Source organism: Thalassophryne amazonica, chromosome 19 (genome assembly GCF_902500255.1).
Source record: "Thalassophryne amazonica chromosome 19, fThaAma1.1, whole genome shotgun sequence".
In the NCBI taxonomy this organism is placed as follows: domain Eukaryota; kingdom Metazoa; phylum Chordata; class Actinopteri; order Batrachoidiformes; family Batrachoididae; genus Thalassophryne; species Thalassophryne amazonica.
In genome coordinates, this window is record NC_047121.1 from 72,227,511 (window position 1) to 72,371,689 (window position 144,179).

General features: G+C 43.0%; 4 protein-coding genes across 6 annotated transcripts; 2 read left to right on the forward strand and 2 right to left on the reverse strand.

Annotated features, from left to right (window-relative positions):
* The first annotated feature begins 6,378 nt into the window (after positions 1-6,378).
* znf292a (zinc finger protein 292a) lies at positions 6,379-48,794 on the forward strand. The gene is made up of 8 exons (XM_034160038.1): positions 6,379-6,563; positions 17,097-17,251; positions 20,025-20,103; positions 32,329-32,464; positions 32,595-32,797; positions 32,911-33,047; positions 40,325-40,466; positions 42,237-48,794. The coding sequence occupies exons 1-8, from the start codon at positions 6,414-6,416 to the stop codon at positions 48,363-48,365; spliced, it is 7,131 nt and encodes a 2,376-aa protein (XP_034015929.1). The 5' UTR covers positions 6,379-6,413; the 3' UTR covers positions 48,366-48,794.
* A 3,235-nt stretch (positions 48,795-52,029) lies between these two features.
* Positions 52,030-71,140, forward strand: orc3 (origin recognition complex, subunit 3). Its single transcript, XM_034195045.1, has 20 exons — positions 52,030-52,182; positions 52,263-52,317; positions 52,401-52,498; positions 56,713-56,857; positions 56,968-57,072; positions 57,201-57,367; positions 57,486-57,619; positions 58,295-58,454; positions 58,686-58,799; positions 58,887-59,020; positions 60,112-60,175; positions 60,257-60,373; positions 60,462-60,541; positions 65,716-65,849; positions 66,018-66,109; positions 66,194-66,291; positions 66,372-66,513; positions 67,618-67,734; positions 68,147-68,226; positions 70,333-71,140. Exons 1-20 carry the CDS (start codon positions 52,159-52,161, stop codon positions 70,436-70,438), a joined length of 2,166 nt encoding a protein of 721 aa, XP_034050936.1. The 5' UTR covers positions 52,030-52,158; the 3' UTR covers positions 70,439-71,140.
* Positions 71,141-71,269: 129 nt separating this feature from the next.
* On the reverse strand, positions 71,270-91,289 carry akirin2 (akirin 2). Of its 3 annotated transcripts, none has more exons than XM_034195048.1 (6): positions 91,215-91,289; positions 90,696-90,889; positions 82,022-82,165; positions 81,437-81,586; positions 71,919-71,990; positions 71,270-71,797 (listed from the first exon to the last, which is right to left on the reverse strand). In XM_034195048.1, the coding sequence occupies exons 2-6, from the start codon at positions 90,865-90,867 to the stop codon at positions 71,787-71,789; spliced, it is 549 nt and encodes a 182-aa protein (XP_034050939.1). In that variant the 5' UTR covers positions 90,868-90,889; positions 91,215-91,289; the 3' UTR covers positions 71,270-71,786. The 3 variants fall into 3 exon arrangements, with proteins under 3 accessions (XP_034050939.1, XP_034050940.1, XP_034050938.1); XM_034195049.1 differs by having other exon boundaries at positions 91,253-91,275; XM_034195047.1 differs by having other exon boundaries at positions 91,155-91,269.
* A 4,914-nt stretch (positions 91,290-96,203) lies between these two features.
* On the reverse strand, positions 96,204-98,459 carry LOC117531859 (cannabinoid receptor type 1B-like). Its single transcript, XM_034195046.1, has 2 exons — positions 98,295-98,459; positions 96,204-97,718 (listed from the first exon to the last, which is right to left on the reverse strand). Exon 2 carries the CDS (start codon positions 97,650-97,652, stop codon positions 96,243-96,245), a length of 1,410 nt encoding a protein of 469 aa, XP_034050937.1. The 5' UTR covers positions 97,653-97,718; positions 98,295-98,459; the 3' UTR covers positions 96,204-96,242.
* Positions 98,460-144,179: the final 45,720 nt, after the last annotated feature.

The window sequence follows — 144,179 nt, forward strand, 5'->3', positions numbered from 1 at the left end:
TAAACTGCAGGAATGTCTTACAGACATAAAGACATGGATGACCTCTAATTTCCTACTTTTAAACTCAGATAAAACCGAAGTTATTGTACTTGGCCCCACAAATCTTAGAAACATGGTGTCTAACCAGATCCTTACTCTGGATGGCATTACCCTGACCTCTAGTAATACTGTGAGAAATCTTGGAGTCATTTTTGATCAGGATATGTCCTTCAATGCGCATATTAAACAAATATGTAGGACTGCTTTTTTGCATTTGCGCAATATCTCTAAAATCAGAAAGGTCTTGTCTCAGAGTGATGCTGAAAAACTAATTCATGCATTTATTTCCTCTAGGCTGGACTACTGTAATTCATTATTATCAGGTTGTCCTAAAAGTTCCCTGAAAAGCCTTCAGTTAATTCAAAATGCTGCAGCTAGAGTACTGACAGGGACTAGAAGGAGAGAGCATATCTCACCCATATTGGCCTCTCTTCATTGGCTTCCTGTTAATTCTAGAATAGAATTTAAAATTCTTCTTCTTACTTATAAGGTTTTGAATAATCAGGTCCCATCTTATCTTATCTTAGAGACCTCATAGTACCATATCACCCCAGACATAGACTGCTGGGGGGTTCCCATGATGCACTGAGTGTTTCTTTCTCTTTTTGCTCTGTATGCACCACTCTGCATTTAATCATTAGTGATTGATCTCTGCTCTCTTCCACAGCATGTCTTTTTCCTGGTTCTCTCCCTCAGCCCCAACCAGTCCCAGCAGAAGACTGCCCCTCCCTGAGCCAGGTTCTGCTGGAGGTTTATTCCTGTTAAAAGGGAGTTTTTCCTTCCCACTGTCGCCAAGTGCTTGCTCACAGGGGGTCGTTTTAACCGTTGGGGTTTTTCTGTAATTATTGTACGGCTATTGCCTTTCAATATAAAGCACCTTGGGGCAACTATTGTTGTGATTTGGCGCTATATAAATAAAATTGATTTGATTTGATCTCACCCTGTCCTCTGTATCCTCCTCTGTCACACCAACCACCTGCATGTCCTCCCTCAGCACATCCATGAACCTCCTCTTTGGCCTCCCTCTTCTCCTCCTACCTGGTGGCTCCATCCTCAGCATCCTTCTCCCTATATACCCTGGGTCCCTCCTCTGCACATGTCCAAACCATCTCAATCTTGCCTCTCTGACTTTGTCTCCAAACCGTCCCACCTGAGCTGTCCCTCTGATATGTTCCTTCCTAATCTTGTCCATTCTTGTCACTCCCAAAGAGAATCTCAACATCTTCAGCTCTGCCACCTCCAGCTCTGCCTCCTGTCTTTTTGTTAGTGCCACCGTCTCTGAACCGTATAACATAGCTGGTCTCACTACTGTATTGTAATCTTTCCCCTTCACTCTTGCTGATATTCTTCGGTCACAAATCACTCCTGCCATCTTTCTCCACCCACTCCACCCTGCCTGCACTCTCTTCTTCACCTCTCTACCACACTCTCCATTACTTTGAACAGTTGACCCCAAATATTTAAACTCATCTACTTTCACCACTTCTACTCCTTGTACCTGCACTATTCCACTGGGCTCCCTCTCATTCACACACATGGACTCAGTCTTGCTTCTACTGACTTTCATTCCCCTTCTCTCCAAAGCATATCTCCACTTCTCCAGACTAGACTCAACTTGCTCTCTACTCTCACTACAGATCACAATGTCATCTACAAACATCATAGTCCATGGGGACTCCTGTCTGATCTCATCTGTCAACCTGTCCATCACCACTGCAAACAAGAAAGGGCTCAGAGCTGATCCTTGGTGTAATCCCACCTCCACCTTGAATGAGTCTGTCATTCCTACTGCGCATCTCACCACTGTCACACTATTCTTGTACATGTCTTGCACTACCCTAACATACTTCTCTGCCACTCCAGACTTCCTCATACAATACCACAACTCTTCTCTTGGCACCCTATCATAAGCTTTTTCTAAGTCCACAAACACACAATGTAACTCTTTCTGGCCTTCTCTGTACTTCTCCAACAGTATTCTCAGAGCAAACATTGCATCTGTAGTGCTCTTTCTTGGCATGAAACCATATTGCTGCTCACAGATCTTCACCTGTTTTCTAAGCCTAGCTTCTACTACTCTTTCCCATAACTTCATGCTGTGGCTGATCAGCTTTATGCCTCTGTAGTTACTGCAGCTCTGCACATCACCCTTGTTCTTGAAAATAGGAACCAGCACACTTCATCTCCACTCCTCAGGCATCCTCTCACTTTCCAAGATTTTATTAAACAATCTGGTTAGAAACTCTACTGCCATCTCTCCTAGACATTTCCATGGCTCCACTGGAATGTCATCTGGACCAACTGCCTTTCCACTATTCATCCTCTTCATAGCAACCCTCACTTCTTCCTTACTAATCTCTTGTACTTCCTGATTTACTCTCACCACATCATCCAGCCTTTTCTCTCGCTCATTTTCTTTATTCATCAGCTCTTCAAAATATTCCCTCCACCTTCTCAGCACACACTCCTCACTTGTCAGCACATTACCATGTGCATCTTTTACCACCCTAACCTGCTGCACATCCTTTCCAGCTCTGTCCCTTTGTCTGGCCAATCGGTACAAGTCCTTTTCTCCTTCCTTACTATTCAACTTCTTGTACAGCTCGCAATATGCCTTTTCCTTTGCTTTTGCCACTTCTCTTTTCGCCTTACGCCACATCTCCTTGTACTCCTGTCTACTTTCTTCATTTCTCCGACTATCCCAAAACTTTTTCGCCAACCTCTTTCTCTTTATGCTTTCCTGGACCTCTTCATTCCACCACCAAGTCTCCTTGTCTTCCTTCCACTGTCCAGATGTCATACCCAGTACTGTCCTAGCTGTCTCCCTCACCACATCTGCAGTACATTTCCAGTTGTCCAAAATTGGTTCCCCTCCAACCAGTGCTTCTCTCACCTGCTCGCTAAATTTCACACAACAGTCTTCCTCCTTCAGCTTCCACCATCTGATCCTTTGTTGAGGTCTCACTCTCTTCTTCTTCTTTACCTCTAAAGTCATCCTACAAACAACCATCCTATGCTGTCTAACGACACTCTCTCCTGTCACCTTACAGTCTCTGATTTCTTTTAGCTTGGATCTCCTATAAAGAATGTAGTCCACCTGTGTGCACCTTCCTCCACTCTTATATGTTACCCCGTGCTCCTCCCTTTTCTTAAAGTAGGTGTTCACCACGGCCATTTCCATCCTTTTTGCAAAATCAACTACCATCTGTCCTTCCCCATTCCTGTCCTTGATACCATATCTACCCATTAGTTCCTCATCACCTCTGTTCCCTTCACCAACATGTCCATTGAAGTCCGCTCCTTTCACCACTCTTTCAGGCTTGGGCACACTCTCCACCACCTCATCTAACACACTCCAGAAATCTTCTTTCTCCTTCATCCAACAACTTTTTTTTTTTTTTTTTAATGTATGTTGTGTGTTATATGTATGTATGTTGCACTGAGGAGAGGGCCGTGCCCCAATTTTGTTGTGCTGGTGTACACTGTATAACTGTGCAATGACAATAAAGACTTAAAACTTAAAAATTACCTGTGGGTCATATGCACTGATGATATTCATCATCACCCCTTCAATTTCCAACTTCACACTCATCACCCTGTCAGACACTCGCTTAACCTCCAACACACTTTTAACATACTCTTCCTTTAAAATGACCCCAACACCATTTCTCTTCCTGTCCTCACCATGGTACAACAACTTGTACCCACCGCCGATGCTCCTGCTCTTACTTCCCTTCCACTTGGTCTCTTGCACACACAATATGTCTACTTTTCTCCTCTCCATCATATCAGCCAGCTCTCTGCCTTTACCAGTCGTACTACCAACATTCAAAGTCCCCATTCTCATTTCCACCCTTCTAGTTTTTTTCTTCTCCCGCTGTTTGTAGAAACGTTCTCCTCCTCTTCTTCGTCTTCTTCGCCCAGCAGTAGCCCAATTTCCACCGGCACCCTGTTGGGCAACAGTACCGGTGGCGGACGCTGTTAACCTGGGCCGCGACTGATCCGGTATGGAAATTCGATTCTTAGTCAGCATAGTTGGGTTGGCTTGTTTTACGCCGGATGCCCTTCCTGACGCAACCCTCCTCATTTATCCAGGCTTGGGACCGGCACTCAGAATGTACTGGCTGCACACCCCATGTGGCTGAACAACTAAAACAGTTACATTACTTATTACATTTAATCAGAGTAACAAGGAGTTTGTAACCTACATATCACATTTCAAAAGTAACCTTCCCAACACAGGTTTACAAGAGGTTCCACAGGTTGAAAAATGAGAATGATTTGCCGTTACTTGATGATATTTGAAAATTGTCAGCAACATCAGCTTGAAATTTGGCACACAGTTTAACGCTGGTATTTTCCATTAAAGGTTATTGGGGCTTAAAATTATAATTGACTGTTTTCCTGCTGGGTGGAGTGACATAGTTCCTGCCTGTGCCTAGTTTTGTTTCCATGTCCCTTGTGTTTCCCTTTCAGTTTCTCTCTGTGCATGTGTGTCTCTGTGCTCCTCTCTTCTTCTCCCAACTTTCCGAATTTTCACAACTCTCATCTGTTAACCCCTCGCCCTGCTGTATATCTACCCTGGTTTTTCGCTGGTGCATTGCCAGTTGGTTTTAGCTTTGATCCCCACAGCTCTGTTTGCCACTTTTGGCTCCCAGCTCACCATTCTGCTTGCTGCTTCTCGTTTCCTCGCCTGCCTGTTTCCCTGCCTACCCACTGCCTTCAGTCTTCTCAGCTGTCTGTCTGTCTCCCTGCTCCATTCAACCCCGGTCAGCACCAGCAGCTTCCGAGGTCAGCAATGCACATCTGGGCTCTCAGTACTGTTTCTTCTCAGCTAATGTCAGCATCTGTCATTGCCCACATGGGAGACAACTACTATGTTTTTTTCCACCAAAAACCCCTGGTGCTCTCAACTTTAGAGGGAAGGACACGTGCTACTCTGATTGGTTGATATTACATTCAAGATAAATATGCTCAGTGTGTCCCACTGGGACATGACATTGGATATGACATCTACCATCAATTTTTGCAACGTGGAACTGTCAGAATAAACATGCAGCTATTGATAAGAGGAATTGGTATTGTCTGAGACATATGATTCTGATGGATTGAAAAATCTGGAACTCATCCTCAATTGGAACCGGTTCTCGATTCCCATCCCTACTCCTTTATGATACAGAGAAAGAAGAAGTGAGTCTTATATAGGCCTTGAGGTCCATTGGTGTTGGTGCTTGTGTCCAGGTTCCATAGTTTGAAGATATGAAGTCCACTTATGTGTCCTTGGACATCTGTATTGTCTCAGCCCAACCACCTGTGACCAGGTACCAGCCTTGGCTGGGGAAGTAACCTATGTTGGACTGGCTTCCTGTCCATGGGGAGTCATAGACTAAACTCTATTCTTGTCTATGGTTGAGATTTTGAGGGTTTTTTTCATAAATACACAAAAATATTAGGATTAGGCCTATTCATTATTGTTACCATAACTTTATGTCTAATTATCTTCTTATTTAAAAAGTAGAGTAGATGATGAATCAATCAAATGGGAGAAGACCAATAGACAGTTTTTGCATTGTTTGGCACATGTGTGATAAGTACTCTGGAAGTTGCTCGCGTGGAACGCCTTGAGGTGAGCAGTTCTTGGAAATGCATGTTTCTTGTAATCCATGCCTCTCTGCACACTTTAGGAGTCTTGGGAATTCTATAAAATAGTAGACTTATCCTATGGCTGGAATAGCGAATGGTACAACAATGGTCGTTTTTGGGAGTAGACAAAATGGGAGTCAATAAAAGGGGCATAAACCCTTCACTGAGCTCTCCTGTTTGATATACATCCTTCAAATCTGGCACACAGCTTTACATCAGTGTTGGCCAGTGCAGTATGAATTTTCCTTGCAATCTTCCCAGAAGCTGAAAAGTTATTGGAGTTTAAAATAACCACTTTTTTCCAGTTTGTTGAAATCTAGCGCAAAGCTTCACCGTGGCCTAAACTGACTTGTAAGTCTTTTCGGCTGCTCCCTTGTTTGCACTCGGGGTCGCCACATCTGCATGTTGATTTGGCACAAGTTTTACACCGGATGACCTTCCTGATGCAACTGGGGCAGGGGTAGGGTTTGAACCGGGAAACCATCCACACTGAAACCAAGTGGACTAACTGCTTGGCCACCAACAAGAACTCCTCCTGTTTTCCACGCAGTCTTTGGTGTCAAAAGTGTGTTTTGCGTGGCGAGGTCACGGATGCTTTTCAGTGTGTGTGTGTGTGTGGGGGGGGGGGGCGTACGGGGCGCGCTCTCCCCTCCCCCCGCTCCTGCGTGCGCGTACGTGTGCGAGTCTGGCGGCGTAACATCTGTGCGTACGCGGTCGTGATTGTTGTGAAGATGGCGGAGGGGGAGACAGAGAGGGAATATGACACACGGAAAGCCATCGAGGAGCTCCGAGAGCGCTTCCAGCGCCTGAGCGCAGTGCTGAAGGAGAGCCCGCTGTCGCCGCTCGAAGCCTCCCTGCAGTTCTGCCAGGAGTTCTGCCAGGTTAGCCCGTCCCGCTGCCGCTCATCCCGGCCAGCCTGCAGCCCCTCTCTCTCTCTGGCTTCCTGGCCGAGGATGCGCGTCTACGTTTAGCTACAACAATGTAGCTAAGCCGCTAGCTGCGGTGCTAGCTACCTGCTATTTCAAGATGGAGAGAGGGCGAGAGAGAGGAAAAAAAAATACAGTCCTCGCTGGCTTTTCCTGCGTCCTCCTAGTAACGGCTCCGAGCTGATCTTACTGTCAGAGTGTGGCCGTCCTCGCCAAACGAGCGGCACCGATGTGTGCGAGCTGTGCGTGAATTTTTACAGGCCAGAGAGCTAGCAGCAGATGAATGTTGCTAGCTGGTCTGTCTGTCCTGAGCAGTGGTCATGCTGTGCAAAAAGGGGCGAAAAAAGCTAAACTAACGCATGCACCGACCTTATAACTACATAATTCAAGCGTTATAACACTGCTGGTTTATATTTTGTCGTGGTGTGATGTGTTAGTGTTTTATTGCGCGGAAAAATCAATGCTTTTTCCCCCCCACCTTTTTTTTTTTTTACCCACCAGGTGCTAGCCCGGGCCTTTTGCACTAATTAAAACAGCTAAAGCAATGCAAGCGTTCATATTCCAGTTGATAGCCTGCACCAGAAAAAAAAAATGTGTGGATTGCAGCGAACAGCTGGAAAAGATTTGAAAAAGCAAAAGTGTGACTCCCGTTAGACATCCATCCCCCGTAATGAATTAGCCCAGAATCGGTGACAGTTATTACACAGTATGTAAGAATAAAGTGGGTGTTTAAATAAATTCTGCAGAGTTGACGAGGGGAGGATAAAAGATTAAAAAGTTTTCCCTGAACTTTTGCCAACCAAAAACAATTCAAAATGATAAATAAACCATGTAACAGATTAAAAAAAAACCTGTCTGTTTTCTGGTTTGGTTAATGGGTTTTTTATTGCATTTTTCCTTCCTACATATATATATATGTAGGCATATTTAAGGGATAGTAACCCTGTATTGGAATGTTTAACATACACTGTGATGGATTGAGTGAACTGATCAGTAACAGATTGAAATCATTTGCCCGATGGCAAAAAAAATCTGCTAATCCATTCATTTATGGTGGATTTGTGGCTCTGATAGAATAAGATGACAACCACTGAATACAGGTGCACAATACCTCTGGACACAAACAGATGTCAAACAGATAATGTGTGGATAAAATAAAACTAGCATCTACTACTGTCAAGCTATGAACAAGACAAAAGGGTAAACAAACATGCAACCACAGCGCTTTGCCCACTTAAAGTTTTTACCATGCATAAAACTTGCAGACAAACTCACCGGATACCAGGTGACAAGGAGCGCATGGACACAAATGGATATCAACATTTCATAACCGTTAATCATATGTTTGCTTAATCTGTTACGGTGTGGCTCAAACTTTTAAGTACATACTGTCCTATCTTTACTGCAATACATACTAGAAGTAAATGGGTGAGTAGCAGGGACACAGTTTGGACATACTACGCCGCCATTTTACCTGTCCTTTGATCCAAATACGGAAGACGCAGATCAATCAATCAATCAATCAATTTTTTTATATAGCGCCAAATCACAACAAACAGTTGCCCCAAGGCGCTTTATATTGTAAGGCAAGGCCATAAAATAATTATGTAAAACCCCAACGGTCAAAACGACCCCCTGTGAGCAAGCACTTGGCTACAGTGGGAAGGAAAAACTCCCTTTTAACAGGAAGAAACCTCCAGCAGAACCAGGCTCAGGGAGGGGCAGTCTTCTGCTGGGACTGGTTGGGGCTGAGGGAGAGAACCAGGAAAAAGACATGCTGTGGAGGGGAGCAGAGATCGATCACTAATGATTAAATGCAGAGTGGTGCATACAGAGCAAAAAGAGAAAGAAACAGTGCAGATGCGCATAGTACCCACACATGCCTCGAAAAGTTATGTTTTGCAACAGCAGACTTTTTAAAATGGTTCCTAATGTGTATTTTCTGCAATTACGCAGCCCCATTTTCATGTGTGTCCACTAATGTCTTTGAATTTTCCCAGGAAATTCTTCTTTTTTGGTTACCAGGCTCCAGCTGCTTTATGGGATGGTGCTGTGAAGTCCATTTGCACATTATTTTTCACGGCTCAAACAATATCATGAGCCTTTGTGCAATTTTTTTTTTTTTTCTCCCCAAGGCAAAATGGTTGGTAGATTTAGAAAAAGTCACAATAACACTATTAGGCTGTATATGTACAATTGTAAAACAGTAATATTTATAAGCAAAGCATTAATAAGTACTGAAAAATTATTAATAAACTATGGTTTACCTCCACTGTGCTAGCTTGGTGTGTGAAGCTGTCAAGGTTGCCAGATGACAGGGAGTAGGGCGGTGAAATATAATGACATAACTGCAGAATGCTCCATGGGCTAGACCATCTCATTTCAGAACAGTTTGTTCCGGCCTCTACTGTGTCTGAAGAGTTTTGTGGGACATAGCATGTAGAAGGCTGTGCCCTCCAAAGATCTGGCCTTCAGAGACAGCAGAGGCTGAACAAATCATTCTAAAATAAGGTGATGTAGCCCATGGACCATTTTCTGTTTAGGCATTAACTTTTCCTGGCCCTACCCCCTGTTTCCTGCCAGCCTTGAAAGCTGCTTGCAACAAGCTAGTGTAGTCGGTGTAACTAATAATTTATTAATCATATTTCAGTACTTTTTAAATACATACTAGCATTACTTATTTACAATTGTACATGTGGAGCCTGCAAGTTGTTGTTTTTTTTAAAATTTGTCAACCATTTGGTTGCGGAAAAAAATCTTGCAATGACTTATGGGATTAGTTGGCTGCTTTCAGGGGAAACAAGGCTGAATATGTCAGCTGCATTCCAAGGAGCCTTTGAAATTATGAAGTCTAGCCTAGTTGAGTGACTGGCAAATGCAGCCTCAGAAGAACACAGTCGCTGAATTGGGACACAGCCTTGGCAGTAGCAGGTCATCCAAGTACCGGTTAAATACGGCTAAATGCCTTTTGAGTATTCAAATACCCCACAGATTATGACACACTATTTGCTTACTATATAGTAAACTAGTATGAGTATTTGGGTGTAATATGGGTCTCGGGCATATCCCATCATGTTTTGGGTGGGTTGCTGCCGGGTTGGTGTTATCAAGTCACTAAACATCGAGTCTGAGTCACATTTCCTGTCTCCAATGTTCAAGTCCAACTAAAAGTCGAAGTCACTAAAGAAGACTCCAAGTTGTGTTTGAATTATGGTATTAAAGCTATCAATATCTTAGCTCTTTGCATCTCATCTAATGAGTAGCAACTTGGGAGCTTCTAAACAACTCTCAAATTCGGGCAGTTTGTTATATTTCCACGTTCACTTACCAGCCTTCCACGAGTCTTGTTCGGGTTCGGGTAGTAGGTTGGATTTGGAGGGCTCTCTGTTGGGACTGTTTACACAGAGACTGCTACCTGCTGCTTTGGACTTGAACTAACAGTCTTTTTCAAGACTTTTTTACTTTTCTTTACTTTTTTACTTTTTATTTTTTTTTTTACTTTTTACTGTGCTCCAACGCCTAAGGAAGACCTCTAACGGTCGAAACATCGCGACGGAGCACTTTTATCAGCTAACTTTTATTAGCGTTGGCAGGCTAACTAGCTTGCTAACGCTTTCGTTTTTATTTTTATTTTTTTTTATTTTATTTTAGCACCGTTGTCGTGCGTTGCCTGTGCTGCTTCATGGCCTGTTTGGTGCCTTGATTGGGGCACTCCTTCTGCTGAATCACCTTTGGATTATTTGCACATTATTTACTTTGTTTTTGGGAATCCGCTAGCTTAGCGTAGCTACTAGCTCTTAGCCGATTTAGCATGGCGGCTTCTCCTGTCTCTCCCGCACTTTTCTGCTCTGGGTGTGAAATGTTTAGTTATTCCTCGGCCTCCTTTAGCAGTAACGGTACTTGTAATAAGTGCAGCTTATTCGTAGCTTTGGAGGCCAGGCTGGGCGAAGTGGAGGCTCGGCTCCGCACCGTGGAAAATTCTACAGCTAGCCAGGCCCCTGTAGTCGGTGCGGACCAAGGTAGCTTAGCCGCCGTTAGTTCCCCCCTGGCAGATCCCGATCAGTCGGGAAAGCAGGCTGACTGGGTGACTGTGAGGAGGAAGCATAGCCCTAAACAGAAGCCCCGTGTACACCGTCAACCCGTTCACATCTCTAACCGTTTTTCCCCACTCGACGACACACCCGCCGAGGATCAAACTCTGGTTATTGGCGACTCTGTTTTGAGAAATGTGAAGTTAGCGACACCAGCAACCATTGTCAATTGTCTTCCGGGGGCCAGAGCAGGCGACATCGAAGGACATTTGAAATTGCTGGCTAAGGCTAAGCGTAAATTTGGTAAGATTGTAATTCACGTCGGCAGTAATGACACTCGGTTACGCCAATCGGAGGTCACTAAAATTAACATTAAATCGGTGTGTAACTTTGCAAAAACAATGTCGGACTCTGTTGTTTTCTCTGGGCCCCTCCCCAATCAGACCGGGAGTGACATGTTTAGCCGCATGTTCTCCTTGAATTGCTGGCTGTCTGAGTGGTGTCCAAAAAATGAGGTGGGCTTCATTGATAATTGGCAAAGCTTCTGGGGAAAACCTGGTCTTGTTAGGAGAGACGGCATCCATCCCACTTTAGAGGGAGCAGCTCTCATTTCTAGAAATCTGGCCAATTTTCTTGGATCCTCCAAACTGTGACTGTCTAGCGTTGGGACCAGGAGGCAGAGCTGTGGTCTTATACACCTCTCTGCAGCTTCTCTCCCCCTGCCATCCCCTTATTACCCCATCCCCGTAGAGACGGTGCCTGCTCCCAGACCACCAATAACTAGCAAAAATCTATTTAAGCATAAAAATTCAAAAAGAAAAAATAATATAGCACCTTCAATTGCACCAAAGACTAAAACAGTTAAATGTGGTCTATTAAACATTAGGTCTCTTTCTTCTAAGTCCCTGTTGGTAAATGATATAATAATTGATCAACGTATTGATTTATTCTGCCTAACAGAAACTTGGTTACAGCAGGATGAATATGTTAGTTTAAATGAGTCAACACCCCCGAGTCACACTAACTGTCAGAATGCTCGTAGCACGGGCCGGGGCGGAGGATTAGCAGCAATCTTCCATTCCAGCTTATTAATTAATCAAAAACCTAGACAGAGCTTTAATTCATTTGAAAGCTTGTCTCTTAGTCATGTCCATCCAAATTGGAAGTCCCAAAAACCAGTTTTATTTGTTATTATCTATCGTCCACCTGGTCGTTACTGTGAGTTTCTCTGTGAATTTTCAGACCTTTTGTCTGACTTAGTGCTTAGCTCAGATAAGATAATTATAGTGGGCGATTTTAACATCCACACAGATGCTGAGAATGACAGCCTCAACACTGCATTTAATCTATTATTAGACTCTATCGGCTTTGCTCAAAAAGTAAATGAGTCCACCCACCACTTTAATCATATTTTAGATCTTGTTCTGACTTATGGTATGGAAATAGAAGACTTAACAGTATTCCCTGAAAACTCCCTTCTGTCTGATCATTTTTTAATAACATTTACATTTACCCTGATGGACTACCCTGCAGTGGGGAATAAGTTTCATTACACTAGAAGTCTTTCAGAAAGCGCTGTAACTAGGTTTAAGGATATGATTCCTTCTTTATGTTCTCTAATGTCATATACCAACACAGAGCAGAGTAGCTACCTAAACTCTGTAAGGGAGCTAGAGTATCTCGTCAATAGTTTTACATCCTCATTGAAGACAACTTTGGATGCTGTAGCTCCTCTGAAAAAGAGAGCTTTAAATCAGAAGTGTCTGACTCCGTGGTATAACTCACAAACTCGTAGCTTAAAGCAGATAGCCCGTAAGTTGGAGAGGAAATGGCGTCTCACTAATTTAGAAGATCTTCACTTAGCCTGGAAAAAGAGTTTGTTGCTCTATAAGAAAGCCCTCCGTGAAGCTAGGACATCTTTCTACTCATCACTAATTGAAGAAAATAAGAACAACCCCAGGTTTCTTTTCAGCACTGTAGCCAGGCTGACAAAGAGTCAGAGCTCTATTGAGCTGAGTATTCCATTAACTTTAACTAGTGATGACTTCATGACTTTCTTTGCTAACAAAATTTTGACTATTAGAGAAAAAAATACTCATAACCATCCCAAAGATGTATCGTTATCTTTGGCTGCTTTCAGTGATGCCGGTATTTGGTTAGACTCTTTCTCTCCGATTGTTCTGCCTGAGTTATTTTCATTAGTTACTTCATCCAAACCATCAACATGCTTATTAGACCCCATTCCTGCCAGGCTGCTCAAGGAAGTCCTACCATTATTTAATGCTTCAATCTTAAATATGATCAATCTATCTTTGTTAGTTGGTTATGTACCACAGGCCTTTAAGGTGGCAGTAATTAAACCATTACTTAAAAAGCCATCACTTGACCCAGCTATCTTAGCTAATTATAGGCCAATCTCCAACCTTCCTTTTCTCTCAAAGATTCTTGAGAGGGTAGTTGTACAACAGCTAACTGATCACCTGCAGAGGAATGGTCTATTTGAAGAGTTTCAGTCAGGTTTTAGAATTCATCATAGTACAGAAACAGCATTAGTGAAGGTTACAAATGATCTTCTTATGGCTTCGGACAGTGGACTTATCTCTGTGCTTGTTCTGTTGGACCTCAGTACTGCTTTTGATACTGTTGACCATAAAATTTTATTACAGAGATTAGAGCATGTCATAGGTATTAAAGGCATTGCGCTGCGGTGGTTTGAATCATATTTGTCTAATAGATTACAGTTTGTTCATGTAAATGGGGAATCTTCTTCACAGACTAAAGTTAATTATGGAGTTCCACAAGGTTCTGTGCTAGGACCAATTTTATTCACTTTATACATGCTTCCCTTGGGCAGTATTATTAGACGGTATTGCTTAAATTTTCATTGTTACGCAGATGATACCCAGCTTTATCTATCCATGAAGCCAGAGGATACACACCAATTAGCTAAACTGCAGGATTGTCTTACAGACATAAAGACATGGATGACCTCTAATTTCCTGCTTTTAAACTCAGATAAAACTGAAGTTATTGTACTTGGCCCCACAAATCTTAGAAGCATGGTGTCTAACCAGATCGTTACTCTGGATGGCATTTCCCTGATCTCTAGTAATACTGTGAGAAATCTTGGAGTTATTTTTGATCAGGATATGTCATTCAAAGCGCATATTAAACAAATATGTAGGACTGCCTTTTTGCATTTACGCAATATTTCTAAAATCAGAAAGGTCTTGTCTCAGAGTGATGCTGAAAAACTAATTCATGCATTTATTTCCTCTAGGCTGGACTATTGTAATTCATTATTATCAGGTTGTCCTAAAAGTTCCCTAAAAAGCCTTCAGTTGGTTCAGAATGCTGCAGCTAGAGTACTGACGGGGACTAGCAGGAGAGAGCATATCTCACCCGTGTTGGCCTCTCTTCATTGGCTTCCTGTTAATTCTAGAATAGAATTTAAAATTCTTCTTCTTACTTATAAGGTTTTGAATAATCAGGTCCCATCTTATCTTAGGGACCTCGTAGTACCATATTACCCCATTAGAGCGCTTCGCTCTCAGACTGCGGGCTTACTTGTGGTTCCTAGGGTTTGTAAGAGTAGAATGGGAGGCAGAGCCTTCAGCTTTCAGGCTCCTCTCCTGTGGAACCAGCTCCCAATTCAGATCAGGGAGACAGATACCCTCTCTACTTTTAAGATTAGGCTTAAAACTTTCCTTTTCGCTAAGGCTTATAGTTAGGGCTGGATCGGGTGACCCTGGACCATCCCTTGGTTATGTTGCTTTAGACGTAGACTGTGGGGGGTTCCCATGATGCACTGTTTCTTTCTTTTTTTGCCCCGTATGCATCACTCTGCATTTAATCATTAGTGATCGATCTCTGCCCCCCTTCTCGGCATGTCTTTTTCCTGGTTCTTTCCCTCAGCCCCAACCAGTCTCAGCAGAAGACTGCCCCTCCCTGAGCCTGGTTCTGCTGAAGGTTTCTTCCTGTTAAAAGGGAGTTTTTCCTTCCCACTGTGGCCAAGTGCTTGCTCATAGGGGGTCGTTTTGACCGTTGGGGTTTTTCATGGTTATTGTATGGCCTTGCCTTGCAATATGGAGCGCCTTGGGGCAACTGTTTGTTGTGATTTGGCGCTATATAAGAAAAAAGTTGATTGATTGATTGATTGATTGAATATCTCATAACAAATTATTATCGCCTATGACAAGCAAATAAACAAACAAACAAAAAAAAATTGCAGTCCTCATCTCCAACTCCTGAGTCCAAATGCAGTGCTGATGTTCAAGTCAAGTCATGGGTCATGAAAATCAGGACTCGTTGGACCTGAGTCCGAGTACTCATGGTGAACTGTGCACACTCCATTGACTTCACTTATAATGAACTTCCTTCAGTACTGTGCAAATGGTCCAGCCACACATAATGATGGTAATTAAGAAAAGCTGCTAACTATATCATAAATATGTGATATTTATAAATAAAGATCAAGTCAAGTCTTGGAGTATGTATTGATGGTGCGCATCACCACATCCACCACACCATGGAACCTGCCTTGGGTTGTGGGTCAGGCCTGTGTTCACCGCAGGAACTCAAACTACTCCCCAGATTTCCCAAATGTTTACAGGGGCCGCCCAGTAATTGGCCTGCTCACCTGTCTTGTCTCCGCTGCAGTGAGGTCCAAACATCTGATGCTAGCGTTAGCTTGCAAGCAAATTTTAATGTTAGAGTCAAATCAACATACCTTGCTACGTGTGGCTAGCATGAAACATTAGTGTGGTAGTCAGAAGGCAAAAATGAGTAATGTGTAAATTCTTGTTATTATTTGGCTTCCCACTAGCTTGCTTAACAAAATATCTATTTCATTAATTGTGTAACAGACTCCGGACTTCTCGATTGCCCCGTCCTTTCCAGTGCAACACCCCTTCAACAATAAAACATCTTTTGTCTTTTGTCCTTGCGTTGCCGGTGCATGTAGGTGTGTGGTGCAGTATTCCGTTGGTTTTGCGGTCTGAGCCACCTTTGTTGTTGTGGTCCTTCAGACGCTTGTAATCCTACATCAACCTACTTCTTTTCTCTTGGCACTGTTTCGCAACATGTTCTGCTGGTGTCCAGGTGCACTGAACTAGATTTTCTCATTTCTCCTCAACAGTTTAAATCCTCACACATCGATTATCACTTGTACCTCCTGCTTGGTCCATGTCGACTAATGCTAGCCATTCTGTTTAATTTTCTTCTGTTTGGTTTTATAAATCCACTTGGTGTTGTCGTCTTCTCTTGCGTGAATTGTTCGTAATGGTAAGATACATTCAATACACAATGAGGATCAGAGAAACAGAGTGTAGTGTTTGTGTATTTATATTTTATCCTTTGACTTACTGTGTTGTTTTTAATGTATGGGTGCTATGTACTGGATGTGTTGTTGTGTAGCAGACTCTGTCCAAGGCAAATTTCTCCTTAGGGAGACAAATAAAGACATTTTGACTTTGACTTTGATCTCAGTCATAGATACTAAACTATAATCAGATTTTTTGTAGTATGAATTTTTTTTTTTTTTTGGTAACAGAAAATTATTCTAGTTGCAAACAGTCTGTTGTCATGGGTATAGAGTATATATACTAAGGTTGTAACAATGGATCTATATACCTATTCAGTAATCCAGTATAATTGATGCAAAGAGAAAACATTGATCCGTATCATTGTGCCTTTATTTTGAAATAGTCATTGCACATTAGTGTCACTATTTCCGTCCATGTTCACTTCTTTCTGTACTAACTTTGTAGTGCCAAGCAGTTAACTTATGATATCACATTATATTGATCACAGGTCCCTAAAATTAATAGAAGCATGGCAGACTTTGTGATATCAGCAAGTATCGTATTGTTGACCAAAGAATAGGTATAATAAGGTACTGTGATGGCACTTATGATTTACACTGCTAATATACAGTATACTGTATTTTGTAAACCAAATTGTGTCATTTTTTAATTGATAGAAGGGGCATTACTAAGACTTATTAAAGTGAAAGGTTCAAGAATGATGGCACACAAATGAATGAATGGATTTGTATAGTAAAATTCAGTATTTATTATTTGTTAATGCAGCATAGTGCTGCTTTAGCACACTGGACTACAGGAATGATCATGTCTAGACTGATAACAGGTCCAAAGTCATTTTAATAGCTCAGAAGATGGTTGTTGCCTTGATTCGTAAGTGTGGCTTGAGCAAGTTGCTGAACTTCTAATGTGCTTAATGTTGGGCTATTTTGCCTCCTTCAACCCACACAAATATGGGATAAAATTTGCAGCATAATAATGCTGTTTTTTCTTTTACAGACACTGAGATACAAAGTCAAATGGGTATTTAGCTGTGATATGAAGAAACACAGACTCAGCACTTGGCTTTGGTGATACTTTTTTGGCCCTTATGCAACAGCCATCAGTGTTATTCTCGTATTTGAATATTTTTCCAGGTCCTTCTAGAACATGCCGGACGTTGGAAAACTGATGAGGACCCACTGCCTTTGCTGGAAGTGTACACTGTGGCCATCCTCAGCTTTGCTCGGGCCTCCTCCTGTCTCTCCTCCGAATGTGAAAACGTGCCACTCCTACTTGAAAAGTTAGCATTGTGAGTAGAAGCTCTGAACTGGTTTGTATTTTTTATCCATGCCATTTTTTTTTGCAGCTTTGTTTCTTCTAAATGTGACATGCGTGTTACACCTTAAAAGTGTAGGACCACTAAGCTTTTTAAGATTTAAGACACAAAAATAATTTTCTTTGGCCCCACTATAATTTTATTTATGAGGCTTTAAATAGCGGATTCATAATATGACATTGCCAATATGATCAAAATTAGCGTTATCTAAAAAAAAGTTTATAAAACGTTCCCCTGAAGGGAAAAAATTCAAATGAGCAGACGGCCTTGAACTACTTTCGGCAGTGACCCACATTCTGTAATAGCGACCATAGCGACATCAAAGATCACATTGGGGCTTCCCTCAACTTACGCAAGGGATGCTGGGAAGCACATGGGAGACAGCCAATCACAGAAGAGATGCACTGTGATGTCAGCTGGCTGCTCACTTGAACAGAATAATCCTACATGGTAGGGCTGCTCGATTATGGAAAAAAGTATCACGATTATTTAGGTAAATACTGAAATCACGATTATTCAAACGATTATTTTTTTTTAGTTACACAATGCATTTATTCAGCATTTCTCTCACTCTAAAAAAAAATTGTTATAGACAATGTTGGCAAAACCTCCAAATTGAAAATGTACTGTACCTTACCTGTATAAAACATAAAATGAATAAAATAAATATTAAAAATATCATATTATATATTTTTCTGTTTTCCTCTCCCTTCCCTGTTGTCACTGACCAGTTGGTCAGTGTCTTTGGGCATCTCCCTGACTTGTGCTACTAGGACATAGTGCGGCTGCATTGTTTTTGTTTCAATTTATGTTCATTAGTTTGTGTTTTTGTCATCATTCCCTTGACCACGTCTTCTTATCTCCTTTTGGAGAAATGTATCCGTTCATTTATTGTTAAAATATAAAATGAAACAGCTTTTTTAAAAATAATAAAATAGTTGCTGTTGAAAGAGCCTTTTATTTAGAAGCAGGTGATGTTCTGCTGAATTCTCGGGACCAGATGAAGGTCTCTTCTGCAGCTTTGAACTCTGGTGGTGTTGCTTTAGAGCAGAGATGTTTTCTTTCAACTGGACTTCGTGGTTTTCAGCTCATCAGTGGAAGTTTGGTTGTCTGCACAGCAAATGTTCCTGATTAGGACAAATAAAAAGATTTCTTTAAATATAAAGAAACACTAAACAGTTTATATATATAAAAAAGGAAAAAAAAAAAACGTGGAAAAATGATGGAAAAAAAACGCCCGAAAAAATAAGTTATTTAAAGTTAAGCTTTTGTGGTGTCTGAAAAAAGCTGTAGCTTTATTTGGTAAAAATAAAAAAGACTAGCTAGCTAAGCTAAGCTAACGTTAACCGATCATTAAACCTTCACAGCAGTTCAGTAAACATCACGTTTTATTTTTACATTATTCTCACCTCGATAAAGCTGCAGAACTAAACTCCGTTGGGCAAACTGGGAGGTTCAAGGTTCAAAAGGTTTATTGTCATATGTACAGTAAGAAACGTATTTCCCTGTGCAATGAAATTCTCTTCTTTGCTGCTCTCACCGGGTGTCTATAATAATAGTCAAAATAGGCATTAAAAAAAAAAAAACAGAGACTTCGCATATATCCAAAAAGTGGGAGATTTCAGACTGAGTGGGTTTGCTTCATCACCCCGGCTGCCTGCTTCGCTCTGCCCAGGAATGATGCCTGAAGGCCGGCTTCTCCGTGTGGGTCGGCTCGCTGTCGCGGTTCGATCGATATCCCACCAAGTCCTCAGTCCTCCCTCGGTCGGTGTCACTTCGAAAAGTAGCTGAAAAAAAGCTTCTCCCAGCAGGGTGATGGAGAATCGTTCTACTGCTGTTTTTTAAAGCGTTTTTGTGGTTCAGGCGACACAAATTCAAGAAGGTGATCGCTGAACTTTTTTCAGGTTGTGGAAATAGCCAGAGTGTGATGTAGCAATCCCTCCGAAGTGACGCGTCTGACGTCATGTGTCTTGGGACACATTGACGGATTGGCCTGATGAAAGGCCCTTAAATCGTTTCACTCGATTACACGAGTTTGGAGATCAATTGATACAAATATCGATATCGCGATCGAAATTCGGTTAATTGCACAGCCCTACTACATGGTGGAAAATGCTCTGAAACACCTTATTCCTGTATAAATCTAACATGTTTCTTATATATTTTGTGAAAATGGTGAGAAATAAACACGTCTAAACCTAAAAATGGTGTTTTTGTAACCATATAATATCTCTGAAGTGATTTACAAGACATCTTACGGATGCTAGCGTGTGCACCCCGTATATGCACATCACGTGAGGTCACAGGTAACGTCCGATAATTTCATAACCTCATGCATGCGTGCACACACACACTTCCTCCTGCAGTGTTAAAAAGAAAATACTCATCATAGAGTTTTCCCCAGGTAATTATGTTCTCTTTGTTAAAATGAGCTGTAATTTTGCAACAAGTTACAAAAATAAAATGACGTTATAATAATGACAGTTTTGTGAAATGTGAAAGGTCGTACAGCTTTAAATAAGCATCACATTATCAACATACACACAACTGTTCACTGATAATAGGTACAGTCACTTAAATATCGTACTGCTGCATTTCAGTTTCTTGAATTTGAAAAATGCAGAACTGTCTATACTCGCTGTGTCACTATCTGAAGCTATTCTTGTATGTTTTTCTGCAGTTATTTTGTGTATGCACATCCTTGACCCAGATCTTGCGTTAACAAATGGCTGTGTTGAATTCACAGGAGTTGTGCGGAGCTGCTGCTCTTACTGCCCCAGCATGTCCCCGGTGCCTTATGGGAGGAGTTTCAGTCCTCCATGAAGGTCAGTATCCTCAGGGCTGTTGGATGAGTTGTGTGTGTTTTTTTTTTTTGGTTGGTTGCCCTTGCAGTCACTGGAGAAGAGTTTGTTCAGTGCAAAAAAAAAAAGAAGAAGACATTCACAACTCATTTTGATACAGTACTGTACCTCCAAGTATTTATTGCTCTTTAGACATGAATATGCAAACAACAGCTTTCCTTTTCTGTAGACTTCAGTGCAAAATGCAACAGAAAGAGAATATCAAGACTTTCACTACTTTAAACCGGCGGTTTTATTGCTGGAGGAAAAACCACATGGTTCTTTTTCTGCTGCAGTACTTTCTCTCTCAGCCAATCAAAAACATCCCGATGCTAGGCTAAGAGCTCTGGATCTCGAGTACCGAAGTTCCCAAGAAGTACTCAGAAACCACAGATCTTTAAGCAGTAGGAATGGCTTGATTATGGCAACTCTGGAGTTGTCCCAACACTGAAGTCATAGATATTTGTGTAATTGTAGAAATCATGCCAGCTTCACCGAACACGCCAATAATTTAGTCTCATGCGATATCTTTTGCCAAATGTCCAGCTTTTCCTCTTTTTTTTATTTTTACCTTCTTAAGTACAGTGGGCTCATATGGGTGTGTCACAAACACTTGTAAACTCAGATAAATGTAGGGGTGATCGGGGCACGATGAATCACGGGGTACAGGGAATCAATAGCTATATCTGCAAAACTACATATATATTTGCAGCAGTTATGCATATTTTTATGCATAAAGACATCCCCTTATAAATTAGTGTTTTGTTTTTGGATACATTAAGGGTAAAACTAAGTGGCAAGTGAAGTCAGTTTTTTTTCCTCTCAAAAGTAAAGGTCGCCCCCCAAAAATATTAGAAGACTACCCCGTCCAACTGATGAGTATGTGTTATGTCTTCCCCAGACTATCAGGTATTTGATAACATGGCTTGTGTGTCACGTGCACCCGGGGCACAGTGAATCAGTCTAGAAAGTGATTTACTAAGCCCCAGTATCAAGTGGATGACAAATAATACTTGTTGAAGTTTGTACATTTATTTTTCCATGAATTGTTTCTATAATTTGTGTATATAAACAACTGTTTTCACATTTGAACAGAAATGATGTGTTATGTGTCGACGCGGGTTGAGGAGCGGACCTGCGTCAGACAGGACCCAGCGCTAAAAATAACCAGAAAGCGGTTCCAAACAGAAACTATTTATTATTCACCTGTGCTTAAAAGTGTAAAAACATTAAAACAACGTCCCTCTGGTGGAGTGATTCGTGGCTCGCTCTCCAGCGCCCGCAAGGATTAAAGCCGGCGCTCCTGGACTTCCTACCACCGCCAAACACCCCCCAGGTGGACACGACAAACTGATTCTCTGTGAAGCAAAGAGACGGTGAGGTAAGGCAACAGATACAACTATATCTTCCAATAAACACACGCTATCAGCAACACACTCAGGTCAGTGTCCTTTTTTTTACTTTATGCAAATGAGCAGCTTCTCACAACAAGTGGAGGATCACTTATCCTTCACGCCACAGCAGTGAGAAGCAAACTGCACAATTCTCTTCACAATTCCAGTATACTGTGTAACAAAACACCAAGTTACTATCAACAATTACTTAAACACTTAATTACCTTTCGTGTGTGCTGACAGCATGTGTCCTCACCCCTCCCTGCTTCACGGGCTCGATGTGTCAAAACCCAGGCGCGGTCCTCAGCGTCTCACAAACGAACATCACAAGGTCGAGTTCCCGGCAGTTCTGCTTGAATCACACATGACTTAAATGCAGAACGCCATCCAATTATCTGCTTCAGCTGCAAGTCGTCCAGGTTGCACGTGAGCACCACTCACAGGTGCTTTCCATGATGTTGATGAGGGTGAAGACTCTTCAGCCAGCACCTTCTTCACAGACAAATCAGCCCTCATGCCACCTGGAGAGCAAAGAAAAGAAAAGAACACCAAAACATCCAGCCACGTCCCCCCCAACACACAACATGATGACAGTTGTATTTATAATAGTTTCTCAAGGACTTATGTCACTATATAAGACACTCACACATTACATAGCTGGTTTGCTGGATTATAGTTTGTATATGCATCAGCATATATTTAATAATTTTGAAGAAATCTTTATAATCGTGTTTTTTTCATTATATTGTAAGTTGATTTACTGGGCCCTGTGAATTAGTGTCCGGGGCACAGTGAATCAAACATTTTAAAATCGATTTTAAACACCTGTAAATTACACTTGGGGAGACATAAATAACACAACCTTATAAACAATAACCTGCTGTATTAAATCCACAATAGAGTGACCTAAACCTATGCATACTGTGTTTATGCTGCCACAAAACAACATTTCTGATCCACTGTGCCCCAGTTTCCCCTATAAATTGCATGTATGACATCTGTAAACCAGTACACATTTACAAAAAGAATGAATTACCATTAAAAAAAAGACCCAAAACTACCAACTAAGGCTACACGCCCTGCCCAACACACCTCAGAGATGTCCAGTCAAAGCCCTGGGATAGAAGGATCGAAGAGGATATTTATTACATTTTTTTTTTTCTTTCAGAAGAGGAACTTTACAAATTAAAGATTGATGTCCTGCTATCAGAGAAACCTACACACATAGTCTGCGATTGATAACTATGCAGAAAGTGGACGTTAGGGACCTGCTAAAACTGATGAATGACAAAGATAATGTGTTCTTTTAACACCATTTCAATTGGATGTTGGTCCGGCCTGTCGCTGAAATAAGGAACAGTTAGACAGAAAAATGTATTTTAAAACATTTTGCCACGTCAAGACTAATGCTCTCTGCCATGCAAGAGGGTCAGAGGGTAAGCCTCCATCATGGAGAGGAAGGAAATATTAACCACATGTGGTTTTGCAGTGTCAGATGTTTACATGCTCTCTTCAGGATTTGTAATGAACAGATATAAATAAATGAGAGTGCGATGAGCAAGACATTCAATAACCTAACGAGTAACGTAATAATACCAGAAATCTTATTCGTGGAGAGATGACCAAGAAAAAAAGGTTATAACCTAGCAGAATCTGTCATAAGGTGACTTCAGTCAAGGGATGGGTATCAATAAGATTTTATCGATATCGATACTATTATCGATTACGCTTATCGAGCCGATTCCTCATCGATGCCTCCTGTGAATTTTCTGTGTACTACAATTAGGCTTTACAGGTTTTCTATGTCAGCATCTTATTGAGTATTAATGTAAATAAATATGAAATTGGTCACTGGATCCTTGATCTCTGGACATAAATAGAAATAAACAAAATCTGTAGTTTTTGTCAAAAGCATTTCCTTTCAGACATGGCATGATTGTCTCTCCATACATCTGAGCTGAGCTCAGCTGGCTGCTGAAGTCTGCAGGTCTGCAGCCATATAGTCTTAGGGGGGAGGTGTTAGGGCAGGTGATGGTCTAGTGGCTAAGGTGTTGAGCTTGAGTCCAGAAGATCATGGGTTCAAATCCCCACCTGACTGGAAAATCACTAAGGGCCCTTGGGCAAGGCCTTTAATCCCCTATTGCTCCCAGTGTGTAGTGAGCGCCTTGTATGGCAGCACCCTGACATCGGGGTAAATGTGAGGCATAATTGTAAAGCGCTTTGAGCGTCTGATTCAGATGGAAAAGCGCTATATAAATGCAGTCCATTTACATTCTTGGGCTGCTGCACGTCAGCCCAGGATGTCTCATTTTGGGAGGAAAAAAAAAGCATTTTGATCATTTGCAGTTTATTGTTTGTATTACAACGTTTGGGAAGAGGTGTCATGTGATTTAAACGGGGATTCACTTTGAAGTTATAAATTCCGAGCAGACTCGACTCAGCAGAGAGCGGCACAGCGTTTGGAGCAACGGAACAGAAGACGATTCTCGTTTCTTTCTTGCAACAAGACAGGTCCCAGTTAGTCACTTTAATCTGTACAAAAGTGACTCACAATTGACATATTTTAATGACCTTGAGAGGGGTTAAGAAGCGGAGTTTCCGCTTCTGAAGAGGAGCGAAATATTGAACCAACGAAGCAGCAGATCGAAGCACTGCCTCATTGGTTCAAGGTTCAAAGCAAAGCTGCGCTGCAGAAACGGTTGATTACAGGCCCGCCGCAGGGTCTGTAATCAGTGTAGAGAAATGATCATTTTCCCAACAAACACCCTCAAAACAACGGCTGCTCTGAAGGACCGATAAGAGAATCGTTAAGCAAAAACACTATCGATGTCGGTGGATCGAATAATTTCTTAACGATACCTGAAAAGAACCGGTTCCTGATACCCAACCCTATTTCAGTCAGTAAAAATGTGTTGGTTTTTTCCTGTCAGTTTGCATTCATGCACTAATCTGCATGCATACCGTGGGATCAAAAAATTATAGGGCGTCAACTAGCAGTCACAGTTACTAGCCGGATGCAGTGCCCTGTTGTGGATTGTAGGGAGTAGGGTTGTCACGATACCAAAAATCAATATCAGTGACATTACATTGCGCATATTAAACAAATATGTAGGACTGCTTTTTTACATTTACGCAATATCTCTAAAATTAGAAAGGTCTTGTCTCAGAGTGATGCTGAAAAACTAATTCATGCATTTATTTCCTCTAGGCTGGACTATTGTAATTCATTATTATCATTTTGTCCTAAAAGTTCCCTGAAAAGCCTTCAGTTAATTCAAAATGCTGCAGCTAGAGTACTGACAGGGACTAGAAGGAGAGAGCATATCTCACCCATATTGGCCTCTCTTCATTGGCTTCCTGTTAATTCTAGAATAGAATTTAAAATTCTTCTTCTTACTTATAAGGTTTTGAATAATCAGGTCCCATCTTATCTTAAGGACCTCATAGTACCATATCACCCCAATAGAGCGCTTCGCTCTCAGACTGCAGGCTTACTTGTAGTTCCTAGGGTTTGTAAGAGTAGAATGGGAGGCAGAGCCTTCAGCTTTCAGGCTCCTCTCCTGTGGAACCAGCTCCCAATTCAGATCAGGGAGACAGATACCCTCTCTACTTTTAAGATTAGGCTTAAAACTTTCCTTTTTGCTAAAGCTTATAGTTAGGGCTGGATCAGGTGACACTGAACCATCCCTTAGTTATGCTGCTATAGACTTAGACTGCTGGGGGGTTCCCATGATGCACTGAGTGTTTCTTTCTCTTTTTGCTCTGTATGCACCACTCTGCATTTAATCATTAGTGATTGATCTCTGCTCCCCTCCACAGCATGTCTTTTTCCTGGTTCTCTCCCTCAGCCCCAACCAGTCCCAGCAGAAGACTGCCCCTCCCTGAGCCTGGTTCTGCTGGAGGTTTCTTCCTGTTAAAAGGGAGTTTTTTCATTCCCACTGTCTCCAAGTGCTTGCTCACAGGGGGTCGTTTTGACTGTTGGGGTTTTTCTGTAATTATTGTATGGCTTTTGACTTACAATATAAAGCGCCTTGGGGCAACTGTTGTGATTTGGCGCTGTATAAATAAAATTGATTTGATTTGATTTTGATTTGATTACATGATTTTCAGTAACATATAATTGCAGTTGCGGAAGAACTGCGTACCCACGATATTCCGATGGGGGTTACCTGTTCGCAGTACTGGAGAGGGCTTTGTGATTCTTGCATATTTCTTCGTTGTGGGACCAGTAAAGGCATCTTGTATCTTTAATTAATGATGCCATTAAGCTATATGAACAAACTGAGAATTACACTATATTTTAAATTGTAGACTTAAATAGGATCACATTAAGGAAATAATGACACACAATTTATGTAAGATTATCAAACCAAAAGTGCTTTAAGTAATAAAAAATTTGATCAGGGAGCTCGGAGTAGAGTCGCTGCTCCTTCGCGTTGAAAGGAGCCAGCTGAGGTGGTTCGGGCATCTGGTAAGGATGCCTCCTGGGCGCCTCCATAGGGAGGTGTTCCAGGCACGTCCATCTGGGAGGAGACCCCTGGCAAGACCCAGGACTAGGTGGAGAGATTATATCTCCACACTGGGCTGGGAACGCCTCGGGATCCCCCAGTCAGAGGTGGTCAGTGTGGCACGGGAAAGAGAAGTCTGGAATCCCCTGCTGGAGCTGTTGCCCCAGCGACCTGAACCCGGAAAAGCGGTTGAAGATGTGTGAGTGAGTGATATTTGATCAGTTACTGACTACATAGATTTGGATGACAGGAAATTAATTGTTCCACTTGTACTTGCTCAGCCACTTACAAATTGTATTTGTGCTTATGAAACAACTCAAAATATGAGAAAATTGGCGATTATGGGAAATTCTTTTATGTCACTCGAACAAGCCATTTATGAGCTAAGCTGTGTGTTGGAGTGGTTCTTGCCTGAAGCCCATTGTTGAATTTAATGGACTGGTTTTGAGAATATGGCATCAGATCAGCGCTGAAACCACACTCGCGTAAAAAGTGCGTTTGGGGGTATTATATTATTTCACACACGTAGATATTAACTGCACATGTGCAGTTTATCACTGCAAGCGAGGAAACTGCTCCTCAAGGAAGGAAAAGGTGCTGCGAGAGACGACCAGTGCGTCCGCGCCCTCTCAAAGTTGATTTCTGCATGCGCGCAGGGGTTTCTACTCTCTCGCTCGAAACCTATGGCTCTATGGGGGTTGGGTTTTGCCACTATGGGTGAGGGAACCAGGTCGGCACTGGCTCTGCTGTAGTTGGTTGTCTCTGGAGAGTGAGGTTTGATTGACAGCCCTCCTCTCTGACATGGAAGTCAGTTGGCCACAATGGCCACTGACTCCAGTAGTGATTTTACTGAGAAACTCTTCCCATCTGCTCAAAGTGATGTTAATCAGTGAAATCACCTGCATCAGTCAGTGGCTGCAAAGAAAACCTGCACCCTCTTGGCCCTTTCTGGAATACTTTGGACACCACTGCACTAGCCAATTGAAGGAAAGTGTGTACCGTGTTTCCTTGATTAAAAGCCCAGGAGTTTATTTTTTCAAATCATGCTTAGACCCGACACCTAAACAGTGCAGTGCATAATGCAAGGCCGACGATTATTAACAAAATGCTGCCATAATATGGTGTTAAGTTTCACACATATTCACACGTGAACCAAAGACAGCCACTTTAGATCAGAGCCCTCTGCGTGGCTGCAAACCCTCCCTGCAGCCTGATGTGCATCTGCTAAACGACGAAGGCCGCAAAGGCTGTGATTGGTCACTTTTACGTTTTCACTCACCCGTGTCATATTTTAATAGCTTTTGCAGTGCGCCTGTAGGTTACATTTCGATCATGGATGAAATACACTTGGAAGAAAAGTCTGCAAATGTGACCAACTATGCAACAGAGTCTAAAAACTACAAAGATGCTCAAATGACCTGCAAATTATGGAGAGAAATTGCATGCAATGTACTGTTGGTCTGGAGGTTGATGATGGTATAAAGAAGTGGAGCTTGTTGAGGGACAAATTAATCCAGAAAAAGCCGCTGTTCCTGCGAAAAGTTGCAATAAGACTGCCACCAGTACAGCAGAGAACTTTAACAGGGTCATGTACATGTCAACGTCATTGTATGGCCATAGAGTTACGGAGTTGTAGAAGATTAAATCAGGCTTAAGGATTTTAAGGTACCACTACGCAGCGGACGTAGAGAAAAGAGTGACTCGACCAAATGTAATAATTTTAATGCACATAATGCCTGATGCTTATTTAAGGCAGGCGTTAATTTTTTTCATTCATTCATTCATTTCTTTTATTTGAGCAAGTTAAAAACATTTATATCCGTACATTGCTCAAAGGGAGTAGGATCAATCAATCAATCAATCAATCAATTTTTTATATAGCGCCAAATCACAACAAACAGTTGCCCCAAGGCGCTTTATATTGTAAGGCAAGGCCATACAATAATTATGTAAAACCCCAACGGTCAAAACGACCCCCTGTGAGCAAGCACTTGGCTACAGTGGGAAGGAAAAACTCCCTTTTAACAGGAAGAAACCTCCAGCAGAACCAGGCTCAGGGAGGGGCAGTCTTCTGCTGGGACTGGTTGGGGCTGAGGGAGAGAACCAGGAAAAAGACATGCTGTGGAGGGGAGCAGAGATCGATCACTAATGATTAAATGCAGAGTGGTGCATACAGAGCAAAAAGAGAAAGAAACAGTGCATCATGGGAACCCCCCAGCAGTCTACGTCTATAGCAGCATAACTAAGGGATGGTTCAGGGTCACCTGATCCAGCCCTAACTATAAGCTTTAGCAAAAAGGAAAGTTTTAAGCCTAATCTTAAAAGTAGAGAGGGTGTCTGTCTCCCTGATCTGAATTGGGAGCTGGTTCCACAGGAGAGGAGCCTGAAAGCTGAAGGCTCTGCCTCCCATTCTACTCTTACAAACCCTAGGAACTACAAGTAAGCCTGCAGTCTGAGAGCGAAGCGCTCTATTGGGGTGATATGGTACTACGAGGTCCCTAAGATAAGATGGGACCTGATTATTCAAAACCTTATAAGTAAGAAGAAGAATTTTAAATTCTATTCTAGAATTAACAGGAAGCCAATGAAGAGAGGCCAATATGGGTAAGATATGCTCTCTCCTTCTAGTCCCCGTTAGTACTCTAGCTGCAGCATTTTGAATTAACTGAAGGATTTTTAGGGAACTTTTAGGACAACCTGATAATAATGAATTACAATAGTCCAGCCTAGAGGAAATAAATGCATGAATTAGTTTTTCAGCATCACTCTGAGACAAGACCTTTCTGATTTTAGAGATAGTGCGTAAATGCAAAAAAGCAGTCCTACATATTTGTTTAATATGCGCTTTGAATGACATATCCTGATTGAAAATGACTCCCAAGATTTCTCACAGTATTACTAGAGGTCAGGGTAATGCCATCCAGAGTAAGGATCTGGTTAGACACCATGTTTCTAAGATTTGTGGGGCCAAGTACAATAACTTCAGTTTTATCTGAGTTTAAAAGCAGGAAATTAGAGGTCATCCATGTCTTTGTGTCTGTAAGACAATCCTGCAGTTTAGCTAATTGGTGTGTGTCCTCTGGCTTCATGGATAGATAAAGCTGGGTATCATCTGCGTAACAATGAAAATTTAAGCAATACCGTCTAATAATACTGCCTAAGGGAAGCATGTATAAAGTGAATAAAATTGGTCCTAGCACAGAACCTTGTGGAACTCCATAATTAACTTTAGTCTGTGAAGAAGATTCCCCATTTACATGAACAAATTGTAATCTATTAGACAAATATGATTCAAACCACCGCAGCGCAGTGCCTTTAATACTTAATAGGATGAAGTAAGACTTATATTTTCTACTCCCTTTCACATGTACTGTTTTCAGCTGTGCAGACAAGAATAAATAAAAATTTTGTGATCATACATACCTATATAAACACACACCTATCTATATAGATATCAACATATATTTGCATAAATACATTACCTCTATACACATATACACAAATACCTTTACATACACCAATACACACACTAGATTCGATATGGCTTGATAATATAACAGTTTTAACCCACATACATGCACCCATGGGCACCCGTGTCCGTGCATGCATGCATGTTTCCCTGTATTCAATATGACTTGACAATATAACAGTTTTGATTCACATACATGCACACATGGGCAACCCGTGTCCATGCGTGCATGCACGTTTCCCTGTATTCGATATGACTTAATAATATAACAGTTTTTATCCACATACATGCACCCATGGGCAACCCGTGTCCACACGTGCATGCACGTTTCCCTGTATTCGATATGACTTAATAATATAACAGTTTTTATCCACATACATGCACCCATGGGCAACCTGTGTCCACGCGTGCATGCACGTTTCCTATACATTCAGTATGACCTGATAATATAACAGTTTAGATCCACAAACATGCACACCCGTGTATATACAGAAAATTACGTTATTCAGTTTCATTTTTTTTTTAATATTTTAAGTTTTAAATTTCGTTTGAATTGATGTAATGTAGTACACACTTTGATGTCCTTGGTTAGGTTATTCCATAAATCCACCCCATGTCTCGTAAGGCACATTTGTTTCATTGTTGTACGGGCACACTGTTTTCTTAAATTATATTTCCTTCTTAAATTGTAACCTCCCTCTCTCACTAAACAATTTTTGGAGGTTATCTGGTAGTAGATTTTGTTTCACTTTGTAAATTATTTGTAAAGTTTTAAATTCAGCAAGATCTCTAAATTTTAGGATTTTGGATTGTAAAAACAGTGTACTCGTGTGATCTCTGAAGCCTGCATTATGGATGATTCTTATTGCCCTTTTCTGCAGCTTAAAAAGTGTGTCTACATTACTTTTGTATGTATTACCCCATACCTCAACACCATAACTAATATATGGTAGTATTAATGTGCAGTAAATAATATGTAAGGAATCCTGATCTAAAAAATGTTTGGCTTTCCCCATTATGGAAATACTTCTGGCCATTTTGGATTGTATGCTAGCAATATGGGGTTTCTAGCACACCCTATGATCGATTATTATTCCTAAAAATCTGTATTGGTTAACCCTTTCAATAGGAACCATGTCAATTTTAAGATTTAATTTTGTTTTGATTTCTCAGTTTCCAAAGAGCATTAGTTTTGTCTTTGAAATATTAAGTGACAATTTATTACCATCAAACCAATTTTTCATTTTAATAATTTCTATTTCTATTTCGATCATAAGTTGTTCCAGGTTTTCCCCTGAGCATACTATCGTTGTGTCATCAGCAAAGAGGATACATTTCAGTTTTTCAGAGATGAGTTGCAAGTCATTAATGTAAATTAGAAAAAGTTTAGGTCCTAAAACGGACCCTTGTGGAACTCCACAATGTATCTGTTTGAACGAAGATTTATGCTCTCCTATTTGTACATATTGTTGCCTGTTGTAATAATATGTTGTGGTTAATAGTATCGAACGCTTTTTTTAAGTCAGTGAAGATCGCCATTGTATGTTTCTTTTTATCAGTATTATTTGTTATTTCTTCCACTAAATCAATTAAAGCTAAAGTTGTTGATCTGTTATTTCTGAAACCATACTTGTTGTCATTTAATATCTTGAACTTTTCAATGTATTGATCTAACTGTACTGTATATAGTTTTTCTAGAATTTTTGAGAATTGAGATAACACAGATATAGGTCTGTAATTTGCGAATAGATGCTTATCTCCACTTTTATATATGGGTGTAATCTTTTTTCAGACAAAGTTTTGGTCCGGCCATTAAATGAGGCAGGCCGCTATTCAAGCTCAGGCCTTTAGTCAAGGAAATACATAAATCTAATTGGTAGATCATTTGGCACCTCCTGACTGTAACTAATCTGTTACATACATATGACGGATTTTGTCCTTTTTGTACATATAACGGATTTTGTCCGTTTTATACGTATAGCGGATTTTGTCCATTTTACGCATATAACAAATTTTGTCCGTTTTACACATGTAACGGATTTTGTCCTTTTTACATATATGCCGGATTTCAATTATAACGGACAAAATTCACTGGTCCACCTGAATCGATTATATGCGAGTTTTATTGTACACCAGTCTGCCAGTCTTCTGCGTGTCTTATTGATGAAAGGACCCTGACTGTAGATGTCTGCCAGCTGTGCAACGTACTGAAAGTGCCTTCTTCACAGTTGCACAGCTGCTTCAAGGCTATTTTATCCAATGTTCTGTGTCCACCAGCTCTGACAGTCTCACCGATCATGTGCGACTCAGTTATGTTCTCTACACGCCTGGTCTATTTTACAGTATCGTAAATGATGTATGACAACGGAGAGGCTTGAGCAGAAGTGCACTGTGAGAGAGGATTGCCAGGGGAGGCTTGAATAAAAACGTGTTTCTTCCATAAACATCTGCCTGATTGTGCTTCTCGTGCGTTTCCTGTGTACACTGCATCAGCTGCAGGGCCGCCACGGAGCTGCAGTGGATTCGGATCATGTTGGCTGCTGATATTCACAATGAAACTGGAAACTCTACAAGACATATCCACATAGAGCTCTGTAGCCAGTCTGTATTTAATACACAGTTTTCATCACAAATTTTAATATTTGGGATTTATCATTAAGTCCTTGTAAAATTTCGAGCTGTGGGACAAGATTTTGTGCTGCAATGCTGCCATGAATAAAATCTTAACTCAAGTTTGGAATACTTTAATATGTATTACAGCTGATGCAGGATTTGTGTTTTGATGTTTTGCATTTTACCTACAGGTTTTTTTTTCTTTTCCCCTGTGTATTGTTTGCAGGTGGCACACCAACTTTTGCAGGAAAGTGGGAGCATGCAGCTTTGCCTGCTTTCAATTCTAGCGCAACAGGACGGTGTCTGGTCCAATGCCACGTTAAACGGCATTCTGTCCAATAAAATCCCTCAAACCGAGCAAGGTTTTTTCACTTGCTTTAATTGTTCATTATTTTTTTTAATATGCAATCTTTCTGTTATTCTAAATTCCATCACCTTTCATTAGTAGATTCACTGATTTTATGTCTCTTTTTTCCCCTCTTTGATTCCTAGTTCATGAATATTTGGAGTTGGAAGGTCCGATGCTTGTTAATATGCGAATAAAGCACCTTATCAAAGTGAACAGTGTTGATAAAGCTGCAGTCCTTGCAAAGTTGTCCTCAGAATATCCAGGATATGAAGGAAAAGGGAATTTTAAACAAACCTACTTACTTTGCATCTGTATGTCAAAATGTCAGGAGCAGCTAAAGGAAGAGGTAGGAAGCAGCACGTAACAAGTTCAAACTATATTTTATATTCATCAGGTGACATATATCTGTTGATGAAGTTGAAGCTGTTCTTGATTTTTGCCGATTTCTCCACTTTGTAGATTGCACCGATGGACTGTAAGGACGCGCTCGAAATGATCTGCAATTTGGAATCAGAGGGAGATGAGAAAGGCGCACTTTGTGTCTGCTCTGCATTTCTCAGACGACAGCATCTCCAAGGAGATGTTTATTGTGCCTGGTAAGCATTGTTTGTTTCAGCAGAATGCTTTTTCAAAACTGTCAGACTTTATGCACTTTAGTTTTGTTCAAACTGGGGTACATTGTTGTAAGAGTAGGCACATCTGTTACAATAACATCATTAAGCGTTTTTTGCAGATGATGACGGTGTTTCTTTAAAGGTATATATACCTCTTTATTTTTTCCACAAAGTTCATGTTGCTCTGTCAGATCTTTTAGACGATAGGAAGAAGCACGTGCACGCACAGTTCGAAGTTTACATTGAATTTGATTGAAACTGGGAACTCTGAATTAATCACTTTCACTCAAAAAAATACTTTTAAATAAGTGATGATAATAATAAAATAAAATAATAATCTGTATCCATGTAATTCAAGATTGACCTTCTTTAACAAAAAAGGGGAAAGGTGAACATTTCAAAGGGATTACAAGTTTAAGGGCCAGACCTCTTAGTGGCCATTTCGGGGACAGTTACCCAAATGTGAATGAATCAAATGGATAAATACAGCTAATTTAAAAAACATGCTGTGCCAGAGGGCTAGAGGTAGAAGTGCTTACCACAGAGAAATAAATCTGAAGATTACACTGTCTCCAGTTTGGCTACAGACCCAGGAAACCTTAGTTGTTGTAATTCTCCTTTTCTCTCATGTTTGCTGTCGATCCATACTTTTCTATACGTTTTTGTAAAAGTTTCACTGATAGGGTCTGAATTTGAAGCAGACACAATGTTAAATAAAGACATACTACTGTCTATTAAGAAATTGAGATTAGCCTGGAGTTGTGGAGATATGCTCTGGAGAGAAGGTGAATGAAAGTCAGTAGGCAGAGCTGGAGGTGGTAGAGCTGAAGATGTTGCAATTCTCTTTGGGAGTGACAAGAATGGACAGAATTAGGAATGAACATATCAGCTCAGGTTGAGATGGTTTGGTGACAAAGTCAGAGGCGAGATTGAGATGGTTTTTGTTCATGTGCAGAAGAGGGACCCAGGGTATATAGGGAGAAGGATGCTGAGGATGGAGCCACCAGGCAGGAGGACAAGAGTGAGGCCAAAGAGGAGGTTCATGGATGTGCTGAGGGAGGACATGCAGCTGGTTTGTGTGACAGAGGACGATGCAGAGGACAGGGTGAGATGGAAGTGGTTGATCTGCTGTGGCGACCCCAAATGGGAGCAGCCGAAAGTAGAAGAAAAAGACTGTTTATTAAGAAATTATGGCACAACAAGAGGGATAACCAGGAAGCAAGCAGCGTGTGTTAAGGCAAAAACCCAGAAAGAGATTAGGACCCAAATGCAGAAAGCAAATCAGTATAAAAAGTAACAATTTATTGTGAAACAGTTGTAAGGAGTACAACCCCAATTCCAATGAAGTTGGGACGTTGTGTAAAATTTAAATAAGACAAAGTGGAGTCTCAAAAAGGTTGACACAGAGATGAACTGAGGCCAGGTACCCTGCAGGCTAAGCTGAATTTCTGGCGTTTGTGGAGAGGAAGGACCGGGGTATACATACAGGTGAAGATGATTGCAGCCAGGTGTGCAGAATCAGGAAACTAATATCAAGTAGGGATGGGACGACTAGTCGTAATAGTCGACTACGACTAGCTAACATCTTACTAGTTGACTATTTTTTATTAATCATCTAGTCGAAAGCCATTTACTATTAAGTTCATTTAACCCTTTAAAGAGAAGACCTGCTGGAGCTGCCACTGCTCCCTTCACTCAGTGAAGAAAGTGTGTGAACCTCGGCAGGTGAATTAGTCAGCTCAAACGGGTCTTCTATGCCTAGTAAATGAATGCAGGTATTGTCTCCATACTAATGCTGTTTTGTATGAGTGGTTTTGATTTGTTGTCCCAACACTAATATTAAGCTATGATCATTGAGAGAATGTGAAGAAACACAAAAGGCGCTGAGGAAGAACATTCAGACGTGAGGGAGAAAACAAGAGCAGCGAAAATGTGTCAAACCAAAAGCAAAGTAGGGGAAACCTTTACCTTCAGCCGCATGTTATGGGAAAATAACAGAGAATCCACTGGAGTGCTTTTGTGGAAAAAACATAAAAACCAGGCACTGAGGTGGAGGACGAGAGAGATAGAACTTAGGAGCAGAGGAAACTACACTGATGTGAGGGAGAAAGCAGGACCAATGAGGGAACACTAAAGCATGGTTTACACATAGACGGTTTTGTCGGCGGGTAGTACGTAGACCGAAGTTCGCAGTAGTTCCGGCTGTTTTCGCGGTGGAAAGGGGCGGAGCATTTCACCGGCGTTTTGACCACCGTACTAGCTGCAAATACGCGGATAAAACGCCGCTAAATCCGCCGAATAAAGCGGTGTTTTGACGCCGTAGCATCCGGCACACATCAGGCAACGGGGTTAATACCCAGTTCTATCCTTTACAATCGCAGGTTAAGATGTGCGTGAGAATGGCGGTGTTCTGCTGCCGCCGATAATGCCCTGTGTACCGCTGGATTTATCCAGGCAAATCCTGCGTTACTCCAGGAACTTTTGCATATAGGCACCGCCCCCAGAGTATAATAGGCTGAAGCCTCTGTCACTGCAGGGGGAGGGAGATCATACTCAGCCTTTTCTTCTCCTTCTTTTTCCCCTCCTCAACGTTTTGCTCCGTCTCCACCACAGGGCTACCTTCTGCTTCTGAACCAGACCTCTTGGTAAGTCCTTGCCGCTGCCAATTTTCTTTTAGGAGCCATACTGGAGCTTCTCTGCAAAAATATCTGGAGCTGGCCGCGAGTGAGAGGCCTGCATGCAGCGCGCTAGCGTTTTTATATTGACCGCCGCTTATCGGCCGTTTGGAACGCCGTTAACCGGGAGGTGGCGTTTAGAATTGCGTACTGTCTGCTGGCGCCGCAGTTTTGTCTGCATCTGTCGCCGGTTAATACGCCCTTGAGGACACTGATGTGGGCTCTATCGCCGTTTTACACGCCGTTGATTAGGGATACAACGCCGGCCGCCAATTACGGCGGTGTAAACTGCGGCACTACAGGAAGGGGCAGGATGAAACGGGGATTAAAAAGTATCAAACACCGTTGTTCGCGTTGTCTCCGTCGTCACGCGAATTCTCCGGGAGCGCTCCCGGAATTATTTGACATGTTGAATAATTTTTTCGCCGATTCCCGATAAAGCCGGAACTAAGCCATGCCCCCTAGTGCCGGCGTTAACAACAGCGTGTGATCCTTTAGACGGCCAAAAACTCTTCCGGGACGCTTCCGGGAGCTCTTACCGTCTATGTGTAAACGGGGCTTAAACCACAGTTAAACCCAGGAAAGAACCCAGTGTCATGGGACACATTAGCCAGAGAAGCCCATTCACTGCCGGAGAGGAAGTAACATAATACGGACGGAGAACTTGACCTAATGTCAAAAATTTGTAATATTACTCAACAGGTCCATTTTATGATGAAAAATGTCTTTAAGAATTCAGAAGATTTTACACGCACTGCTCTAATATTTTGGCACAAAATTCCAAGAAGACAGGAAAGTTGTAATTTCCTGTATGAGTAATCATATTATGAAACTGAAATCATATTTCCAGAGAAAGGTTTGGAACATTTCTTTTTAATATTTGTATTTCATTACAAAATACAAAAACATTTGTAATCACATGCAACATATTGGACTCATTATTGTAAGATTAGAATTCGGCATTAAGTGTTAGGACCTCCATCCATCCATTTTCTTCCGCTTCATCCGAGGTCAGGTCGTGGGGGCAGCCGCCCGGACCTCTCGATCCACACACACCTCCCCCAGCTCCTCCGGGGGAACCCCAAAGCGTTCCCAAGCCAGCTGCAAGACATAGTCCCTCCAGCTTGTCCTGGGTCTTCCCCGGGGCCTCCTCTCGATGGGACGTGCCTGGAACACCTCTCCAGCGAGGCGTCCAGGGGGCATCCGAAAAAGATGCCCGAGCCACCTCAGCTGGCTCCTTTCAATGTGGAGGAGCAGTGGCTCGATTCCAAACTCCTCCCGAGTGATCGAGCTCCTCACCCTATCTCTAAGGGAGCGCCCAGCCACCCTGCGGAGGAAACTCATCTTGGCCGCTTGTACTCGTGATCTTGTTCTTTCGGTCATGAGCCAAATCTCATGACCATAGGTGAGGGTCGGAACATAGATCGATCGGTAAATCGAGAGCTTTGCCCCCCTGCTCAGCTTTCTCTTCACCACAATGGTCCAATACAGTGACCACATCACTGCAGATGCTGCACCAATCCGTCTGTCGATCTCACGCTCCATCCGTCCCTCTCTTGTGAACAAGACCCTGACCATGGCCTCGGATTTGGAGGTGCTGATTTTCATCCCAGACGCTTCACACTCGGCTGCAAAGCACTCCAGTGCACGCTGAAGGTCCTGATTTGACGAAGCCAACAGAACCACATTGTCTGCAAACAGCAGAGATGAGATTTTGTGGTTCCCAAATCGGACCGCCTCTACACCCTGACTGCGCCTAGAAATTCTTGTCTATAAAGGTAATGAACAGAACTGGTGACAAAGGGCAGCCCTGGCGGAGACCGACGTGCACTGGAAACAGGCTTGACTTACGACCGGCAATGCGAACCAAGCTCCTGCTACGGTCATACAGGGACCGGATAGCTCTTAACAAAGGACCCAGGACCCCGTACTCCCGGAGCACCCCGCACAGGGCGCCTCGAGGGACATGGTTGAATGCCTTCTCCAGATCCATAAAACACATGTGGACTGGTTGGGCAAACTCCCATGAACCACCTGCTGTGGTTTCACCACCTGCAGAGGGGGCCATGGGGGTCAGGTGCAGAGAGGACTGGATGGCGGTTGAGGGCGGGTGGCCTGGCGGCCTGATCCATGCTCACAGCCTCTGGCTGTCGGGACGTGGAATGTCACCTAGCTGGGGGGGAAGGAGCCTGAGCTTGTGAGGGAGTTTGAGAGGTACCAACTAGAGATAGTCGGGCTCACCTCCACGCACAGCTTGGGCTCTGGTACCCAACTCCTGGAGAGGGGCTGGGCGCTCCACTTTTCTGGCGTTGCCCACGGGGAGAGGCGGCGGGCGGTGGTAGCATTGCTCATTGCTCCTCAGCTCAGTCGCCATGTGTTGGAGTTCACCCCGGTGGACGAGAGGGTCGCGTCCCTACGTGTTTGGGTTGGGGACAGATCTCTCACTGTTGTCGCGGCCTATGGGTGATTGGGAAGCACGGCCTCCCCGATCTGAACCCAAGTGGTGTTCAGTTGTTGGACTTCTGTGCTAGCCACAGTTTGTCCATCACAAACACCATGTTTGAGCACAAGGGTGTCCGTAAGTGCACTTGGCACCAGGACACCCTGAGCTGGAGGTCGATGATCAACTTTGTAGTTGTATCATCTGACCTTCGGCCACATGTCTCGGACATTCGGGTGAAGAGAGGGGCTGAGCTGTCGACCGATCACCACCTGGTGGTGAGTTGGATCCGCTAGGAGGGGAGGAAGCTGGTCAGACCTGGCAGGCCAAAATGTATCGTGAGGGTCTGCTTGGAACGACTGGTGGAACCCTCTGTCAGCGAGGTCTTCAACTCCCACCTCCGGGAGAGCTTCTCCCAGATCCCGGGGGAGGTTGTAGACATGGAGTCCGAGTGGACCATGTTCTCCACCTCCATTGTCGATGCGACTGCTCGCAGCTGTGGTCGCAGGATATCTGGTGCCTGTCGCGGCGGCCATCCCCGAACCCGGTGGTGGATGCCGGAAGTAAGGGATGCCGTCAAGCTGAAGAAGGAGTCCTACTTGTCTTTGTTGGCAGGTGGGACTCTGGAGGCAGCCGACAGGTACCGGCAGCCTGTGCAGTTGCAGAGGCAAAACCTCGGGTCTGGGAGGAGTTTGGGGAGGCCATGGAGGAGGACTATCGCTTGGCCTCGAAGAAATTCTGGCAAACTGTCCAACGCCTCCAGAGGCGGAAGCAGCTCTCCACCGACACTGTCTACAGTGTGGGTGTGGAGCTGTTGACCCTGACTGGGAATGTTGTCGGGCGGTGGAAGGAATACTTCGAGGATCTCCTCAATCCCATTGTCACGTCTTCCGAAGAGGAAGCAGAGACTAGGGACTCAGAGGCGGACTCATCCATCACCCAGGCCGAAGTCACCGAGGTGATCAGAAAGCACCTCGGTGGCAAGGCTCCTGGGGTGGATGAAATCCGTCTGGAGTACCTTAAGTCTCTGGATGTTGTGGGACTGTCTTGGTTGACACGTCTCTGCAACATCGCGTGGTGGTCGGGGACAGTGCCTCTGGATTGGCAGACCGGGGTGGTGGTCCCTCTGTTTAAGAAAGGGGACTGGAGGGTGTATTCCAACTACAGGGGGATCACACTCCTTAGCCTCCCCAGTAATGTCTATTCCAGATACTGGGGAGGAGAATTCGACCGATAGTCGAACCTCGGATTCAGGAGGAGCAGTGTGGTTTTCATCCTGGTCGCACGCAGCACACTGGACCAGCTCTACACCCTCCGTCGGGTGCTCGAGGGTTCATGGGAGTGTTAGGACTTTGTTCTCATAAAAATGTGACACATGGTTATGATTTTATTTTTACAAGAGCAGCATTCTTTTAAAATAACACATTTATTCTTGTTCTTGACAGAGGAATTTATGTTCAAAGTTTTCACCTTTATTCTCGTAACAGTAAAAATTTTACTTTCAGTTATTACATTTATTTATTTTTATGTATTTTTTGTTTTTGATTGGCCTGTAATATTAGTGTTTTTAAGGGAAGTTTTTCTGATATGTTGCAGTTTTGTGATGGTCAGAACTGGACTTTCAGTGTGTGATATTAAGTGGATTTCACACCTCATCATTTAAGCTGTGACCAATGAAAGTAGCAGAGATGTCAGCCATTGTCTCCAGGTTCCCCGTCTTAAAATTGTTTTTGACAACAGACTGAGTGAACGCTCGTCAAAGCTCCGGGATAGCTTTTGTGCACGTGGAGCTAAAATGCAGCCTCGCAAGGATGGTTTTTGCTTGTGAATCATTATTATTATTTTTATTTTTTTTTTGGATGGTGGTGGTGGTGGTTTTTGCGCTTGCAGGATTTATTTTGCAATTATGAAATGCCACATTTGCAAGTACATCAGCAGTGCATGATGCAATGTCGATGTTGGTGTGCATCCATAAACATTCAGTCAATGATGTTCTTCCTTGGATTATAGCTTTCTTAAAAAAACTGCAACACTGTCGTGAGAAATATGTACAAGCACTCGTTTAATTTTGTGGTTTTATTTGGGATATGAATATATGCACTCTTTTATTTCAGTGTCACAGTTTTGGTTCTTGTTTTTTGCAGGGAACTCACATTATTCTGGAGTAAGCTACTCATGCGAACAGAATCATCAGCTGATGTGTTTCTTGCACAGAGCAAAGAGATGGCCCTCCTCTGCAGAAATGTCTGTCATGTACTGTTTCTCATCAAAGTAATCCAAAATGAGGTAAAAGTAAATAATTCTGACTGTCAGCAAGAACACACTAAGGTAGGGCAATGAACCTAAGGGCCCCTTCACACGTAGTACGAGTATGGTTGAATTGTGCATCAAGCAGGAATCGTATGCAATACATGTAAATTTGTAGCTGCCTCTAACACTTCGTACACCTGTTGCTACAACTATTTGCGCACATCAGCATCTGAAAGACAGAGTGTTCCCTGTGACAGCCCATTCGATCCCTCTTGCGGCAGGTGTCAGCCAAATTCCAGGTGACACACATGAACATCTAACACTGCTCGCTTGGCACTTATAAAATGTGTGGCCATTGATGCTCTCAGCATGAAAATAGTCAGCAATCACTTTCGACCTGGCGGTGAAATTTGTCTAAGTGCCCCCACGACTGTGAAGTTGCCAAGTACGCATGTGGCGTGCCAGTGTCGGCTCACCCCACAACACGTGCGTGTTGTTTGCACGCTCCCCCACCCCCCAACACATGGCGTGCGTGTGGTTTGCGCCCCCCCCCCCGCAGGCGAGGCACCTCTCATCTGATCACAGAGTGCTTGGTCTGTGCGCTGAATGGACAGGGTCATGGCTGGCTGTCAGCAGCTGTTGAGACAACTCGCCCTGGATGTCACAGCTGCAGAACACGTACTGTGTTTTGACGGACATGCGCGTGTGTGTGCTTGCTGTCCTCACGTGGAAATACATAAAAACATATATCGCTTTTGCGACGGGCTGGAGAAACGGACCATCAGTTCATGTGGACACACAGCAGGTGATCTGAATATCACATCTGTGTGACAGGACACGCGTGTCGGGCCGAACACATGTGCAGGCCTTGCCCAACATGTGTGTCCTGTGAGCCATGCAGGACTATATGACAAGCCAACAGTGTGACAAATATGCCACTTTCAGTCACGCCGTACTAAACGCTGTTTGGTCAGTCATCACAGCGCTTTTTTCTCTTTTTTGTTTTTAGCAAATACGTTTATCTCCTTGTTGATTTTAGCCATTTTACACTCCTATTATAAGACTGTTATAAGCGCAGTGGTAAAGTTTCTGTCTGGTAATCAGAGCTTTGTAAATTGCAAATTTGAATCCCGTGAGTGACAGTTATTTTTTAATTAACCAGGGTTATTTAACCGCGGGGTTCCCTTTTATTTATTATTTATATCAACCCAGTGGTATTCACTAATTATACAGCTGGTTTTTATTTTATTTTTCTCTACATCAGCGGCGTAATGTGGTGCACCATGTCTCAGCTGCTCGCACCGTGTTCCTGCTCGCACAACACCGTCGCAGCGGGTTGGTTCACGCCTGTACATTGGCTCAATATTTTCGTGGTTTGCTCATACGAGCTGTTCCGCCGTGATTCGCCCTTATTTGTAGTTATTGGTACTATGTGTGAAGGGGCCCTTAAGGGTGCAATGCTTTGTTGGTACAGCTGCACCCTCACAGAGTACAAGCACTTTGAACATGAGCAAGACTTTTGTACCTTGAAAATTAAACAAAAATCAACAGTTATCACCTTAAGGACCATTTCCATACCTTACTTACTGTCTTAAACAATACCTTTGGGTACTGAAATAATAACACTGTTTTCTGTGTGAAGACACAGTAATGAACCAGAATGGATCACACGCTTTCTTTGCTCCAGCTTTACCTTTGAGTACAGAAATGATGACGCTATTTCTTTGTGTTTTAGTGTTATGTTACATCTGTTTTCATGGCATTAAAAACATTCTTGTCATTTATTTTTCTTTTTTATTTCCTTAGATTGGAGAGGTGGGTCTTCCAGTCTGTGTCGAAATGTGCATTCAAGCTCTGAAAATGACTTCCGGTGATCATAAGGACAGCAAGTTGACCATTTGCAAGACTATCTCCTGCCTCTTGCCAACTGATCTAGAGGTTAAGCGTGCGTGCCAGCTGACCGAGTTCCTCCTTCAGCCTACCATTGACTCATATTATGCTGTGGAGTCGCTATACAATGAACCAGACCAAAAGACTGAGGAGGATGGAAGTCTACCAGTGCCCAATTCTTTACGGTGCGAGTTACTGCTGGTCTTGAAGATACAGTGGCCTTTTGATCCAGAATTCTGGGACTGGAAAACACTGAAACGCAACTGCTTGGCACTGATGGGTGACGAGGCAGCTATTGTGTCATCTATTGACACCCTGAATGACACAGATGAACAGGAGGCAGGAAGTGCAGTGAGCAAGGTGCCCGAATACAAAGACCTGGAGGATTTTCTGTTAACCACTACAAATGAACTGAACGAGATCACAGACGAAAAAGAAAAAAACAGAGAGGCTAAAAAACTGCGAGAACAAGGGTTTGTGTCTGCTCGGTTCCGAAATTGGCGAGCCTACATGCAGTATTGTGTTTTGTGTGACAAGGAGTTCCTTGGCCATAGAATTGTTCGCCACGCCCAGAAACATTTCAAAGACGGCATGTATCTGTGTCCCATTTGTGCTGACAGTTTTGAAAGTAAGGAGGTATTAGAGCCACATGTAGCATCACATGTAAAGCAGTCTTGTAAAGAGAGACTAGCTGCGATGAAAGCTGCTCGGAAGGTAACCAAGCCACCGAACTCTCCTAAAAGCCCGTTGAAAAATACAAAAATTGCCGCCAAGACAAACATTAGTCCTGTTAAAATGGATTCTATGATTAACAACCAGTCAGTGAGCACAACTCCCGTTACGAAAGAGCAAACTACATCTGATCCACAAATGAGTCAGGACTGTTTTTGCCCTGTTGCAAATTGTTCAAAGGCTTTCAAGTTTTTCCGTAATCTTATGGCTCACGTTAGAAGTCATAAAGATGATGAAGAAGCCATGCGGTTTTTAGAGATTCAAAAGCAGAAAGTGGTTTGCCAGTATTGCAGGCGGCAGTTTGTGAACGTTAGACATCTCAATGATCACTTACAGATGCACTGTGGTAGCAGACCGTACATCTGCATTCAGCTGGACTGCAAGGCCAGCTTTGCTTCCAATTCTGAACTCCTCATGCACAGAAAAACGCACACAGAATTTAAGGCCCAGTGCATGTTTCCTAACTGTGGTGCAGTGTTCAACGAAGCCTATCTTTTGTATGATCATGAAGCTCAGCATTACCTTACCTACACCTGCCAAATGACGAACTGTGGTAAAATATTCTACTCGCAAACACAGTTTGTGTCTCATCAAGAAAATCACAGCACAAATGACACAGTAATCAGCTTTGCCATCACAAGTGAAAACCCTCCGATCACTCCCAAAGTGGAACACTCCTTCAGCAACACCCCGAGCACAGAAAACACGCAATCTGCTGTCGCGTGTCTTGATAGGATTAATGCAGACATGTATATGAAGGAAGCTCTGAAGGCGACTGCTTCACCATCAAGATCGCCAGAGCTTACGAAAGAACCTACTCCGGTGAGGGTGAAACACTCAATTGAAAGCATGTTAAATTCTGTGGCACATTCCACAATGTTAGAACCAGAGAAGTGCTACACTCCGCTGACAAATCCCACTCCGGCACCAGCTGACGTGAAACCGGCACCAGAGGTTCCACGTGCACAACATAATGTGGCCGGGCAAAGTGAGGTGCCTCCGCTATATTCCATGCATTGTTCAACAAACCCTGTTGCAAATCTCGAAGGAGAAGGACATAATAGTGGACAGGGTCATGAATTTCAGAAAGTGTTACCTCAGATACTTTCTCCATCACAAATCAAACAAGAAATTCCTTGTGCACTGCAAGGATACCCTCCCAGCACACCTGCTGGAATTAATGAGGACAACCTACATAGTTGCCCATCTAATGCCTGTTCAAGGGCATACAGCACAAACAAAAGTCTGTCCAGGCATGTTAAGAAGCAACACCCTGAACTATTTGAAGAGTGGAAACTGGCAAAGAAATATAGCAAAGTTTCCCGAATTGCTGCAAGAAAAACACCTGTTGGACCTTCCAGTCAATCTCAGAACTCGAAGAACAAGCTGTCAAATCCACAAACACTACTATGCAACAAAACTGACATGCAGCAAATGGATTTCCAGATTGGATGCTCACCATCACCTGCCCAGTGTTATCCTGGCTCAATGGATCCTGTGCCCATCACTCCCATGGTCAACCCCACAGTGTACCCATCGTGGGGAAGCCCAGCAAATTCTAGTGGACTAATGCAGTCTGATATGCCCCAAGCATGGTCTTCACCTCCCATGAATAACTGCTATCCAGACACCTTCAACATGAATGAGTACCCTTCCCGGGCTTATCCTCCATGGCAGACCGATCCCTACCAACCCACAGCATCTCTACCCCTGGAAAGAGATAATTCGTTGACACCTTTACATGGTCCCACCATGTCAAATACCACATCCGATTCAAGTTTGATGTCTCAGTATGTGTCCAGTTCTTTGATGCTTGACAATGGAGGACAAATGCATAATGGAGGAAATCAATATGGACTTATGCATTCCGAAAGTAGTGACGATGGTGCAGCTGTCAGAAAGGCCAGTACAAATGTGACAGGCCAGATGGGTAATGTAAACAGTATTTCAACAATTGAGAGTTTGCCTGAAGGAGGTTACCAGGCACCATATGGTCAGAATGAAAGCACATGTGTTCCTCGAAGATCAGGAGAGCAAATGCCTATGAAGTGTCTGAGTCCAGAGGCCGAGGTTGCATTAAAAGCTACAACTCAAATCATTAAAACAGAGAACCTTGCCCCTTCTGGTTATGACCAAATGGACAATTCTGTGGATTGCCAACATGCAGAACTCTCTTTCGAACATGACTGTGCTGATGTTGATTGTGAGGGCAGTCCTCCAGATGAAAAGTCTAGCGAGCTTGACTTGCAGAAAGGGAAACGCAACAGGCTGAGCAAACGCACCAAATGGCCAGCTATCCATAAGGATGGAAAGGTTATCTGCAGGAGATGCTTTAGAGAGTTCACAAGCACCAAGTCACTTGGGGGCCACCTGTCAAAACGCTCCCAGTGCAAGCCACTCGATGAAATTGACCTAACAGCTGATCTGCCAACATCGTTTTTAGATTTCCTCAATGACCCTCATGTTCCTGACACTAATGGAGGCATGTATAACTTGTCTAATGGCGATTTCTCGCAGGAACCCTGCAGCTTGGTTCCTTTTACTACACCTATGGATCTGAAACAAGAACCTCAAAATATAAATACAATGGACTCGTATTCAAACTCTTTCTCCTCCATGTCCTCTGAAAACCTGCAAGAGAAGGCGGAGCCATCAGCTCAAGTAGCTGTCACTGTACCCTATCAAGAGGATCACTTGATGGAAATCTCAAATGCATTTCAAAGGTTGGATTTGATTGAGGCTGCACAAGAGAAGATGCTTGGGAATATTGCTTTAGACAAACATATCAGGCAATGTGGCAAGACGCCAAACCCAGAAAAAAGCAAAGGCTTAAATAAAAAGCACGACAAGCCTTCTGAAAAGTTATCGAAACCATTTAGATGTGACCAGGAAGAGTGTGATTATTCCTTCATGACGAAAGAGGCATTATTCAAACACTTGAGTAAGATGCATGATTTCTCCAATGAGAAGATAGAAGAACTGAAAAGAACCCCATCTAAATTATCTCCATATTTTTGCCAAATATGCCCTAAGACATTCACCAGGACAACGGGCTTGAAAATCCACTATGAGAAAGTGCATCGACTGTCAAAGCAAGAGATACAGAAGCTAAGGCTCAGTACGCGAAACAGGCGCGCGTTCAGGCTTAATAGAGACGGTGTGTATAGTAGCAATACAGCAGCTGAGGCTAATAATCTTTCACAAGTTTCAGCCAAATTACTTGAAATAAAACAGGAACCAGTTGACATTGCAATTGAATCTCAAACTGCTAATGAGAACAATCCAGAGGTTTCTGAAATAGTTTCACAAGTCGATGCCACAAACAAGAGCATCATGCCTGAAGTTTCAACTGTTACACAACTACCTTCACCTCCAAACATTTTGAGTGACAGACTGATTTTTGAGCTGACTCCAGCACTCCCCATACAAACCCCGGAGCAACCTAAAGAGGCTTTGATGAGCAAGAGCCTAAATCTGAAACAGAAATCCTGTTTAAAAAAGAAAGCCACTTCTGGTATCAAAAAAGCAAAGGTGCCCCGAGTGAAATCAGTTGCACCGTTGGGCAAAGCAAAAAAATGTCTGCCCATTCTTCCTGCTCCAGCTACTTCATCTTCCCCGGAAAAGCCTGGGAGCTCCAAATCCTCACCAATAAAGGACGAATCCCAGAAGAAGGAGAAAGTTCAGAAACGTTTGGGGCTGAAAACGTGTGATCCAGACAATGCCTACAGTCCGTATAGACCGTATCGCTGTGTTCATGAAGGATGTACTGCTGCGTTTACCATTCAGCAAAACTTAATCCTCCACTATAGGGCTATGCATCAAGCATCCCTGGCTCCCAGCAAAAGCGAAGCTGATGTTGAGAATACTGTTGTGAATAATGTTCAAGAGGTCATAGACAAAGGTGAAGAATTCAGGTGTCAAGTGAAAAACTGTTCCAGGGTGTTCATGGGAATCACTAGACTAGCACAGCATTACCTCTTACTCCATAAGTTTACATGCGAAAAAGCCACTGCAATGATGGCCAGCATGACCATAGAGACTTTCAACTGTGACCGGCCAGAGTGTGCACTCCCCTTCAGTTCTGTAGAAAAGTACATTGAACATATTAAGAGCTACCACAAGGAGATTGCTATCACAGAGAGGGGGTCAGTTGATACAACTTTCAGGTGCGAGTATGAAGGATGCGGCCGTGTATATAGTACAAAATCAAACCTCTTACGCCACCTGATCAAAAAGCATGATTACATCTATGATCCTAAAACCCGTGACGGACGGAGGACTAAATCAGTAGGGCTTTTCCTCCCAGTTACCAATGGCAAAGAGAATGTTGAAAACAAAATCAAAGTGAAGAAGAAAGGCACTAAAAAGAAAGAAGGCAAGGCCATTGAGCATTGGACAAATTTTGGGAAGCCAACATTGAAATCCCACGAGGAAGCATCAGCAATGTGCACAAAAAAGTCCTCTTTGCAGTACCCATGCATGATAATAGGCTGTGATGCAGTGGAGCGGGCAGAAAGGAATATATTTAAACATTACACCACGCACGGCCTCACAGAGCGGTACATTGAAGACCAGAGGAGCCAGTTCATATTCTGCAAAAAATACCCACGCACCAGGTTTAAGGACGCAAGAAAATTGGAGGGGGCATCGAGTTCATCCGAGGAGGCGGAGCAAGAGGAACCCCCTGAAAAACCCCCTGATCAAAACACAGAGGAGGTGGTTGAACCGATCGTCAAAGAAGAAAGCAAGCTCTCCACTGAAGAGAGCGCAGAATCTCAAGCTTCCATCGGTACCGATGCAGGAATCAAAAGGGGGCGTCCCAGGAAGCCTGCACATCCGACACCAGCTTGTCCAAAGAGGATGCAGACCCTTAGGAATCGTTTGACTGTTAACACTTCTAAAGAGGACTCAAATCCTGGCACCCCTGTAGCCCCTGAACAGCATGACGGCGGGGTTGCGCCAGGTTCGTTCAAGCCTTTAGGACTCGAGGATTCATTCTTAAAGTTCTTGGAAACCTCGGAGACATCCCACTCTTCCAAACGTAAATCAAGCGATAAATCTTGTGCTGAGGTGCCATCTAAAAGACAGATTACCCATAGGAGAAAACCTGCTGTGAAAAGTAAAATGACTGATGAAAGCCGAGACTGTGGAAATCTGGTAGACTTTAGAAATCCTCTAAATCTCAAATCAGTTAGCAATGTTAAGATTGTGATGGATAAAACGCTATCAGGTGGTGCTGATCTTTTACTCAAGCAGCTGCAATACATGAAGCCCATAGTTCTAATAAAAAAATGGCTTTATAGCGGATCGTAGCCTGACATTTTATTTTTGACTCGATCTCTCTCAGGATTTGAGAAGTATGCTGCAAAATGGTTTGTTGGCAATGGATCAGATTTTAACAGTTAACAGTCACAGTTAAGGATGAAATGGCCTATTTTGTACTTTCACAAATAATGTCTTGGATGATTTTAAGTATGTATGTTAGACATAATAACCAGGTAACCTATAGGGCATAGATTTTAGAAACATGTTTGTATTTATGCTTAGTACTGAAGATGTTTTTTCTTTTGCTAAATGGAGACTTTTAAAGAAAAACTTTTATATATCCCTATGGGATTTCAAGTTCTGTTTGTATTTATTTCATCCTTTTTCAACACTAGTAGACCTATCTGTAATATTTACATGTCTTCCACGAAGTGTTCAATAAAATGTTACTGGTTCTTTTTGTAAAAAAAAAAAAAATAGTTTGTGTGTATGTGTTTTTTAAATTTGTATTAACTATCTGTACTTATGCCCCCATCCTCTTTAAAAATAATGTTGCGGCCAGATATCACTTAATAGGGATGTGAATCGTACAACAACTCGCGATTCAATTTGATTCAGATTCTTGGGGTGACGATTCGATTCAGAATCGATTTTTGATTCAAACAGCTCTGAGAAATAGTTATATTACTTAAAAAAATGTTTATGTTTAAGAAAATGCAGCTTTGCAAGGTTAATCAAGTGATTCTAGATGTAAATTTATTTATCTGCTTTGCTCGTTCAGTTGGCTGGCAGTTTAGCGAAGTGCTGGTTAGTAGTTGGCAGAAACCGCTGCTCCACTTCTTTTAGCTCCGGGTGATGGTGTAGCATGTGGGCTTGTGGATTTGAAGTGTTTCCGAAGTACTTGACTTTCATTTTGCAGATTTTGCAGACTGCATAAGTCATGTCAAGCTCCTTCTTACGCAGCAAATAATAAAATCCAAAATGCGCCCAAACATTTGCCTTCAGCAAAGATGGTGCTGGTTGAATTAGCTCTTCGTCCACCATGCTAAGCTACAGCTCATGAATGTTTGAAGCACGCCGGACCCTCCCCAGTACGGAAGCCATTGCCTGACAAACAGTACACGCAGTGAGTAAGCAAGAACATGTTTAATAAATGCTTTGAAAAAAATCGATTCTTGGACATTTTGGATTGATTCAGAATCGTAATAAATAAGAATCGCGATTCAGACGTGAATCAATTTTTTCCGGCACCACTATCAGTTAAATTGGGACTGGAATCTCGTGTAATTTTACTGTGACTTGATTTACTTTATGCACAAAAGTTACAATATTCTGACAGAAAATGGTGAATTTTGTTGTTTTCCTTGCCGGATATTATATAAGTGAAGTTTGGTGGTGAAACTGTAGTGATTACTTTTGATTTGTGAAAAAAAATAAAATTAAATGCTGTTTGAAACAAATGCTAAAAGCGTAACATATTTGCCCCAATACTGTTTACAAAAATGGCTCCAGATGCTAAAAAGTATAACACAATGCTAAATACCCTTGGCCTTATGAGCTTAAAAATAGGAAATCACTTAAAATAGGTCAAGGTTAGCCATCTTTGAATTTGTCCAAGGTCTGTGTCCCAAGAATGTTCTCTGTGAATTTGAAGACCCTGGTGGTAATAGGACTGGACTTATGCTAAGCACAGACGGATGGACGGACACAAGGCCTTCGCAATAACCGATGGCCATATTTTGGCCTCGGATAACAATTTGTTTTACTGAGTCTAGCCAGATGATGACGACGCCTTCTGCGGAATTAACAGAGAGAGTCTGCCGACATATTGTATGCCTGTGTATCGCTGCTCTCCTGCAGGCTTGAAAGCTCTACAAAGATTGGTAAAAAAAAAAAAATGCAAGCTTCCTGCTGCCCTCTCTGGAGGACTCTTTCATCTTGGCAGAGCCAATAACATTATCAGAATCCACACACCATGGCTACTGTCTTTATACTGTTGCCATCTGGTAGGCGCTACGGGTCAGCGAAAATGTGCACATCCAGATTTAGAGACACTTTCTTTACAAAAGCCATATGCATAATGCAGATTGATTTATTAATGCTGCTCATCTTGCACTTTAATTTATCATGTGCAATATTAATTCATTTTAAGTAACATTTTTGCATATTTTTAGCACCTGATTTTAGTGATTATCCTGTTTGATGTTGTATTTGCACCAAAAGTTGCACTCACAGTTTCATTGTATGCTAAGGTTAAAATAATGGTGTGTGTCTGTGAAGCAATGATTACTTTTTGTTGGTAGTAGTTCCTGTTTGTTTTGAAAGCGCCGGTGAGGAATGCAATTGAAAGTTTAATATTTGCATGCAGACCAATGCAGCAATTGTGGAATGTTCCAGCTTTCTCATGCACTGATATGAATAGCACACACAGAAACCGGAAACTGACTTTCAGGCTTTTGCATTCTGCATTTAAGCCAGAAGGAGGCCAAAAAGGGGAAGCTGCAGGGCCAGCCAGATCTAATTAGCATTATGAACTATTTTGGTGTGTTGTGCTGTCAAATGACATCCATTAGATTTATTAATTAAAATAATTTTGCATTTTATGTTTTTATTTTAATTTTACATTTTATGTTGTATGTTAAGGTCAAATACTGTATATGGGCATTTTGCAATGTCCTTTTCAACATGTCAGTATTTCGTATTCCTATTTATTTAACTTACTTGAAACTTATTGCAATGTAAGTTGGGTCCCAGGCAACTTGTCAATCCCCAGTTCTAAAAAATATCTATCCATCCATCTGCAGCAGACAGTTGAAACTTTGGCATCCCCCTTGACATTATCTAGTTGCTTTGATCACGGCCAAAATGTCATAGCTGACATCCCTCGTGATGTAAGTGATATTCCTCATCTGAGTCTCCTGATGGAACTGTGGACACAAAACTCTAGCGTTACCTAAGTATCCTTTGAAGACACCTGATACCAAAGACATCCAGTCACCACCTTAGGTCACTGGTTGGTGTCCAAGTCTCAACCATCCAGTAAGACAGGAAGCACCAAGACAGAAAGACTTGGACCTTCTTCTCCTGCAAAGATGTTGGCATACACCTCTGTCCAGTGTCCTTGTGACCCTGTAAGCTCTTCCCAAGTGTCTTTCAAACTCAAAGGCCAAGGGCCCAGACTCATGGGTGCCACTGACCAGATAATGTGAATGCGTTTACAAGTTCAACACTTTCACTGCATACGTGCACTTCTGATGGAGTCTAGGAAGTCACTCGGTGGTCTAAGGGACAATCCCTAATTCAAATAAAAACAAAAGTATTACATCTCTGAAGTACAGACATGGTTTGAAACCTGTTAACATTTTGAAATTGATGGCCAGAACAACAAAACAACAATGAAATGTGGCATTTTAAGAAGCTGTTGAAATTTAAGGTTTGATTATACAACAAAAATGCTTTATTTTTAGTTGGGAATAGTGATACCAAATAAAGAGTGTTTTGACAAGCTTCAGATTTATGCAAGTTTCAGCCAGTGTTAACTACAGTGGACCCTTTTAATTGTTATTATTTTTTTGCTGGCTTTAATTTGCAGAATACTGTACGAAAAAAATACAAAATAACAAAAATAATTCCTTTACAGATGTAATTTAACGTTAAGAAACACTCCAGTCCAACAGGTGGCGGTGAAGTCTAACAGTTGTCAGACATTACCGAGGAAGAAAAAAGTTACGTCATCTTGGCGGTAAACGCTTTTTTTCTGTAAACTTTTTATATAAATTAATAGTTTGATCAAGTGGGAAACATTCTGTTTATACAGCCTGCTTATTCTGCTAACGCTGTCATGTCAACATCGTCCGTGTCAAAGGTACTATGAAGGCGTCGTGAAAAGTCACGTTTTGCTGTCAATATTTCGTTTAAATTCAATTTCGATCGTTTATATTTCAGGGTTGCTTTGTTTTCAAACCAAGCGCTAAGAAGAAAAAGAAGTCTCTGTCTGTGGGTGAGTTACATTCTAACATGAATCTACGTCTACGATCTTACCAGAGTTTTTTTGTGAGCTTGTGTTTGTTTTTTTTATTTCAGAGGATTATTTTATTCGTGGCTGTGAAGCTGCAGACAACAGTGAGATCAGATTCCAACTCTGTCAGGATCTGTGGAACAGGATTGTAACAGAAACACAGGTAAGACCATGATGATGGGCTGCGTTCACATTACAGCTTGGAGTAACCTCAAACTGATTCCCCCCCATCTTTCAGTCTTCAGCAATCAGACAGCTAGTTCACTAATATTATTCAGCCACTGAAAGCTGATTGATTTTAAGGTTCTGTGATGATGCAGGGATGTCATGATGCCATTTTTGGTGTAAAACTGCAGCTTTTGCAGCTGGTGCTGGTTAAGTCAATCAATTCAATTTTTTTTTTATATAGCGCCAAATCACAACAAACAGTTGCCCCAAGGCGCTTTATATTGTAAGGCAAGGCCATAAAATAATTATGTAAAACCCCAACGGTCAAAATGACCCCCTGTGAGCAAGCACTTGGCTACAGTGGGAAGGAAAAACTCCCTTTTAACAGGAAGAAACCTCCAGCAGAACCAGGCTCAGGGAGGGGCAGTCTTCTGCTGGGACTGGTTGGGGCTGAGGGAGAGAACCAGGAAAAAGACATGCTGTGGAGGGGAGCAGAGATCGATCACTAATGATTAAATGCAGAGTGGTGCATACAGAGCAAAAAGAGAAAGAAACAGTGCATCATGGGAACCCCCCAGCAGTCTACGTCTATAGCAGCATAACTAAGGGATGGTTCAGGGTCACCTGATCCAGCCCTAACTATAAGCTTTAGCAAAAAGGAAAGTTTTAAGCCTAATCTTAAAAGTAGAGAGGGTGTCTGTCTCCCTGATCTGAATTGGGAGCTGGTTCCACAGGAGAGGAGCCTGAAAGCTGAAGGCTCTGCCTCCCATTCTACTCTTACAAACCCTAGGAACTACAAGTAAGCCTGCAGTCTGAGAGCGAAGCGCTCTATTGGGGTGATATGGTACTACGAGGTCCCTAAGATAAGATGGGACCTGATTATTCAAAACCTTATAAGTAAGAAGAAGAATTTTAAATTCTATTCTAGAATTAACAGGAAGCCAATGAAGAGAGGCCAATATGGGTGAGATATGCTCTCTCCTTCTAGTCCCCGTTAGTACTCTAGCTGCAGCATTTTGAATTAACTGAAGGCTTTTTAGGGAACTTTTAGGACAACCTGATAATAATGAATTACAATAGTCCAGCCTAGAGGAAATAAATGCATGAATTAGTTTTTCAGCATCACTCTGAGACAAGACCTTTCTAATTTTAGAGATATTGCATAAATGCAAAAAAACAGTCCTACATATTTGTTTAATATGCGCTTTGAATGACATATCCTGATCAAAAATGACTCCAAGATTTCTCACAGTATTACTAGAGGTCAGGGTAATGCCATCCAGAGTAAGGATCTGGTTAGACACCATGTTTCTAAGATTTGTGGGGCCAAGTACAATAACTTCAGTTTTATCTGAGTTTAAAAGCAGGAAAATAGAGGTCATCCATGTCTTTATGTCTGTAAGACAATCCTGCAGTTTAGCTAATTGGTGTGTGTCCTCTGGCTTCATGGATAGATAAAGCTGGGTATCATCTGCGTAACAATGAAAATTTAAGCAATACCGTCTAATAATACTGCCTAAGGGAAGCATGTATAAAGTGAATAAAATTGGTCCTAGCACAGAACCTTGTGGAACTCCATAATTAACTTTAGTCAATGAAGAAGATTCCCCATTTACATGAAAAAATTGTAATCTATTAGACAAATATGATTCAAACCACCGCAGTGCCTTTAATACCTATGGCATGCTCTAATCTCTGTAATAAAATTTTATGATCAACAGTATCAAAAGCAGAACTGAGGTCTAACAGAACAAGCACAGAGATGAGTCCACTGTCCGAGGCCGTAAGAAGATCATTTGTAACCTTCACTAATGCTGTTTCTGTACTATGATGAATTCTAAAACCTGACTGAAACTCTTCAAATAGACCATTCCTCTGCAGATGACCAGTTAGCTGTTTTACAACTACCCTTTCAAGAATTTTTGAGAGAAAAGGAAGGTTGGAGATTGGCCTATAATTAGCTAAGATAGCTGGTTCAAGTGATGGCTTTTTAAGTAATGGTTTAATTACTGCCACCTTAAAAGCCTGTGGTACATAGCCAACTAACAAAGATAGATTGATCATATTTAAGATCGAAGCATTAAATAATGGTAGGGCTTCCTTGAGCAGCCTGGTAGGAATGGGGTCTAATAAACATGTTGATGGTTTGGATGAAGTAACTAATGAAAATAACTCAGACAGAACAATCGGAGAGAAAGAGTCTAACCAAATACCGGCATCACTGAAAGCAGCCAAAGATATCGATACGTCTTTGGGATGGTTATGAGTAATTTTTTCTCTAATAGTTAAAATTTTGTTAGCAAAGAAAGTCATGAAGTCATTACTAGTTAAAGTTAATGGAATACTCAGCTCAACAGAGCTCTGACTCTTTGTCAGCCTGGCTACAGTGCTGAAAAGAAACCTGGGGTTGTTCTTATTTTCTTCAATTAGTGATGAGTAGTAAGATGTCCTAGCTTTACGGAGGGCTTTTTTATAGAGCAACAGACTCTTTTTCCAGGCTAAGTGAAGATCTTCTAAATTAGTGAGACGGCATTTCCTCTCCAACTTACGGGTTATCTGCTTTAAGCTATGAGTTTGTGAGTTATACCACGGAGTCAGGCACTTCTGATTTAAAGCTCTCTTTTTCAGAGGAGCTACAGCATCCAAAGTTGTCTTCAATGAGGATGTAAAACTATTGACGAGATACTCTATCTCACTTTAGGTAGCTACTCTGCACTGTGTTGGTATATGGCATTAGAGAACATAAAGAAGGAATCATATCCTTAAACCTAGTTACAGCGCTTTCTGAAAGACTTCTAGTGTAATGAAACTTATTCCCCACTGCTGGGTAGTCCATCAGAGTAAATGTAAATGTTATTAAGAAATGATCAGACAGAAGGGAGTTTTCAGGGAATACTGTTAAGTCTTCTATTTCCATACCATAAGTCAGAACAAGATCTAAGATATGATTAAAGTGGTGGGTGGACTCATTTACATTTTGAGCAAAGCCAATAGAGTCTAATAATAGATTAAATGCAGTGTTGAGGCTGCGAAACTACAGAGTCCGACATTGTTTAAGTGTCTGGACTTTGTTTAATCTGTTGAAGGGAACATGGGTTCATAGTGAAGTTGACCCAGGTGACATCACCCAACACTAGTAACAGAATGTTTCAATTCCGATATGTTCATGTAATAAATATATAGCACCCAAAACGGCATTTAAAGATGAAAAATTAGCATCGACACTCAATGCCGAGGGCGCCACCATGTTGAAATACCCTCTATGATGATGTCATTTGAACTAGCCAATCAGTGAGGAGATCCAGTCAAATATCGCTAGGTGCGTATTTGCCGTATCCGGCAAAATATACACTGCCTAAATTATTTCTACACACCAGTGGCATAATACGCTGTTCTCTTACTCAAGTTTTGTAAGTGAGATGATGTTTTAAGGTAGAGGAATGTAAATGTCAGGTTAAAAAGCTCATTGACGGGAGAAGCAGGGCAAACTGCACAGTTCTATACATCATACTAGCAGGTCCCTGACATTAAACTAGTCATTATTAATTATTTAAGAAAATAAGCATTGATAGCTGGAGTGGGTTGACTTCACCTGGGACGAGTTTGCGGTGGGGTGACTTCACATGCCACCCTTGAATACATTAATACTAGTGGCTGATTAATTGGTCACATTTTGAGATAATTGGCTTTGTTCAATGTCTGCACTTGTGAAGTTAATTCAAAAAAAAGATTGTTGCTATTGATATGGTACTGTATGCGAACTGAAAATTGCCATTAGTATGGGTCCGGTTGTTATTTAAGGTACCCAATGCCACAGTTCTTGCACAACCCTAACCCTGAATTTTGTGCTTGAAATTTGACAGTTGCCTCCTGTACAGCTTTGAATCCTTGACGTCCCTCTTTGTCTTGCGATTCTCACGGCGGTTTCTTGTTGGATGCCGTACAATCATGGCTGTTTAATTGGATGCCGTACTTGAAAAACGAACGCGGTACCATATCAATGGTAATTTTCATTTAACAAAAATAAATAAATAGGAAAGCTGCAATTGCATCTAAGACGGATTTGATATTTTTTTGTGTAGTGTCATCACACCAAACCAGTTATTTATTTATTTATTTCAGATTTGACTCACTTGCATGCAGACCCTCAGCGCATTTAGTGTAACCATGGAATGATATTAGTTACATCATTGCTGTTGTTGTGGGAAGGTTTTACAGGATGAACTCAACAGGAAAATCCTCGACAGCTTACTGAGCTTTATCAGGAAATGTTCATCCACTCGCCAACATGGTGCTCCCAACTGGGGATCTCGGATGAGGGCCAGTGAGATTCCGACAGCGGCGCTTGTGCTTGGTATGCTCCATCCATAAGAGAGTTTTTGGGCGTGTGCAGGTACTCGGTACTGAAGCGTGATGATTTCAAACTAAATGGTTGTGCATTTTGCCTGCTGTAATGCCCTGTAGGTGTGAACGTTCCAGACCATGACATGACATTCCAGAGCCTGTCTGATCTGCTCCGGCAGTCCGTCACTCCTCACGTGGCCTCTGTGCAGGCTAAAGAGTGTGGAGGTAAGGGATTAGAGGGGGGAGGTGTCATTCCTTGAGCCTTTGATGTCACATTTACAGCGAATAATCTCTTAATGCAGCATCAGTTCAGTTTTTAATTTTATAAGAATCCGTCTTCTTTGTCACACCAGCTCTGAAGCATCTGATACAGAAGCTTCTGGGGAGGTTGATGGGTACTGTTGTCTCTGTGGAGGATGAGGATGAGGATGATGAAGCTGAGCAAAGCAGTACTCGGCTCCACAAGGGGGCGCACTGCTCCCTCAGTACACTGTGTGACTGGTACAGTGCAAAAACAAAGGTAGGTGTGCAGGATGTCCTAATCTGTGTGCACTTGCATTATTATTGGGTGTGTTAAACAGTTGGGAACTTTTGAAAATACTAAGCAAACTGGGTTAGGTTTTGATCTTGTGTTTCAGAAATCCAACACCGGCACTCCTGGGAAAAAGTGCAGCTCTCCTCTCCAAGAGGAGCAGCCCCCTATTATAATTATTTTTAAAGATTTGGAGTCTTTTATTCCCAGAGTTCTTCAAGACTTCATACTTATCTGCAGGTAATTACAAACATTCTTCCATCATTGTCTCCATTGTTTGGACAAAGACAATGAAAGGGATCGAAGATTGTGAAACGCTTTTAACTTATGTTTCCTGAAATGTGGATAAGCTAGATGTTGGGAATTGATGTTTTACTGTATTTACTTCAAAGACAGTGGCGACACAGTGGCTTAGTATTGAGCACTGTTGCCTCACAGCAAGAAGGTCATGGGATCTGGAGTTTGCATGTTCTCCCCGTGTTTGTGTGAGTTTCCTCCGGGTGCTCCGGTTTCCTCCTACATTTAAAGACATGCAGGTTAGGTGAATTGGAAACTTTAGAATTGTCCAGGTCTCCTTTGCAAAAGAGATCTCGATCTCAGTGGGACTAACCTGGCTAAATGAAGGTTAAATTAAAATTAAACAATTAATTGAGAATATAATATATTGATTAATTCATTCATTTTCTATACCCATTTACTCCAGTCAAGGGTCACAGGGGGCTGGAGCCTATCCCAGAAGTTATAGGCACACCCTGGACAGGATTCTATTCTGTCGCAGGGCCGCATTAATAAACTATGAAAATAACTGTTGCAGTCCTAGATTACAAATGTTAGCCTGTACAGTTGTTTGGTTCCAGTTCAAAGTCTATTGGTGTTCCCAGTTTATTTCACATACTTCTGTCTTTCTCTTTCCAGCCGGTACGTGGATCATCTGCCCCTGATGTTCATTTTTGGCATTGCTACATCACCCAGCACCATCCAGCACATGCTGCCCCACTCGGTCTCGTCGCTGCTCTGCATTGAGCTCTTCCAGTCGCTGTCCTGCACCCAGCACCTGTCCACAGTCGTAGACAAGGTAGCTTCACTTTGCATTGCACTAAACGTTATGACGTACACAGGATGCATACAATAGTCTATCAGTTCATCCATTCATTAGCTCCATCCTCATATTCTGGTCAGGGTTGTGGGATCCCCATGCTTATTGTGAGAGAGGGTTGCACTTTGCACAAATCACCACTTCACAATAACATCATCACCTGTGTTGTACAATGTTTTCATGTCATATTTTCACTTATTGTATTTCCAGTTGATCCTGACACCAGATTTCCCGTTTAAACTCAGTGGTAAAGTGCTGCAGGTGCTCATCAGCATCTTCCTATTCCACGACTTCTCTGTGAGGAACTTCATCAAAGGCCTGCAGGTCATTTTTAAATGCCACGCAGTCTCTGTTTTCCATCTTCTCTTGATCATGTCTGATGTAAAATCTTCTGGCGTGTCACTTGTGCAGCTGGCACTGCTGGAGCACTTCCACTCCGAGCCGCTGAGCGTCCTGTGCTGCACAAAGAAGACGGCTCTGCACAACGTGACGCAGCTAACGCGGCAGGACGTGGAGAGGATCAGGCAGCTGCCATCGTTCAGAAGGTACACAGACACACGCTCAGTGTTTGGTGATTTTACTCGCAGCATGTTCTCACGAGTCTGGTCGTCGTGCTGCTCACTGGTAGATGTCAAGTACGTTGATCTGTCGTCCTGGAAAAGTTAGACTTGATTTTGCATTCAGGAGCGTCAACGCTGGTTTCATCTACACAGCAGCAGTTGTGGTCTGAAGTGTTTGAACAGACTGTAAGTAGCGGCATCACTGATCACAAAAGCCACAGATCAGATACAGTTTGAAGTCATGGATCTTTTTTCAGATCAGCTAAAAAAAAAAAAAAAAAAACAGCCGTCCAGCTTTGCTTTCTATTTTTGTAAATAACTCAAGTGAGGACTGAAAATAAGGAACTTTTGTTTGTGGCCCTGAATGAAAACAAGGTGTCCAATATTTTACATATTTTAAAATACTTAACTGTTGTATTAAATTGTAATATGAACAGTACCAGTGATTAAAAAATAGCCTTTGTCAAACTTGTTTTTTTGCCCACTTTTCATGATTTGACTGTTCATATCACATTTTAATACAACAGCAAAACATTGGACACATTGTCTTCATTTTTCATTCAAGACTACAGGCAAAAGTTACTTGTTTTCATTGCTCATTAATTTCTTCTTTTTTTTTTTTAATGGAAAGTACAACAGGTTGCCATCTCCCCCCCCCCCCCCCCCCCCCGATCTGATCCATGGCTTAAAAACATCCAATCCAAGATGCTGATTTTGCAATCCGTGACACTTCTACACACTACTTTTGCGACCCAAAGACGTTGGTAAACCCAGTTATGGCACCAAAACAATTCGTCCACATGAATGTGTAGATACATTTTTAATGAAGATGCAAAGAATGTTTGAAAACCCATTTCATATTTTCAGATTTAGAGCCAGACTATTTCTCTGTTCCATGTTCTTGACAAATATGTCACATATTCTGAAAGCTGTGATTCTTCTGAACATTTTGATATGCAATACGCAAGCATTATACGAAAGTAGTCTTAAAGGGAGAATTATTGAAAGTACGACGAAATGGAGACAATACCCTCGGTACCCAGGGGGTTAATATTGAGTTTGATCTGCTTCCTCAGGTTTGTAGAGAAACAAGAACCTCAGGAACGGGATAATCTCCTGACTGATGACACTCATTTGAAGGTGGAGCCTTTACTTCATATTAAGAAGAGAATTTTTGAACAAGCCTCCTTTGTTCAGACTGAATTCCATCCTTCTTCCCAGAACATGTGCCAGAAGCTTCTGAAGGATCTTCACAAATACCACAAGAACTATTATCCCATCCTGAAATGCCTCCACACCCTGACCTCCTCCTTACCTCGGTACCCGCTTGGAAAACATGTAAGAGCTCGCCACTTTGTCTAAACAGTCCAAAAGTTTGAAACAACTCACATTTCTCAGTGTGATACTGAAATTATGTGCATTACAGATCAGAGAACTTCATTTGTTATGTTTGGGGAAGAACATATGGGAAACAGAAGATTATCAGTCAGCCATGAAGCTACTGAGGTAAACGGAAATCAATCAAGACATGTACAGTAGTGTTCAGAATAATAGTAGTGCTTTGTGACTAAAAAGATTAATCCAGGTTTTGAGTATATTTCTTATTGTTACATGGGAAACAAGGTACCAGTAGATTCAGTAGAGTCTCACTAATCCAACAAGACCAAGTATTCATGATATGCACACTCTTAAGGCTATGAAATTGGGCTATTAGTAAAAAAAAAAAGTAGAAAAGGGGGTGTTCACAATAATAGTAGCATCTGCTGTTGATGCTACAAACTCAAAACTATTATGTTCAAACTGCTTTTTTTTATCAATCCTGTGAATCCCTAAACTAGTATTTAGTTTAGCTAATTATAGGCCAATCTCCAACCTTCCTTTTCTCTCAAAAATTCTTGAAAGGGTAGTTGTAAAACAGCTAACTGATCATCTGCAGAGGAATGGTCTATTTGAAGAGTTTCAGTCAGGTTTTAGAATTCATCATAGTACAGAAACAGCATTAGTGAAGGTTACAAATGATCTTATGGCCTCGGACAGTGGACTCATCTCTGTGCTTGTTCTGTTGGACCTCAGTGCTGCTTTTGATACTGTTGACCATAAAATTTTATTACAGAGATTAGAGCATGCCATAGGTATTAAAGGCACTGCGCTGCGGTGGTTTGAATCATATTTGTCTAATAGATTACAATTTGTTCATGTAAATAGGGAATCGTCTTCACAGACTAAAGTTAATTATGGAGTTCCACAAGGTTCTGTGCTAGGACCAATTTTATTCACTTTATACATGCTTCCCTTAGGCAGTATTATTAGACGGTATTGCTTAAATTTTCATTGTTACGCAGATGATACCCAGCTTTATCTATCCATGAAGCCAGAGGACACACACCAATTAGCTAAACTGCAGGATTGTCTTACAGACATAAAGACATGGATGACCTCTAATTTCCTGCTTTTAAACTCAGATAAAACTGAAGTTATTGTACTTGGCCCCACAAATCTTAGAAACATGGTGTCTAACCAGATCCTTACTGTGGATGGCATTACCCTGACCTCTAGTAATACTGTGAGAAATCTTGGAGTCATTTTTGATCAGGATATGTCATTCAAAGCGCATAGTAAACAAATATGTAGGACTGCTTTTTTGCATTTACGCAATATCTTTAAAATCAGAAAGGTCTTGTCTCAGAGTGATGCTGAAAAACTAATTCATGCATTTATTTCCTCTAGGCTGGACTATTGTAATTCATTATTATCAGGTTGTCCTAAAAGTTCCCTAAAAAGCCTTCAGTTAATTCAAAATGCTGCAGCTAGAGTACTGACGGGGACTAGAAGGAGAGAGCATATCTCACCCATATTGGCTTCTCTTCATTGGCTTCCTGTTAATTCTAGAATAGAATTTAAAATTCTTCTTCTTACTTATAAGGTTTTGAATAATCAGGTCCCATCTTATCTTAGGGACCTCGTAGTACCATATCACCCCAATAGAGCGCTTCGCTCTCAGACTGCAGGCTTACTTGTAGTTCCTAGGGTTTGTAAGAGTAGAATGGGAGACAGAGCCTTCAGCTTTCAGGCTCCTCTCCTGTGGAACCAGCTCCCAATTCAGATCAGGGAGACAGACACCCTCTCTACTTTTAAGATTAGGCTTAAAACTTTCCTTTTTGCTAAAGCTTATAGTTAGGGCTGGATCAGGTGACCCTGAACCATCCCTTAGTTATGCTGCTATAGACGTAGACTGCTGGGGGGTTCCCATGATGCACTGTTTCTTTCTCTTTTTGCTCTGTATGCACCACTCTGCATTTAATCATTAGTGATCGATCTCTGCTCCCCTCCACAGCATGTCTTTTTCCTGGTTCTCTCCCTCAGCCCCAACCAGTCCCAGCAGAAGACTGCCCCTCCCTGAGCCTGGTTCTGCTGGAGGTTTCTTCCTGTTAAGTTTTTCCTTCCCACTGTAGCCAAGTGCTTGCTCACAGGGGGTCGTTTTGACCGTTGGTTTTACATAATTATTGTATGGCCTTGCCTTACAATATAAAGCACCTTGGGGCAACTGTTTGTTGTGATTTGGCGCTATATAAAAAAAAAAAATTGATTGATTGATTGAGTTGTATAACCACAGTTTTTCATGATTTCTTCACATCTGCGAGGCATTAATTTTGTTGGTTTGGAACCAAGATTTTGCTGGTTTACTAGTGTGCTTGGGGTCATTGTCTTGTTGAAACACCCATTTCAAGGGCATGTCCTCTTCAGCATAAGGCAACATGACCTCTTCAAGTATTTTGACATATCCAAACTGATCCATGATACCTGGTATGTGATATATAGGCCCAACACCATAGTAGGAGAAACATGCCCATATCATGATGCTTGCACCACCATGCTTCACTGTCTTCACTGTGAACTGTGGCTTGAATTCAGAGTTTGGGGGTCATCTCACAAACTGTCTGCGGTCTTTGGACCCAAAAAGAACAGTTTTACTCTCATCAGTCCACAAAATATTCCTCCATTTCTCTTTAGGCCAGTTGATGTGTTCTTTGGTAAATTGGAACCTCTTCTGCACATGTCTTTTATTTAACAGAGGGACTTTGCGGGGGATTCTTGCAAATAAATTCGCTTCACACAGGCGTCTTCTAACTGTCACAGCACTTACAGGTAACTCCAGAATGTCTTTAATCATCCTGGAGCTGATCACTGGGTGAGCCTTTGCCATTCTGGTTATTCTTCTGTCCATTTTGATGGTTGTTTTCCGTTTTCTTCCACGTGTCTCTGTTTTTTTTTGTCAATTTTAAAGCGTTGGAGATCATTGTAGATGAACAGCCTATAATTTTTTTGCACCTGCGTATAAGTTTTCCCCTCTCCAATCAACTTTTTAATCAAACTACGCTGTTCTTCTGAACAATGTCTTGAACATCCCATTTTCCTCAGGCTTTCAAAGAGAAAAGCATGTTCAACAGGTGCTGGCTTCATCCTTAAATAGGGGACACCTGATTCACACCTGTTTGTTCCACAAAACTGACAAACTCACTGACTGAATGCCACACTACTATTATTGTTTCCCATGTAACAATAAGAAATATACTCAAAACCTGGATTAATCTTTTTATAGCACTATTCTGAACACTATTGTACGACATAAACAGCACTTCAGCCACCTCAGTGTTTGGTCACAAGATGGTGACATATCTAGATATTATACTGAGCTCAGTGTGCCTCCTTAACCTTTTACAAAAACAAGACAGATTAAGGTTGGGATTACATTAAAGTGAAGCATTATGTCAAGTATGGCTTAATCTTAGGGTTATGTTGAAATTTAAGGGGTTTTAAAGTTAGAATTTTGTTCCGATTCTGTTAAAGTTAGAATTGCATTGAAATTAGGATTATGTTATAGTTTGGGGTTAGGTCAAGGTTTTGAATTATATAAATTAGAATTACTTCAAGGTTAAGTCAAGTTTTGGGGTTCTAGTTAGAATACTGCCAAGGATTGGTTAAGGTTAGAATTACATTAAGGATTGGTTAAGGTCAGGGAATAGGTTAAGATTGAGATTCTGTTAAGGTTAGGACTAGGTTACAGTTCGGATTACTTTAAGGATCGGATTTTGTAAAAAATTGGAATTATGTAAAATTGGGGGTCTGTCTAGAACAAGACAAGGTCAGATGTTCTGTATTGAACAGCCTGCCACTCAGTGTCTCACCTACAGTCCATCTAAAGAACTGGTTAGAATCTAATCAGACCTGTGTACATTAGCTATGCAGGAAGGAGCACTTAATAATAATGTATGTATTGGTGTAACATACTTAGGGAATGTGCAGTAATTTTTGTTAAATGGTTTTAGTTCTTTCTTTGAGGGACGTAGGGACAACAGATGGAAAATTATCTGGTTTACTTTCACTGTATGGTGATGCACATGAACTTGCACAGTCCCTTCTCAAATAATAAATAACACTGGTTAAAAATTATAAATTCTTGCATGGACATGGAGAACTAATTTGGGGTAATTTTGGGGTGCTGAATTTGAATCTGAGCTCAGATTTCTTCTATCACATCAGTTTTTTTTTTCTTTGTTTTTTTTTTGCAATCTGTATTGATGGATTACGCAGAGGTTGCTCATTCACTTATGAGTCTGACGCCACTAATCAGGCACAAAAGCAGCTTCAAAAGCATAGTTTTTAAGTCAGGTTTGCAAAATGTGAACAAGAGCTGTAATATAATTTATGGCATCGAAGAGGCGTGCAAGACTGCAGCTTTAGCTTCAATGCTTGATAGGAGAAATATGTTTTTCAGATCTCAAAAATGTGACGTGATTGGCAAAAACTAACACCAGATTGGGATTCAAAGCCCCCAAATTACCCAAGAGCCATTGAAAAACTCCATTGAAATCGTGTTGACCAGTGTAATTATTACAATGTAAAGGTTAGGTTTCTATCAAGGATAAATCATGGTGGGAGGTTATGTTGGGGTTAAGATGACACGAAGGTTAGAATTGTGTAAAGGGTTAGGATTCTATCAAAGATACATTCAAGTTAGGATTTTGTCACAAATAACTCAAAGTTGGGGTTTAGGTTGCAGCAGAATTATATAATGTTTCAGATTTTGTGGAGGAAATATTATGAGAAGATTAGAGGTTATGTTTACATTATATTCTCAAGAATAGGCCATCATTTTGGGGTTAGGGAGGTTCATTTGTTGTATGTTTTCCATGACATGCTTGACCATCTTGAATGATCATGTGACTTACTTTACCTGCTTATTCCAGTTAGGGGTCACGGGGGGGCTGGAGCTCCTCCCAGTGGTCAGTGGGTGAGATGCGCCGTACACCCTTGGCAGGACGACTGTGTCTGTCTGGCGATCACACAAACTCATTCACGCTTATGGTCAAGTTAAAGTTTCCAATTCATCTAACCTGCATGTTTTTGGAAGTGGGAGGAAGCTGAAGCACCCAGAGGGGATAAACACAAACACGGGGAGAACATACGAACTCCAACACAGAAAGGACCGGGTCGGAAACAGATCGGAGACTTTTTTGATGTAAGGCAACGGTGCCTGATCATGTGACATTCTGTAAATATTACGTAATTTTTTTTGGGGGGGGGGGGCGTTTGTGAGATCCTTTCACCATCATACTGGTCATTGCTCGGCACTCATCAAGCGTAAACTCTCGTGCTTCTTACTTCTGGTTTTCTACCAGGATGCTGGCTAAAGATGAGCTGGTAGCTTTGCTCCAGAGGTGTCTTGAAATTCTGGCTCCTGTCAAGTCTGAAAGGATGAAGAAGGCACTTGTCCAGCTGGATGAACTACTTGCCAAATTTAAGCAGCCAGAGAGTAAGTAGAACATTGTTTATGGATTATACTGAAGCTTGGTTATCGTGTTGAGGTGCCCGGCGTCATGGTGGCGCCTGTGTTTATATCATCTCAGCGTAAAGAAGTAGTCCAGTTGGTTTTGGGTTAACTTCTCATTGCACACGAATCCTCGTCTTTCTCATTCTTCAGACACATCATCTGAAAATGACGCCGCTGTGGAAGAAATAATCTCTCCGGTAAAGAATCTGCAGAAGAAAACTGATCTGTTCCAGCTGCAGAAGGTATCACCTGGCACTGTTACGGTGCCACCTATTTTATCTTTAGTGTGAACAGATTCCTCACTCACATGTACACAATGTTTCTAGACTCTGCTTGAGATGAAGGAATCTCGCAGGTCCAAAAAGCTAAGTCAGTTTGAGATTCTGCAAAATCAAACCCTGGAGTTTTTTGACTGCTTAGTCAGGTGAGCCAGTTTAGCTTCTCATGCTCTGGACCGCAGCACTACTCGACACTCAACATTTGTTTGGTGTCTGTCCCTCCCAGGTCTTTCTTGTGTCCCCCTGAGTCTCAGCCGCTAAATGAAGTCTGCTGCTACAGTTCCTCTGCTGTTGTGAGGCGTCATCTCAACACATCACCTCGCACCTCCATTCAGGCTGCACTTAGCAGCCCCTACTATTATCTTAAGGTACATCAACTCCTTTACAGTAATTAATGTTTGAGAAGCTTTCAGAGTACGGTTGGGAAGCTGAAGCAGAAACTTTAGTTCACACGAAGAAACGAGGGAAAACTCACAACAGTGGCATTTACTCATACGACCAATCAAGCAAAAAATGCCACAGACACAAGTAACAGAATCAGAATTACACAGATTCTAGCCAAGGTGTTGGACATTGACACAGTATCTGCTGCGCTATGAGGCTCTAAGCATGATTCCCTCTGCAGTACCTTGATTGATTAATAGGGTTTTAAAAAGCATTAGTTTACATCATGTGTCATGCTTAGTTCATATTACGGGGTAACATGAATCCAATGGATGTCGACACTGTTTGACTTTAACTTTGCAAAACCAAGCATTCAACAGTCAAAACTATTCCATTTATAAATCCTGTTTGTAACAACCAATAATTTGCACTTTTTTTTTGTTGTTTTACCAAAATTGGAGCAACTTTAACCATGTACAAACCTGTCACCATTCTTGCCATTTTACTCCATAACATTCAGTCACATAGTCCACACTATACCTTTTTTAAATCTTTATGATCAGACAAATAATGTAGTGTAGTTTTCAATATGATTGGAGCTTTTTTTTTTATTTTTTGGCCCCGTGTGTAATTCTTCAATTGGCCCCTAGCTGGCAGCCTGTTGAAAATTCAAGTGACCAGTTTTGTTTTTTTTTCTTTTTTTCAAAGAGTAATGTCTAAGGAGTATTTGTGCCAAATTTGTTGCTTGTTTCACCATTTGAAGGATTGTTTCAGTTATCTGCTGCTCCATCAGTGTTTTTTTTTTTTTCCCACCCAGAGACAGCAAGGAGAAACCTGACTGGATAAAATGCGACTCTTGTCCATTAAGTGCTGATCTGGAAGCAGCACAGCTCAGGGAGAGTCAAAATGTCATTTCTGTAAATAGAATTGGAATGAGTTTTGTAAAATGTGTGTGACATGACTGAAAATAAACTTTCTCACTGGCTTTCAGCTAGCACAGACGCCCTGATGACCCACTGCTGGTTTTAAATGCATGAACAATTGGTGTATTTTTAATTACAATATATATCTGCACTCGTTTTTTAAAGAATGACAGTTTAAAGACTGAGGATGGGACGGTGTCTAATTCAGCTCCTGATATCTGCATCATCTACAAGCTTCATCTGGAGTGCGGCCGGATGATTAACCTCTACGACTGGCTACAAGTGAGTTTGTGCACAACACTGTTGCCTGCCTTAACTTTGTTAAATTGCAGGCAGATTATAGTCACATTTCCCAACAAACTTAAATGTTGCTCTTTGAAGGATGAATTCATGTTTTCTTTTTTATAATTGGTCATGTTAAAATATTGTAGCAACTAAGCGGCCTAGTGCGTACTCAGCTGTACTTACTTTTTATTAGTTTAGGAACTTGTGTGCTGAGCAGGCCTTATGTACTTATGATTTCACTTCAAGTTTTGTTTTTTAATCAATCACATTTGTAGCTAAATTAAGAGACACTTCATTGAAACATGTCCTTTTTGTTTTGATATCTAATCAAGCTACCACATCGGGAATTGTGTACTAAACACACAAATCAACAAGCAACACAATTATTTTTTTCCCTCTTTGCATATAGGCCTACACCACTGTGGTTTCTGCTGCTGAAGGCAACGATCCAGATTCTGACAGTTTTGGCCAAGTGGATGAAGTCAAACAGTATCCTAACGTGATGAAATCCATTAAGATTTTTCCCTTCAAATTAAAGGGCTGATATTGGGTTTTTTTTTTTTCCAACCTACCTTTAACAGTTAATATTACAATAACATGCTGTTGGAGGGCGGTATGCATTTTCTGAGTCCCTCCGTCCATGCCCAGTCGCCCAAAAATGACTGATATTCGCCTGAGTTAGATGAGGCTGAATATCGGTCATTTTGGGTGACTGGGCATGGACGGAGGGACTCAGAAACTACACTCAACAAAAATATAAATGCAACACTTATGGTTTTGCTCCCATTTTGTACGAGATGAACTCAAAGATCTAAAACTTTTTCCACATACACAATATCACCATTTCCCTCAAATATTGTTCACAAACCAGTCTAAATCTGTGATAGTGAGCACTTCTCCTTTGCTGAGATAATCCATCCCACCTCACAGGTGTGCCATATCAAGATGTTGATTAGACACCATGATTAGTGCACAGTTGTGCCTTGTGCCCACAATAAAAGGCCACTCTGAAAGGTGCAGTTTTATCACACAGCACAATGTCACAGATGTCGCAAGATTTGAGGGAGCGTGCAATTGGCATGCTGACAGCAGGAATGTCAACCAGAGCTGTTGCTCGTGTATTGAATGTTCATTTCTCTACCATAAGCCATCTCCAAAGGCGTTTCAGAGAATTTGGCAGTACATCCAACCAGCCTCACAACCGCAGACCACGTGTAACCACACCAGCCCAGGACCTCCACATCCAGCATGTTCACCTCCAAGATCCTCTGAGACCAGCCACTCGGACAGCTGCTGAAACAATCGGTTTGCATAGCCAAAGGATTTCTGCACAAACTGTCAGAAACCGTCTCAGGGAAGCTCATCTGCATGCTCGTCATCCTCATCGGGGTCTCGACCTAACTCCAGTTCATCGTCGTAACTGACTTGAGTGGGCAAATGCTCACATTCACTGGCGTTTGGCACGCTGGAGAGGTGTTCTCTTCACGGATGAATCCCGGTTCAATGCACAGCCCCATGTTGCAAGGATCTGTACACAATTCTTGGAAGCTGAAAATGTCCCAGTTCTTGCATGGCCGGCATACTCACCGGACGTCACCCATTGAGCATGTTTGGGATGCTCTGGACCGGCGTATACGACAGCGTGTACCAGTTCCTGCCAATATCCAGCAACTTTGCACAGCCATTGAAGAGGAGTGGACCAACATTCCCCAGGCCACAATTGACAACCTGATCAACTCTATGCGAAGGAGATGTGTTGCACTGCATGAGGCAAATGGTGGTCACCAGATACTGACTGGTATCCCCCCCAATAAAACAAAACTGCACCTTTCAGAGTGGCCTTTTATTGTGGGCAGTCTAAGGCACACCTGTGCACTAATCATGGTGTCTAATCAGCATCTTGATATGGCACACCTGTGAGGTGGGATGGATTATCTCAGCAAAGGAGAAGTGCTCACTATCACAGATTTAGACTGGTTTGTGAACAATATTTGAGGGAAATGGTGATATTGTGTATGTGAAAAAAGTTTTAGATCTTTGAGTTCATCTCATACAAAATGGGAGCAAAACCAAAAGCGTTGCGTTTATATTTTTGTACATACCGCACGACAATTGCTGGTTATTTGCCTTATCACTTACTGAGCTACACAACTTGTGAAATCACATTAACAATATTTAACGTCATTTCAAAACGCACAACACCCAGCAAACACGGACATAAAAAGTTGACTCGCTTTAACTTTTGTCGTGTTGGCTGTTCATTGTCAGATTATCGCTGATAAAATCATCCGGAATATCCCTACTGGGACCAACACACACTTCTTGCATTTTCATGTTATCGTCTGTGGACAGTTCTTGGGTTGTGCAGAATATATCAGTTTATGCACAGCAGGCAGGTATTGGCATACCCGCCCGTTACTGCGGGCAGGTATGGACAGGTAGCGTAAATTTAAATCTATGCTACCAGCCCAGCAGCACCTCAGTAAGTGATAATGGTGTTTAGTGGTTAGGTCACACAGAACCTTCCTTGACATAAGCAAAAATTTATTCCTGAAATGACAGAAGTGTATGAAATCTTCTTTAATGTTTCTCTAGTGCACGTTTCATCAGAGCCGTGTCAGAGCTCGAATTTCTGGGCTTCATCAAATCCACCAAGCGGAAGACAGACCATGTGTCTCGACTGACGTGGGGAGGCTGTTGACCAACAAGAACTGCTGTACACCTTTAGGTTCTCATCTAACATGTATATTTAAAAGGACTATGTGCAGAGTGTAAAAGACTGTACATCTCTAACTAGTGACGTTATATCACGCTGTACATTACAATCACAAAAAAAAGTAGAGATTGTGTAAACTCAACTTTGAGCACTTGCACACTCAGTGGGGGTGAAAAAATAAAGTGTGTGTGGTGGTGGAACTAAAGCTGCAATCCTTCTGTTTATACTAAGTAATGCTAAAACTGGTCATATTAAGTGATTTTGCATTGAACAGTTACACATCCTTACAGGTGAAAATGTCCATTTTTACCCTCTGATTTTCAAGTGTGCTTGAACTTTGAGTCTAATGCAAAAGATGGTTTAAATATATTCTGCGGCCCTGATGTGCTGTGGTGAGAAATTAATATTTAGGATTCCATTCCAGATTTTTGCAAAAATATATTTTCAGTATTTCAAAGAATTTGCAAAATGACAGTTTCCAGTGTGTGATTGGATGCCACTGCTGGCTTTTGCCCTCCCATGATAACTATTTCCAACAGACTGCATGTCCAACAAATTTTTTTTTTTTTTTTCCTCTTCAATGCCATGTTGCCATAGCCATCTGTGCTAACATTTAATATGTTCAGTCATGTAGCACTGTTTTAGAATGTCATGTGACTTATTACAGATTGCATTACGTACAGAAAACTTTTTTTGGCTATATGATACACATTTCTACTAAGCATGTTTTCAACTTGCTACTTCAAATCAGGCAGTTTGAACAGTAACAGAAACCTGCCTGCTGAAAGGCGTTTATTAAAGAAATGCAACATTTCAGATGTTAATGCTTTTATTTTCCAGTAACTATATTGGGCTCAGTGATACCAGCCAAACAAAAGTCCAAATAAATAAAACCCTCACTAAGAGGGGGAGAGTGAAAGAGAGAAATAAAAGCAATGAACAGTTTCTTCCACTTGGTTACAGAATAAGCAGCAACCCTTATGGTAAAATTCTAAACTGCTTGATCATATTTACATGTAATAAAAAGAACCGATGTGAAAGCTTGGAATGCTGGGAATCATTACAAAAGGGGGCTAAATGTTGATACAGGCAGAGCAGGAAGAACACAGGCCACAGGTAGAGATAGGGTCCGTTTACATCAGGAAGCACCCGGTCGCAACAGAGCGGCAACAACAGCGTCATATAAACCTTTGCCAAGAGACAAATATGGCACAGTAAGAAAAAAATTTATTTTAAACTCACTAAACAATCTCTTACAACAATGAGCTTTTATTTCTTGCAATGTCACAAGTTTGCAGCAAGAGAAGCCTGTCCCGGGGCAACTCGGTCAGACTCAGGAAACATCTGGAGGCAAAATAAATACAGAAAGCAGAGTTCATACTTTTGACTTCAAAGGTGGAACTCGAACTGGGATCCGACACTCGGGAATGTGGAAATATTTTTGAGAAGGAGAAAAAGAACTTACAGCTTGCAGGTTGCTCTCCGAATCGTCGCATTAACTGATCGTGTGTGAACTTCACAAAGGTGTCGTATTGTTCTGGAATTTAAAGGACAGGATCGATGCAATCCAACAAGGTTATGCAGCAGTTTGTTCAGTTTATTATTTACAGTACGCAGAATCAAATTTCACAGGCATGTCGAGCAACAGAGAAGTACTGACAAATGACAAGTTCCTTCATTATTTGGGAAACATCCTGGTTATGTCAGATGTTGGTACTTTATGCCCAGAAACTGTAAAACTACCCCAATTGTTAGTCACTCAAAATTAATTTAGGACATCAAAATGTGCAAAAATTTGAACCAATAGAATCATAATTCACATTCTGATCCTTATCAACATGAGAACTTAATGGATTCTTCTTTAACAACCATTCTACCAACTTTTGTAAAGGACTGCTGAAAATTGAAAAACAGTTCTATTAAACCCCCCCCCCCCCCCCCCCCCCTTGCATATTCTGGTGATCCAGAATATGCAAAAATATAGGGAAAATAGAAAATGTGTCAGTGTGAGGTGACAAAGGAAGCCAGAGATGCACAACTAACACCAAATTGTAGCTGAATCTGTACTGATTCAGTAAGGTGTCATCAGATTTGATGTAGCTTCAAATGTTATGGAGCTAGATCCAGAAGAAAACCGCCATTACCGAAAAATCGTTTTTATACAATAACTTTTGAACTAATAAAGACACAAAAGTGATTCCAAGTTCTAGTGGTATGTTTTCATGGTCAAGGATGTCAAATATAAAGGAAAGAAAAGTGTATATCATAGTTTTGGTTGTAACACTGAATTGTTTAATAGATCACTGTGCCAAGGAGGGAATCTCATTAGGGTCAGTGACCCTATGGCCTTGTTTAGAGAAGTGTTTCATAAATGTTAAAAAATTCATATATTTGCAGTTTAGTTGAATAATAAATTGAATTTTGTGTCTTGTTTTTGTCTATAAGCACATGCAATATCAATATCTATCTCAGATGACAGTAGCTTCTGGGAAAGGTGCAAGTTGCAATAAACTGTGATGCCAAGCGCTAAGGATACATGCTATCCAGTCACAGCAGATGAAACTTTTTTTTTTTTTTACTACTGAGCAAACATCGTTAGACTTTTGTAGGTTCAATGATTCCATGGCGTGTAGATGTTATGGCGTCAGTGACCCCATGGCCTTGGCGGAGGTTTACACTCTCTGAATGCTTCTAGTTTAAATTAATTTTTCATTAAGTTCAAATAGTAATATTGTTCTATGTTTTGGCCTCTCAAACCTCCAAGATGTCAGGTGTTGCAACTGTCCGAAAAAGAGAGCAGACTAAAAAAACTAATAAAAATGTTATTCTGAAATAAAGTCAAAATGAAACACTATGGCATTGTTTTGTGTTTGTTTTTATTTCTAATATTTGTTTTTAAAGCTGTAAAAAAAATCTTTAAAACTTTTGTCCAACAATTTACATTTCCTAAATATCAGGGTGGCGCAACCATAAACTTATGACTTATTTTGAAGTGAAGAGACAATGGCTGTAAAGAGGACATTCCATCAGCCAGAGGACCCTAAGAGACTGTTTTGACTAAGCTAAAATTTTTGTAGATCTGTCAAATAGTAATAAAAATAACTACTTTCAACTCATATGCTGGTACACTTTTCATGTCAGGTGGTACAACCAATGTAAAACTCATGAAATTATATTTTATCATAAAACTCTTAATTTTTTAAAAAAGTGGTCCGTTTGAACTTCATGTTATGAGTAGAAGCTAATGCTAGCATCCAAACGGAAGCCTGTTTGAGATAGCTGCAATAGTCAGGTGGCACAGCTGTAAGGAATGTTACTATATAATGCTATTCAAAGCTCTAAGATTATCCATGAAACCATAAAATATTTTGTAGTTTTAAATTTAAAGATATTATACACTTTAAAACATTTCAAATTATAATTTGTACATTTTAGATGCCACTATCAAGTAAAGAAAAGTCGGCACGACACGGCGCGTATTAATAATGATCCGGCTGCAAGGGAAGCATATCTTACAAAAAGAAAAGAGAGGTAATGCATCTATACATAGTCCATTTTACATTTATTATTATATTACAACTTCCACATTATTAAATGGAAATTTGTCAGTTTATTAGGTCTTGTGTTTTATAGCTATCAGAGGAGGAAGAGAGAAGGGAAAATTGTGAAGCTCCCTATCGGCCAATTCTCTAAGCAAGAACAGAAAAAAATAGGCAACAGTGGATGGAAGATCCAAAAAAAGCACAGAGACAGAAAAAGAGCCATTGAGGAAATAGAGTTTTAAACCCAAGTCAAATGAACCCTCAGAAGAACTTGAACCTAACTCTCCCAAAAATGTGAGAATGAAATTAACTGTACATCAAATATCTCTATTTAAGAACACTTAAATAGAGATCTATGACTAGAACATATGTTACTATTATAAATGATTTTTTGTTCAGCATATTTCATATTATAACAAATGTTAGGTGGTGCAACCAATTTAAACAAAAAAATTGTATGTTAAAATGACTAAATGGTTTTTAAATGTGATGCATATAGTTATCATACTAAATATCTGGATTTGTGTATTTGTGTTTTTATTTTTCTGTCTTTAAAGGCAAAACTGAATGTTAACTTGGCTCAAAACCTGACATACAGAATGCTAAAATCATAAATTATTGAAAAAAGAACAATGATAAAATAACTTGTTACCTTGTGTAGACACGCTAAGGAATAGTTGCAAAAGATTTAATCTTAAAATAAAGATTAGGAATGTATACAGATTTTTATAAATATTTGGATGCACCACCTGACATTTTTTTTGTCATGCAGTTCAAAATACTGTTTCAAAATGAGTTAAAATGTTACTCAATAAATGAGATTTGTTGAAACACATTTTTCTGGAAATATGTTTTACATCTATATTGAAAATACTTTATAAAAATACCTTTTTTGAAGCCTAATTTGTCAATGACCCAACTACAGTCTCCTATTAGTGACATAAATCATAAGTGAACTTTGCTGAAGTACCAGGAGGTCCTGCTACTGTGCAGTAAATCGGTACTGTGCATCTGGAAAGTATTCACAGCAATTCACTCTTATGTTAGATACAGCCTTATTCCAACATGGAGTAAATTCATTTTTCCCCCCTCAAAATTCTACTCACAACACCTCATAATGACAACATGAAAATCTTTTTGAAATGTTTGCAAATTTATAAAAACAAAAATAAAATTAAAATAAAAAAAAAAATCACGTATTCACAGTCTTTGCTCAATATTTTGTTGATGCACCTTTGGCAGCAATTACAGCCTCAAGTCTTCTTGAATATAATGCCACAAGCTTGGTGCATCTTTGGTCTGTTTTGCCCATTCTTCTTTGAAGCACCCATCAAGATCCATCAGGTTGGATGGGGCAGGTCGGTGCACAGCCATTTTCAGATCTCTCCAGAGATGTTCAATCGGATTCAGGTTTAGGTTCTGGCTGGGCCACTCAAGGATACTGATACTCTGACTGTGCTTAGGGTTATTGCCCTGCTGAAAGATGAACCATCACCCCAGTCTGAGGTCAAGAGCGCTGAATTGCTGCATTTATCTTTCCCCTAATCCTGACTAATGTCCCAGTTCCTGCCACTGAAAAACATCCCCACAGCATGATGCTGCCACCACCATGTTTCGCTGTAGGGATGGTGCCTGGTTTCTTCCAAACATGACACCTGCCATTCATTCCAAAGAGTTCAATCTTTAGCAAGCATGGCAAAGCATCCTCAGGTGCCTTTTGACAAACTCCAGGTGGGCTGCCATGTGCCTTTTACTAAGGAGTTGCTTCCATCTGGCCACTCTACCATACAGGCCTGATTGGTGGATTGCTGTGCTCCTGGAAGGTTCTCCTCTCTCCACAAAGGAATGCTGGCGATCTGACAGAGTGACCATTAGGTTCTTGGTCACCTTACTGAGTAAGGCCATTCTTCTCCGATCGCTCAGTGTAGACGGGCAGCCAGCTCTAGGAAGAGTCATGGTGGAGCCGAACGTCTTCCATTTACAGATGATAGAGCCACTGTGCTCATTGGGACCTTCAAAGCAGCAGAAATGCTTCTGTACCCTTCCCCAGATTTGTGCCTCAAAACAATCCTGTCTCAGAGGTCTACAGACAATTCCTCTGACTCTGCTTGGTTTGTGCTCTGACATGCACTGTCAACTGTGCAACCTTATATGTCGACAAGTGTCTTTCCAAATCATATCCAATCAATTGAATTTACCCCAGGTGGACTCCAATTAAGCCGTAGAAACATCTCAAGGATGATCAGTGGAAAAAGGATGCACCCGAGTTTCATGGCAAAGGCTGTGAATACGTATGTACATATGATTTTTTTTATTTTGAATAAATTTGCAAAAATCCAAAACTTTTTTCACATCGTCATTATGGGGTATTGTGTATAGAATTTTGAGGAATAAAATGAATTCCATCCATTTTGGAATAAGGCTGTAACATAAAATGTGGAAAAAGTGAAGAGCTGTGAATACTTTCCAGATGTACCGTATCTGTACACACTGATGTATAAACCTAATCTGGCCGAAAAAAAAGTACCAGTAGGTCAAGCTTTGTAGTTTGTGAGAAGAACTTATATCCTGTATATCTTGGGTTTGCAACAGTTTGGTGTGATGAAGGCCACAAAGGGACGAACACACAGAGCCCATTTCAAAAAGCTCAAAATCTACAGTGGGTAAAATATAAATATATTTCTAAAGGTGGCATTGACATGAAATTTTCACCAGATGTCATTAACAATCCAAGTAATCCACACATACAAAGAAATCAAACCATAGATGTCCATAAACTATATGTAATAATGTGAAATGACAGGGGAAAAAGTACTTATCACCTTAAAAAGGAGGTGCAAAAAAGGCATAGAAAGCCAAGACGCCAGCTGAAATCTATCAATAATTAGAAAACAGTCCTGCTCCTTGTCAGTGCAAATTAATATCAGCTGGTTCAGTCCTCAACTAATGGTCTATAAAAAGGTATCTCATTACCAAGGTGTCACAAGCAATGTCTCATGATGGGTCAAAGCAAGGAGCTCTCTCAAGATCTTCAGAACCATAGTGTTACAAAACATACTCATAGCATTGGTAACAGAAGAACTAGTAAACTACTGAATGTTCTAGTGAGCACTGTGGGGCCATAATCCAGAAGCAGAAAGAACATTTCACCATAAACTGGCCACAACCAGGTGCTCCACACAAGACTTCTGACAGATGAGTGAAAATTATCAGAACAGTTGTCCAGGAGCTAAGGGCCACTTCTGGAGAGCTTCACAAAGATCTGGAATTAGCAGGTACAATTATTTCCAAGAAAACAATAAGTAATGCATTCAACTGCCAGGGATGGCATCCACACTCACCACACGAGACTCCATTGCTGAAGAAAAAGCATGATGAACCTTGCTTAAAGTTTGCTGCGCAACATTTAGACAAGCCTGTGAAATATTGGGAGCATATAGTCTGGGCAGGTAAGACCAAAACTGAACTCTTTGGATGCCATAATACACAACATGTTTGGAGGTTAAATGGTACTGCAAATCACCCCAAAAACACCATATCAACAGTGAAGTTTGGAGGTGGGAACATCATGGTGTGGGGCTGTGTTTCAGCATACAGCATTGGCAAACGTCATAATTGAAGGAAGGTTGGATGGAAAAATGTACAGAGAGATTCTTGATAAAAATGTGCTGCGGATATTTCAGCAAGACAATGATACCAAACACAGCCAAGGAAACTCTCAATTGTTTTCAGAGAATGAAAAAGCTGCTAGAATGGCCCAGCCTAGGGTGGTCCCAAAAACAAACTTAAACCTTTTCAAGGTGCTTCTTCATTTTTTGGTTCCTAAAATAAATTGGGTGAAATTTCATGAGATTTGAAAAATATTAACCGCTGCTGCCCGGCCCCTATTTTTTGTGACGTGAAAGTGATATTTTGAGTTATGGACTGGATACATTAGTGGTAGATTTTGTTACGCCCCAGGTCACATTTCTGAGGCATTCAACATGGACTTCCTCTTCAAGGACACCTCGGGGTGGGAGGATGACCCATCATTGAAGTTGACACAGCAGGTCCTGGGTAACATTGCTGCTGCCAATAATTTTGCACTTAACCAAGACTACAATCAGATCCCAACAAAGGATGAACAGCAGTGTCAATTAGAGGTGCACCGATAAGGATTTTTTAGGCCAATCACTGAAATTTTGATCTGCCGATAACGATCAAGGCCAATACCGATCAAGTACATATTTGGATCATGCCCAAAATAAGAATATAGGTCTAATGTATAGGACTATTTTTGCATTAAAACTTAATGATGAAAACAAAAAAACATGCATTCAAATAAAGACACTAGAATAAACTGCCAACTTTTGTTTTATTACACTGACTTTGTTCTACCAGGAAGCTTTTTTTTCCCATGTTGCTCAGGTTACAGCCTACAGAGAATACGTTGAGAATGTAAAATACAGCCCTCATTCTATGGGGTTAAAATTGTCTCATTAATATTTGTAAATGCACACAGGGTGATCTACAAATAATCATTGATTTGCAAATGTGTTCAGATATCCATCCATCCATCCATTTTCTTCCACTTTATCCGGAGTCAGGTCGCGGGGGCAGCAGCTCAAGCAAAGCCGCCCAGACCTCCCGATACACACACACCTCCCCCAGCTCCTCCGGGGGAACCCCAAGGCATTCCCAAGCCAGCCGAGAGATGTAGTCCCTCCAGCATGTCCTGGGTCTTCCACGGGGCCTCCTCTCAATGGGACGTGCCTGGAACACCTCTCCAGTGAGGCGTCCAGGGGGCATCTGGAAAAGATGCCCGAGCCACGTCAACTGACTCCTTTCGACGTGGAGGAGCAGCGGCTCGACTCCGAGCTCCTCCCGAGTGATCGAGCTCCTCACCCTATCTCTAAGGGAGCGCCCAGCCACCCTGCGGAGGAAACTCATCTCGGCCGCTTGTACTCGCGATCTCGTTCTTTCGGTCATGAGCCAAATCTCATGACCATAGGTGAGGATCGGAATGTAGATCGATCGGTAAATCAAGAGCTTTGCCCCCTCAGCTCTCTCTTCACCACGACGGTCCGATACAGCGACCGCATCACTGCAGATGCTGCACCGATCCATCTATCGATCTCATGCTCCATCCGTCCCTCACTTGTGAACAAGACCCCGAGATACTTAAACTCCTCCACTTGAGGCAAGGACACTCCACCGACCTGAAGAGGGCAAAGCACCTTTTTCAGATCGAGAACCATGGCCTCGGATTCGGAGGTGCTGATTTTCATCCCGGACGCTTCACACTCGGCTGCAAACCGCCCCAGTGCACGCTGAAGGCCCTGATTTGACGAAGCCAACAGAACCACATCGCCCGCAAACAGCAGAGACGAGATTCTGTGGTTCCCAAACCAGACCCCCCCCCCTACACCCTGGCTGCTCCTAGAAATTCTGTCCATAAAAATAATGAACAGAACCGGTGACAAAGGGCAGACCTAGCAGAGGCCAACGTGCACTGGAAACAGGTTTGACTTACTAACGGCAATGCGAACCAAGCTCCTGCTGCGGTCGTACAGGGACCGGATAGCCCTTAGCAAAGGGCCCCGGACCCCGTACATCCGGCGCACTCCCCACAGGGTGCCCTGAGGGACACGGTCGAACACCTTCTCTAGATCCACAAAACACATGTGGACTGGTTGGGCAAACTCCCATGAACCCTCAAGCACCCGATGGAGCATGTAGAGCTGATCCAGTGTGCCGCAACCAGGACGAAAACCAAGTGCTCCTCCTGAATCCAAGGTTCGACCATCGGTCGAATTCTCCTCTCCAGTATTCTGGAATAAACCTTACCAGGAAGGCTGAGGAGTGTGATCCCCCTATAGTTGGAACACACCCTCCGGTCCCCCTTCTTAAACACAGGGACCACCACCCCGGTCTGCCAATCCAGAGGCACTGTCCGCGATCGCCACGTGATGTTGCAGAGGCGTGTCAGCCAAGACAGTCCCACACCATCCAGAGACTTAAGGTACTCAGGATGGATTTCATCCACCCCAGGAGCCTTGCCACCGAGGAGCTTTCTAACCACCTCTGTGACTTCGGCCTGGGTAATGGATGAGTCCGCCTCTGAGTCCCCAGCCTCTGCTTCCTCCTCGGAAGACATGACGATGGGATTGAGGAGATCCTCGAAGTACTCCTTCCACCGCCCGACAACATCCCCAGTCAGGGTCAACAGCTCCCCATGCGCACCTAAACAGTGCTGGTGGAGAGCTGCTTCCGCCTCCTGAGGCGTCGGACAGTGTGGTTCCATTCATTACACAGCAGTCTATTTAGATCTCTCAGAGCCATTTGACTTCTGATATGAGCTGGACGGACATGGACTACATTAGATGATGGCGACTGCTCTCCTTGTCCGTCCAGCTCATATCAGAAGTCAAAATGAGTTTACATCACAGAGGAAAGCGTGTCATGACAGGACCAAGCGTTCCCTGCGCTACTGCCTGCACTGTTGTGATCGGTCCTTTTGATCGGCGCATTCTGCCGATCACCGATCAAGGTGTGATCGGCCGATAATGATTGGTGCCCGATCGATCGGTGCACCTCTAGCGTCAATACCTGCTGCAAGTTGTTGAGTAGCATCAATGTCAGTTCCCGGAGACGAAGAACATCGTAACCAAACGCCACTCCCCACAGTTTGTTTTCACCAAATAGGTGGACAGTGACATGTAATACTTTTTTTTAAATCTCTCCTGTATGGTCAGTTAAAGGAGAAAGGATTATTGATTCAATGTGCATTTCATTTGTGAACAGGTACATTACTCTTGGTGGTTTGCAGCAATATGCTCAACCACTGTAATTTCCACCCCGCATGCGGCAGTGGGTAGAATAGTTGTCAAATTTTCTGCACAAAACATTTTCTCATCAAGATGAACATTTTTGTCAGGAAGCACCTTAAGAAAGTCACATTTTTATTTTTGGCATACTGTAGAGGACCACCCTAGGCCCAGCCAATCACCTGACTTGAATCCAATAGAAAATGTATGGAAAGAACTATAGATGAGAGTTCATAGAAGAGGTCCACAGAACATTCAACAATTGAAGACTGTTTGTGTGGAAGAATGGGCCCAAATCACATTTGAGCAATGCCATGTGACTAGTTTCTCCATACAAGAGGCACCTTGAAGCTTTTGTACGAAGTATTAAATTAATTTCAGTGTGCTGAATACGTTTCCCCCGCGTTAGGCATCTGGAGAAAATTTCACATCAGTAGGACCTTTCGAAATATATTTTCTGAGAAAAATGGTGATAGGTCCAATCATCTGACAGGAAACCGATGTTTGATAGCTGATCAATAAATAATCTGAAATCATCGGTTTTCTGTTTGGATCGTTGCTTCATTGTTACAACAATATCTGTATACAGAATATTTGTGTAGAGTCAAAGCATCACACGTTCAGTTTGTACCAACCTGCCAACTTTAAAGTCAAGGTCTTCTCGTACTCCTCCCGCACCTTCTCTTCACTTTCTTTAAGAAGACGTTCACAGATCATTCCAACTTGTCTGAGGGTGAATAATGGTTGTTCTTTCCTAGGTGGGGAAATTTGCCCAGATGATGTTCCTGTATAAAAGGGGAAGAAAAAGAAAAGGTTCTGGCATTTCTTTATTACTGGTATGAGTTTACTGGTATGAGGTCACTCAGGAGGAGCTCGGAGTCGAGCCGCTGCTCCTCCACGTTGAAAGGAGTCAGTTGAGGTGGCTCGGGCATCTTTTCCGGATGCCCCCTGGACGCCTCGCTGGAGAGGTGTTCCGGGCACGTCCCATTGGGAGGAGGCCCCGGGGAAGACCCAGGACATGCTGGAGGGACTACATCTCTCAGCTGGCTTGGGAACACCTTGATGTTCCCCCGGAGGAGCTGGGGGAGGTGTGTGTGGATCGGGAGGTCTGGGCGGCTTTGCTTGAGCTGCTGCCCCCGCGACCCGACTCTGGATAAAGCGGAAGAAAATGGATGGATGAATGGTATGAGTTTAAATGTTCACTCTTATCCGTAACTAACCTGGTATGTTTGAAACGCCCATGGTGGATGACTGGGATGGCGAGTCTGGAGAATAGCAACACTCAGACTGTTGGTAGCCTAAATCTAGCTGCTTCCTCTTTTGGATGCGTTTGTACTCCTGCTTGATGCTGTGGAGGATTTGCTCTTTAAAGAAAGAAGAAAAAATAAAACAAACAAAAACATACTTGAAAACATGAATATATTAAAACAATATTGCCAACAATAACACATAGTTAAAAAAAAAAATTCGATACAATAAACAATAGCAACATTCAAAGACAAATAGCTGCATGTTGGTGCGGTAAGCGGAGGAAGCCTCGTAGGGCTTGGTGCCCGGTTGTGGCACCCCGATCACACTCGCCAGTGTGAACTGTGAATCGGTTCTCCCCCTTGGATTTGCCAGATGTGAATTCTCTGAGCCCATGAGTGACTTCCACTCCTGTCTCCAGGCCGAAACACTGGACTTTAGTGATAAGGGATTCTATCACTCGCAAAGTCAGGTTACAGACGCCGGCTGACGTTAAATGTATTCCTGGGGCCAGAGCTCCCGACATTGCATCTCATCTTAGGGTGCTGACGCTGCAGAAGGGAAGACAGACAAAGGAACATGACATGAGATATAGTCACATAGTTATTCACGTTGGCACCAATGATATCAGGATGAAGCACTCAGAGGTCACAAAAATGGACATAGAGAGAACTTGTGACCTTGCCAGAAAGATGTGTCGGCATCGATTAATAGTCTCTGGTCCCCTCCCCTCCCGGGGTACTGATGAGGCGTTTAGCAGGCTGACATCATTAAATAGGTGGCTGGCGCAGTTTTGTAGACAGCAAGGCTTTAGCTTCATTGATAACTGGCCTTCATTCTGGGGCCACTGTGGCTTGCTGATGCCGGACGGCCTCCACCCTACTGGGGAAGGCACCGCCATCTTGTCTGCGAACATAGATAGAGCTCTACAGGGAGGGTAACATTACGAATCTACAGCAGGCCACGGAGCAGGTGATTAGAGACCCTGCAAGGCTTATGACAAATGTGGGTGTGAAATCCATTAGCTTAGCGGGAAATTTAGTGCAGAAAATCCACTATGGTGATAGTGCAGTTTATTTGCCAGGGAGGGAATTTCAACAAGTTGAGACTGTGGCCTGCTTCCGTAGTCGTGTCCATAAAAATCATAGAGGGATATGCTTTCCAAACTTAATACCCATTACTATATTGGATGATGTTGAAATTGAGGATGGCCCAGTGGTTTTTCCAGCAATAGCAAAGATTTCGTGTCTGCTACCTATAACGCGCGTGGAATGTCTTAAACCCAAACCTACTTCTAGGCATCTTATATATATGCTACTCTGGAACCACCCCAAACCCAAACAGTTCAACTTTCAACCCCACTGAGGTCCTCAGACTGGGTCTCATTAACATAAGATCACTGTCCTCAAAATCATTGTTGATCAATGATCTAATTATTGATCATTACTTAGATATGATTGGGCTATGTGAAACCTGGCTTAAACCTACAGCTGTCCTCCCCTTAAATGAAGCCTGCCCACCAGCATATACATTTAGTCACGTCCCTCGTGATGCGAAGCAAGGCGGGGGTGTTGCGCTTATTTATAAATCTATGTTTAGCTTATTAGCTGTTGGGGGTTACAAATATCACTCATTTGAGCATCTGATTCTCTGCTCTGCTCAGGATATTACACATTGCCAAGGTCAGAAGAATAAAAATCAGTCGTATTACTTTGTCACTGTATATAGGCCTCCTGGCCCATATTCTGAATTCTTAGATGAATTTGGTGCATTCATCTCTAACTTGTCAACTAGTGTAGATAAAATTCTGATCATTGGTGACTTTAACATTCATATAAATAAGACTTCTGATCCCCTCTGCAAATCATTTATGGAAATTGTGGATGCATTAGGATTTTGGCAATGCATTCGGGATTCGACGCACATTAGTGGTAATATCCTGGATCTGGTTCTCGCACGTGGTATTGCTGTCACGAATATTGACATCATGCCTCTTACATCAGTGGTGTCTGATCACTCACTCATTAAGTTTACAGTTTCGCTGCAGTGTTTAGTGGAACAACAACCTTATTTATCTTTACGGCGAGGCATCAACTCAACTAAGATTGAACTCGAAGCTAGACTGCCTGATGTCTTAGCTTCACATTTGACAAATACCCAGTCAGTAGACAGACTTGTGGATAGTTTAAACTCAGTGCTCAAAACTACACTCGACATGATTGCACCACCTGTGTTAAAACTGCGCTCCCCCAAATCACAGTCACCTTGGTTCAATGATTATCTGCGTGACCTCAAGCATAAAGCAAGAGGTCTAGAACGGAAATGGTGTCGTTCAAAATTAGAAGTATTTCACCTTGCGTGGCGTGATGCTATCTTAAACTATAAGCATGCATTATTGGCTAAACTGGACCTATTACTCTGATTTGATCAACAAAAACAAGCATAACTCAAAGTTCTTGTTCGACATGGTGGCAACACTTTTGCATGGACAACCACCTGTAGTTCGCTGTCCTTTTACAGCACAAGATTTCCTGGATTACTTTAAGAAAATAGAAGACATCAGGTTAAACATATCCCAGCATGCCTTAATCCAGCCACTACATCCTGCTATTGATGTGGGTGCCACTACTGAGGTATTACCTAGATTTACAGAATTTGATAGTATCTCACTAGGCATGCTGACAAAACTCGTAATGTCAACAAAAAGCACAACCTGTTTATTTGATCCTATACCAACAAAACTGTTTAAGGACCTGTGGTCCACTCTTGGGCGGACTGTGCTGGAAATTATTAATCTTTCTTTAACTTCTGGATCTGTTCCTAAATGTTTCAAATCTGCAGTGATTAAACCATTACTTAAGAAACCTAATCTTGAAAAAAAAAATTCTGGAAAAAGTGGTGTCACGGCAGCTCGTAGACTATCTTACTGAGAATAATCTCTGAGCCACCGCAGTCTGCTTTTAGAAAATATCATTCCACAGAGACGGCTCTCACTAAAGTGGTGAATGATCTTCTGCTTACAATGGATTCGGACACCACTACGGTTCTGTTGCTGTTAGATCTCAGTGCTGCATTTGATACAGTGGATCATCATATTCTACTTGATAGGCTGGAAAATCATTTTGTGATTACTGGGAGTGCCCTTGCATGGCTGACGCCATACTTGACCAGTCGTTCTCACTGTTTTGTACAGTAACACTACCTCTAACCTTAGTGACATGAAATTTGGGGTTCCACAGGAGTCTGTCTTAGGCCCCCTGCTTTTCTCCCTTTATACAGCACCCCTTGGGCACATATTGCGGCGTTTTGGGATTACCTTTCACTGCTATGCAGATGATACTCAGTTATACATGCCGATAACTGCTGGTAATCTTGTTCACATAAAATTCTTATAAGATTGCCTTGCATCAGTGAGAAGTTGGATGTCTAGAAACTTCCTACTTTTAAACTCTGATAAGACTGAAATGATGGTTCTTGGACCAGTGAGACACTGGCATCAATTTGACCAGTTAACGCTCAGCCTCGGCTTGTGTGTCAATACATCACACTGACAAAGTGAGGAACCTTGGGGTAATTTTTGATCCTTCATTGTCCTTTGGCCTCCACATTAGAAATATTACTAGGACTGCTTTCTTCCACCTGCGAAATATAGCGAAGATTCATCCCATCCTGTCTATGGCTGATGCTGAGACCCTAATCCATGCATTTATCTCTTCTAGATTGGACTACTGCAATGTTTTATTTTCTGGTTTACCGCAGTCTAGCAATAGGGGTCTCCAATTGGTTCAAAATGCTCCAGCCAGACTTTTGACACGAAGCAGAAAGTTTGACCACATTACACCCATTTTGGCGTCTATTCACTGGCTTCCTGTCCCAGTGAGATCAGATTTTAAGGTTCTGCTACTAACCTATAAAATTATTCATGGACTGGCACCTCCCTACCTAGCAGACCTAATTAAATCTTACATACCGGCCCGGGCTTTACGTTCTCAGGGTGCAGGACTACTTTGTGTCCCTAAGGTGAATAAGACGTCTGCAGGTCACAGAGCTTTCTCTTATCGTGCCCCTGTTCTGTGGAATGATCTCCCTGCTTCAATAAAACAGTCAGATTCTGTGGAGACTTTCAAGTCCAGACTTAAGACGCACTTATTTTCCCTTTCATATGGCTAGCATACTGGTACAGTTTTGTTTTACGCTTTTTACTCTTTTAATTCATTTTATTAGTAATTGGAGCGTGCTGCGGCCTCAGCTTCACCTAAATTCTGGGTCTTTTATTGAAGTTTAGGGCTAGTGGCCGGCGATCACCTTAGTATTTCTCTGTTTTTCTTGTTGTTTAATGCTGACAAATTATACAGTATTTCTTGTCTTTCTGATGCCTAATTCTGTTTTTTTCTCTCTGTTTAAGGTGCAGCTCCATCCAGAGATGGGAGTTGTGTTCGTGTTGGCGATCCTCCTGTCCTGCGCGCCAATAGCATTTCTTGTATATTTGTCCGTGAATTGTTCTGTAATTTATGTTTTGTAGCATGGCCCAAGCAGAGGGTCACCCCTTTGAGTCTGGTCTGCTTGAGGTTTCTTCCTCAGAGGGAGTTTTTCCTTACCACTTTTGCTCTGGGGGTTGGTAAGATTATACCTTACCTGTGTGAAGCGCTTTGAGGCAACTCTGTTGTGATTTGGCGCTATATAAATAAAAATAAATTGAAATTGAAACATTTTAATAATAATAATACCAGTAGGGGTCTATAACGGATCATGGTATTTTATACCTCAGTTGTGGATCCACGGGTTTACTACTGGATCCAGTAACCCCGGATCCGTTGTAGTGGATCCACGTTGTGCCGAACTACTTTCCTTCGGCCATCTTTCTTGGCCGAAAAACAACAGTTCCACACAACATGGATCCCAATCTTGTTTAACATACCATTAAAAAAAACAAAAAAAAACAGTAATTTTCTGAGGTATAAACACAAAACACCCCTCGCCTGGGGAGCAATATGGGCGGAGAATCCAGTTCGTTGGTGATGGCGGATCACCTTCACCTCAGGTGATCCCTCCGCTATCCCCAAGTCACTGGATCCGCTCACATTGCTCCCCAGATGAGGGGTGTTTTGGCATTATCAATCATTCTGGACCCTACAAGCTAGTTGAAAGTGTCTGCTCTGAGCATTCCAGCAACAAATGAGAGATTTGTTGGTTACACACAGATTTAAAACATTTTAGTACCAATTAAGGCCTTAGTTATGATTAAAAAATTATAAAAGTATCCACAAGAACCCTGCCAACATTAGCCAAGAGGATGTCTAGACCTTTTAAACTTTCAGAACCAGCTGTCTCAGCAACAAAAGATAAACCATTCAAAATGGCTCTATTGGGGGGGCATCAAGCCATTTAGTTACAGGTCAACAGGCAGTGCTTCTGATACTTGTATTCATTTTTCAGGTGCGTTCTTAAATAACAATTGTGAATAATGCATATAAACTTCCCACTCCCACCCCACCCATAAAAAGAACTTTTACACAAGGGCAATACTTATCTAAACCTGCGTCGCTTAGCCCAACTACCAACTTCAAAATCTTAGCAAAGTATAATCTACAAGTTTCATCATGATCCATTAAGACCTTGTGCAGTTTACATATACACATCGTTTTGGGACTTTGTCCCCTGGTTGCCAAAAATAGAAGTGAAATGTGCCCAATGTCAAACATGTCCAAGGATTTAGACAGGTGACCTTGTGTACAAAGTAGCAATTTGATACACTTAAGTGATTGACAAAATGTAGCAGACACAAGGTTTCCGAAGCGCTGCCCCCGATGGCCACAAATAGAAGTTAAATGTGCACATTGCAACCAGTTTATGGCCAGTTTTAGCAATGAGACACGATGATTGCAAACTCATGAATACTGATGTAGAAAGTGCTACCTGACTGGCTAATTAGAAGCATCATCTGCCAAAAATATACTTAGTGGTGTTTATTTGAAATTAAATAGGCTTAGCATACACTTCTACACTACTAAGCTGTCAGTGAGCAATAAAGCCCCAACTAGAGTGGTGGACATCATCTTTGTTGACATGTCACAGACTGAAAAAAACAAACAGATCTGCTGGGTTTAAGTCAAGATTACTATTACCATTACTATTGATATGGTACTATAAACAAACCGCAAATTACAATTTGTACAGCAATCACTGCTATTTAAACTACCCAACATCAGCATTTGTAACCCTCACCCAAACGCGAGAGTATTTTAAACCTAAGGCTGTGGATATTGTTATGGTAACTGTATGTATATGTCAGTAGGTTATTTTACGGCAGTCACATAACACCCTAACCCTAATATCCAAAATAACCCAAATCAAAGAACAACAAGAAAGGTTTGTTGATATGGAGTGAAAAAAAAAAAAAGTCTTGTTCTGTCAGAGAATATATATATATATATATATATATATATATATGAATAAGATCGACTTCATTTATCCTGAAGGAAATTATTTTGCCAGAGTACTGACACAGTAACAGTGAACAAATTTTTTAAAGATATTTTCACAAGATGTTCAACAATATTACACATAACTCTGAATAACTCTCTTCAATAATGTATTCATCCTGTAGAAGGGGGAGGAGTTATACAGCCTGATTGCCACAGGTAGGAAAGACCTCCTGTGGCGTTCTGTGGTGCAACTCGGTGGTCTCAGTCTATGGCCGAGTACAGTCCGTGTATACTATAGCATACACTAATCCTTGTTGTATAATGATACTAACAAGGAGCGAGCAAGGAAAACAGCATCACAGAAAATCAATTACAGTGGCTGCTGTAAGCTTAGCCCCAAGATTTAAGGTTATGGGTGCCGTAACTGTAGCCAAATTCAAAATGGTTACAGTTCTTCTTCTGTCAGCTGCTCCTGTTAGGGGTCAGCACAGCAGATCAAGTGTTCCCATCTCACCCTGTCCACTTCCTTTGTCACACCAACCACTTGCATGTGTAATAGAGTTAGAAATGACCTCTGTTGAATTTCTACAAAACTGATGTGAATGTTATTCTATATGTTTTGTATTCGCTATCTGGTGGCTGAAGTTAAGTTAAAATGAAGTTAAAATGCTCTATGACACCAAGAAATGTATTTTATGTTCTACCTAGCTGCTGTGTTTTTTTTTGTATCTAAAAATGCTTGAATGCATGGTACCTAAATATTTCCACTATACAATCACATGTTGGTTAAAAATGTGTTAAAAAGGATATGTCATGATGTCATTTAAAAACACACTTAAAAAGGAGAGGCAGAAAAAGCAAAAGGAAATCTCTCCTGAGCTGATGATGTGTGCCCTTTGCAGTTGCATTGAACAGCACTAATGCCTGTGCACTTTTGATCTTTTCACCAGTGGGGAAAATAAACGTGAACCAGGCTGAGAGCAGCTCCTGTGTGGCTGCGATGTCCTTCCTGCACCACAGACACGAGTGACATCGTCCATAGTCCAGCCAGATAGACACCACCAGTATATGAGTGCCGAGACCCTCGGTTACACGTCCTCCCTCACCACATCCATAAACCTCTTCTTTGGCCTCCATCTTCTCCTCCTGCCTGGTGGCTCCATCCTCAGCATCATACCCCCTATATACCCTGGGTCTCTCCTCTGCACATATCCAAACCATCTCAAGCTTGACTCTCTGACTTTGTCTCCAAACCATCCCACCTGAGCTGTCCCTCAGATATGTTATTTCCTAATCCTGTCCATTCTCGTCAATCCCAAAGAGAATTGCAACATCTTCAGCTCTGCCTACTCTTTTTTGTTAGTGTCACCATCTCTAAGCCGTACAACATAGATGGTATCACTACCACCTTAACTTTCCTCTTCACTCCTGGAGATATTCTATGCCACCTTTCTCCACCCACTCCACCCTGCTTGCACTCTCTTCTTCACCTCTCTATCACACTCGCCATTATTTTGGACAGTTGACCCAAAGTATTTAAACTCATCTACTTTCACTGAAGTGGTTACAGTGAACTGCTGCCCCTCCAAGACCCTCAACTTTTGAACTCATTTTTTAATGTTTTTTGTCACATTTTATTAAGGGCAAAATAAAACAATCAGTTTTATATATATATATATATATATGGAATTTTTAAGTGTTTGGCATTGATCAGGGGCCCCTCATGGCTGCACAATAATCTCTGCAGTTTGTTGTTGGATGTCATAAATTTAAAAAATGTAAACATAAGAACATTTAATGCTAAAAATCTAAATTCACTCCATTAAAAAATAAAATAAATCCACAATTAGGCAAATCATCTCAGATGACCACAGGATAAAATGTGTAAGATTTCTCACTTTTTAATGACCTATATGCAGTTAATATTAGAGGAGAATTGTGTGACACCCTAAAAAAGCAAATTGCTTCAGCTGCTACACTTGTGTCTTGTCTTCACTTGGGGTCGCCACAGCAGATCCCAGGTGGATCTGCATGTAAAATTGAATCAGTTTCTGAGTTGTGTAGACACACAGCCGGTCCTGGTAGCTCTCACTGCCTGGAGAAGCCAATTATTTAATCAATAATTTTGTGTTGAATGATTAGAGTAATTGTTTCAGCTCTAGTGGGGTGAGGCAACATGTTGCCCGTTGATCCTTCCAGCACGCTTGGCCCACGACATTACCTGCACTCAGTCGTGAGGAGGGTTCCCCAAATGGCGAGGGCTCCATGCTGAGGTATTTCCTAGGAGACGAAGACGATGAGGGGGACATAGGGACACATCTGCGCCTTTTGGGGGACGCAGGACTGAGAGGATCGAAATCCCTGGTCCTCTTCAGAGTAGCTCCACACGCCATGGCTGCACTGGGGCTAATAGGACTGACAAAAACACGAAAAAGGCGAAGCAATATCGGTCATTTCAAATAAATACTAACCACAACTCTATTTCTGACGAATCTGAGCGTGAATTTTTAGACCAAAATCAATTTATATCAACGAGAAACCGAGAGCGTTTGCTAGCAGCCTAACGTTAGCTGCCTTAGCTAGCCAATCACCCAAAAAAGAAAACAACGCTAATGTTAGCTTCGGTTAACAACAGCACGACGGAAAATTGTCGTCCACAGCGAATAAAACCATCTCTTACATTTCAACGAGAAAAGCTGACTTCTATAAATGCACACGGCAACTTGTGAAAGTTGCTTACCCAGACAAAAACAGTTAAAGTGGCGTTCGCTAACGTACCAGCTTTTGGTTTTGATATGAAACCGTCGGCTTCTCTGGTTGGTGACGTCACACATTAAATGTGATGTAATGCATTCTGGGATGTGTAGTGCGAACAAATTACCAACCAACCTGACCTAACCCTCTGTCAGTTTAAAGCAGAATGAAATGCATCACAGTGCTGCTGCATAGTGCATACCCCGCATGCTCTAAATACCACAATATAAATGTACAAGTAAATATACATACGAGGTCTGTCAATAAAGTATAGGTACTTTTTATTTTTTTCAAAAACTATATGGATTTCATTCATATGTTTTTATGTCAGACATGCTTGAACCCTCGTGCGCATGCGTGAGTTTTTCCACGCCTGTCGGTGACGTCATTCGCCTGTGAGCACTCCTTGTGGGAGGAGTCGTCCAGCCCCTCGTCGGAATTCCTTTGTCTGAGAAGTTGCTGAGAGACTGGCGCTTTGTTTGATCAAAATTTTTTCTAAACCTGTGAGACACATTGAAGTGGACACGGTTCGAAAAATTAAGCTGGTTTTCGGTGAAAATTTTAACGGCTGATGAGAGATTTTGAGGTGATACTGTCGCTTTAAGGACTTCCCACGGAGCGAGACGTCGTGCAGCGCTCCCAGGCGCCGTCGTCAGCCGATTTCAAGCTGAAAACCTCCACATTTCAGGCTCTATTGATCCAGGACGTCATGAGAGAACAGAGAAGTTTCAGAAGAAGTCGGTTTCAGCATTTTATCCGGATATTCCACTGTTAAAGGAGATTTTTTTAATGAAAGACATGCGGGCGGATTGCAGCGTCCGCGACGCTCCGCCACAGGAAAAACACCTCTGTTGGAAGCCTTAAGGACAAGTTGGAACATGTCCAGCTGTTAAACAATTTCTCATATACTCACTCCACTGAAAGCCATCAAAAGCCGCCTGGATTTTACAAATGGTTATCAACACGGAGGTGTTTTTCCTGTGCCGCCACACCGCACCGGCTGCGTCCCGACGCGCGGACCCATCCGCACGTCTTTCATTTAAAAAATCTCCTTTATAAAATGCTGAAACCGACTTCTTCTGAAACTTCTCTGTTCTCTCACGACGTCCTGGATCAATAGAGCCTGAAATGTGGAGGTTTTCAGCTTGAAACAGGCTGACGACGGCGCCTGAGAGCGCTGCACGACGTCTCGCTCCATGGGAAGTCCTTAAAGCGACAGTATCACCTCAAAATCTCTCATCAGCCGTTAAAATTTTCACTGAAAACCAGCTTAATTTTTCGAACCGTGTCCACTTCGATGTGTCTCACAGGTTTAGACAAAAATTTGATCAAACAAAGCGCCAGTCTCTCAGCAACTTCTCAGACAAAGGAATTCCGACGAGGGGCTGGACGACTCCTCCCACAAGGAGTGCTCACAGGCGAATGACGTCACCGACAGGCGTGGAAAAACTCACGCATGCGCACGAGGGTTCAAGCATGTCTGACGTAAAAACATATGAATGAAATCCATATAGTTTTTGAAAAAAATAAAATGACCTATACTTTATTGACAGCCCTCGTATGTGTGTAATGCTGGTTTTGACTATGTATGTCTTCATCATATAACTTCTGGGTGCCTTCATTTTGAAGTCATTCAGATCAATCAACCACAATATTTTGCTGTTTAATACATACGTGAGATGATCCTTCTGGGCTTCTTGGTTGTTCACCTTTGACTTTAACCAAACTACTCCAAAACCTGTCCATCTTGGCTTGTTGGTTGTTAAGATGTACCCCCCACCACCACCAAAAATAGTTTTTCAGTCCATTTTTCCTTGACCTTTGACCAAACAACTCCAAAATCAATTCACCATCTATCAATATAATGCTCCCACCAGGAGCATTACATCCATCTAGGCTGCGTGGTTGTTGAGATATACAAAAAAGGTGTTTTTTGTTTGTTTTTTTTTACATACGAGGTCTGTTAGAAAAGTTTCCGACCTTTTTATTTTTTTCAAAAACTGTATGGATTTGAATCATGTGCGCTTGCATCAGCCAAGCTTGAACCTTCCTGCACATGCGTGAGTTTTTTCACGGCTGTCGGTTGCATCATTCGCCTGTGGGCAGGCTTTGAGTGAGCACTGGTCCAGCCCCCTCGTCGGATTTTCATTGTCAGGGAAATGGCTGAGCGACTGCCGCTTTGCTCCATGAAAGTTTTTTCAGAAACTGTGTGAGACAGCCAGGTGCAAACCATTCGGAAAATTCAGATGGTTTTCGGTGAAGATTGTATCGGCGTCACACAGATTAAGGAGGATTACAACCGGTTTAAAGACGGTGCACAATGTGCGGATGGTGCGCCGCGCTCCGAGCGGCCATCGACAGGCTGAAACGACCAGATCATTTCCAAAGTGAAGGCTGTGTTGATCTGGGACGTCGTGTGACTACCAGAGAAATCGCAGAAAATGTGGACATCAGCACTTTTGCGGCACATTCCACTGTTACAGGAGATTTTGTAATGAAAGACGTGCGGAGGAATTCGCGCGTCGGGACGGAGCTGCTCATGGCGCACAACAAAAAACACCTCCGTGTTGGAAACCATTCGGAAGATTCAGATGGCTTTCGGTGGCTTTTCAGTCGAGTGAGTATCCGAGAAATTGTGTAACAGCTGGACATGCCACAACACGTCCTGTGAGACTTCCAACACGGAGGTGTTTTTTGTTGTGCGCCATTGCGGCTCCGTCCCGATGCGCGAATTCCTCTGCACGTCTTTCATTACAAAATCTCCTGTAACAGTGGAATGTGCTGCAAAAGTGCTGATGTCCACATTTTCTGTGATTTCTCTGGTAGTCACACGACGTCCCGGATCAACACAGCCTTCACTTTGGAAATGATCTGGTCGTTTCAGCCTGTCAATGGCGACTCGGAGCGCGGCGCACCATCCGCCATTGTGCGCCGTCTTTAAACCGGTTGTAATCCTCCTTAATCTGTGTGACGCCGATAGAATCTTCACCGAAAGCCATCTGAATTTTCCGAATGGTTTCCAGCTGGCTGTCTCACACAGTTTCTGAAAAAATTTTCATGGAGCAAAGCAGCAGTCGCTCAGCCATTTCCCTGACAATGAAAATCTGACGAGGGGGCTGGACCAGTGCTCACTCAAAGCCTGCCCACAGGCGAATGACGCAACTGACAGGCGTGAAAAAACTCACGCATGTGCACGAAGGTTCAAGCTTGGCTGATGCAAGCGCACATGATTCAAATCCATATAGTTTTTGAAAAAAATGAAAAGGTTGGAAACTTTTCTAACAGACCTCGTATGCGATGTTTTTCATGATGTATGACTTTATCATGTGTCTTCAGTATAAAGGATATGAGCAACAAATGTGCAATAATATTATTGATTCCAACGTAAGATTCAGTGCTTGCTAAGCTTTTGTGGTGGTTAAATGCAGATTAACAAATTTAATCATTTTTATTATGCTTTTGGCCAGTGATATTGATGATTTGATTCTCATATGCAGATATTATCATAATCAATCATTTTACCTGCTCTCAGTGAGAGCTCGAGTCTGAATAAGAAAATGATTCACACATGTATGTTATTTGATGTTTTAGTTGAATCTGTGTTTAATAGTTTGAAGAGAGGCAGCATATCTCCTGGATTTGTGTTTCTTGGCTTGGTTATATTGCAGTGTTTTTGTTGATGAGTTATATCCTTATTATATTTGTTATACAATGTTTGTGTGTACCTGTATTTGACAATAAAATAATTCAAATTAAAATTTTAAAAACTTCTGAGATATGTAGTACTATACCGCACCCCTATAATGCAAATTTCTCATTTTGATTTTTGTGTACTTGTGTCTGATTTTTTTTTTTTTTTTTTTTTTTTTAAGAATTGTGGGCTTTGCCTCACCTTTATAATTCCAACTCCCAATTTTGACCTTTACCCAGTTTTTGTGTACTTGTGCTTTAGAATAAAAACAATAAACATTAATACAAAATTTAAAAAAAATTGTTGGGCTTTGTAGTACTGTAAAATATGCCTCACCCTTATAATGCCAATTTCCCATTTTGAATTTAAGATGGATAATTTCTTTTGTTCGGCAACAGTGTGCCATGTAAAATAATAATCCACAGGAGGGCAGTATCATACAACACACAGCTAAAGTTGAGTTCCCATTAAAACCAACCATTTCCATCTCCGTTATCTGATTGCAGTAATGTGCTGATTAATTTAAATTTTATTGGTTTCCTTTAAAAAAGTACGGTTTAAATTCACGATAAAAAAATTAGAAATTTTATATGTTTATTTAGTTCTTGCACACTTTTATAGAGCCCAATGGCACAATGAATGCATCACAGGACAAAGGCAGTGTAGCTCCTCATAAAATGCAAAAAAAAAAAAATTAAATAAATAAAAAATATATAAGCAATGCCATTCCTCAGTCATTACTCGGATTACAGTTTGGATTTGATAAAAATACATTTTTTTTCTGCACAAAAAACATCCATAAAAAATAAGAACCACATTTCACAATAGTGCAGTTAAAAACAAAAATGAAAAAAACTGAAATACTTCATAGCTGATTTAAAATCACAATAGCATATTTCACTTGCAAGCTGTACTGTAGGTAAAAACACAAAAGTCACCACAGGGTCCATCTTTCATTAATGATACGACAAAATAAGGAGAAATTCAGAAGTGCACGTTTATGCAACAGCAAAGACGACAGAACCTCTCACAGTAAAATATCACTAACCGAACAGGCGAGTGATGGTGACTAAATTATGAAGTGATGAAGGGAAATGGCACTGGCATCGGCAGCCAAACAGCTGCGACCTGACAAACCATTTCTCAGTAACAAACACACGGGGGCATCTCTAACAACACAGAAACACAGGCTTCAAAGCTCAGTCACTTACAGACTGCTATATTAATGGCAAGAAACAAAGACTCTTGTTTTTTTTGGCACATTTCAGAGCACAAGGCCAGGGAGCAGTTATTTCACAACATCTTTCACAGCTGTATAGAACGTTAAATCGGCTCTGCAGTCGAGGTCTCGGTGGCTCCAGAGATGCCGATCTGGGCCACTTTTACTCTTCGCTTTACACAGCCGGCTGCTCTCACGGTGCCTCTCAAGCTCCTGCTGTTCCAGTCACTCTCTGCGCTGTTGTCCAGAGGCTGTGTCACTCCCCAGCACATGTGGCAGATGTTGAGGAAGGCCCTGCGCAGGTCCTTGCTCCTCATGGCGTAAATCACAGGGTTCACCGTGGAGTTGAGCAGGCAGAGCATGCTGCAAAAGGCAAATATAGTCTTGATGAAGTTGTTCACCTTCCCAAAGAGGTCATAAACCATGATGGCGAGAAGTGGGCCCCAGCAGATGATGAGGGCCACCAGGATCAGGACAAGCGTCTTAGCCAGACGGAGGTCCATCCGAGCCTGCTCAGGCCTCACGGTCTGGACTTTTGTGCCGTCTGCTGTGTAGACGATTATGCTCCTCTGGGAGCTACGCCTGAGCATGCGGACGGCATGGCTATGGGACTTCCAGAGGATAAACATGTAGGCATAGATGATGACCAAGAGCAACACGCTTGTCATGCCGATCCAGAACATCAGGTACTTCTGGTCAATTAGAGGGAAAATGTCCGAGCAGACAGAGTTGAGACGCTTGCAGTTCCAGCCCAGCAGTGGGAGCAAAGAGATGACGATGGAGATAAACCACATCATGCTGAAAGCAATGACCGCTTTGGTCTTGGTCACAATACGTTTGTAGGCCATAGGCCTGTGGATGGAGATGTAGCGGTCAATTGCTGTGAGGAACAGGCTGCCCACAGAAGCAGTGAAGGAAGCAATGACCCCAGCCAGCTTGAACAGGAAAATGTTGGGGCTGTCCTTCCTGTGGAGGACGTGGAAGTCCAAGAAGCTGTAGACAAAAATGATGCTTCCGATTAGATCAGCCACAGCCAGACTTCCAATGAAGTGGTACGAAGGGCGAGATCGTAGAGTCTGGGAGTGTAGGATCACACAGAGCACCATGAGGTTCTCCAGCACGGTAAAAGTCCCCAGGGTGAGAGCCAGGATGGCTACTGCCAGCTGTTGACTAGGAGTCAGAATCATAAAACACTCCATGTTGTCCACAATATCATTGTCACATTGTGCTGCACCCCCGATGGAGGTCCCGTTACCCAGAAAGTCAGATATGTTGGTGGGGTACACGGTGGCGAGGCTGCTATAGATCACCTCCTTATTTCCAGGAATGAGTCCTGAGGGGATGGAGCTGCCGACAGAGGCAGAGTGAGTTTTAGCGATGTGGAACCCATGCTTGATTAGGTTCGAATCAATGGAAGGGTCATCATAGCTGGCGTCGTTGGAGCCGAGGTACTGCCCACCTGTTGGTAATGTACTCATTGTAGCACCCGCTATGCTTTGCAAATCCAACTTCATGGCTGATTAGAGGTGAGTGGCGCAAAGCTGTACGACATAATGGTGCAACGTGGATCTAAAGGATGTCTGTGAAGAAAAAAGGGAAAAATGCTATAAATGAATGTGCAGTTAAATAGAAAAGTGTGCAGGAAGCAACAAGAAGAAGTAGGAGAATTTATGCACAAGCCAGCTGACTCTAGCAGAAGGACAATAGCGGGAACCTGAGCAGTTGATGACAAACCTGTTCTGCCTCAGGGGAAATCACTGCATTAAGTATGCAGGACAGCCAGGCTTTCCTATATTAATTAAAGCAGGTCATATAGCAGTTTTTTATATTAATCATTGGATTAATTAAGCATCAAGGGAGAAATAGGATGAAGCGCGCACATATCTGTCCACTGAACCATTTTCCACTTAATGATCACATTAATTATTAACAGCTAAGTTTGCATGAAGGAAGAAGAATGAAATTTTATGAAGCTGAAATAAACAATTAAATATGCCGCCAATGAGATAGCTTTGTAAGAAATAATAATAATTTAAAAAACAGCCAACAAAGCACAGTGGAAGAAATGAAACACCCAAAATACATTATTTAAAATTTAATAATCAAAACAAATAAAAGCAAAACAAACAAACAAAAATAAATAGATACATGCATACCTTCATTTTTTCAGCACAAACACTTTGTTCTGATCCGTGATTTAAAATAAATAAATAAAAAATGTAGTGGGATTCCTCCTTTGTTCCTCAGAAGCAGCAGTTCCGCACAAACATGAAGCCAGGATGAGGTGATTAATTGTAGTTGTGGATGATTTCCACGGGAAGAAAAAGCGCTCCGAGTGTTACGGCGGGGCGTGTTTGTGGCAGAGGGTGGCTTAAAAGACTGCGCTTTGTGCGCCTGGTCACGTGGTCTGAGGTGTAGGAGCGCGCATCCTTCAGCAACCACACCTCCGGCTTCATAGATTTCTTTTCTTGGTGGGAGGATGATTTTTTTTTTTTCATTTTTTTAAAATGTGGATAAATTTTGTAATTAATGGTCAAATATACATTTTAAAGTAAATTTTAAGTCAGTACTCCATACATGTTGCCATTTCGAACATACATTTGAATTGCCAACAACTGATAGAACTGATAATAACAGTCACCCTTCTGACAAGACCAACCCAGTCTCATGGTTTTTCTTTTTTAACTGACTATTACTAACCTTACTCCTACCCCCAACCCTAACCTTAACCATAACCTAACCCTAATCCTTCCCCCAATCCCAACCCTAACCATAACCCCCCCCCCCCCCCCCCCCACACACACACACACACTTCTCTTTTCATTTTGTGCAGCCATCACGGAATGTATTACAATGAATTCATGCTCCCGTTATGAAAATGTGACGCTTTCATGACAATATCACGAACCGATAGATTAATGTATATTTCGTGCTGCTGAATCATGACATGCTGTGCAAATGTTTTGGGGATGGGGCGGGGGGAGACATTAGGGTTCCTTTATTGAGAGCGCAGCATCAACTTAGAGCATGGCGCCATTTTGGGTCCAAATGTGCTGAACTACTGAATGAGCCTTTTATGTTTTCAACATTTTTTTTTTTTTTATCAGTTAACCGCATACAGCAACAGATCCAGGTACAGGTGCTATAAAAATCAATATAAAAATAGTTAAGCTATCAAATTTACATAAATTTACAATTTATGATGATTTATTTAATTAATTCAAAGCCTGATTTATGTTTCTGTAACTCCGTGTCATGCAATGACATGCATGAACATCTCTGGATTATGCTTTATTCTGCACTAATTTGACCCTCAACAAGCTTTTCTTTCTACAATCATCACCTCTAATTCAAAAGGTAAACTGTACAATTTCCAGTTTTTACAGACTCTGTGTTATAAATGTGTTGACTTTTCTGATCCATTTGTAATCAGCGTGCGCACTGCAAAAACTATTCAAATATGATGGGAGATGAAGGAAGCAGAAAAGTATCAAATCACAGCCTTTTGCTGTATCTGACTTAACAGGTGCACATCAGGCTGCGGGTCTGAGTGAGCACAATGCGAAAAAAATAAACGGCCATTTTTTTTAATCACGGAAATGACTCCGGTCCTACATGCGAGGAGTTTTTAATGGAAATACTTTGAGATCAGACGGGACATTTTATCCGATGTGAGCAGAAAATCCATTATATATGGTGCTTATTACATGGAAAACAAGACTAAAACAGTGGGACTTTTTTTGTCAGCACAGAGGCTGTACAGCAAAATCCATTTTTGAAATTTGCTTATTCCATGTAAGGCTCACAGGGGGCTGGAACTCCCAGCAATTGTACAGCAAAATCATTAGTGTCAATTTAACTCAGATAATGTTAAAATGAACACTATACAGAGTTTATATAAGTCTGACCAGAGAGAGTTTTTCCTTACCACAATGAAAAAAGTGAATAGTTGAACCAACTTAAAAAAGCATTATAATGGGTAAAACCTGAATGAATTTGTTGTGTGGGCCGCTGAAGAGGGGGTACTGCTGGCCCACCACCAGTGGGCGCCCTGCCTAGAGTGCGGGCTCCAGGCACCAGAGGGCGCCGCCGCCTCACAGGAGCAGCCAAGGTGACAGCTGTCACCCATCACCTGAGACAGCTGACAGCAATCATCAGTGGGGTATATCAGCAGGACGGCATCTCCACCTCATTGCCGAGATATCGTTTCTACCTGAGAGGTAACGTATCAAAGCTGACGGAGTGTATCCTTTTGGATTTGTGCTTAGTTTGTGGATTACTGTTCCAACGAGAGGTGGAGGTAACTTCCCTGCTGTTCGGAGTCTTGGGTGCAAACGCGCCCCCATCTAACTGTTCTTTGTTCCTCGCCAGCAGTACCAGGTCCGACACGCGGAGGCAGTGGCCACCTGGGAGTTCGGGACTTGGCGGCTCCAGTATTCCCGGGGTCCTGTGGCGGAGGAAGCCGTGTGGTTCCGGTCTTACCTTGGAGAGGCGTCTCCTATCTTCGAGCCTGCCCACACGACACTTTTGTGAATTGACTGTTATCCATTTCCGTGATTGGTTGTATTCGTTGTGCACATTCACAACAGTAAAGCGTTGTTATTTGACTTACTCCATTGTCCGTTCATTTGCGCCCCCTGTTGTGGGTCCGTGTTCCTACACTTTCACAACAGGATATCTCGGCCAGCGTCATGGATCCCGAGGGGCGTCAACCGGCTGTTGAACGGCCAATGGAAGAACAGGGCGCACAGGCGTCCGCAGGAGGGGTAATCGGTGAGTTGCAGCGGATCCTCACCGCTTTCACGACTCGGTTGGATTTGATGACCGAGCAGAACGTCCTCCTGAACCGCAGGGTGGAGGCTCTCGCCGCGCAGGTGGAAGCGCGCCCTCCGGGCGCCGCTGCGGCTCTCCCTCCCGTCGACCCTGTGCGTAACAGCGACGTTCCACTGGTCGTTCAACGACCCCTCCCACCTTCCCCTGAAGCATACATAAGCCCCCCAGAGCCGTACGGAGGCTTTGTGGAGACGTGCGCGGATTTTCTTATGCAGTGTTCGCTTGTCTTCGCACAGCGTCCCGTCATGTACGCGACCGACGCTAGCAAAGTAGCTTATGTGATAAATCTGCTTCGTGGTGAGGCATGCGCTTGGGCTACAGCGCTCTGGGAGCAAAGTTCACGGCTCCTTCTGACATATGATGGGTTTGTGAGGGAGCTCAGAACAGTGTTCGATCACCCTAATAGAGGAGAGACCGCTTCAGCCGTGCTGCTGTCAATGAGACAGGGGCGCCGGAGCGCAGCTGCCTATGCAGTCGACTTCTGCATCGCGGCTGCGAGGTCCGGCTGGAATAGCGCTGCCCTCTGCGCCGCCTTCGTAAACGGACTGTCGTTGGTCCTCAAGGAGCACCTGGTGGCTAAGGACGAACCGCGGGATTTAGATGGGCTTATCGATCTGGTTATACGATTAGACAATCGGTTAGATTAGCGCCGTCGGGAACGAGACGAAGGGCGTGGCCAGGCACGTGTCGTCCCTCTCCCTTCCGGTTCCGACCACGTTCCGCACTCCCCACGCTCCACGGCCCCTGCGCTCTGTGCGGTTACAGCCCCCCCTGCTGACGAAGCTATGGACACGAGTAGGGCAACATTTAGGGCACCGGTTACACAAAGGAGGCTGGCCCGCGGGGCGTGTTTTGTTTGTGGCTCGATTGAGCATCAATTAAGAGACTGCCCCGAGCGGTTAAACACCAACGCCCGCCCCTTGGAACTGGGCTAGGGGTGGGCCGAGACATTCACGTGGGACACACCCACATCGCCACACGACTCCCAGTTACAATCCTTTATGAGGATTTAACCCTGAAGGCCCCAGCACTGGTGGACACGGGCTCAGAAGGGAATTTGCTAGACAGCAAATGGGCCAGGGAGATAGGGTTCCCTCTGGTGGCGCTTACGTCGCCTGTGCAGGTACGGGCGCTAGATGGCTCCCTACTCCCTCCAATCACTCACAAGACACCACCAGTAACACTGGTGGTGTCAGGGAATCACCGGGAGGAGATCGAGTTTTTCGTGACTCCGGCCACCTCCCGTGTGATTTTAGGTTTCCCCTGGATGTTGAAACACAATCCCCGGATCGATTGGCCGTCCGGGGTAGTGGTTCAGTGGAGCGAAACCTGCCATCGGGTATGTTTAGGTTCCTCGGTTCCTCCCGGTTCCCAGGCCAGGGAGGAGGTCAGAGCCCCGCCCAATCTAGGGACGGTGCCGGTGGAGTACCATGACCTTGCGGAGGTGTTTAGCAAGGATCTGGCGCTCACCCTTCCCCCACACCGCCCATATGATTGTGCCATTGATTTGGTTCCAGGCGTTGAGTTCCCGTCCAGTAGGCTGTACAACCTCTCATGACCTGAACGCGAATCAATGGAGACCTACATCCGGGACTCTTTGGCTGCCGGGTTGATCCGGAATTCCACCTCCCCGATGGGTGCGGGTTTCTTTTTTGTGGGGAAAAAGGATGGCGGATTATGTCCATGCATTGATTACAGGGGGCTGAACGAAATCACGGTTCGTAACCGATACCCCTTACCCTTGTTGGATTCGGTGTTCACGCCCCTGCATGGAGCCAAGATATTCACCAAGCTTGATCTTAGGAATGCGTATCACCTGGTTCGGATCCGGAAGGGAGACGAGTGGAAGACGGCATTTAACACCCCGTTAGGACATTTTGAGTACCTGGTCATGCCGTTCGGTCTTACGCCCACAACAGTCAAGTGTCATCAGCCACCGGCCTCTCCCCCTTTGAGGTGTGTTTGGGGTATCAGCCCCCATTATTCCCGGTGGTTGAGGGAGAGGTCGGTGTGCCCTCGGTCCAGGCCCACCTGCGGAAGTGCTGTCGGGTGTGGCGTGCCGCCCGTTCTGCTTTGTTGAAGGCCCGGATGAGGGCGAAGACCCATGCAGACCAGCGGCGGACCCCGGCCCCTACGTATCGCCCCGGGCAGGAAGTGTGGTTGTCCACCAAGGATATTCCACTGCAAGTGGCCTCCCCAAAACTGCAAGACAGATACATAGGTCCGTTTAAGATTCTCAAGGTCATCAATCCCGCCGCAGTGAGGCTTCGGCTTCCAGCCTCACTGCGGATCCATCCAGTATTTCATGTGTCAAAGATCAAGCCCCATCACACCTCGCCCCTCTGTGCACCTGGTCCGGCACCACCTCCTGCCCGGATCATCGATGGCGAGCCGGCTTGGACAGTGCGCCGGCTGTTGGACGTCCGACGGATGGGCCGGGGCTTTCAATATCTGGTGGACTGGGAGGGGTACGGTCCCGAAGAACGCTCCTGGGTGAAGAGGAGCTTCATCCTGGACCCGGCCCTCCTGGCCGACTTCTACCGTCGCCACCCGGACAAACCCGGTCGGGCGCCAGGAGGCGCCCGTTGAGGGGGGGGGGTCCTGTTGTGTGGGCCGCTGAAGAGGAGGTACTGCTGGCCCACCACCACCAGTGGGCGCCCTGCCTGGAGTGTGGGCTCCAGGCACCAGAGGGCGCCGCCGCCTCACAGGAGCAGCCAAGGTGACAGCTGTCACCCATCACCTGAGACAGCTGACAGCAATCATCAGTGGGGTATATCAGCAGGACGGCATCTCCACCTCATTGCCGAGATATCGTTTCTACCTGAGAGGTAACGTTTCAAAGCTGACGGAGTGTATCCTTTTGGATTTGTGCTTAGTTTGTGGATTACTGTTCCAACGAGAGGTGGAGGTAACTTCCCTGCTGTTCGGAGTCTTGGGTGCAAACGCGCCCCCATCTAACTGTTCTTTGTTCCTCGCCAGCAGTACCAGGTCCGACACGCGGAGGCAGTGGCCACCTGGGAGTTCGGGACTTGCCGGCTCCAGTATTCCTGGGGTCCTGTGGTGGAGGAAGCCGTGTGGTTCCGGTCTTACCTTGGAGAGGCGTCTCCTATCTTCGAGCCTGCCCACACGACACTTTTGTGAATTGACTGTTGTCCATTTCCGTGATTGGTTGTATTCGTTGTGCACATTCACAACAGTAAAGCGTTGTTATTTGACTTACTCCATTGTCCGTTCATTTGCGCCCCCTGTTGTGGGTCCGTGTTCCTACACTTTCACAACAGAATTAAGTTGTTTAAACTTATGTTTGTAAGTTAGACTTGATCTAACTTGCTAACTTAAGTTCAAATGTGAGATTGGGTTGGAAACGTCTTGGAGCAGCTTTGTTGTAATTTGGTGTGAATCAAAGTGAATTGAACTAAATTGACTGGATATAAGTTAAAGTGACACTTGCGGTCGTGTTAAAACTCTAACTTGTAGTTTTGCTCTATCATGTACATATTAAAGTTTGCAGAGTAAAATGGACTTTGCAGATAGTGAGTACACATGGTGCCATTCCAAATACTTTTAAATTAATTCTATCACACAGTTCCTTGATGTAGCTGTTTGAGAAGAAAATAGTTCCATTTTTAACCATGCTAGCATATGTATGCAAACGGAATAATGAGAAGTACCACATCCTGCACTGTTTGAGTGGTATGAAAGTACATACCTGATCCCACTGAGGAGCATGAGCATCACTATGCTCTGGGTTCAATAGAATCTGAGGGTCCTGTAGGACTGGATTGGCATCCAGTTCATTTCATAAAGCTTGGACGCTTGATATGAGGTGCTTTATTATAATCACTGTTGAAGACCAACAGTAAAAGAATCTGGATTGTGATCTTGGTAGTAGTCTTGCTGGTCACACATTCTCCTCCTAAAGGTTGCAGGATCTGAACCAGACACTCATCTTTCAGGAGACAGACATGTCTGACTGCAGTCTTTGTCATCGGGCTGACAGCTGGACACTGAGCTCTTCTTACATATTTATGTTGCATTGTAAGACCTCTCCTGTTCCCCTGCTGTTCTCCCCGGGTTGCAGGCAATCATTGCTTCAATTTTGGAGGCAGGTATGTCATCCCAGTTGAGTAGATGAAAGCACTTGTTCTCCCTCTCTGGGTGTGATTACCTAGACTGCAACAATTAGAGAGGTACAACAATGCTGTCCGTACTGGCCAAGGTGCTTGCAATGATTATTCTCAACAGGGGTTCGGTGCCAAATCATTTACTAAGCAACCAGAGCAGTGTGGTTTCATACCCAAGAAGTTGATCACACACTGCATCCTATTCATTGAATGTAAGAGTGAATATCAGCACTGCTTCTTTGTGGCCTGTGCTGATTTCAGAAACTGATTTTGGTTTTGGTTACTTGGGGTGCTTTATGGGGCATCCTGAGAATGCTCAAAAACCCCAATCAGTTACTGGACATCACAGCTAGCTTATACCCAGGTATTGTGAGTGCCGTGTGGAGCAGAGATAGTGTCTGACTTCTTCCCAGTAAATTGTGGCATTCATCAAGGATGTGTTCTGGATCCGACTCTGTTCAGTGCTTGCATGGACTATGTATTGGATAAGGGTGTAGAATCCACGAACTTCAGTGCCTCTCTCAGAGAGGAAAGGTTCACTCACCTTGACTTTGTGGACAATGCTGTGATCTTTGTGGAATCAGTAAATGTCCCGATTGGGGTATGAGAGAAGCTGACTGTGGAATCAAAGTGTCTGGGTTTGTGATTGTCCTGGATCAAGGGTAAGATCCAGGCTTTTAGTCACTTCATGGACTTTGGCCATCAGTGTCAAACTTGTTGCAAGATTCGTTTTGGTAGTGACATTCATATCCCTCGTAGCTCAGCCTGTGCAGCCAAGAGATGACTGGAAAAGTTCTTACAAAGCCATGAGGCTACTGAACAGAGGTGTTTGACAAAGCTGAGGTCTTTGTAGGAGACTGATACTCTTTAGGGTCATAGCACTACTAGTACGGTATTTGTATATGGTTGAGCTGTGGAGACTAACCATGGCCATATCTGCCAACATTCGAATGTACCAATACTGGACACCCACACATAGCCAAGAGTGCCAACAGTATTTACCCCCGACATGGTGACATGGAGGTAAATACCACCCAATATGGGACGGTTGGCAGCTATGCAGAGCTCTAAGGTGATGCCTAAATGCCTTTGGTACTAGATGTCTCCAAAGAATACTTGGGTACGACTCAAATAAAATGTGTCAAATAAGTGGTCAATTAGGAAGACTTGGCTGAGGAGCACTATTTGTGTTGCGAGGGACCATCAGTGACGACACTGTGAACATGTGGTACACTCCATGGACGTGATCCAGCACACAGGTGGGTCAGTACTAAGGACCCCAGCAACTGCAAAAGGCTAATGAGAGGCATGCATTACGTGACTGCAGCAGACATAGAGCTACTTTCAGGAGGTGGGGATGGACCAGATGTATTTCTGCACAACTGTAAATCTAGGCTAAGGATGATTCCGTAGTATGGTGGATGCAGTGACTATTGTACCAGCACATGCTCCTACAGCAGACCTGACCTGACTAGAAAACCAGACACAATTGTTCATCTCAATCATTTTGAGGAAACCGATGACTTCAAACCATTAAAATGTAGTTAACTCAAATGATTCAACCATCAAGGCTGATTCTGAGTTAGTAAAATAAATATAATCAGTGTTTAATTAACTTTAATAAGCAGAGATGCACAGACAGACACACACACTGCTCACTGTACCTTTGTCACACCCATAAAGTCTTGCCCGAGTGACACGATGAGTCCATTTGGAATATTTTGCACTGTTTATGTAGCCAACTGCAAATGGGGGTCACGTGCATTTGCACAAAAACAGAGTGCTTTCCTACCCTGCACAGCTGTGCAATTATTTCCACTACACAATCACAGCAGAGCCATCTCCCAAATTACATGTATCCTGTTTTGGAAAATACTCAACATTTGGTAATTTGGTATCACAGAGAAACAAAAAGAACTGAGCACAGAGAATTGCACATGACCAGTTTTGTTAGAGGAGCACTAATTACTCTGAAATGAGTTTAAGCAAATGCTTGTCACTTGGAATATAGAATTTTTGTCTCTGTTCTTGCCAGCTGTCTGTTTTCTTTTTATTCTCCATCTTGTTTTGTGTTATTTCATCATTTGCGATCTAATGTCTTTGTTTTGTCAAACATTGTGAAGGGCATGACATATATTATTTTTTTATTTGTGACAGAACAGTAAATCCAAAACGACACTATTTCTTCCATGACGACTGTGTAAATTGTATATTTTTGGAAGGTCTGCTTCATCGTGACAAATGAACTCTGCCGAGCTGCTCTCCATGTATCAGGGTAAAGTTTTGTAGGTTTGGCTGGAAAGAGCCATATCTTTCATCATTCAGAGCAGAATATTGCTGTCCACATCCATCATCATAATTATTGTCATCACTTTGGATGTCATTCTCACCACAATATCACAATTGTGAAAGAGAGATGTGAGAAAAAAAGCTTCTTGTCCAAACGCTTTATATCACTCATTTCCTGAAGCAGTTATTCCATTTAATGTCATTTAGTGTTATGAAAAAAAAGTCTTTCACTTAGGGTTTTAAATACATTTATTCTATATCAATTTTGAGGAAACAGTTGTATTTAGTGTTTTTAGCATTTTCAAACAATTAATCATTTTCTAATGATAGGGGAGGTGATGGTCTAATGGTTAAAGCATTGGGCTTGAGAGCAGAGGATCCTCGGTTCAAATCCCAGCCTGATGGAAAATCACCAAGGGCCCTTGAGCAAGGTCCTTAATCCCCTAGTTGCTCCTGATGTGTAGTGAGTACCTTGTATGGGAGCACCCTCACATTGGGGTGAATGTGAGGCATTATTTGTAAAGCACGTTTTATATATTTCTAATTTGTAAAAAGCAACATGCATTTTGAACAAATTGTAAGAATATATTTTACCAGTTACAATACAAGTTACTGTGGTCTAGTGACCCTGCAGAGGAGTCAAAGAACTTTGTTCATCCAAACCTGCATCTCATCCCACTGCAGTTATTGTGGAAGATGGTTCACTCCTGAAAACAGTAAATAGTTTTCTGAATGAAACATGTAATTTGGTGTTTCTGATGTTTCAAAACAAATGAACCATTTTCTGAATTAATGATTTAATTTAGTGTTTTAAGCATTTTGGAACTGTAAGTGATTTTGTGAAGCAATTGGTTTATACAGTGTTTTAATCATTTCATATCAGTCAGTAATTTTCTTTGAAAACACTGAATCATTTTCTGAATGTTTTATTTCATGTTTTGAGCAACTTATAACTGCAATTTTTTCAAAAGTTTCAGTTAGTGATTGAAATATTTTAAAACACTGACTTATTTTTGTACGGTAAGCTTTTCATTTCATATCTCAAACATTTGAAAACAATGAATTATTTTCTGATGGAAAAGGTTCATTTAGTGTTTCAAGCATGTTAAAACAGGCTATCATTTCCTGAACTAATTATCTTATATAGTGCTTCAAGTTTTCTGAAGCAATACATGATTTTCTTATTCAAATGGTTTATGTTGTGTTTTGAGCATTCTGAAGCAGTAAAACACTTTCTTAAATAACTGTTTCATGTAGTCGTTTTGAGAAAACAGAAGCTGTGAATCATTTTATGAAGCAATTGGTTAATTTGGTTTGAAGTTAGTTTCAAAAAGCCTCGTATCTGCCATTCCTATGTATCAAACATTTGTTGAGGGGTTTAAACCTGAAGTTCATGATTTAATTTGTTACAGCTAATTTTTTTTAGTTTCTCACAATGTATATTTAGGATTTTGTAAAGTGATTCCAGCAGATTTAAACTGGAAACCACAATTTTCCATTAGACCAATGTAAATAAGTACTTTGAATGAAGTGCACTGTGTTTCACGTTTTTCAGTGTGGTAAATATTGCGAGTAATTTTCAAAGATTGATTTTTTTCCCCCTTCATGATTCACCTCATTTAAGATTCTTTTTCATTTACAGTTTCTTGAGTGGCACTCTAAAACCTACATTTTCCTTGCACACAGGTTCATTTCCTCTGTGTGTATATTTATACTTATTTGTATGTTTACCATATAATAGAATTTATATGCATCCTTAAACAGTACACTTATCTTTAACAACATGGGGATTTGATTTGATCAGATTTCACCAATCTAGAAAGCCATACTTAGGGAAAAGGCAATTATTTTGACTATTTTTCTGAAAGCCAGAAGGCTCCCGGGGGGAGCTTAAATCTAGTGGTTACAAACACAGCATGTTACTTGACAAGACTCTAAAGCAGGCTGATGTGCTTGTGTCGAGGGGTTGGAAGATGGAGTGCAGGGAGGAAAAGATGCATAAACAGAGGAGGCCGTGGTTGAACACTCCCAGATTTTAACCATTTCCTGGTCTGTAATTTATTCTTATGTGCCTCATATTGTGCCAAAGGAGACCAATCAAGTTTAAGTCAAGCCATGGTGAGAAAAAAGTTAAATTACAGTAAATGGCATTTTAGAAAATCAGCACTTGATTGCTTTTTTCCATTCAGAGTCACATGCTTGCACATTTATTCCCAGTCATGTGCTTGCTCATTATTCAATTTATCAAGCAATTATATGCACCAACCGGCCTTCATTATGCAAATCAAAGGTTGTTGTTGTTACATTTTGCACTACTTTTAATCGGGGAAACAAACAGGGACAAATAAAGCGGACTCCCTGCAGAAGTTACCCATCATATACCCCTCCTGTGTCACTTAAAAAAAAAGATAAAAGTTGGAGCATTCTTCTTAGGGGACAAAAACACTTGAAGACAGCAGCAAATTTTTATTTAATGGCATCTTGTTGAGGAAAAAAAAAAACCTCATTGCTCATTGAACAAAATTTGTTTATGGAGAGAAAAAAATACAAACAACCACAGCAAAAAGGGATGTGAATAACTAGATGTGCTGTCAAGAAAATGGTAATTTTAAACAAAATTATGTGACAAAAAAGTAAAAAAAAGGAGATAATACACCCAGTTCTAGAATATTGAACCACGTGTAAAAACTCAGTTTCCCAGCATGCCATTTGAGAGTCAATGGGCTAGTCTCTGTATGCTAATGTTAGTTTGAAAGAGTTGAAGAAATGTGGTAGTTGGTAGACCTTTAATTGTGAATGAAAGCACTGCAAAAATGACTTAAAATGGAAACAGAAAAAACAGTGACCAGCACAGCTAAATAATAAACACAGGCCACCAGTGATCTGCACGTTTCATCCAGAGTCGTTGTTGCGTATCTGTTGGACCGCTAGATGCAAGTAAGACCACTGTCACACAGGTCTGTTTGTTCCACTTACAATGTTTTTACTTGGTTTGGCGACACGAGTCAGTGGAGAGACATTTTTTTTAAATTGTAGCTTTATTAAAAGCATTTATCATAGCTGTAATTGGGAAATTCCAGGTATCCATCGAAAGCAGTACAACCTTTGAACACGTGTCTCCTCTTTCATTTTATCTGCAGAATCTAACAGCACGAAGTTGCTATATTTGTCATGGAACCCTTTGCCCTCAAATAAGAACTTTACCAGCAATAAAATTAGCTGCGATTTTGTGGAAAAACCACAGAAATAAATTCAAGATTCAAGATTTGGTTTATTGTCATTCCACCAAGTATACGCATACACTGAATCAAATGAAAATCATTTTTCATCAACTCCTTTCTTGCAGTGCATTAAGTAAGGATTAAACAATGAGAAGCCACGCATTATATGGTTTGACTATACGACGCAGAGTCTAAAACATCACGATGCGAAGCGGAGTGGTGTTACTCCACGAAGTGCATTCAAACCATATAATCCATGGCTTTGAGTTGTTTAATCCGCTTATACCACGGTCCCACACAGCGAGCTAACACACAAATATTTATTTAAGTTAACAGAACTTGATAAAAATGTGTAAGTATTTTGGGACTATTTTATGCCAGTCTCAAGATATTTTCATCCTTGGCAACCGTTCTCTTCTTCTTTCTCGTCTTCAATCTTGTCCAGTTTGTCCGATGTTAAATCTTTTTGCCGTTGCTTTTGCTGTTCTTCTCGTTTGTTCTCCTCCTCTTTCCATTCCTCAAATGTTTTATTTTGTTCAAAATATTAAAATTCACTTGGAAATCCATGTTTTATCGCGTTTCTGTCATTCACCTGTCAAAACACAGCTGATCTGATGGTGACGACCAGAGCGGAGTGATATTACAGTGACTTAACTCGCCAAACTATGTGTGCGTGTACACAAAAATAATGCACACCAGTTAGACATGGAATCTCACTGATAAAATAAAATAAATAAGTAAAAGCTGCGCTAAAAAAAAAAATACATAGAATTTCTGAAGTAAGTAATAAAATATTAGACAAAATAAGCAAGCATTACAATCACATGTGCCGCAGTCACACGATCATTGACCACAATCACAAATGTATTTTATAATGAGTGGATTTGAACACAGAGTAAATTTGATAAATTTTGTGAAAAACCAAATGGGTATGTTGACAATTGGGACAAACTTCAATCAATTCAATCAATTTTATTTATATAGCACCAAATCACAACAAACAGTTGCCCCAAGGCGCTTTATATTGTAAGGCAAGGCCATACAATAATTACGTAAAAACCCCAACAGTCAAAACGACCCCCTGTGAGCAAGCACTTGGCGACAGTGGGAAGGAAAAACTCCCTTTTAACAGGAAGAAACCTCCAGCAGAACCAGGCTCAGGGAGGGGCAGTCTTCTGCTGGGACTGGTTGGGGCTGAGGGAGAGAACCAGGAAAAAGACATGCTGTGGAGGGGAGCAGAGATCAATCACTAAGAGAAAGAAACACTCAGTGCAAACTTGATATATATATATATATATATATATATATATATATATATAAATAAATACATTTTCTTCCTGAAATTGACTGCCATTTCTGGAAGGGTGTTGTCCAGTTTTGGTGATTTAACAAGGCTCTGCACCTGCTTAGCAACCTTGCAAAATTCTTTATTTTAAATGATTTGAGGGTTCAGGTTTAATTTTCCTGAAATGCATAAAGGTTTGGAAATTTGAGCAATATTTCCACTTCTGAACCACAGCTTTGAGCACTTCTGGAAGTCTGGCAATGTAGCAGAATTTCAATGTGGTCCTGGTCCAATTCCAGCATATTTCTGAGTTACATACTGCGCGGAAGAGTTATACATCTTTAAATGCATTATATTTTATGGAAAATTAACATGGCTAAAATTCAAATAAAATTTAAAAATAATTAAAACACTCACTCACTCATCTTCAACTGCTTGAATACACAACGCCGAAAACCTGGGATCAGGTCACAGGTGCAACAGCTCCAGTAGGGGACCCCAAACTTCCTTTTCACAGGCCACATTTACCATCTCTGACTGGGGGATCCTGAGGCGTTTGCAGGCCAGTGTGGAGATATAATTTCTCCACCTAGTCCTGGGTCTTTCCCAGGGTCTCCTCTCAGCTGAACATGCCTGGAACACCTCCCTAGGGAGGCACCCAGAAGGTATCCTTACACGATGCCTGAACCACCTCAGGTGGCTCCGTTCAATGCGAAGGAGCAGCGGCTCTACCCTCAGCTCCTCACGAATGACTGAGCTTCTCACCTTATCTCTAAGGGAGACGACAGCCACCCTCCTAAGGAAACCCATTTTGACTTCTTGTACCCACGATCTAGTTCTTTTGGTCATGACCCAACCCTCATGGCCATAGGTGAGAGTAGGAACGAAGATTGACCAGGAGATCGAGAGTTTCGCCTTTCGGCTCAACTCCCTTTTCGTCGCAACAAGATGGTAAAGCGAATGCAATACAGCCTCAGCGGCTCAGGTCAATCTCACGCTCTTTTGTCTCCTCACTCGTGAACAAGACCCTGAGGTACTTGAACTACTTCACTTGGGGCAAGACCTCATTCCCTACTAGGGTGACCAGATGTCCCACTTTGTGCCCCAAACTGAGATGGTTTTCGACGTTGTTATTGACAGTCAGGCTTTGGTTTTGAAATGCATGTTTGAAAAATGCGTGTAAAGTGGGACATCTGGTCACCCTATTCTCTACATGGAGAAGGCAATGCATCGGGTTTCTGCTGAGAACCATGGCTTCCAATTTAGAGGTGCTGATCCTCATCCCAGCAGCTCCACATTTGGCTGCAAACCGACCCAGTGAGTGTTGGAGTTCACAGGTTGATGAAGTCAACAGGATCACATCATCTGCAAAGGCAGTGATGAGACCCTGAGTCCACCAAACTGAAGACCTCCCCGCAACTACATCTTTAATAAAAACTAATAAAAACATTACTCATTAATCTGCTTAATAGTTAGCCAAGAGATTATCAGATGACACTTTGGGCCGAAACAAGTGGAGCACAAGGTAAATGTGGCCCAATTTAGGCAACCCTGGTTTAAATCTTGACTATTACTTTATCATTAATTTCTATGTCCTTTTCCAACAGAAACGGTAGGTTTTGCTGCTGCAGAGAAGACTGACTGACACCGTAATGGTCATTACACTCATGCACCATTTCGTCTTACAAAGACCTTTTTTATCGCAGCGGAACACAGAGCGGTAATCACAGAGACTTAGCAGGTGGGTCAGTGAGTATTCACTTGTGCAAACAAGATGCAAATGATGACTAAAGGCACACAAAAATTATTCGGGCATCAATGCAGTACTTCACACTCAGTTTAATCTCTTACGTAGCCCGACGAGGTCTTTGTGTGACCTTTTTGACAAATGACGACACATTCGAGAAAACCCTTCTTTACTGGAAGTGAAACGTAAACTTCTGATCCGGACTCACTGAGCAGCGTCTGCAGCTGAGCCGCAGCCAGACAATAACTCATGTGTCAGACACGCGGCTGCAGATCTTCAGAGACTGACGAGGAACCCATTCAAACCTGACTGCTGAAGCACCAACTGTCACCTCGCCTGTTATTACGCGCCCTTTGTCTGTCAGGGAGATGAGGAAATGTGAAATTGAATTGAATCAATTCACCGCCTTGTTCCCAATCCTGATTTTTATGAAATTAAAAAATATATGTTTTCCTTCTATGACAGCATGCAATGCTTGGTCTGCTTTGAGATTAAAACCCTTCAGCTTGGTGACATAAATGATTCATGTAAAATATGACTCTTCACTCCTAGCATATTGGACCACACTGTCCACTTTCACCTCCTTTTACACAAGATAACCCCCAGTTTGCAGCATTTAAATCTGATTATTCACATTTTGTGGCTCTTTATCTATCACAATTGTTTTAAATGTTTAACGCTCAAATGATCATGCTATCTTAGCAAATAAAAATATTACACAATGCGAAAATACCCTCGGCCGTATGAGCATGGAATCAATGAAAGAGTGGGTAGAAAGAATGTGACCTTTTGACCCCTTAGAATAAGTCAAGATTAGCCATCTTTGAACTTGTCCAAGGTCTGAGTCCCAAGCATGCTCCCTGTGAATTTGAAGACCGTGCCAGTAATAGAAATGGAGTTATGCTGATCACAGACGGATGGACGGACGCAAAGTCTTTGCAATACCCGATGGCCATATTTTGGCCTTGGGTAATGACTGAGTAGAATCATTTATGACCCTGTTATATTTTATACTTTTTAAATGGATATTCTGAAATGTTATAATATGTCACATATTATTCTAGGGTCATAAATGGTAAATGGACTGCTTTTATAAAGCGCTTTTCCATCTGCATCAGAAGCTCAAAGTGCTTTACAATTATGCCTCACATTCACTCACTGATGTCAGAGTGCGACCATGCAAGGCGCTCACTGCACAACAGGAGCAACTTGGGGATTAAGGACCTTGCCCAAGGACCTTTTGTGATTTTCCAGTCTGGCTGGGTTTTGAAACAAGGACCTTCTGGTCTGAAGCCCAACACTTAACCACTAGACCATCACCTCCCCATTTATTCTTGCTGCACAAATGCAACAATTCCTGTTAAAAAAAATAAACAGTCAAAGAAGATTGACAAATTCATGGACAGACATATTTTTCTGATTAAAAGTATAACACATATAAATATTTGGCTCAATGGGGTCATAAATGACCCCACATAACTTTCCATTATCCTTGCTACATGAAAGAAAAGGAGAACAACAAGAAAGAGACAATTATGATATTTTCTGGAATTTAAGTTGCACCTGTTAAAAAATGCCTCTTGAAGAGGAAAAAACCCACATACCTTGTATAATCCGCACCTTTGTATAAGTCGCACTGGAGTATAAAGGCATTTTTATTCTTCTACTACTCCATAACTCCATGGTCACGCAATCACTTCGACACAGTCCTGAATCTTTTGTAGTTCTCTGTGGGAGTTGGTGGGTGTCGCAATGCAGTTCACTGCCAGAACAGTAGGGGGCATGATGTTTTTCGTGAAGACTGCCTTACTATCCCATGAAAGCTGTTGATTGTGAAACTGGAAAATTGACATTCCAGAAATGTAGTTAGCAGACCAATTGCAACTCGTGCGGTCTTTGTCATCTTGAAGTGTAGTTACAATTTTTAGTAGATGCACGTCAGGCTATGGAGAGGTGCTCAGAGGGGGTTGGCAGTAACACAGAGGGCTTTGCGTGGCTACAGAGTTGTGAATACCGAGCAGCATGAATTGAGCCTTAGGCGCATCCTTTTTGTGTTTTATCATCTCTTTATACGAGGTCTATTAGAAAAGTATCCGACCTTATTACTTTTTTCAAAACCCATATGGATTTGAATCACGTGTGATTGCATCAGCCAAGCTTGAACCTTCGTGCGCATGCGTGAGTTTTTTCATGCCTGTCGGTTGCGTCATTCGCCTGTGAGCAGGCTTTGAGTGAGGAGTGGTCCACCCCTCTCGTCGTTTTTTTCATTGTTTAGGAATGGCTCAGAGACCTGCCGCTTTGTTTGATCAAAATTTTTTCAGAAATTGTGAGGGACATCAAAGTGGACACCATTCAAGAAATTCAGATGGTTTTTGGTGAAAATTTTATGGGCTTCAAAGAGATTACGGAGTGTTACTATCGCTTTAAGGACGGCCCAGAGCGACTGGTGGTGCGCCGCGCTCCGAAGCCGCCATCGACAGGCTGAACGACCATTTCATTTCTAAACAGATGGCTGTCTGGATCCGTGACCATCGTGTGCAATTTCTCTGGTTATCACAAGAGCTGGACATCAACGATTTTCCAGCAGATTTCACTTTTAACAAGAGATTTTGTCATGGAAAGCCGAGCGGAGGCTTCGCGCGTCACGATGGATTCGCTACTGGAGCGAGACAAAACCTCCGTTTTGGTCTCACAGGATGGCTTTGAGATGGCGTTCAGACAGCTGTCGGTGGTTTTTCCATCGAGCGATTATCCAAGAAATTGTGGATGTGCCTGGACATGCCAGAACATGTCCCATGAGGCTTCATCACGGCGTTGCTTTGCGCCATGCGGCACCGCCGCGACGCGTGAAGCCTCCGCTCCTCTTTCCATGACAAAAACTCCTGTAACAGTGGAATGTGCCGTTCATTTCCAAACTGGACGCTGTGTTTTATCCGGGATGTCATCTGGATAGCACAGGAATTGCGAAAAGACGTGGACATCAGCACTTTTTCGGCACATTGAGACAGACGTGCGGAGGAATTCAGCGCACATAAACATACATAAACTTGAATGTTGTGTTCAATGCAGGGTTCATCAAAACTTCAAAACATGAAGTCAAAACAGTTACATTCTAATATTTCAAAAGATGTTAAAATTACAGTATATATTGCAGTTTTCTTTTTTGCATGGGGTGGGGGGGTTTGTCATGGTAGGCACCCACTTCCTATATGAAATATCTCAAAAATTCTCTGAAGTGGATGTAAGCATATTTGAAAAAATATATATTTTCTGGGGTTAGGGTTAGGGTTAGGGTTGGGAATTCCACCTCCACCTCTAACACACACTCGTGCAGCTCCTGTCTACCCACTTATCTGGTAGAGGTGTGAAGCGAAGCCGTTGCTGATCACACCAAACGCCGGTCTCTCAGATAAGGAACACCACAGGAAAGCGGCTGCAAAAAAGAGTTCAGACTGACACACAGTTTACTTTAAGGCTGAGAATAGTACCTGAACGGTTCGACGATATCTCGGCAATGAGGTGGAGATGACGTCCGGGTTTTATGGAGTGAGATGATGAAGCATGAATGGGTGACAGCTGTCAAGAGATAATGAGTGACAGCTGTCACCCCCAGCTGTGTCCGTGGCGGCAGCGCCCTCTCGTGCCTGAAGCCCGCACTTCAGGCAGGGCGCCCTCTGGTGGTGGGCCAGCAGTACCTCCTCTTCTGGCGGCCCACACAACAGGACCCCCCCCCTCAGGTTTATCCGGGGTGTCGACGGTAGAAATCGGGCAGGAGGGCCGGATCCAGGATGAAGCTCCTCTTCACCCAGGAGCGTTCTTCGGGTCCATACCCCTCCCAGTCCACCAGATATTGGAACCCCCGGCCCATTCGACGGACGTCCAGGAGCCAGCGCACTGTCCAGGCCAGCTCCCCGTCAATGATCCGGGCAGGAGGCGGCACCGGACCGGGAGCACAGAGGGGTGAGGTGTGGTGTGGTTTGATCCTGGAGATGTGGAATACTGGGTGGATCCACAGTGAAGCTGGGAGTTGGAGCTTCACTGCAGCAGGGCTAAGGACCTTGAGGATTCTGAAGGGTCCGATGAACCTGTCCATCAGTTTCGGTGATTGCACCTGAAGCGGGATGTCCTTCGTCGATAGCCACACCTCCTGCCCGGGCTGGTATGCAGAAGCCGGGGACCGCCGGCGGTCTGCATGGGTCTTGGCCCTCGTCTGGGCCTTCAACAAGGCAGAACGGGCGGTGCGCCACACCCAACGGCACCTCCAAAGGTGGGCCTGGACCGAGGGCACACCGACCTCTCCCTCAACCACGGGAAATAATGGGGGCTGGTACCCCAAACACACCTCAAATGGGGAGAGGCCGGTGGCAGAAGACACCTGGCTGTTATGTGCATACTCGATCCAGGCCAGGTGGTTGTTCCAGGCTGTCGGGTGCGCGGATGTCACACAGCGGAGGGTCTGTTCCAACTCCTGGTTGGACCGTTCTGCCTGTCCGTTCGTCTGTGGGTGGTACCCGGACGAGAGGCTCACGGTGGCCCCCAGTTCCCTGCAGAAACTCCTCCAGACTTGAGAGGAAAACTGGGGACCACGATCCGAGACAACGTCAGTAGGTATCCCATGCAGACGGACGACGTGGTGGACCAGGAGGTCCGCTGTCTCCTGGGCCGTAGGGAGCTTCGGGAGGGCCACGAAGTGGACTGCCTTGGAGAATCGGTCCACTATCGTGAAGATTTTGGTGTTGCCCTGGGACGGTGGGAGGCACGTGACAAAATCCAGGCCGATGTGGGACCAGGGGCGATGAGGCACAGGAAGCGGTTGGAGCAGTCCTTGGGACTTCCTGTGGTCAGCCTTGCCCCTGGCACAGGTGGTGCAGGCCTGGATGTACTCCCGGACATCGGCCTCCATAGACGCCCACCAGAAGCGCTGCCGGACAACTGCCACGGTCCTTCGCACCCCCGGATGACAGGAGAGCTTGGAACCGTGACAGAAGTCTAGGACCGCAGCCCTGGCCTCTGGTGGGACGTATAGTCTGTCCTTTGGTCCAGTTCCCGGGTCCGGGCTTCGTGCCAGGGCCTCCCGGACGGTCTTCTCCACGTCCCAGGTGAGGGTGGCCATGACAGTGGACTCAGGAAGGATGGGCTCCGGTGGATCCAACAATGCAGTTTTGACCTCCTCTTCGTGTACCCGGGACAAGGCATCCGATCTCTGGTTCTTGGTCCCGGGGCGATAGGTGATCCAGAAGTCAAAACGCCCGAAGAACAGTGACCAGCGGGCTTGCCTGGGGTTCAGCCGCCTGGCGGTCCTGATATACTCCAGGTTCCGATGGTCAGTGAAAACCGTGAACGGCACAGACGATCCCTCCAACAGGTGTCTCCACTCCTCAAGAGCCTCTTTCACCGCAAGGAGTTCTCGATTGCCGACGTCATAGTTCCGTTCAGCCGGGGTCAACCTGCGAGAAAAGTAGGCACACGGGTGAAGAACCTTATCGGTCTCTCCGCTCTGGGATAACACGGCTCCTATCCCTGAGTCAGAGGCGTCCACTTCAACCACAAACTGGCGGCTAGGATCGGGCTGCACCAAAACTGGCGCAGTAGAGAACCATCGTTTCAACTCCTTGAACGCGGCTTCGCACCGATCCGACCAGGTGAAGGGGACTTTTGGAGAGGTCAGGGCTGTCAGGGGGCTAACTACCTGACTGTAGCCCTTAATGAACCTCCTATAGAAATTAGCGAAGCCGAGGAACTGTTGCAGCTTCCTACGGCTTGTTGGTTGGGGCCAATCTCTCACCGCCGCAACCTTGGCCGGATCAGGGGCGACGGAGTTAGAGGAGATGATAAACCCCAGGAAGGACAAAGAAGTGCGGTGAAACTCGCACTTCTCGCCCTTCACAAACAGTCGGTTCTCTAACAACCGCTGCAGGACCTGACGTACATGCTGGACATGAGTCTCAGGATCCGGAGAAAAGATGAGAATATCGTCCAGATATACGAAGATGAATCGGTGCAGGAAGTCCCGCGAGATGTCGTTAACCAAGGCTTGGAACGTCGCGGGGGCTTTGGTGAGGCCGGACGGCATGACCAGGTACTCAAAGTGACCTAACGGGGTGTTAAATGCCGTCTTCCACTCGTCTCCCTTCCGGATCCGAACCAGGTGATACGCATTCCTAAGATCCAGCTTAGTAAAGATTTTGGCTTCATGCAGGGGGGTGAACACGGAATCTATCAACGGCAATGGGTATCGGTTGCGAACCGTAATCTCGTTCAGCCCCCTGTAATCAATGCATGGACGGAGTCCGCCATCTTTCTTGCCCACAAAAAAGAAACCTGCACCCATCGGGGAGGTGGAGTTCCGGATCAGCCCGGCAGCTAATGAGTCCCGGAAGTAGGTCTCCATTGATTCGTGCTCAGGTCGTGAGAGGTTGTACAGCCTGCTGGACGGGAACTCAATGCCTGGAATCAGATCAATGGCACAATCGTACGGACAGTGCGGGGGAAGGGCGAGTGCCAGATCCTTGCTGAAGATGTCAGCAAGATCGTGGTACTCAACCGGCACCGCCGTCAGATTGGGAGGGACTTTGACCTCCTCCTTAGCATGTAAACCGGGAGGAACCGAGGATCCTAAACACACCCGATGGCAGGTTTCGCTCCACTGAACCACCACCCCAGACGGCCAATCAATCCGGGGATTGTGTTTCAACATCCATGGGAAGCCCAAAATCATGCGGGAGGTAGAAGGAGTCACAAAAACTCGATCTCCTCCCGATGATTTCCAGACACCACCAGAGTTACAGGTTGTGTCTTGTGCGTGATTAAAGGGAGAAGGGTGCCATCTAGTGCCCACACCTGCAATGGCGAAGGGAGCGCCACCAGAGGGAGCCCTACCTCCCTTGCCCATCTGCTGTCCAGCAGATTCCCTTCTGACCCCGTGTCCACCAGTGCTGGGGCTTGAAGGGTTAAATCCCCGCTTAGGATTGTAACTGGGAGTTGTGTGGAAATATTTGTATGTCCCACGTGAATGTCTTGGCCCACCCTTAGCCCAGTCTCTAGGGGCGGGCATTGGTGTTTAACCGCTTGGGGCAGTCTCTCTGCATGTGCTCATTTGAACCGCAAACAAAACACTCCCCGCGGGCCAGCCTCCGCTGTCTGATAGGTGGTCTAAATGTGGCCCTGCTCGTGTCCATAGCTTCGTCAGCAGGGGGAGCTGCAGCCACATGGAGCGTTGAGGCTGTGGAGCGTGGGGAGGGTGGAACCTTTTCGAACCCGGAAGGGAGAGGGACGGTGCGTGCCCGGCCACGTCCTTCGTCTCGCTCCCGACGGCATTCCTCCAACCGATTGTCTAACCGTATAACGAGATCGATAAGCCCATCTAAATCCCGCGGTTCTTCCTTAGCTACCAGGTGCTCCTTCAGGACCGTTTATGAAGGCGGTGCGGAGCGCAACGTTATTCCAGCCGGACCTCGCAGCCGCGATGCGGAAGTCGACTGCATATTCGGCTGCGCTCCGGCGTCCCTGTCGCATTGACAGCAGCACTGTTGAAGCGGTCTCTCCTCTGTTAGGGTGATCAAACACTGTTCTGAACTCCCTCACAAACCCAGTATAAGAGGTAAGGAGCCGTGAGTTTTGCTCCCAAAGCGCTGTAGCCCAAACGCGTGCCTCACCACGAAGCAAGTTAACATAAGCCACCTTGCTGGAGTCAGACGCATACATCACAGGTCGTTGTGCAAAGACGAGCGAACACTGCATCAGAAAGTCCACACACGTCTCCACACAACCCCCGTACGGCTCTGGGGGACTTATGTATGCTTCAGGGGATGGTGGGGGGGTTCGTTGAACGACCAGTGGAACGTTAATATCTGGCACCGGGTCGGCAGGAGGAGGAGCCGCAGCAGCGCTCTGATCGCGCGCTTCCACCTGTGTGGTGAGAGCCTCCATCCTGCGATTAAGGATGATGTTTTGCTCGGTCATCAAATCCAGCCGAGCGGTAAAGGCGGTGCAGATTTGCTGCAACTCACCGAGCACACCTCCTGCAGACGCCTGTGCACCCTGCTCTTCCATTGGCTGTCCAACAGATGGGTGACGCCCCTCGGGATCCATGACGCTGGCTGAGATATCCTGTTGTGAAAGTGTAGTGACACGGACCCACAACAGGGGGCGTAAATGAACGGACAATGAAAGAGTCGAATATGAACACTTTACTGTTGTGAATGAGCACAACACAGAGGAATGTGAAATTTTGCAGACAGTCAATCACAAGGGTGACGTGAGTGCAGGCTCGAGGATAGAAGACGTCTGTCCTGAGATGAACCGGAACCACACGATTTCCTCCGCCACTGAACCCGGAGAATACTGGAGCCGCCAAGTCCCGAGTCCCCAGGTGGCCACCGTCTTCGAAGGTCGGATCTGGTACTGCTGGCAGGGAGCAGAGACAATAAGATATGGGTGTGTGCACACCCAGTAACAACAACGGTGGGAATTCCACCTCCACCTCTAACACACACTCGTGCAGCTCCTGTCTACCCACTTATCTGGTAGAGGTGTGAAGCGAAGCCGTCGCTGATCACACCAAACGCCGGTCTCTCAGATAAGGAACACCACAGGAAAGCGGCTGCAAAAAAGAGTTCAGACTGACACACAGTTTAAGGCTGAGAATAGTACCTGAACGGTTCGACGATATCTCGGCAATGAGGTGGAGATGACGTCCAGGTTTTATGGAGTGAGATGATGAAGCATGAATGGGTGACAGCTGTCAAGAGATAATGAGCGACAGCTGTCACCCCCGGCTGTGTCCCTGGCGGCAGCGCCCTCTCGTGCCTGAAGCCCGCACTTCAGGCAGGGTGCCCTCTGGTGGTGGGCCAGCAGTACCTCCTCTTCTGGTGGCCCACACAACATAGCTTCCGAAAAGCCACTTCTAGCAGGATTTTGACCCTGAAATCTTTTTGTAAGGTAAAAATTTGTTGAGTTGGAAACTAGTGTTGGCGGAGATTTGTGCTCGACGACGCGGCACTCTAGTTACTTACTGTGGGCTCATTTTTCACTGCACCTGCAAGTCCTGCACCTCTATGGAAACAGCACCATCACACCAAGAAGAAGGCAGAACTCAGCCTATGTATATTTTAGAGCCTGACCGATATGGATTTTTTGAGGCCGATGCCGATAACGATATTTGGATGGAAAAAATGCAGATAATCGATAAATCGGCTGATTTATCGGCTATCGGTAAATCAGCCTCATATTATCATATTATTATTATTTTTTTAAATGAATAGAATGTTCTTTTTTGGACCCTTAACAAAAAAGGTATGAGCTAAAAGCTAAAGCTTTGTCCTCATATTGATTAACTTTATAACAGAGAAGTATTTTCAAGTTCAAAAAATGCAATCAAGAATGAAACCTTTGTGAAATTAGCAAATACATATCCTTAAAAAGAGTTGTGAAATACATCTGATCTTGTACCTCTTGTTGCTGCAACTTAGATATAGGTTCATGATAAGGATATAGATCCTTATAAACTTGTATGTTTTTGTCAGCCGATCAGTTTAGTGTGACAGCGAACTACGGGGGCCGGTGATGAACACATTTAAGCAGGGGTGTAAGCAGCTCTCAGTTGAATGGAGTCAGAGCTCCATCTACTGGACAAATGGTGCAAGGACATTTTACATTGCAGACAAACATTATTTCACTAACTGTTCTGTTTAAATGTTTACGCACCTCGCAATTCGATTCAATTACTATTCACGTACTATTGACGTGCACAAGCGTGCATGAAACCATCGCAGCGGGAACACAGAGCGAGCAGCTGGAGTATGTGTAACCACATTGCGCAGCTGCTGTGAAAAAAAAAGAAAAATACATGCCGCCCATGGGATTCGAACCTGCAATTTACAAAAGCTCTGATTGCCAGCCAGAAACTTTACCACAGAACTACCATCACTATCCTGTAAAGGGTGCAGAAAAATGCCTGAAATGAAGAAGGACATGGGCGTATTTAAATACGTCCTTGTCTTTAAAATAAAAAAATAAATAAAATCACACACCATATAAAGACACTGCATTTTATTGAATCCCTCTTATCAAACGGACAATACAAGTATGAACCGTCATACAGTCATGAAATGACATGAATGAAGCAGTGCCCTGCTGGTGGCGTGTCCGGCCGGCCCCGCGTGCACGTCTTGTGGATGGCGCACCCCAGGACAGACACCACATCATGTGGAACAGAGCTCACATGGGTGACATGACATTCAGATCGCCCGCTGCATGTTATGATCTGACGGTCCGTTTCACCTGGGGTAGCCTGTCCATGTGCACTCACATGCTGCAGCCGTCACAACAGTGATATGTTTTTATGTATGTCCAGATGAGGACAGCAAGCAGACACACATGCATCACAGTGGACAGTTGTATGTTCATGTCCATCCAAATATGGTACGTGTTCTTCAGCTGGGAACGTCCAGAACCAGAGATCTCCACAGTAGCTTCTGTCGGCGGACACACCCCATCAGTTCATCACACACACCAACGTGTCACTGTGTTTCTGTGTTATGTGGGCTGTCTGTGAGTCTCTGCTCAGCAGCTGACCTCGCTGTGCTGTGTGCGCTCAAACCTGCCTGTCCGGCCCCCATGTGATCATGTCTGTGCAGCATATACAAGGTCTGTCCAAAAAGTAACAGACCTTTTTATTTTTTTTCAAAAACTATATGGATTTGAATCACGTGTGATTGCATCAGCCAAGCTTGAACCTTCGTACGCATGCGTGAGTTTTTTCACGCCTGTCAGTTGCGTCATTCGCCTGTGAGCAGGCTTTGCGTGAGCACTGGTCCACCCCCCTCATCGGATTTTTATTGTCAGGGAAATGTCTGAACGATTTGGAGCTTTGCTCCATCAAATTTTTCCAGAAACTGTGAGAGACAGCCAGGTGGACACCATTCGCTAAATTCAGATGGCTTTCAGGGACGATTTTATGGGGATCACACAGATTGAGGAGTGTTACAGCCGGTTTAAAGACCGCCCACAGCAGCTGAGAACACGGAGCATTCCGAGCAGCGATTGACAGCCTGAAACGACCAGATCATTTCCAAACTGAGCGCTGTGTTGATCCAGGATGTCGTCTGACTACCACAGAAATGGCAGAAGACGTGGACATCAAGACTTTTTCGGCACATTCCACTGTTACAGGAGTTTTTGTCATGGAAAGAGGAGCGGAGGAATGCGCCACCATGCCGCGAATGGTGCGGCACAAAACCACCTCCGTGTTGGTCTCACAGGACGGCTTTCAGATGGCTTTCAGACGGCTTTCGGTGGCTTTTCAGTCGTGTGACTATCTGAGAAATCGTGGATTAGCTGGACATGCCAGAACATGTCCTGTGAGGCTTCATCACGGCGTTGCTTTGCACCATGCGGCTCTGTCCCGACGCGCGAATTCCTGTGGTTTTGTCCCGCGCCATTCACGGCACGGTGGCGCATTCCTCCGCTCCTCTTTCCATGACAAAAACTCCTGTAACAGTGGAATGTGCCGAAAAATTCTTGATGTCCACGTCTTCTGCCATTTCTGTGGAAGTCAGACGACGTCCCGGATCAACACAGCGTTCAGTTTGGAAATGATCTGGTCGTTTCAGGCTGTCGATCGCTGCTCGGAATGCAGCGCGCTCTCAGCCGCTTTGGGCGGTCTTTAAACCGGCTGTAACACTCCTCAGTCTGTGTGATCCCCATAAAATCGTCCCTGAAAGCCATCTGAATTTAGCGAATGGTGTCCACATGGCTGTCTCTCACAGTTTCTGGAAAAATTTGAAGGAGCAAAGCTCCAAATCGTTCAGACATTTCCCTGACAATAAAAATCCGACAAGGGGGGTGGACCAATGCTCACTCAAAGCCTGCCCACAGGCGAATGACGCAACCGACAGGCATGAAAAAACTCACGCATGCGCACGAAGGTTCAAGCTTGGCTGATGCAATCACACGTGATTCAAATCCATATAGTTTTTGAAAAAAATAGAAAGGTCCGTTACTTTTTGGACAGACCTCGTATATCAGCATTTTATGTAACTGTGCCCCCTCCACGCCAGCACGTCACATGCATTGGGGGGAGCGAACCACACGTATGCCACATGTTTTGCGGGGGCGGCATTACACACGTGCACACCTGCCATACACATGCAAAACATTTGTGTTCCTTTTTGCAACGCCACACTCGTGGGGGCACTTAGACAAATTTCACATACAGCTCGAATGTGTTCATCTGCTGAATGTTTTGGTGCTAACAGCGCAAATGGCCACACATTTTCTAAGTGCCAAGTGAGCGGTGTTCGATGTGCGTGTGTGTCACCTGGAATTTGGCCGATACCTGCTGCAAGAGGGATCGAATGGGCTCTCACAGGGGACACTTTGTCTTTTAGCTGCTGGTGTGCGCAAATAGTTGTAGCAACAGGTGTATGAGGCATTGGAGGCAGGTACGATTTTACATGTATTGCATGCGATCCCTCGACCACATTCGTATATGTGTGAAGGGGTCTTTAGAGGGCGCAAGTGCGAGGGTCTAAAAATGACAAATACGTTGGGTGGAAATTGAGCCAGATAGAGTATATAAATGAAACATTCCATTGTGTGGAACAGATCTTCAATCTCTATATTGGTGATCATTAAGTTGACCATCAAACTGTTGGGGACAAACCTGAAACATGTTGAGGCTTGTGAAGGAGCTTTGCACAGTGAGAAATTCTTCAGCTGGAATAAGTTGACGAATTCTGATGTCAATATCAATCAGCTGCACCAGTTCAGATGGCTCTAGGGTGTAGCCTTCACCCATCAATGCTGACACAGCCGACATGTCCTCCTGGAAGAGAAGCATTACTAAACTGATGTCCTATTGGGTATATATCTGTTGTTTTGTAGCAAACAAAAGTCAAGGAAACTGATAAATACTATATATACTGTAGTTATTGTAGGCCCACATACTGACAACTACACAAAGAACTTTTTTTTTAATGGTACAAAACCTACTGGTTTATAAAGTGCATTAAATGGTGTCTGTGCCTCTGTAGACATTATATATATCTCAGGAGCTGCTGGGCAGGATTAGGAACTACCATATCAGAGGATGAGTGCGGGTAGGTCGGTTTGAAGACAAAGTGAGAAAGGCAAGATAGAGATGGTTTGAGGATGTCGAGAGGAGGACCAAAGAGGAGGTTTATGGATGTGCTATGGGAAGTTGCGTGGGTTGTTGGAGTGACACAGGAAGATGCAGGGGACAGAGTGAGATGGAGCAAAGACTTCTCATGACGCATTCAATCAATCAATCAATCAATCAATCAACTTTTTTCTTATATAGCGCCAAATCACAACAAACAGTTGCCCCAAGGCGCTCCATATTGCAAGGCAAGGCCATACAAAAACCATGAAAAACCCCAACGGTCAAAACGACCCCCTATGAGCAAGCACTTGGCCACAGTGGGAAGGAAAAACTCCCTTTTAACAGGAAGAAACCTCCAGCAGAACCAGGCTCAGGGAGGGGCAGTCTTCTGCTGAGACTGGTTGGGGCTGAGGGAAAGAACCAGGAAAAAGACATGCCGAGAAGGGGGGCAGAGATCGATCACTAATGATTAAATGCAGAGTGATGCATACGGAGCAAAAAAAAGAAAGAAACAGTGCATCATGGGAACCCCCCCACAGTCTACGTCTAAAGCAACATAACCAAGGGATGGTCCAGGGTCACCCGATCCAGCCCTAACTATAAGCCTTAGCGAAAAGGAAAGTTTTAAGCCTAATCTTAAAAGTAGAGAGGGTATCTGTCTCCCTGATCTGAATTGGGAGCTGGTTCCACAGGAGAGGAGCCTGAAAGCTGAAGGCTCTGCCTCCCATTCTACTCTTACAAACCCTAGGAACTACAAGTAAGCCCGCAGTCTGAGAGCGAAGCGCTCTAATGGGGTAATATGGTACTACGAGGTCCCTAAGATAGGATGGGACCTGATTATTCAAAACCTTATAAGTAAGAAGAAGAATTTTAAATTCTATTCTAGAATTAACAGGAAGCCAATGAAGAGAGGCCAACACGGGTGAGATATGCTCTCTCCTGCTAGTCCCCGTCAGTACTCTAGCTGCAGCATTCTGAACCAACTGAAGGCTTTTTAGGGAACTTTTAGGACAACCTGATAATAATGAATTACAATAGTCCAGCCTAGAGGAAATAAATGCATGAATTAGTTTTTCAGCATCACTCTGAGACAAGACCTTTCTGATTTTAGAGATATTGCGTAAATGCAAAAAGGCAGTCCTACATATTTGTTTAATATGCGCTTTGAATGACATATCCTGATCAAAAATAACTCCAAGATTTCTCACAGTATTACTAGAGATCAGGGAAATGCCATCCAGAGTAACGATCTGGTTAGACACCATGTTTCACAAAAGTAAGGTGCACTGTTTCTTGCATATTCCTGCAAATTTTTGTGGGTGTGCACACCAAGCATTTTGGATTTAAGGGTTTGCGTATTGGTTAATGTTAGGGGTCAGAATAACAAAAACAATAAGTAAAAGATGAACTGCCAGATTTTTATGGGGGGGGGGGGGGTCCTGGCATTTTGCCTGCTGACAAATGCAGGGGTATCACCAGGATTTTTTCACAACATAGTGGGGAACTTAGTGGGGCATAGCTGTGTGACGAGCGTTGCAGACATGAGTATTGTAGGACGGTCCGGAGGCATTACCCCCACCCCCACCCCCCACAAATTCTGAAATTTATAACCCTTTGAAACACTATTTCCTGCATTTTGAGGGCAACTTTGTGTAGCTAACTGGGGCATTAAATAATGTGATCTTTAAAAAGAAAAAAAATACATAAAACAAAACAGAAAAGCCCCCCATGCTGGTTAAATCACAGCATGGGCCCCCTATGCTCAACTGCGCTGGTGAGAACCCTGAATGCGTTGGATATTTACAAGATTTTTTATTTAATGCCCATTCGCTAATTTCATGTTATTTAATGCCCCAGTTAGCTACACAAAGTCGCCCTCAAAATGCAGGAAATAGTGTTTCAAATGGTTATAAATTTCAGAATTTTTGGGGGTGGGGGTGGGGGGAATGCCTCCGGACCGTCCCACAATACTCATGTCTGCAACGCTCGTCACGCGGCTATGCCCCACTAAGTTCCCCACTATGTTGTGAAAAATTCCTGGTGATACCCCTGCATTTGTCAGCAGGCAAGATGCCAGGACCCCCCCCCCCCATAAAAATCTGGCAGTTCATCTTTTACTTATTGTTTTTCTTATTCTGACCCTGCTGGCGTGGAGGGGGCACAGTTACATAAAATGCTGATATATATGCTGCACAGACATGATCACATGGGGGCCGGACAGGCAGGATTGAGCACACACAGCACAGCGAGGTCAGCTGCTGCGCAGAGACTCACAGACAGCCCACATAACACAGAAACACAGTGACACGTTGGTGTGTGTGATGAACTGACGGGGTGTGTCCGCCGACAGAAGCTACTGTGGAGATCTCTGGTTCTGGATGTTCCCAGCTGGAGAACACGTACCATATTTGGATGGACATGAAATTACAACTGTCCACTGTGACACATGTGTGTCTGCTTGCTGTCCTCATGTGGACATACATAAAAACATATCACTGTTGTGATGGCTGCAGCGTGCGAGTGCACATGGACAGGCTACCCCAGGTGAAACGGACCGTCAGATCATAACATGCAGCGGGTGATCTGAATGTCATGTCACCCATGTGAGCTCTGTTCCACATGATGTGGTGTCTGTCCTGCAGCGCGCAATCCACAAGACGTGCGCGCGGGGCTGGCCGGACACGCCGCCAGCAGGGCACTGCTTCACTCATGTCATTTCATGACTGTATGACGGTTCATACTTGTATTGTCTGTTTGATAAGAGGGATTCAATAAAATGCAGTGTCTTTATATGGTGTGTGGTTTTATTTATTTTTTTATTTTAAGGACAAGGACGTATTTAAATAAGCCCATGTCCTTCTTCATTTCAGGCATTTTTCCGCACCCTTTACTGGATAGTGATGGTAGTTCAGTGGTAAAGTTTCTGGCTGGTAATCAGAGCTTTTGTAAATTGCAGGTTCGAATCCCATGGGCGGCATGTATTTTTCTTTTTTTTTTTTCCACAGCAGCTGCGCGATGTGGTTACACATACTCCAGCTGCTCGCTCTGTGTTCCCGCTGCGATGGTTTCATGCACACTTGTGCACATCAATAGTACGTGAATAGTAATTGAATCGAATTGCGAGGTGCGTAAACATTTGTTCTCCTAGGACCAGCCTTGGCTGGGGAAGGAACCTGTGATGAGTCTCATCCACGAGTCACATAGAGTCTCATCCATGCAACACTAAAGAATCCAGGGACAAACACTGGCATCACTGGGCCTCAGAACCCATGTAGGACTTACTTTCTGACTTCATTGTGGCTTCTGTTGTGTGGGAGGAGGGAAATATTTTAACCAGTTTGCCCTTTTAACCTGAATGTGTACAATAATGCAACATTTATTGGTTTTTGAGGTATTGCTTATACAAGCCTAACCCACCCACTCTACATTTTTGCTGCCCAAGCTCTCCACTGTTACCAGTGCAGAGGATAATTATTCATTTTAATTAAGCTTCAGTATCATAAAAGTGGGGTGCAATATTAAAGACGGTATATTGTGTGAGTTTTGAGTGCGACCTGCATATTGCTACCACATCAGACAGTTCAATTCAATTCAATTCAATTTTATTTATATAGCGCCAAATCACAACAAACAGTTGCCCCAAGGCGCTTTATATTGTAATGCAAGGCCATACAATAATTACGTAAAAACCCCAAAGGTCAAAACGACCCCCTGTGAGCAAGCACTTGGTGACAGTGGGAAGGAAAAACTCCCTTTTAACAGGAAGAAACCTCCAGCAGAACCAGGCTCAGGGAGGGGCAGTCTTCTGCTGGGACTGGTTGGGGCTGAGGGAGAGAACCAGGAAAAAGACATGCTGTGGAGGGGAGCAGAGATCAATCACTAATGATTAAATGCAGAGTGGTGCATACAGAGCAAAAAGAAGAAAGAAACACTCAGTGCATTATGGGAACCCCCCAGCAGTCTAAGTCTATAGCAGCATAACTAAGGGATGGTTCACGGTCACCTGATCCAGCCCTAACTATAAGCTTTAGCAAAAAGGAAAGTTTTAAGCCTAATCTTAAAAGTAAAGAGGGTGTCTGTCTCCCTGATCCGAATTGGGAGCTGGTTCCACAGGAGAGGAGCCTGAAAGCTGAAGGCTCTGCCTCCCATTCTACTCTTACAAACCCTAGGAACTACAAGTAAGCCTGCAGTCTGAGAGCGAAGCGCTCTATTGGGGTGATATGGTACTATGAGGTCCCTAAGATAAGATGGGACCTGATTATTCAAAACCTTATAAGTAAGAAGAAGAATTTTAAATTCTATTCTAGAATTAACAGGAAGCCAATGAAGAGAGGCCAATATGGGTGAGATATGCTCTCTCCTTCTAGTCCCTGTCAGTACTCTAGCTGCAGCATTTTGAATTAACTGAAGGCTTTTCAGGGAACTTTTAGGACAACCTGATAATAATGAATTACAATAGTCCAGCCTAGAGGAAATAAATGCATGAATTAGTTTTTCAGCATCACTCTGAGACAAGACCTTTCTAATTTTAGAGATATTGTGTAAATGCAAAAAAGCAGTCTTACATATTTGTTTAATATGCGCTTTGAATGACATATCCTGATCAAAAATGACTCCAAGATTTCTCACAGTATTACTAGAGGTCAGGGTAATGCCATCCAGAGTAAGGATCTGGTTAGACACCATGTTTCTAAGATTTGTGGGGCCAAGTACAATAACTTCAGTTTTATCTGAGTTTAAAAGCAGGAAATTAGAGGTCATCCATGTCCTTATGTCTGTAAGACAATCCTGCAGTTTAACTAATTGGTGTGTGTCCTCTGGCTTCATGGATAGATAAAGCTGGGTATCATCTGCGTAACAATGAAAATTTAAGCAATACTGTCTAATAATACTGCCTAAGGGAAGCATGTATAAAGTGAATAAAATTGGTCCTAGCACAGAACCTTGTGGAACTCCATAATTAACCTTAGTCTGTGAAGAAGATTCCCCATTTACATGAACAAATTGTAATCTATTAGATAAATATGATTCAAACCACCACAGCGCAGTGCCTTTAATACCTATGGCATGCTCTAATCTCTGTAATAAAATTTTATGGTCAACAGTATCAAAAGCAGCACTGAGGTCTAACAGAACAAGCACAGAGATGAGTCCACTGTCTGAGGCCATAAGAAGATCATTTGTAACCTTCACTAATGCTGTTTCTGTACTATGATGAATTCTAAAACCTGACTGAAACTCTTCAAATAGACCATTCCTCTGCAGATGATCAGTTAACTGTTTTACAACTACCCTGTCAAGAATTTTTGAGAGAAAAGGAAGGTTGGAGATTGGCCTATAATTAGCTAAGATAGCTGGGTCAAGTGATGGCTTTTTAAGTAATGGTTTAATTACTGCCACCTTAAAAGCCTGTGGTACATAGCCAACTAATAAAGATAGATTGATCATATTTAAGATTGAAGCATTAAATAATGGTAGGGCTTCCTTGAGCAGCCTGGTAGGAATGGGGTCCAATAGACATGTTGATGGTTTGGATGAAGTAACTAATGAAAATAACTCAGACAGAACAATCTGAGAGAAAGAGTCTAACCAAATACCGGCATCACTGAAAGCAGCCAAAGATAACGATACGTCTTTGGGATGGTTATGAGTAATTTTTTCTCTAATAGTTAAAATTTTATTAGCAAAGAAAGTCATGAAGTCATTACTAGTTAAAGTTAAAGGAATACTCGGCTCAATAGAGCTCTGACTCTTTGTCAGCCTGGCTACAGTGCTGAAAAGAAACCTGGGGTTGTTCTTATTTTCTTCAATTAGTGATGAGTAGTAAGATGTCCTAGCTTTACGGAGGGCTTTTTTATAGAGCAACAGACTCTTTTTCCAGGCTAAGTGAAGATCTTCTAAATTAGTGAGACGCCATTTCCTCTCCAACTTACGGGTTATCTGCTTTAAGCTGCGAGTTTGTGAGTTATACCACGGAGTCAGGCACTTCTGATTTAAAGCTCTCTTTTTCAGAGGAGCTACAGCATCCAAAGTTGTCTTCAATGAGGATGTAAAACTATTGACGAGATACTCTATCTCACTTACAGAGTTTAGGTAGCTACTCTGCACTGTGTTGGTATATGGCATTAGAGAACATAAAGAAGGAAACATATCCTTAAACCTAGTTACAGTGCTTTCTGAAAGACTTCTAGTGTAATGAAACTTATTCCCCACTGCTGGGTAGTCCATCAGAGTAAATGTAAATGTTATTAAGAAATGATTAGACAGAAGGGAGTTTTCAGGGAATACTGTTAAGTCTTCAATTTCCATACCATAAGTCAGAACAAGATCTAAGATATGATTAAAGTGGTGGGTGGACTCATTTACATTTTGAGCAAAGCCAATTGAGTCTAATAATAGATTAAATGCAGTGTTGAGGCTGTCATTCTCAGCATCTGTGTGGATGTTAAAATCGCCCACTATAATTATCTTATCTGAGCTAAGCACTAAGTCAGACAAAAGGTCTGAAAATTCACAGAGAAACTCACAGTAACGACCAGGAGGACGATAGATAACAACAAATAAAACTGTTTTTTGGGACTTCCAATTTGGATGGACAAGACTAAGAGTCAAGCTTTCAAATGAATTAAAGCTCTGTCTGGGTTTTTGATTAATTAATAAGCTGGAATGGAAGATTGCTGCTAATCCTCCGCCCCGGCCCGTGCTACGAGCGTTCTGGCAGTTAGTGTGACTCGGGGGTGTTGACTCATTTAAACTAACATATTCATCCTGCTGTAACCAGGTTTCTGTAAGGCAGAATAAATCAATATGTTGATCAATTATTATATCATTTACTAACAGAGACTTAGAAGAAAGAGACCTAATGTTTAATAGACCACATTTAACTGTTTTAGTCTGTGGTGCAGTTGAAGGTGCTATATTATTTTTTCTTTTTGAATTTTTATGCTTAAATAGATTTTTGCTGGTTATTGGTGGTCTGGGAGCAGGCACCGTCTCTACGGGGATGGGGTAATGAGGGGATGGCAGGGGGAGAGAAGCTGCAGAGAGGTGTGTAAGACTACAACTCTGCTTCCTGGTCCCAACCCTGGATAGTCACAGTTTGGAGGATTTAAGAAAATTGGCCAGATTTCTAGAAATGAGAGCTGCTCCATCCAAAGTGGGATGGATGCCGTCTCTCCTAACAAGACCAGGTTTTCCCCAGAAGCTTTGCCAATTATCTATGAAGCCCACCTCATTTTTTGGACACCACTCAGACAGCCAGCAATTCAAGGAGAACATGCAGCTAAACATGTCACTCCCGGTCCAATTGGGGAGGGGCCCAGAGAAAACTACAGAGTCCGACATTGTTTTTGCAAAGTTACACACCGATTCAATGTTAATTTTAGTGACCTCCGATTGGCGTAACCGGGTGTCATTACTGCCGACGTGAATTACAATCTTACCAAATTTACGCTTAGCCTTAGCCAGCAGTTTCAAATTTCATTCAGTGTCGCCTGCTCTGGCCCTCGGAAGACAATTGACTATGGTTGCTGGTGTCGCTAACTTCACATTTCTCAAAACAGAGTCGCCAATAACCAGAGTTTGTTCCTCGGTGGGTGTGTCGCCGAGTGGGGAAAAATGGTTAGAAATGTGAACGGGTTGGCGGTGTACACGGGGCTTCTGTTTAGGGCTACGCTTCCTCCTCACAGTCACCCAGTCGGCCTGCTTTCCCGGCTGCTCGGGATCTGCCAGAGGGAAAGTAACGGCGGCTAAGCTACCTTGGTCCGCACCGACTACAGGGGCCTGGCTAGCTGTAGAATATTCCACGGTGCGGAGCCGAGTCTCCAATTCGCCCAGCCTGGCCTCCAAAGCTACGAATAAGCTACACTTATTACAAGTACCATTACTACTAAAGGAGGCCGAGGAATAACTAATCATTTCACACCCAGAGCAGAAAAGTGCGGGAGAGACAGGAGAAGCCACCATGCTAAACCGGCTAAGCTAGCGGATTCCTAAAAACACGCAAAGTGAATAACGTGTAAATAATTTAGAGGTGATTCAGTAGAGGGAGTGCTTTAGTTAAGGCACATGAAGATAACACTGTGAAACAAATCGTTATCTAGGTAACTAGATCAATCTAACTGCGCAGATTTAACAGCTAACAGATACAGCAAAACACCGCTGTGCTCCGGAACAGGAAGTGATACAATATCGCAGTGAGAGCCAACCACCAGTAGAGGCAAGCAAGAGCGCTAGTGTAGTGATTCACAGTTCAGAATCAACTCAACAGATATTTATAACAGCAACATTTTTCCGGGCTGTGGTCCTGGGTTTGGACCTGGTCCTAGACGTGAGCTCAGTATCTCTGGACCTTATCTCACTGCGTTTTTCAGGACCAGATGATTTGCTCATCATTTGCATAACGTGTCAGCTGAAAAGATGTTTTTGAAGTTGGAGAAGTGGAGCAACTATCATTGGACATAGATAAGGAAAAACTCCAGTCAGAGTATTTATGCTGCATGTCTGAATACATCATTTTGCCGACATTAATCCCTTGTTTTTCACATGATGTCATCAGCAAATGGCAGTTAAACCAACTTCACCTTTGAAAGCTCTGAGATGCTGGATTTATGCCATTCTGTCTGTTGACATATTATCAGTTCTCAGTGTTTTGAGGGATGTGGGTGCAAAATACACACATTGTTTTGGTGATTCAGTGAATCTGTGTGATGAAAAAGATTCTTTCATTTTACCCACAGTTCCAAAGCTCGATATTCTTTTCCTTTTTTCATGTCTGAAAAGTATCCACTGAGAGCCGGCTGAGTATTTAGATGAAAAACTGACTTCCTGCCTCTTGAAATTCCAAAATGTCATAATTGTGTATAAACTAGGGCCATGGTTCTCATAATGACTAGTTTACATTTTTTGAGAACAGATGCAAAATTTTGCAAAAATCTAAGATTTAAGATGATCTGTTTTGTTAGTCTTGTGAAGTAATTGAAATATGACTGCTTTTAGTTATATTTTGTTTTTGTTTGGTTTAATATGCAGTTTTTCCTTGGTTCCTTGCCTGTTGCTTTTGAAATGCTATGCATTGTTATCCTGCTGTAAAGCACTTCATAGCATTGCTTTCCAGATGCTTTATAAAAGAATTTGGTATTAAAGCTTTTCATTGATTAATGGCATTTAATAATCACACCTTAAACCTTGCAAACAGATATCTAGTAATGCACAAAAAGTCACAAATGTCCATTTGTTTATGTCTAAATTTGTCTTTTGATGTTTTTCAAAAGGTTTGATGTTTTGTCAAAAGATTACATTTGAAATTTCCAAATGGTATTGAACAAACATCAAATTCTAACAGCGAATTTTGCCAAATTTCACACAGAAAGTGGAATATTATAGAAAGTTTTAAAGATGAATAAAACCCTGATTTGTTTGTTGATTTTCATTCTGACACAATTCCACAAAGACAGAAAGTAGGGAAAATAATCCGTGTAAAACATGGGATAGTTCACCCAAAATAAATCAGTTTTCAAATTAAAGGCTTAAGACTGTTTTATAGTTACCTTTCTTCTCAGCAGTAGCTTGCAGCACAGTTCCTGACTAAAACCATTTGGACTGAAATTGAGGAACGTGTTTGTTTACGTGTTCATCCCACTGGAACAAGCTCTCGGGAGCCGGGATCCAGTGATATGACATCATGGCCAAGATTCTTGCATTTTGTTTTTGCCTCCTGGGTTTGGGGATGTTAGAACATTGATCCATCACGTTTTTACACGTAGGAGGGTGTTATTCGGATATCTTACAGGATCAGTCCAAGTTTGAATCTGTGGCCTATATTAAGAGCTTGGCTGTGTTGTGAAAGTGTAGGAACATGGACCCACAACAGGGGGCGTAAGTGAACGGGCAATGGATAAGCCAAAACAGTAACAATTTAATGTTAACAACGGAATACAGACAATAACAGGTTTGGAAATACAGTCAATTATACGTTGAGTGACGTGTGGGCAGGCTTGAGGATAGGAGACGTCCGTCCAGAAACGAGCCGGATCCTACACGGCTTCCACCGCCAATGGATCTGAAGAACACCGGAGCCGCCAAGTCCTGGGTCCCCAGGTGGCCACCGTCTCCAGCTGTCAGACCTGGTACTGCTGGCAGAGAACAGAAACAGTACAGATGAGTGTGAGTACGCACACTCAGTAATCCCTCAGTCTGTGTTCCTTAGGGAGGGAGAACCTCCACCTCCAATAACACACTCGTGCAGCTCCTGTTTAACCACTTATCTGGTTGGGGTGTGAGGCGAAGCCGTCGCTATTCACACCAAACACCAATCCAGCAGACAAGGAAACACCACAGGAAAACGGCTGCAAAAGAGATCAGACTGACTCAGTTTAGATTCAGCAGAGAAATTACCCCTATGGTAGCTGATTTCTAGGAGAGTAGGTGGAGTTGCAGTCCGGCCTTTATGGTGATGGTGATGAGTCGTGGATGAGTGACAGCTGGTGCTGATGATGAGTGACAGCTGTCACTCCTGGTTGCTCCGACGCCCTCTCGTGCTTGAAGCCCGCACTTCAAGCAGGGCGCCATCTGGTGGTGGTGGGCCAGCAGTACCTCCTCTTCAGCGGCTCACACAACAGGACCCCCCCTCAACGGGCACCTCCTGGTGCCCGACCAGGCTTGTCCGGGTGTCGTCGGTAGAAGTCGGCCAGGAGGGCCGGGTCCAGGATGAAGCTCCTCTTCACCCAGGAGCGTTCTTCAGGTCCATACCCCTCCCAGTCCACCAAGTACTGGAACCCCCGGCCCTTCCGATGGACATCCAGGAGCCGGCGCACGGTCCAAGCCGGCTCCACGTCAATGATCTGGGCAGGAGGCGGCGCCGGTCCAGGGGCACAGAGTGGAGAGGTATGGCAGGGCTTGAGATGTGACACATGAAAGACGGGATGAAGGACTGAGGACTTTGAGGATGGTGAAAGGTCCTATGAATCTGTCCTTGAGCTTTTGGGATTCCACTTGCAGGGGGATGTCCTTTGTGGATAGCCAAACCGCCTGCCCGGACTGATATGTAGGGGCCGGGGCACGCCGGCGGTCTGCATGGGCCTTGGCCCTCGTCCGGGCTCTGAGCAGGGCAGAGCGGGCGGTATGCCACACTCGACGGCACCTCCTCAGATGGGCCTGGACCGAGGGCACCCCGACCTCTCCCTCCACTAGCGGGAACAATGGGGGCTGGTACCCCAAACACACCTCAAATGGGGAGAGGCCGGTAGCAGATGATACTTGGCTATTGTGAGCGTACTCGATCCAGGCCAGATGGTTGCTCCAGGCCGTCGGGTGCGCGGAGGTCACGCAGCGGAGGGCCTGCTCCAAGTCCTGGTTCGCCCGCTCTGCCTGTCCGTTCATCATAGTACAGAAACAGTATTAGTGAAGGTTACAAATGATCTTCTTATGGCCTCGGACAGTGGACTCATCTCTGTGCTTGTTCTGTTAGACCTCAGTGCTGCTTTTGATACTGTTGACCATAAAATTTTATTACAGAGATTAGAGCATGCCATAGGTATTAAAGACACTGCGCTGCGGTGGTTTGAATCATATTTGTCTAATAGATTACAATTTGTTCATGTAAATGGGGAATCTTCTTCACAGACTAAAGTTAATTATGGAGTTCCACAAGGTTCTGTGCTAGGACCAATTTTATTCACTTTATACATGCTTCCCTTAGGCAGTATTATTAGACGGTATTGCTTAAATTTTCATTGTTACGCAGATGATACCCAGCTTTATCTATCCATGAAGCCAGAGGACACACACCAATTAGCTAAACTGCAGGATTGTCTTACAGACATAAAGACATGGATGACCTCTAATTTCCTGCTTTTAAACTCAGATAAAACTGAAGTTATTGCACTTGGCCCCACAAATTTTAGAAACATGGTGTCTAACCAGATCCTTACTCTGGATGGCATTACCCTGACCTCTAGTAATACTGTGAGAAATCTTGGAGTCATTTTTGATCAGGATATTGTTGGGAAAGTGTAGGTACACGGACCCACAACAGGGGGCGCAAATGAACGGACAATGGATGAGGTCAAATAACAACACTTTACTGTTGTGAATGGGCACAACAAATACAATCAGATTACAACAATAGACAAAAGCCAAATCACAAAAGGTGTCGTGTGGGCAGGCTCGAAGATAGGAGACGTCTGTCCAAAGCAGAACCAGAACCACACGATTTCCTCCGCCACCAGACCCCGGGAATACTGGAGCCGCCAAGTCCCGAACTCCCAGGTGGCCACTGCCTTCGCGTGTCGGACCTGGTACTGCTGGCGAGGAACAAAAGAACAATTAAATGTGGGTGCGTCTGCACCCAGGAATCCGCACGGCAGGAAAACTACCTCCACCACTCGTTGGAAAAGGAGTCAGCTAAACAACTCACAAAAGTCACAAAAGATCACTGTTAACCAGTCAGCTGAGCACGTTACCTTCCAGGTAGAACGATATCTCGGCAAAGAGGTGGAGGCGTCGTCCTGCTGATATTCCCCTGCTGATCAGATGATGGGTAACAGCTGTTGCAGGTGATGCGTGACAGCTGTCACCCTGGCTGCTCCTGTGAGGCGACTGCGCCCTCTCCTGCCTGAAGCCCGCACTTCAGGCAGGGCGCCCTCTGGTGGTGGGCCAGCAGTACCTCCTCTTCTGGCGGCCCACACAACAGATATGTCATTCAAAGTGCATATTAAACAAATATGTAGGACTGCTTTTTTGCATTTACGCAATATCTCTAAAATCAGAAAGGTCTTGTCTCAGAGTGATGCTGAAAAACTAATTCATGCATTTATTTCCTCTAGGCTGGACTATTGTAATTCATTATTATCAGGTTGTCCTAAAAGTTCCCTAAAAAGCCTTCAGTTAATTCAAAATGCTGCAGCTAGAGTACTGACGGGGACTAGAAGGAGAGAGCATATCTGACCCATATTGGCCTCTCTTCATAGGCTTCCTGTTAATTCTAGAATAGAATTTAAAATTATTCTTCTTACTTAAAATTCTTCTTCTTGCCTCTACTGGTGGTTGGCTCTCACTGCGGTATTGTATCACTTCCTGTTCCGGAGCACAGCGGTGTTTTTCTGTATCTGTTAGCTGTTTAATCTGCGCAGTTAGATTGATCTAGTTATCTAGATTACGATTTGTTTCCCAGTGTAATCTTTACGTGCCTTAACTAAAGCACTCCCTCTGCTGAATCACCTCTAAATTATTTACACATTATTCACTTTGCGTGTTTTTAGGAATCCGCTAGCTTAGCGTAGCTACTAGCTCTTAGCCGATTTAGCATGGCGGCTTCTCCTGTCTCTCCCGCACTTTTCTGCTCTGGGTGTGAAATGTTTAGTTATTCCTCGGCCTCCTTTAGTAGTAACGGTACTTGTAATAAGTGTAGCTTATTCGTAGCTTTGGAGGCCAGGCTGGGCGAATTGGAGACTCGGCTCCGCACTGTGGAAAATTCTACAGCTAGCCAGGCCCCTGTAGTCGGTGCGGACCAAGGTAGCTTAGCCGCCGTTAGTTACCCCCTGGCAGATCCCGAGCAGCCGGGAAAGCAGGCTGACTGGGTGACTGTGAGGAGGAAGCGTAGCCCTAAACAGAAGCCCCGTGTACACCGCCAACCCGTTCACATCTCTAACCGTTTTTCCCCACTCGACGACACACCCGCCGAGGATCAAACTCTGGTTATTGGCGACTCTGTTTTGCGAAATGTGAAGTTAGCGACACCAGCAACCATAGTCAATTGTCTTCCAGGGGCCAGAGCAGGCGACATTGAAGGAAATTTGAAACTGCTGGCTAAGGCTAAGCGTAAATTTGGTAAGATTGTAATTCACGTCGGCAGTAATGACACCCGGTTACGCCAATCGGAGGTCACTAAAATTAACATTAAATCGGTGTGTAACTTTGCAAAAACAATGTCGGACTCTGTAGTTTTCTCTGGGCCCCTCCCCAATCGGACCGGGAGTGACATGTTTAGCCGCATGTTCTCCTTGAATTGCTGGCTGTCTGAGTGGTGTCCAAAAAATGAGGTGGGCTTCATAGATAATTGGCAAAGCTTCTGGGGAAAACCTGGTCTTGTTAGGAGAGACGGCATCCATCCCACTTTGGATGGAGCAGCTCTCATTTCTAGAAATCTGGCCAATTTTCTTAAATCCTCCAAACCGTGACTATCCAGGGTTGGGACCAGGAAGCAGAGTTGTAGTCTTACACACCTCTCTGCAGCTTCTCTCCCCCTGCCATCCCCTCATTACCCCATCCCCGTAGAGACGGTGCCTACAACCAGCAAAAATCTATTTAAGCATAAAAATTCAAAAAGAAAAAATAATATAGCACCTTCAACTGCACCACAGACTAAAACAGTTAAATGTGGTCTATTAAACATTAGGTCTCTCTCTTCTAAGTCCCTGTTGGTAAATGATATAATAATTGATCAACATATTGATTTATTCTGCCTTACAGAAACCTGGTTACAGCAGGATGAATATGTTAGTTTAAATGAGTCAACACCCCCGAGTCACACTAACTGTCAGAATGCTCGTAGCACGGGCCGGGGCGGAGGATTAGCAGCAATCTTCCATTCCAGCTTATTAATTAATCAAAAACCCAGACAGAGCTTTAATTCATTTGAAAGCTTGACTCTTAGTCTTGTCCATCCAAATTGGAAGTCCCAAAAACCAGTTTTATTTGTTATTATCTATCGTCCACCTGGTCGTTACTGTGAGTTTCTCTGTGAATTTTCAGACCTTTTGTCTGACTTAGTGCTTAGCTCAGATAAGATAATTATAGTGGGCAATTTTAACATCCACACAGATGCTGAGAATGACAGCCTTAACACTGCATTTAATCTATTATTAGACTCTATTGGCTTTGCTCAAAAAGTAAATGAGTCCACCCACCACTTTAATCATATCTTAGATCTTGTTCTGACTTATGGTATGGAAATAGAAGACTTAACAGTATTCCCTGAAAACTCCCTTCTGTCTGATCATTTCTTAATAACATTTACATTTACTCTGATGGACTACCCAGCAGTGGGGAATAAGTTTCATTACACTAGAAGTCTTTCAGAAAGCACTGTAACTAGGTTTAAGGATATGATTCCTTCTTTATGTTCTCTAATGCCATATACCAACACAGTGCAGAGTAGCTACCTAAACTCTGTAAGTGAGATAGAGTATCTCGTCAATAGTTTTACATCCTCATTGAAGACAATTTTGGATGCTGTAGCTCCTCTAAAAAAGAGAGCTTTAAATCAGAAGTGCCTGACTCCGTGGTATAACTCACAAACTCGTAGCTTAAAGCAGATAACCCGTAAGTTGGAGAGGAAATGGCGTCTCACTAATTTAGAAGATCTTCACTTAGCCTGGAAAAAGAGTCTGTTGCTCTATAAAAAAGCCCTCCGTAAAGCTAGGACATCTTTCTACTCATCACTAATTGAAGAAAATAAGAACAACCCCAGGTTTCTTTTCAGCACTGTAGCCAGGCTGACAAAGAGTCAGAGCTCTATTGAGCTGAGTATTCCATTAACTTTAACTAGTAATGACTTCATGACTTTCTTTGCTAACAAAATTTTAACTATTAGAGAAAAAATTACTCATAACCATCCCAAAGACGTATCGTTATCTTTGGCTGCTTTCAGTGATGCCGGTATTTGGTTAGACTCTTTCTCTCCGATTGTTCTGTCTGAGTTATTTTCATTAGTTACTTCATCCAAACCATCAACATGTTTATTAGACCCCATTCCTACCAGGCTGCTCAAGGAAGCCCTACCATTATTTAATGCTTCGATCTTAAATATGATCAATCTATCTTTGTTAGTTGGCTATGTACCACAGGCTTTTAAGGTGGCAGTAATTAAACCATTACTTAAAAAGCCATCACTTGACCCAGCTATCTTAGCTAATTATAGGCCAATCTCCAACCTTCCTTTTCTCTCAAAAATTCTTGAAAGGGTAGTTGTAAAACAGCTAACTGATCATCTGCAGAGGAATGGTCTATTTGAAGAGTTTCAGTCAGGTTTTAGAATTCATCATAGTACAGAAACAGCATTAGTGAAGGTTACAAATGATCTTCTTATGGCCTCGGACAGTGGACTCATCTCTGTGCTTGTTCTGTTAGACCTCAGTGCTGCTTTTGATACTGTTGACCATAAAATTTTATTACAGAGATTAGAGCATGCCATAGGTATTAAAGACACTGCGCTGCGGTGGTTTGAATCATATTTGTCTAATAGATTACAATTTGTTCATGTAAATGGGGAATCTTCTTCACAGACTAAAGTTAATTATGGAGTTCCACAAGGTTCTGTGCTAGGACCAATTTTATTCACTTTATACATGCTTCCCTTAGGCAGTATTATTAGACGGTATTGCTTAAATTTTCATTGTTACCCAGATGATACCCAGCTTTATCTATCCATGAAGCCAGAGGACACACACCAATTAGCTAAACTGCAGGATTGTCTTACAGACATAAAGACATGGATGACCTCTAATTTCCTGCTTTTAAGATCCAAATGGACCCCGACAAAGTGGCAGCAGTACGTGACTGGGCGGTACTTAGTTATTGAAGTTATTGTACTTGGCCCCACAAATCTTAGAAACATGGTGTCTAACCAGATCCTTACTCTGGATGGCATTACCCTGACCTCTAGTAATACTGTGAGAAATCTTGGAGTCATTTTTGATCAGGATATGTCATTCAAAGCGCATATTAAACAAATATGTAGGACTGCTTTTTTGCATTTACGCAATATCTCTAAAATCAGAAAGGTCTTGTCTCAGAGTGATGCTGAAAAACTAATTCATGCATTTATTTCCTCTAGGCTGGACTATTGTAATTCATTATTATCAGGTTGTCCTAAAAGTTCCCTAAAAAGCCTTCAGTTAATTCAAAATGCTGCAGCTAGAGTACTGACGGGGACTAGAAGGAGAGAGCATATCTCACCCATATTGGCCTCTCTTCATTGGCTTCCTGTTAATTCTAGAATAGAATTTAAAATTCTTCTTCTTACTTATAAGGTTTTGAATAATCAGGTCCCATCTTATCTTAGGGACCTCGTAGTACCATATCACCCCAATAGAGCGCTTCGCTCTCAGACTGCAGGCTTACTTGTAGTTCCTAGGGTTTGTAAGAGTAGAATGGGAGGCAGAGCCTTCAGCTTTCAGGCTCCTCTCCTGTGGAACCAGCTCCCAATTCAGATCAGGGAGACAGACACCCTCTCTACTTTTAAGATTAAGCTTAAAACTTTCCTTTTTGCTAAAGCTTATAGTTAGGGCTGGATCAGGTGACCCTGAACCATCCCTTAGTTATGCTGCTATAGACGTAGACTGCTGGGGGGTTCCCATGATGCACTGTTTCTTTCTCTTTTTGCTCTGTATGCACCACTCTGCATTTAATCATTAGTGAT

Coding starts and splice junctions, on each gene's coding strand:
- znf292a (XM_034160038.1), top strand. CDS start 6,414: ATGGCGGAGGGGGAGACAGAGAGGGAATATGACACACGGAAAGCCATC. Junction 32,798..32,910: donor AGGAGCAGCTAAAGGAAGAG/GTAGGAAGCAGC, acceptor TCCACTTTGTAG/ATTGCACCGATGGACTGTAA. Junction 33,048..40,324: donor GGAGATGTTTATTGTGCCTG/GTAAGCATTGTT, acceptor TGTTTTTTGCAG/GGAACTCACATTATTCTGGA.
- orc3 (XM_034195045.1), top strand. CDS start 52,159: ATGTCAACATCGTCCGTGTCAAAG. Junction 52,183..52,262: donor CAACATCGTCCGTGTCAAAG/GTACTATGAAGG, acceptor TTTATATTTCAG/GGTTGCTTTGTTTTCAAACC. Junction 52,318..52,400: donor AAAGAAGTCTCTGTCTGTGG/GTGAGTTACATT, acceptor TTTTTATTTCAG/AGGATTATTTTATTCGTGGC.
- akirin2 (XM_034195048.1), bottom strand. CDS start 90,867: ATGGCGTGTGGAGCTACTCTGAAGAGGACCAGGGATTTCGATCCTCTC. Junction 81,587..82,021: donor GGGCGTTTCAAACATACCAG/GTTAGTTACGGA, acceptor CCTTTTATACAG/GAACATCATCTGGGCAAATT. Junction 71,991..81,436: donor CTTGACTTTAAAGTTGGCAG/GTTGGTACAAAC, acceptor TTTAAATTCCAG/AACAATACGACACCTTTGTG.
- LOC117531859 (XM_034195046.1), bottom strand. CDS start 97,652: ATGAAGTTGGATTTGCAAAGCATAGCGGGTGCTACAATGAGTACATTA.